Source organism: Echeneis naucrates, chromosome 12, assembly GCF_900963305.1.
Source record: "Echeneis naucrates chromosome 12, fEcheNa1.1, whole genome shotgun sequence".
Classification (NCBI taxonomy): domain Eukaryota; kingdom Metazoa; phylum Chordata; class Actinopteri; order Carangiformes; family Echeneidae; genus Echeneis; species Echeneis naucrates.
In genome coordinates this window covers 15376933-15517879 of record NC_042522.1, presented here as the reverse complement: position 1 = coordinate 15517879, position 140947 = coordinate 15376933, and the positions used below count along the sequence as shown (strand labels likewise).

Sequence of the window (140947 nt, the reverse complement as noted above, 5' to 3'; positions counted from 1 at the left end):
TGCGGCTTAGTTAAATGAAGCCTGTTGCCTCATGGTGTTTATTCATGCCTGAAAAGCACAAAGGGAGACATTACCACACGAAGAAAATGTCTGCTGAGATGACGGCATGCTAAGGAAACGAACATGCTGTGCTCTAAAGTTTGCCGCTATGATGCACAACTCCAACTAATGGGCAAGAGAGCATCCTTTTTAAGTCTAACTTACCTTCCAGTCAGGTGCATTTTCAAACAGAACATTTGTAATATCACACACAATAGCTGTGCGCCCAACAAGAGACGCACAAGCCCTATTTGTTAGAATTAAGACCAGCATTTAGAGCTGATTAATGATACTTAACGATTAATCAAACAATCAACAAAAAGGTTTTTGGTGCTTTCAGTGATGTATAGACTGGCTTTGCTGCTGTATTATTTGTTGGCTCAATTCTGCTCACATGGGCCACATACTCACTCTCAACAATTCAGAAGGACTAAACCTTTATTTCAGATTGCTTCAACACGGTCCAGTGTGGTCCAGGGAAGAGAGGGCACTTATTGTCCACTCAGGACTTTGCCACATTCATTTGAGGAGCAGCCCTTTCTCATTATTAACAGACACACTAAACTATGGGCCCCAAACAATACAGAACAGATCCCTTTATGCGAACAAGTGCTCAACATTTCAGCAACCACTGTGTGCCCTACGCCACTCCCTCTTCTTTTCAGATACCTGCACATAAGTGAAAGATGTGGAGGACACAAAAGATATCCTCAACTTTCCTTTTCTCCTATTCTGTGAAACAGGCCCACACTAAATCTTTTATTTGTGCAAAGCCTCTCATTAACTCCACTCATGCTGCCTCCCTCAGCTTGCCATTGCTTAAGTACTGGGTGTTGTAAAAAAAGCTACCAATTAGTCCCTCATCAGCTCCAATTAGAGGAGACAAAGCCTGAGTAAAGATAACTCAATGAGAGGGAGAGGTGGAAGGGTGAGGGCCGGTTACGGGTGTCTCTGTGTGTGTCTGTGCGTAGGTGTGCGTGTTTGTGTACATGTGCAGAGCCCAGGTCAGGCACAACATAGTTTGTAATCATTGAAGAATATGCAGCCATTCAGTCTGACCCGCCGCAGCACAGGTCCATTCAATCTCCAGGCTCCTCAGTGGACCCTTTTCTCAGGGCCAAGTGTTGTTGTGCTGGGAAGACAGGCCCCCCAGGAGTCCCAGAAAGAGAGCCATTCAATCCTCTTTACCTGTTTGCAGCATATGAAGCACTTAAGGCCAGGCCGATCTCTCATTATTGTCTCCTTCAATCTCAGTACTTCCTTAAACTTAGGCCTCGATTCAAGAGCAAGACCTTTTGGAGAGGGAAATAGGGGATGCATATTAAGGGGGTGCCTTTCGCCTCATTAGAATTGAATTTGCACTGTCTTGTAATTACGTTGGAGGGCAACAATGTATTTTTTTTTTCACCGTAATCTTCAATGAATGGGGGATTTTTGGGGCAGTTAATTTGCTGCCCACACTAATGCATTAATTAATGAATTGGGTAACACTAATTTTCTCTATGCTGCCTCTCTCTGTTTGTTTCCTCCATCTGTTACCAGTATTTCTGTGCAGCCGCTACTAATAAAATTACCTCATTAAGGCCTTTAGCACAGCACAGTAACTCACTCATTCATTTGCAATGTAACATTTTCTTTTGAAGGGGGCTGGGTGTGTGACAGGTCCCATTCAGTGTTGCATCTTTTTGTGGGTAGTTCTAAATAATGAGGGGGACAAGCAGGGAGATATAATTAGGAACAAGGGGGCACTTCAGCAAATATTTGAAATCTTTCAAGGCTGGCCCTTGTATGCTGGTGATTAATTACTTCCAGGAGGGATTTTGGAGAAATATATTGCCAACGTTTTTGCTTGTCTTTTTCTGGAAGAGATGACCTTGTTAAAAAGATGTGCACAGGGCTTTAATTTCGGTCTCTCTTTAATCAAATGCAAATTATGATGTGTACTGTTCCCTGAAAATGCACTCATTGTGACAAAAAAAAACAAAACAAAAAAAAACACATTTAAACAATGACCTAGTGTTTTAAAAAGTTGGCATAGCAATTTTAAAGGAATTCTTTTCGTGTTTTTATTTCTTAAATAAGAGAACTGACCATGATTGGGATGGGGATAATGCTGACGGTCATTCTGATTCATTTAAATTTTGTTTTAATTTGATTGTTTTTTATTTCATGCAATTATAAAAACTTGTAAAAGTTGATACGGAATCAAAATGTTAGACGTAATTACTGTGAAAGATAAATGCCAATCTCAGACAGAAAAGATCTTAAATTTTCAATAATGTAAAACATTTAATAAGTCTGGAAATCTATTTTTAAAAAAGTACAGACGCCGAGTTCGACAATGTCCACAAAGCTGTATTCATGATTTTGTTTTTATTATTGTCATGTGCTTCTTTGTGAAGTACACTGCAAAGTTTAATGAGTTCGTTGAACACTGTGTGCTGTCCGTCATTCAGTCTGTTATTTTCATGAGTCAGTGAAACTGAATTATTGAGAAATGACTGTCTCCTAGTGGACTTTCAAGGCACTGCTGGGGTATCAGGAGTTTGTCTACAGCTACAGCAAACGTTTCTATGGGAGCGACATTTCATATATATATATTTGTATTTAAAAGCCCTTTTATTGCTGTGCACTGAGAAGTGTTGCCCAGCTACTCAAGGATGAAAACATGTCAAATTAGTCTAATAAATAAAAAAATAAATAACTAGGATGCACACCATGCATGCATTTTATTATATAAATTATATATTACAGTGAAAAGTCATAGAAACTGGTGCAGAACATTTTCTGCGGTAAACATTCAAATGTGTAAAATCTAATCAATATAAAATATCAACACACAATTATGAAACATAAAATAAATTTTTTTATTAATATGTTGGATGCAACTATTCATAGTGTTACGACATGTGAATAAAACGATCACTTACAATATTTGACTTTAGCATCTGGGCTTGGTTTTTGCTACCACCTGGTGGTGGAGTCGGTGTAAGACATCCCAGCTTCTCAGTTGGCATGCATGTAAATAAATACATGTGCTGTCTGCTTCCAGCAAACCTGGGGGAAAAAAAAAAATCTTCCAAAACATTAAGCATGTTTCCATGTTTTAATCATCTCTTTCTGTAAAATGTTTTTGAGGTGGAGATAAAAAGGGGCCGTCTGGAAAAGCTTTGAGCTGTTAGCGTGACCTTTCTGCAGTTTTCCTATTAACTGTATAATGGAATAAGACGGCGAGGTCAGAACATATTCTGAAAGGTGTTTGGACTCATGGCAATATTTTCTGAATTCATTTTGATAGTGTACTTTTGTATCACGTGGCGGTGAAAGTGGTGCACACATCTTTTGTGCAGAATTTCCTGCTACCTGCTGTAATATTTGCGATTAGGTGCATTATTGATTTCATTCAGGGTAATACTATAGGTTCAGAGAAAAGAATTGGTAATGTGTATCTTAAAAAAAATGTACAATAATGCAATAACCTGGCAAAACATGCATTCTGAAGCTTTCAGTGTTCAATGGTAGACAATATAAATAAACCGTTGATTCAATTGTACAGTTTCAGGCCAAAGTTTGGCGTTGATTGTGGATTAACTATTGAGTTGACTAAATAAAATTTCGGAATATAATTCAATACAAACAATCAGACTATAACATACTGCTCCCTGACACATTCGACCTCACGTGGAACATCATGGGCTACATCGCTGTGTAGCAACTTGTGTGGCCTGTCAGTAATGATTTATAAATGAGGAACAGTAGCCTACCTTTCTCATCTACAGGTTGTAGCTCCTCACACTTCCCAGTGATTTTGTTCACCAGCAAACTGGGAAAACTGTACAAGCTTGTTTCATCAATAAGATGACACAAACTAAAATGAAAAATGGGAAATTCAAGACCCCCCCCCCCCATTCTTTTTTTGTTTTAAGAAAAGAAACTTTACATGATATTTAAAATGTATCCAGTTTAATTTTTAGGAGATGAATATGTACACTTTTAATTTCATCATTTACCTCAGGCAGTGAGCAAGTACTGTATAATAGATTTACAAAGCAAATACTGACATAGTATTCTGTCAAGGCATGTTCCAGCATCAAAACAGGATTCAAAATACACAGGTATGATTTTTGTCTGACATAAAATATGAGCTCATTGATCACTTTTATAATTATTTTGGAATATCCAAGAATCTGGAAAAAAAAACAAAAACAAAGTGTTCTCTTGTAGATGACAATAGGAAATACAATCAGCAGTTCTCATTAATGCATTAAAAGGGAGTAGCAGCCAAAGAGAGAGAACTCAAAAAGCATACATAAAAATATAGACTTCTTTAAAGGATTTACTCTCAGGGAAAGGAATATTTTAAGGCATCTTAAAAACATGTAGTGTAATTTGGCAATCTTTGCCTGTGTCAACTTTGCATTTTTGTTCCGCTCTTGTGAAACAGTCACCCGGCCTCTACACAACGCTGATAAAATGTTTTCTGCTATCCTGAGATGTTTTCCTCTGCTTGAAGGCATCTGAGGACATAGAGGATCACTTGATAGCAGAAGATATATTGGTCCTGTAAGAAAGATGAGTCAAGAGTGAGAAACAAATGATTCAAAGAGATTCAGAGGTTCAGAATTATTGTGCTTGGAAGTAAGAATCACCTCTGTCTGGACCATTCCCTGTCTCTGAAGTCTCATGTTCCTGACAACATCTGAAATATCAAACTACGAAAAAAAAAAGACAGAAAGAAAAAAGTTAAATATTGCAATCACCCTAAACTAAACAAATTAAGTCACAAGCTCAGATAAAAATGAAGTAAAACTTACATCAGCATCTTTACTGATGAGACCCAGGACCACATCTATACAGATGAGGGTTCCTGAACGGCCGATGCCTGCACTGCAGTGTGTGATTATCGGCCCTGACTGGTGAACATGCCTCATGTAAGAAATAAAAGTGAGCAGCTGCTCTGGTTGGGTGGGCGTTCCGTGGTCGGGCCACCCCGTGTAGTTCAGGTGAGTTACATACTGGGCTTCATTAGTCTGAGGAGAGAATGTGAAGGTTAGAAGTGTGCAGATGTTTCAATAACAAGAATGCAGGAAATGCTAACATGAAATTACCTGGATGTTTTTGACTTCAATGAGTCGGATGACGAAGTTGTCCAGATACTGGTCTTTGATCAGCATGATCTGTAACCGGTCATCCACCATCTCTGCTGTCATTGCCGTGTCTGGCCAGTACCGCTGACATTTCACTTTGCCACCCTCAACTTCCTGGGTCATCATGGCAATCACATTTGACTTCTGCTCCCACACCATTTGCCAGAAGTCACCCAGAGTGGTGGGTAAAGGTCCCTGGCAGGCGATGTACAAGAAGTTCTCATCCTTCACTGGCATGTTGATGAAGTTGGCGTTGATGTAACCGCCATCTTTGCCCAGCATAACTCGAGTTGTGTCAACTAGAAGAGATACGTGTGTTGAGATCATATTTCAAATGAGATCCAGTGTTTTGGTTTTTAGCTTTTGATTTGGTGAAATTTATTCACAAGCCTCCAAGTTTCCTATTACTATACAAATATGGATGAACATGCAACTTTTCTTACAGGGGACAATGTTCTTGTAGCGATTCTTCTTCTTGTTCTCCTTTGTCTGACCTATTAGGCACTCATCCAGTGGCTGGAGATTCTGAAGATTCTGTGAAGGGAGGAAAACAGATGTTCATTAAAATCAAATGAATTCTAATCAATTCACATGCATTAAAATTCAAAAAGAGTATCTTACTTCAAACTCCTGCAGCGGGACTTTCTGCTCCAGGAGGCCCCTCATCATGCGAACCACAGTGTTGAGCTTTGGTCCTGTGTACTGGCCATCAGGGACCACTTTGACGAGGGGCAAAGATGTCAGCTCGTCCTCTGTGATGATCGGCCCCCCTGGAGGAGACACAAAATGAAAGAAGGTAAAGATGAGCTTGGCTGTGTGTGAACCCTGAAATGAGTAAAATAGCTTGGTGAAATGTAGATCTCATCAGCGTCCCTCCCCTTTGGCATGCCATCTTAATTGTAAAATAGATTTTAGATCACAAGTTTAGAGAAGGTTGATCTTACTATCTCTTGACTTGGAGTTCATGTTCTCAATAGGCAGTTCGTCACTTCCCCATGTGATTTCATCTTCCTCTGGCTGCCCGGCACTCATTTGCAGATAGCTGTTGATTTGAAATCATGCACAGTAATTACATGTAAATGTATATATAACATGAAATCTGATTGGAGTGCATCCAAAAAAAGAAAATCATACTTTTCACTCCTTGGATCATCAACACTCTCCTCCTGCCATTCCACTTTTCTGGAACTCTATCAAGTGAGAATCACAAAGCAAACACTATAGCAATCAAATATAATCAGTATGCCGTTTCATTGAATCTGGTCCAAGTCAAAGTTTAATTTGTACCTCAGGAGAGTCTTCAGGTAAAGAAGAGCCATCACAGTCTGTGTCTTCAGAAAACTCTGCACTATGCTCTGTCTCCCTTTTCTGCTCCAGAGGACCATCTTCATAGTCTGTTAAAAAAAAAAGAAAAAAGAAAAGAAACATAGGCTCATTTGTAAAGTAAAAAAAATAAATTCAACTCCTGAATATTAGCTTGTTTTGTTAGTGAAGTCCTACTGCCTGTATTGTAAACTCTACCTATTGGTGGTATGGTAGGCCCTCCGGCACTCAGCTCATTCTGGGGGCTACGTAGCTTTGTCTTCACTCCACTGTCCTCACTCAGATCTGAAAGCAAGGGCAGCGCCAGATCTTTACAAATTAGAAGAAGTAAAATCGTTTTTTTTTTTTTTTTTTTTTTTTTTCCAAACCCAGTTTTGGATTGGTGCTTGCACCTGTGTTTCCATTGCACTTGTCAGAGTTGATCGGTAGATACGCGAGGTATGTGTTTGGGTTCTGGTCTGGCGGTCTGGACACTATAAGATGTACCAGGCCTTTAGCTTTACGGATGGTGGTGACAGCTTTGGTGTGGGAAACCCCTGTCATTAGTTCCTCATTTACCTGCAAGAAAAAGACAAGACAGCCATAGTTAAAACACATTTGTGCAAGGCTTTGTTTCAAACATCGAGACATACTAATTTGTTACAGTTCACAGTAATTGAATCATGTAGGGGATCATTTTTGTGCAAACAATGAAAGCATCTAATATTTCAAAGTCCAGGTTTCTATATCCGAGCTAATAAATTCATCATCTGGGCAGTGGAGGAACATAAGAGACATTTGAACAAGGATAATATTTATTAAATCTTATTTAACAGAATTACATTTATAAATATGACCTTACAATTTGAGCAACAAATGTCAAACTCACCTTCAGCAGCCTGTCTCCCACTTGCAGTTTTCCTGAGGACTCTGCTACTCCTCCTGGTGTGATGGATTTGACAAAGATCCCTCTTTCCCCTCCGATCACAGAGAAGCCCAGACCTCCAGATTGTGGCTTCTCCAAATCCAGATTTATGATGTCCTCCTGCATAATCAATACTCAAATATGTGATCATCTTCATTTTAGGATTCAAAACTGAGGAACGCAATCTAGAAAGCATACACTTTATAGCTTATCAAGCTTTTGAAGATCACATAATTAATGCAATAACAATATTCATTTGGAGTTAGATGTCTTGACCTACATGTATTTATATTTGCCATTAACAGCAAATTGAGTTTCAGATTATGGAGCACAAGAAACATAAAACAAAAATGTGCTTCTTTGAACTGACCTCTAAAGGACAAAGTGCTGCGAGACTCTCTCGGATCTCAGATTCTCTCGGGTCCTCCCCTTTAATAAACCCTTAAAAACAGAAAACAGTGTTGCAAAGTAAAAGACCTAATCAGAATGCCCCAGATGGCGCTTTTGAAGAGTGAAACATACCATTGATGCTGGATGAACCTTTGGGCTCAATGTTGTTGTTGAGAAAAGAGACACTTTTCTGCCCTGGAAAAACAGGCTTTCCATCCCTTAGAAGCAAAAGGAAAACATAATAGAATTATACAGCGTCCCAGGATAAAAATAACATCCAGTAAAACCATCAAGATGAAAGATCAACACTGACTCAACATAAAAATTTCCATTTAGACTACATGTATCCCCTTATTGGTGCAAACTACCTTGTGGCCTTGAGCGTGAGATTATTGAGTGAGAGCTCCAACAGTCTTGTGTTCTCGCTCAGAGTCAGGTCCTGGGTGGGAGCGCCACTGATGTAGTGGATTAAGTCAAGTGGGCTCAGGCTGCCTTCCTCAAAGGCCAAAGTGCCGGGCAGGATGTCTCTCACAAACAAGACTCCATAAATGCTGTCACTACCACCATCTAGTACCAAACCTGGGGATACAAAGCGAAACAACTTTTCGTATGGGCAATAAATCCTAATGAGAGGTTTTAGCATATGACAACAGCTGTTCCTTACCCAGTGGTTCTTGGTGGCCTTTGAAACAAATGTCAGGTAGCAGGTGGGCTTCAATAGGGGGCTTTGGAGCCTCCAGGACCCTCCCCACCACCAAGTCAACTACCCGAGGGGCAGCACGCACAAGATTGACAACTTCAGTGTGACCCATATTGCTCACGTCCGTGTTATTCACCTATGAATAGAAAATAAAGAATTCATTGTACTCTTTATGTTTCAACATAATTGCTCTTTGGTTGGATGATAAGATTAACTCTCATGTTTGTGATGTAATGTCTAGCCAGCAATTAACCCAGACTTCCTTGCACTACACATAACTCTTTTACTAGTTAACAGAATTAACATCACAAGTTTGGGATGAATTCGTACCATGATCATTCTGTCACCGGGTCTGAGTCTTCCATCTCCTTTGGCTGGATCCTGGACAATATCATGGATGTAACACCCATGATCATTACCTTTGGTGAGAGTGAAGCCCAAGCTGCCTTTTTCTGACTTCACCAAAGAGACCTTTAACTCAACTTCCTAATAACAGAGAAGAAAGTTAATGGAGTAAGCACTGCTTTAAATAAATATTTAAAATTAACATACACATTATTGTAGGTGATCTTTCTTTGAAACTGTTAGATCAACAGGTGTCCCAAAAGCTTTCCTTCCTTAGTCCTTACCGGGACTAACTCCTCTATGTCCTGCCCATTGCCAGACACAGTGAGGTTTAAGGGCAGAGGCAGGGGAGGAGGCAGTGGATCTGGGCTTGGGGCAGAGGGGGAGGAAACCATCGGCAGGGAGGATGACTCCTGATCGGCTGCCGCAGGGGATGAAGGATGCCTGTTAAAACACCAAGTTTTTATGAAGTATCTGAAAAAATTATGAATTCGAACATGAGCATTATTTTGACACTGATCAGGTACCTCTTGCTGAGGTCTGATCTTGTCATTGAACGGTTTGCAGAATAGAAGGCTGAGTGGATAGTGTCGTCCAGTTGACCAGTGCTATCATAGCGTCCCAGTCCCAAGTTGCTGCTGGGCGTCTGGTAGACGCTTTGGTCCCAAGATTGCCTGCTTTGCTCCAGGGTGCTCGGGCTAAAGGCTTCCTCCACCTCCTCATCCCCATCTGTACTGTCACTGTAGCTGTTCCGTCGGCCAGGAGTTTTCAGCATAAGCCTTTCAAGGGCCTCCTCCACAGGGCCCTGATTCCTCTTGGGTTGCAGAGCTGGAGGGGAGGTTGCCCTGACTGCACTCTGGCTGGGCTCTGTTTGGGTCAGTGGTTCCTTTCTGGGTGATGGCATGGGAGTCTGAAAAGAAATTGATTTATTTTAAATTGTTAAAATGTTAGAAGTTCCACATAAGAAAGGAGGGAAAAGCGCAATTTACTGACTCACCAAAGATGAAGTGTCCATCTCAGGAAGAACACCTTGGTCAGGCCTACAGAGGAGCAAAGTTACCTCCTGTCCCGTTCCTCTCAATGCTGATATCACCTCCTATATGCACACAAGGTAGGAGACAAACACACAACTCCTAATAAATTATCAGATCATACTACTTTTTTTCCCCATTTATGAGGCTGTGATACAGAAGAAAGAGATGTCTTGCATACATGCTGTGAGAGTCCTTTGAGAGGTGTTTTATTGACACGCAGGATGACGTCACCCACATTAATGCGACCGCTCTCTGCAGCTGGCTGACCAGGAAACAGCTTTTTAACCCGCACCATGCTGGTGCCAGGGGCATCGTTAGGGATGACTTCCTCTCGACTAAAACTGAAGCCCAGTCCTGATGTGTTCTTCAGCAGTCGGACCGCAAAGACATTGTCTGTGGGGGCACATGACATAAATACAAAACTCTCTAATGTCTGCAAGTGTCTGTGTGAGAAGGGTTCAGTGCCCTGCAAATAAGAGGTTAAACAGAGCGGATGGATGAGTAAATGGTAGGTAGGATAAATAGTTGGGACAGTTTTAACCCATAAGAGGTAGGTCAACACCCCTTGAGCTGTTTAAACAATATTTTTACATCTGATAGCATATTGTCTTCCATACAACAACAGATGCTCCTACGAATTCACTGATTACCTTTCATTACCATTTTGGTGCACTATAGCAGGTTTCCTCCGTCAGAAACCTGCTTCAGAATCTTTACTTCATGCCTTTGTGGCCTCACCTTGTGTAACAAAGCTGTACTCTGGTTTCTCTTTGACCTCATGTGGCTGCTCTCTGTTCTTGGTCTGGTCTTGCTCGTTGTCAGCACATGGTGGAGTGCACTGAGGTGTGAGGGGAGCGTGGACACTGTCTGCAAGCGGATGACCCTTCTCCAGCAACAAGTGCACTGTCTGAGGGAGGGAACGAGCCACCCCAGTTAATGGCCAGCTGGCAGCAACTTAACAGCTTGTGAGCAAGGTGCCCGTGGTAAATGTCAAGCCTCACCTGCCCAGTATCTCTGAGCGTCTCTACTGCTTGCTGATGAGTGGCTCCCTCTAGACTCTTTCCATTGACTGCCACCACACGGTCACCTGAATGTTGGACAGTCAAAGTGGTTAAGACACAGAGTCTAAACAGATGAAGACAAACTTGTTTGCGTAATCAGTGCTGGTGCCCTTACCTTTCTGTATCCTTCCATCCAGCTCAGCTGCACCTTTTGGTATGATGGCTTTAACATAGATGCCTCCATGTCGAACATTTGTGTTGACTCCACCCTAGGAAGTGAACACAACTCTTAGACTATTGGGCTGCCAAAGAAAATTGTTAATGCCATACTTTCTGTGGGTTGTGGATGGGAGATGTGAATAGGTTTTTTTTTTTTTTTTTTTTTTTTCCCTTCATATGCAAAAGGATAAATGCTTTGTCTGTACTGAAGGTTCAAGAGTAGAATTCTGATTTTACGTACATAATATTTAGCAATTGATCTAAAACAAACAAACAAAAAAAAAAATTAACTGAACTAGAAAAAACAACAACATTTAGAGGAAAATACTCTAGTTTGGTGACATGATGTCATTTGTCTGTCTGAACTGATTCACATTTTGGTAACTTAGGTGCTGAGACATCTGCAATCACAAATAACATTAGGTGCTTCAAGACTGGTGAAACACAGTGGAAAAATGCTTTCATCAGTCCATTACACCAACCTGCCTTGTTGATTCCAAATGTAACAGCTGAACAAAGCAAGTATCACTTCACAATTGTGATTCAGTTGGAGATGAACATCTAAATGATCAGAAACAATATGAATTTCTATCTAGTGTGAATTTAGTTATTATTGTTTGAATGATGGTTGTAATAAAAGTGAATGGAATTCTATTCAGTTATTCTAAACTCAAATATTTGACCCTAATCCCAGATTGAAGACACACAAATGATTTGTTATTGAGTGTTATGTTCCCATGCAAATCAATTAGGTGTTGAATATCTGTTAAAAAGAAATTTTATTAGTGGCAGTAATCTTGCTGGAGTCTTTAATCTGTTGTTGGCCCTTAATGTGAATGTGTTTGATCTTCATCGATTAAGGACACAAAAGTTAGGATGCAAAATTAGTTTGGAAGACATTATTCCCATTAGAGTATTCAGATCTGACTACACAAAGTGTTACAGGAGCAAACCAAACCAAGCAACATATACAAAAAACACAGACAACATTGACAAAATGAGGGGGAAAGGGACCAAAACAAAGAGAGGGTGGAAACCTTGCCGAACAGTACCGTGACACTTATGCCCAGGCTGCTGTCTTTTTTGGACAGCTCAATGTCAAATAGTTCTCCTGGATGGAGACTATTGACCCCTGGGCCATTACCATTAAAATTTTCCATGATGTATTCCTGCAAACAGAGAACAGGGTATTATGTTGAATTATCACAAGCTGGGGCATGCAGAAAGCAAAAGCTATCAAGGAGGGGTGACGAACATGAACTGGGTAATGCTGAGAAGGAACGAGCAGATGTACAATCAGGCAATAACATGCAGTGTTGAGGTACAAAAAAAACAGCCTTGCATTGACATTGTAATTGCAATGACAGGCAAAGATTATATACAAGGCAGTTAGTTGTGTCAAGCATCTCACAGGTAATGTGTAATGCTTGTTTGAGGAAGGATCATTTTTAATCATGCTCCATTAACAGTAGTTACTTTAAGATTTCCTCTTCCAGGATTAACACAAATTTTGACTCATATCTCCTGAACAGACAAATACTATGCAATGAGGTATTAAAGCAAAGAATGCATTTCCATCATTAAATTCATCAAGATGAAGGCCACACCTTTTTGACCTTAAGTTTCTCTTGACTGCTGGAATAAGTCTCCTCATCCATGTCTGAATCCCCCCAGTCAGAATGCTCCGAAACTTTGGGAGCTTCTGATACTTTAGCTTTTCTGGTTTTGGGTGGCAGAGCCGGTGGTGTTGGGTCCAAATCCACATTAGCTTCTGGTCTCTGATGTTGGACGTTGGTTGCAGCTGTGACAATACTTCTCTCCAGGCACTGCTGAACACCATTAACAGGCGGTTGGCTGACTTTAGCAACACTGCTTGTCCTGGAGGCCTGAGAATCATGCTGGTGGACTGGGGAGGAGGCAGTTGTCGGTGTGCCAGGACTGTGGAGAGGAGGGGTGGAGCTTCCTGTTCCCACATGCTCCTCTGACGAGGTATCAAAGTCTAGTTCTCGTCTCTGGCTAGAGTTAGGTGCCTTTAGTGAAGATTTCAACTGGTAGGGGACATAGGCTGAGGAATTATCTGTCAAAATGAAGACCAATAACAGTGATATTACACTAAAAATCCAGACTTTAAAGACAATAAAGAATAACACACAAATCCAATATGACATGATACAGTCCACTTCAGTTCCAGAATTTACCTTTGTAGAGCCTCTCCTTGGGCTGTGACACCACCAAAGTAACATCATCAGGGGCATTTTGAAGTATATCAATTGTTGTTGCATGACAGAGCCCTTCCAGGTTTACATCATTCACAGAGATCAGCCGGTCGCCTGCATCATCATCATAAGTGTAATTCACAAAGAAGATAAACAGGCATGGCAACACAAAAATAAACATTCAAGCAAGGAACTAAAGGAAAAAAAAAAAAAAAAAAAAAAAAAAAGGTATTGAGGGCAAAGACACAAAACACAGCCGTACCAGGTTTGAGAGAGCCGTTGACATCAGCAGGACCCCCAGGAGTGATGGAGCTAATGATGGTGCCGAGATCCATACGGCCAGAGTTCTCCCCTCCCACAACCTGGAACCCTGAAGAGTGCACACCAACACAAACGGATGTGAGCACAGGAGCACGTACACACACAAACCATCAATTATTTGAAGAAAATCCATATACCCGCTTACCCAGGCCATACTTCACATCTTTCTTCAGGTTTACAGTTGTAATTTCCCTCTCTGGAGATGGCAAGGCGTTGAGTTTTTTCTTGAGTGAATCTGTGCAATGCAAAGAGCAAAGAAATGAGGCATTACTTATGTGTGTGTGAACATTTCAGAAATTAATTGTATATGCTGTGTTATCTCTACCTGATGCACATTGAAGTGCAAATTTGGCAGTTAAATTTCACAAGGGAGATACAGCAAGCCCCTCTGACAGCATGAGTACATCTGCACTGCAATTATTAATCAACTAAAACAGGCATAGCATGTCTCAAATGAACTCCTACTTTAGCACTGCTGGCTAATGAGCCTGAAAAGACGGGTTAAGCTAGGATGAAAGGGAAGGTCATGAGTTCAGTGCCAAGCATGAAGCTATTAAAATGGTGGGACCGAAGCCAGAGTTCACTTCCACAGGCAGGCGGCACTGAGACGGCAAAGACTAATTTCTGCATTATATAACTGTGATTTAGGACTTATTTTCAGTTTGCATATCCGCACTTGGCAGTACCATGGTCAACATATGGCTCAACAGATTGACAGGGAGGATATTATAAAAAAAATAAATAAATAAATGAAAAAATGGATGATAGCGGAGAGTGGTAGGATATTTCATGCATTTCCTACACTCTGCATAAATCATGGCTATCCAGACTCTGTATGTGGTGAAATGAGAGGCAGGAATTTTAGTACCTACCATTAACAGAGACTGGAGTTGAAGGTGGACCAGAAGAGTTGTGCATACTAACCCCTGAAGAGAAAACAAGAGTTCAGCAATGCTGTTCTTTGATTTTTGTGCATTATTCAGAACAGTGACGATAATTATTGGATGAGTATGCATTGCAGTTGTAGGAATTATGTTCTCTTTCTCATTGACTTTTTTGTTTTATGTTAAACAAAGTACTGGATATGAATTACACCATCGGTTTTTCAGACATGCTGTTGATCTGCCACAGTGCAGTTACACTAACATCTTCACTGAGATTGTCTCCAGCTTTCTCTTAACATTACGCCTTGATAAACATTATAAGCATGCTTATTTAATTTTTTTGTGTTAGTAAGAATAGTGCTTCTGCTCAGCCCTTAGCTTCGAGCCTGTCTTTTTTCAGAGAGGTGAAATGGAATAGGTAAGGTAAGGTTAACAGAATTTGCCTTTGAATTTTCTGAAATCCTTTGTTATCTCATGGCAAAGATGGAATTGCAGAGAATTAATGTTTCTTAAATATGACAAGGTCATTAATTCCTCTTGAGACTTCACCAGAAATACCATTACATATAAGATATTTACATTTCAGGTTGCAACGTTACACAATGTTGTGCTTCCCCACTAAAAAAAACATCTACACACGCCAGCATCCTTACCTACGACATATGCTTGCCCTGCATCTTCTATGGAAGAAGAATCAGACTCTTTTTTGGACTTGGCGAGGCTCCAGACTGGGCTGCTGTGGGACATTGTACCAAACAGCCTAAGAAGGAGGGAGAGAACAAGGGAAATATATTTAGCCTGAGGAGGCAACTTTGCTTCCTGATCAGGGGCAGAAGAAACAGCGGTAGCACAGGTGTTTGTGATTTATCAAGCTGACACGAGGGGGAATAAATGGCATGAAAACATGTTTTTTTACCAGTTAAAACAGGAATACATTGGTGGTCATAACAAACAAAACACAGACAGCGACCAAGGCATGCATGTACACACATACCCCCCCTGAGGATTAATTAGCTACTGCAGGCAGCGTTCACTTCTGTATGTCTCTATAGTGTTAAGGCAAAGCTATAGTCCCAGTGCTACACTTAGTAACCTGTCCTGTGAGCTTGACAACTTTACAGATGGAGAACTAACAGGCACCAGTTCCCAGTTAAAGGAAAATAAGATTTTAAATAACTATTTAAAGGAAAAACGCATGTGATGTGATGTTAATCATTATATATACTGTATACTCATGTATTTGGAAACCAATCTGACTTCATTTCTCTGAACTCACTTGTCAGGTTGGTGTGACAGGGAGTCCGTGTCTGAGCTGGCTCGCTGGTGTTGCTGGAAGGTGCTTGGTTGAAGTTGACTCAGTCCACTGTGTGCTGGGCTAAGATGTGACTCTGCCGCTTGGTGCTCAGCAGATTCTGGTGTCTGTCCAAGGTTGTGGTGGGAGCGACTCATTATCCGTGGATTGGAAAGAACCATGGAGGCCACTGGATTGAAGCCTGGAAAGCGAAGCTCGTCTTGGACTAATATTGGCCCAGATGGTGCCTTGTTGAGGGCAACCTCTGAATATGAGATCCTCTTCAGGTGGTCTGGGTTGGAGCGTGTCGATGAACTGGGGGCCAGACTGCCTGAGCTCACCGTCCTCCCTGCTGGGTCTCCATTTCGAGAGTCAAAAGAATTCTGTAGAATGCTCAGTGGGCAGTTCTCTGATTGTCAGAAAGGAGATTCAAGACAAAAATAGTGAATTGTTAACATAACAGCAAAATATGAAAGCAGGGAAATTCCACGGAGCTGCTGACCTGTGTCATTAAAAGCCGTCAGCAGTCTGAAATAATCATTGCCGACATGGAAAAATCAGGTACTGTCCTCGGCATTGCAAAGCAAATCTCTCAATTTTCTGGAGATATCTATCTTAATCATCTGAGCTAATGGTCTGGCCTGTCTTCTTGGCAGTCATAGACTTATAAATTTAGTAATGAATCGTCAGCAATCTGATGGGAGTTCAAACAGTGATGTGAACCAAGTAGATCCGAGGCTCATCCAAGTGAAACAAATCAAACCAAGCAATATAAAATGAACTACAACAAACAAACCATCAGTTCAATATCACCTAAATGTTTGAAAACTAAACAGACATTTTAAGAGAAGGAAATTGGTGGGCTTTAGATTTTATCTGTGCAGGATGGCAGCCACCTCTTCTGGACATGTCACTTTTGTTTTTAATACGTGAAGTGTTTTTTGCACCATAATAACATATCTCTCGGTTATTATAATTGTTAGTTCTTGCTGGTGAAATATTTCCATCTGTCTGGTGCCTGATGTAATAACACTGAACTACCCTGACAAAACATACGTGCAAGCTCACTTCTTTCCTACCTAAGTCCTGTAGCTCCTGGTTGTTTTGGCGGGCTTTCATCTGCAGGTGGAACTTGTGTTGATCAGAGCAAAGCTGTAGCAGATACTGACACGTCTTGTTGCTGTCTGCCTGAAACACATGCTTGATCCCATCTGATGTGTTCTGAAGGCAAATCTTCTTTTTCTTTAGGGTGACAAATCAAACATGTAAGTGTACTTGTGTGCTAATTTACAGTGCTTAAATTGCATTTACAGTGATTATGTTGCAGAGAAAATGACCACTCTGGAGACAGGCAACAGATCTTAAGCAGACTATGGTGGAGCTTTATTGTCATCACATAACCACAGCACAAGAACACAAAAGATCAAAAGCCCAACGCATCAAAGACTCCCCCACTCTTGTAGTCTTGGTTTTGTGTGTATGTGGTACATGTTTTGGTCAAAGGACAAAATGGAAAGATTTTTATGCCAAATACCAAATTCTCCTTTGACAACTCAGGGTTACAGATCTTGTTAGTATTGCCAAGTTCTCCAGATGGGAAACTTATCCCACATTTCCTACTATTATCAGCCCATCTGTTTTATGAAAACATCAGATATTGGAAGCATTTCGGAACATCCACATCTATTCCACATCTACTCCACAGATATCTGATTTCATCAAAATAATCCACACACCCAGGTCAAAATAACCCAGTCAAACACTCACCCCCTTCCTTTTGCCCTCCAGCCCAACATATGGTGACTTGGGGATTAATGCGGACACTATAGTTAACATCAACAATATAGAGACGGGCACATACCGTAAAAGAAATCTTCTTTGTCTCCCTCCAGGGGAACCTTAGCACCGGGGTACGGTTTCCATTAAGGACTTCAAAAATGAGCACCCCTTTAGAATAAACACCCAGCATGATGCCTGTCTGAGACCTTTTTTCAGGAAGCACTCGATGGAAATGGACCCCATACTCTGTCAGCCTCTGGGTCACCTGAGAGACAACCAATACAAGAAAACCTAAATTCTCAAAAACCCACAGTACTGTAAAGGAAAGGAAAGATGCCAATGTGAACTGCGACAGATTAAAATTGACTTCTTGCAGATGGGGCCTTTGAGCAAGCCACTGATCTAATAATAGGGCATTAATTATCTACTAATTATTTAATCACATACATATGACTCAGTGGTTTCCAGTGGCTTGAAGCACATACAGCTGTTAAGTAGACTGTAAACATTGGCAGCTATTGCAAGACAGATCACAAAGACAAAGGCAGTGGGTGGAATTATTTTTAGTTTGCTGACAACCATGATAAAGTAAACTACTTCCCCGAACACCTGCTACTGGATCTATCACAAAATAAACAGTTATACTGCAAAATTGCTGCGAGACGAATAAGTATGTCAATGCCAGAGTATTTTGGTACTTTTTCCATTAGTCTGAAACCATGATTCTTTCTCTGACCTTTAAGAATTCAAACTCTGCCTCTGACTCAGACGCTCCATAGTAGTTACTGTGAAGTTTCGGGAGTTCGTCCTTGATGGTTGACTGGTCTACCTTATCCAGGACAGACACTGGCAGGTAGTGCTCTAGTCTGTAATAGGTCTTCCCATGGAGCTATGACAGAGGAGTTAATATGATTATTTATCAGATTATGTTCAATTCAATGAGATGCTTGATTTTATTCCTTCTTAACCCTTTAATGTCCTCACTAAGAAAAAAAGAAATGGAAAAATTATTTCTTTGCATTTTTATTTCCTTGGGGCAATAACAACATTATAAAAAAAAATGCAAGTTTTTAAAGTATAGGCCTCTACAAAATGGTTGAGCAGGGCATTAAAGGGTTAAGAAGGTAAAAGTTTTTGCAGTCAAATGCACTTATATATTATATTGATAATATATAAAATATTGATATTTTAATTTTTATTGATATTTTAAATAATGATAAAAACTAAATAAAATATTGTTGGTGGATTAATTGTGTATTATAGAAAATTATTATGTAATATAGAAATTTGGTACCTCAGGTTGGTAGTCACTGAATTCAGCCTGTAGAGCAAGAGAAGCTAGTATCATGGCATTTTCTGTGTCACAGCGCATCCTTTCCTCCAAGATATCCTTCCTCAGCTGAAGGTAGTACTGATGTTTGGTCATAGCATGTCTGGTAAAAAAAATAAATAAATTAAAAAATAAATTAAATTAAATTGTGCATATTGGTGTGCATGCCAATATCTGGGTATCCTGTTATATGACAATAAAATGTATACCTCATCTGAGGCTAACTACAAAGACAGAAACATACTGTATTAGGTTGACATCATCAAGGAAGAATTTGATGCGGAGGAAAAGGTTAAAGGGCATGTCAGATTTCCTCTTCTTAGGATCATCTTTCCATCCCTCAGGGGCCACTTTGGAAAGTTTGGCATCAGATTCAACGAAGAAAAACTCATTTTCTGTGTGTGGTTTTGAGGAGGAGAGTGCATAAGAAGCTATGAGTGAGTTTTTTAAAGAGACATCAGGTGCAGAAGTAGAAAAATCATGAATCTCTGCATTAAAATTCATCCAACCAGATCTAATACATTTGTAATCTCAAAGGTGAATATGCTTTGATAACTAATAAAATGAACGAACAAGACATAATTAGCAACAAATTAGGGTAAGTACATAACACAAATAAGTGCAATGCCCATGTGTGCAAACATACTACATGATGCTGTCATACACAAGAAATGCAAACCACAAATATAGAGATGTGAAACATACTGTACCTCTGAGGTAAGCAAGGCTGAACAGGTGGTGCTCCACAAGCCCAATGTGGGCAACCACCATATCAAGAACGTCTTTACACACCGCCTTGATGTCACAGCTCAGCTCTAGCTTTTGGCCATTCAGCAGCACCACACCCACCTTCCTCTGCACTTCATCTGCCTTTCCACGTTTCTTTTGGGAGGAAAAAGGATGGAGTGGAGGATTAGCAATGAGGAAGAAATCTGATTTTCTGATAGCCCATAAAAGTGCATAAATTTACATTCTCACCATTATCGAAAAGGGAACGGACAAGGGGACACAGGGCTCACTGGCCATCCTCACAAACTCAGGCCCATGGAAGTTCTGCCATTGATGTACAGACAAAAGGTAACTGTCAGAGAGACTTTCGTTCTTATTTGAAACACTTGAAAAAAAATCCCCCACTTACTCTCAAGGTTCACACCCATTTCAACAGCTGCTTTCACAAAACTTCAATGACAACAGATCATGTGCTGCTTTACATATGCTACACACAATTCCTTGTTGAGTTTTTGTCACAATGTGTAACCAGTAGTGGGAAGAGAAAGATTCCTTTGGTTTAGTTCCAAGAATTTAATTTTACTTACTGGAAATCCCCACATCCAAATATAGATTAAATTGAAACTGCACCACAGCAAAGTATGTCTTGGTTGATTGGATTATAACTGATAAACAGTACTTGAGGTTCACTGCTAACATCAGCAGATTTGCTATGTTTTGTGCTCACATGTTCACATAAATTGTTACAGTACGTGGGCTAAATCAAAACGTTCACACAACCCCAAATATTTGTAATTACCGTACTGAGGCTAACATGAATTATATCTTCCAGTCAGCTTTTTATATTTACCAAACATCCAATACAGCATCAATAGCTTGGTTTCCAATGAGCTAATTGGAGTTTAACTTATACTTCCATCATCCAAAAATGCAATAAAGAACACATCAACCAAAAAATAGTCAGGCCTTAGAAGAAAGAAGCTCTCACTGCACTGTGTGTGTTTAAATTATATCTTTTGACCACTTGCAGAGTTGTCTACCTTTATATTAATAAAGTTAAGTTTCCTATACAAAAATGAATACCATAAAATAAAGTAGTACCAAAATAACTGCATTTTCATTGAGATATCGTAAGGACTCTGGCAAGTGTGTGAACCTTGGGTTTGCGGAGTGGCAGAGAAGAGTTATAGTGGGTGTCTTGAAGATCGAGTATGGAGGTGTGAGATGGGGCCAGGGGGTCATCGTTGGGATAGAGGTTGGCCCTGGACAGCCTGCTGGCCAGGTGGGCCTGGAGCCGCTGGACCTCCTCTTCCTGCTTCTGGAGGAGGAGCTCAGCTCCAGCCAGACCTTCATCAGCCCCCTCATACTGCCTACAAGGAGAAGACAGATGACAGATAGCTCTGTTAAAACCGGCAGGGAGAGACAGTTATGTCAAACAAAATTAGTGTAAACATTAAAAGACAAGCAACGCTGGCCAATTATTTAACTCCATCAGAGGAAACCAAGTGGTCTGAGCTGTTGGTGAGATTAAAAACATGGTTGTTGTACAAGTAGGGATAGCAGCAGCAGGCAGGTCAGGTCTGCAATGCCAGAGATTAGAGAGACAGAAACTGCTGAATGTGGAAGTCACATCAGATGACCTCACTAGTGAAGCATGGGGCTGGCCCTGCTGTGCCGCCCTGGCTGTGTGTGGCCCAGAGGAGCAAACAGGTCAGCTTCTTTCGTGGCTTCCCTCCTCTGTTTTTTTGGGAGAAGGGTAGTGAGGGAAAACGAGCCAGCGATCACACATTAAACACACGTACTGTGATTCACAAAGTCCATATTCCTTTGCAGTGGGGCAGGTTGCCAAATTCTCGCGATAACATTTCACAACCAAAGTCAAACATCTCCTATAATTAAATCCCCTTTACCAGTACCACATCATTGCAGCCAGAGGGAAACACATAGTGCAGTCCTCTCAGATTTACTTATCTGACCCTTATACAGTTACACACATAACAAAGACTTTTTGAACAAAAATATTATGGTTTTTCTATTCTCTTGGTACATTTCTGCATTCTTAACATTATATGTCTTTTTCTTTTACAATTGGACATGAAAAATAAGACTTACTTAGAAAAAAGTTCAAGCTGAGCTACTCTGGAAGCTGACTCATATGAAAATGCCTATAGGATAAGAGTCAGTCTTATTATGTGTGTTGCATCCATTAAGAGACTAATTATGCAGATTTAGTTGTGAAGTTTAAGAGGAAAACACAACACTGGAAGCGTGTTTGTGTATATTACCTGTGCCTGTGTGTGTTGTGACCTGTCAGTGACAGGGCATCGTGCTCAGAAGAAAGTGCCAGCTGCGAGCCATATCGCCTCACCTCACTTGGTTTTTTAGCTGGAAGAGATATGGGAGTATGAGCTGTACAGACAATCACAAAAGGAGAAAATTTTGTCTTTGCACGTACATTAAATAAAACACACCCCTGCGGGGGCAGACTCGAGACACCCACACTGTACGTGTGCAAACATGTTCTGCAGGAGGCAGTGGAATAACAGACCAAGGAATTGGGTCAAATCAGTGTCACAAATGTGATCACTTTTGTCTGTATTAGAATTGAAGCTAAAAAGACCACCACTGCATTACAGCATACAGCAGTATGTGTCAGATGGTGCTAAAACATACAGAGTCATCACTGCCCTTTCTAGTACCTTTTCTGTGCCTTAAAAATTATGATTTGCAGTTTGATTGAGGAGGGAAAAGATTTAAAGCCTTTTTGGAACATGGTCAACATACTCCCATTTTGAACACACAAAAATAAATAGTCTTCGATAATCCAAGGTTTAGAAAGTCATTTTTATACCGAGTCTGAATTGCTATTATGTCTATACCTGGGTGTTGTGCATTATAAACCATTTTATACCCTTTGCATATTGGTGATTGTCATCACAAGGATAAGACTGAAATAGCTGAAATGAGGTCATCCAGGGGGCACTAAGCAGAATTGGTGTGTTCAGGTGGTTTGGACCTTCTGATGATACAAAGAGGCTCGCTGGGTGGAATTTGAGGGCAACTTTACTCTGTCTGGTTAAGTGGTTGAAATGAGGAAATATTTTTAAATAAAGCTTCACTGCTAAAATTCTGTGAATTCTTTCCAACATTTTCATACCAACAGTGTTTGAACAGCATCCTGCTGTGAAATGTCCCAAATGATTTTGTGGTAGTTACAGCAGGATTAAAGACTAAGCACGAGGTCTCACATTTCTGGAGTGTCATGAAAGTGTAATTAAAAGGGTTCAGTAGTGTCCTAAAAGTTACATGTGATAAAATATCTTCTTCTACCATGGTCACCCTGAGTGATTCAGATACCTTTCCAGACTATAAATCAGAATGCTCCCCCAAGATTTCGTCAAACTTCATTGCACAACCTAATTTTGTGTTGCAACATGGCAGCATGTTGTGCAATCCAACATAAGTGAACACACAATGATTCCACCTGTAAGACCAGGTGACTGACTGACATCAACTTTCTTTTCAACCCTCCTTGGGGCAAAAAAAAAAAAAAAAATCAAGGCACACTTGATTTAATAAAAGAATAATTTATATCCATTGCCATTGCTTTCTGATTCCAGACTTTTTCTCCCCAGACTACTGGTGGTTTTCTAGTTAAATTCACTCACCATTGTCAGTATAAATCAGTCCTTAATGAGATGGTTAAAGTGAAATTAACAAGGCTCCAGATCCACAGGAAAAGGAATGAGAACCATAAGGCAACTTAAATTTTCCAGAATGTCATAACTGCATAGAAATAACAAAAACGTGGCCTTCTTGTTTTTCCATTGTTACTTTCGCTTCATACACATTTGATTTGTTAATGTTAATGTGTAGTTCTTGCCACAAGGTTGTATACACATAAGTTGAACGGGTTTTGTTTTGTTTTTTTTTAAACCCTATATGCAGCCTACATTAAAAAACATAATGATAAAAGGATTCGGGGGAAGTGTTACCTTGCCTGTAGTCTGGATCAGAGGAGGTCACTGAGGGACTTTCACTTGATGAACTGTAATCACTGTGGTACCTCTGATGGGTGTGGACTGGGTCTGAGGGAAGAGAAAGACTATCAGCCCATCTTCAAAACTCACACAAAAACAAACCATGCAGCAGTCCACAAAAACATACATGATACATAGCCTTCATGCACATCAGACAACTTTAAATGGTTATATGGACTTGTTAAAGTGAAGCCGTTGTTTCCTCGATATATATATAGTGAAGTTCACAAAAAGTTGCTCAGACAACCTGAACTGACAGGCTACTGTTTTCTTTAGCAGGGCCCTTTCCAAATCCGACTTAGACTGACAGCAACCCTGAACCAATGGACTGAGACAAACAGAAAAGTTATTAGTCATTCTGTTGGTAAACACTCCTAATGAAAGACATATGTAGCCACACTGAAAAGCAGCTTTAGCACTAGTATATTCAGGTTAGTGAGCTTCTTGTTGTGGGCGTATCTTGTGTCGTGCTTGGCTGACTGAACCACGGCAAGTATAGACCAGCTCACCACAATTACTTATACTCACTCTCAAAGTAGTGCTTCGTAAACGATCTCAATCTCTCACATCTTTCTCTACCGCACACACAAAACTTGAAAAGCCTGCTTCTCAGTATCTGCTGCATAGCTCGAATTAATGACATTCCCCAGTCATTGCTCAGGCATTTTAGGTCTGAAACATTTTTGGAGCACAACAGACTTTTCTCTGTCATGATGTATATGTCTCCTGTAAACATCATTACTAAAACAGTATTTGTAGCTCTGCGACAGCTGTAATGTTGCTAAGAACGAGAAGAACTGGTCAAACCCAAAATAGTTTTCCCATCTTCTTCTGGTTAGTGACTCATGAGTTCCTTTGACTCTGTGTCAGCTGCACTAAAAAAGGTATACAGAGGAGCACAGTCTCATCTACATATTTTAGAGTGGTTTGGCATTGTTAGCCTCACCGATACAAGAGACTTACCTATTTAGCAAATTATCTATATTGACACATCCATGCACAGCTTATTTCTACCTCAGACACTACTAACAGTATTTTCCTAAAGGGAATGATTAATAACTGTACTTGTCATTTTTGTACCAAGCAACGAAATTTAAATGTATTTGACAATCAGCCTCCATTACAGAGAGTCACATTACAGAGTTAGTACTATTGCATATTAAATGAAACACAGTCACAAATGTTAACTCTTGTGAAGGAAAAAAAAAAAGTTCTGAATGTGGTTTATGGAGTTGGTGGTCAAGCGATGATGGCTTGATGTGGTTCTTGGTTGGTCACAATTAACCTGAGATTGAATCAGCATAGTGAGAAAAATCTTTAACAAACCTCAGGTCAGCATTTCACCCTGACCACAAAACACCCACTACAACTCAAAGCAAAAGGGGGAAAGAGAGATGGAGGGGGTCACCGCAAATTAAAGGGAGTAACAGTGAGATGTGAATATTTCACCAGTGAGCGGGGGGAGCAGAAGACAAAGGATGACTCGTGTAAACACGAACTGCAGAACTTCTTCTTCTTCTCACTACTCATCGCTGACTTCTCTTGTTTTTCCTCCATGAAAATATGATATCATAAAACAGACCAAGGGTTGAGTTAGTAAATCAGGTGATTCTGAGTCCCCTGCTCAGTTAAGTAGAGTTGATTTAAGCAAGTAGTATGTTAACACATCTATGTAAAAATACAGTACATTCCAGACAGACAGAACAAGAAGAGCAAGAGTATTTTTAGAGTGTGTGTTATGTTTTGTGAAGCTTAACAAACAGAAACAGAGTTAACTTGAATTTGATTCCTCAACCTACTCAGTTACATACTGTTTTTTATGTTAGGAGACCAGACAGACTTTATTGATGGTAAATCTCCTCCAGGGAACAATGGATGCGACCTGCATTTATCTCTCCCCTCCCTGCTCCTTATCTTCTCATTTCCTTAACCCATTACCCTTTTTCTTCTTCCCCTTTTCCCTGATTCTTGACAGGCACTGACAATTCTGTGCAAGCTGTTTGTGAGTACGCAAACAGCTTTTTCAGGCTTTGGCCTTGTGGGGTGTTCAAGCTGAGAAGGTACACAAACTCAGACACTAAGAGGTTATTTAAAGTCTGGAAGTCTCAGAGAGAGAGGAAGACTGGCTAAAATGGTTAATTTTTGCAGAAACATCAAGTTTTACCCACGTTAACATGACTGTGAAGAAGGAAAAAAAAAAAACAGAAAAAAAAAAACATGCAGTGTTTTTGAAACTGCACAAAAGAATAATGGTCAAACCTATTTATTCATTTTCCACAATGTTTCTGAACCTTAATGGTGGTTGTTTTAGATATTTGCTTAAATTGATCATAAGCGTTTTATGAAAACCCCAGGAACACTATCCTGTGCAGTCCTCTGTCAGTGAACCAAACTGTAATATAATTAATATAAGTAATATAATGAAAATTTGTTGGTTTTACTTTTGTGAACACCTCCCCTTCCCTTGGGGCGGCAGTGTTCTGTATTGTTGTCCGAGCTGGACCTGCCCCAGCCCAAAGCCACATGACCTGAAGCCAAGTGCCGGAAAAGTCCAATAACGTTAGGAATTCCCTCATCCACTACGCATGACTCCAATTACACTCTGTATGTCGACAAGGAAAGTTTTTACTGATTAAAGCACCTTGATACTCCTCCCAAAAAATTTAAACAACTGAAACAGGGTGATTTGAGGGGGACTTTGGACAGGCACTGGGTGAGACATAAGGGACAAAGGCACAAGGTATAAACATGCCCATGCGCGCACACACACTTAAAGATTGAGAAGCAGTTTGTAACCGGGCGAAACCTGAGAGCACTGAACACTGCTGCGCCATCACTTTCCTGTAGAAAAGAACAGAAAAAAGTAAGAGAAGAAAGAAAGAAAGAGGGAGTTCTCTGCCAAGTAACACATCCACAAGGCCTCGCAAATGGTCTGTGCTCAATTAGGCCCCATTCATGCTATAGAAAAAAAGCGCTGAGATGGAATACAAAAATATTTTGGCTCAGCCTGAGAGCCCGCTCGCAGTCAATTTTGCTGGGAGTAAAAGCTCTTTCACCTCAGTGTGGTCTCTCAAGCCTAGTTTAATATTATTTTGAGGAAAGAGACACAAAATGCACACACACACACACACATATGATAGTGATAGGTGGGATGATAAAAAGGGATGACATTTTCTTGCTGCTGGGGGTGGAGAAGCTCATCTCTTCACACCACATCACCAAAAAAAAAAAAAAAAACCTAATGCTGCTGATTACAATCAGCAAGGGGCAAAGGGAGGGAGGGAGCATGAGGAAGGCAGTAGTTGCTGTGGATAAAAAGCCACAGTTGAGGAGAAGAATGCCTGGTTGGTGGCTCAGTCAGCATTAAAAATAGCTGCCAGAAAAGCAGGGAGGCTGGAGAGAGCAAGAGAGTGGGGAGTGTGGAGGGAGAATGGGAGGAGGGAAAGTAAAAGGAGGTAGAAGACACTGGGTTATTATATGAAACCATTCTTCCCTCATGCTCCTCAGCTGTCCCCAAATGGCCAAGCAGACACATATAGCCACATGTGACTCCTTGCATGCAACTTGCCTGCCTATGGAGACTTTACTAAGAATTCAATAAGCTCCCAAGGGAAACTTAAAGCTCTTGGTCCTGAAAACTGTGGTGTTAAACAACTGTGTTTTGTGTGCAAGGTCTAAGCATGGGTTTTGTCTGTAAATACCTGGGGTGTGTATATGGTCATTAAGTATATTTGCATGCATGAGTGTTTATATCTGTGTGTTTATAGCCACATGTTTAGAGAAAAAAATAATAAGTGTGAGAGGGGTTTTGCTTCATAGTAGCATGTGTGACAGCTAGCAGCACTCTAGAATTAAACTGGCCTGTAATTAGAATCAGCCATTTGGAAACCTCTGCACCAGTGACTCATACATTCTGTCTAAACATTGCTGCCCAGCCAACGCCAATGATACTTCATTCAAGCCAGCTCCCTGCTGCCATCGCACATGGTAGTTATAGATGGACACACAAGCTGCAGCTAGTCTGGGTATCTGTCTGCTCACGTCACCCAATTGATGTCACATTTTCATCACTCAGATTCCAGCTGATGGCTCCCTAAGGTCTCTTCACCCTAGCTGCTGTACCCATGCCCCCCGCCAAAAAAAAAAAAAAAAAAAAACACAACTGGGGCCTCAAAATCTTTTACTAACAATTTCATTCATTGCCACAGAAAAAAGCCCTGGAACTCAATGGGGTTTTCCCAGTTTGGAACTGTGGGTGACCCAACAGAAAACAAGCTTATTCACCCAAGCACTACATGTTCAAACAAAGCATTGGCACCACACATTAGACAATAATGACACATGACCTAGCTGAGATGCACCATGAAAATCCTGTTATCCTCTAATACTGATGACTTTGTTTTTTTGTGTATAATCTCTTGCAACGAAAAAAAAAAAAAAAAGGCAAGTAGAATAAACCTGTAACTGGAAAAACAGGCTGAGTGCAGTTTGTACATTTTGCAATCAACAGGAGGTGAGCAACTCTTAATGCTGTGGTTCCTTCCACACACCCCAGTATAAAAGTGCACTGGTGCCTTAAGAGCTACGTCCTATGGAAGAAGAATTTTTAGTTTCATACTGTGGCATACAGTGGCATGATACACTCTGACATAAATACACCTAACAGTATAGCGAGAGGAATTTACATGCACACTGATGTAATTCTTAGGACCAAAAACAACTGCGCCCTATACGTCACTTTAGTGATAATATACTCTATCTTCACTAATGTAGTGAAAATATACTCACCATCTACGGCTTGCCTTAGCACCTGGAGCTTCCTCTGTCTCTCCTTTATCCTATCATAGGCGCCAGGGAGGCCTGAGCCCACAGACAGGGCTGAGAAATGATGAGGCTTCCTTGTCTTCAGCACACCAACCTCGGGGTAGACAGAATCCTTCTCCCTTGATATGCTCAAAGGTGATTTACGCCTGCCTATAGAGTGGGTACTTAAGGCACTGCTGCCCCTCCGTGCATCCTCCAATGCCCCAAAACGAAGAGCCTCTGGGTCAATACAGGCCAAGTCCACAGAGGAAGCCCAGGTCTTCCTGGCTTGAGCAGGGCCCAGGTCCCCAACGTGGAAAGGTAAAGACCGCCGGTCCAGTTCAACTGGCCGACCTTTTTGTTGTGGATGAAGAGGGTGCAGATAGGGGTAGGAGTGCTGGTGTTGGAGTGAAGGAATTTTGGAGTAAAGTTCTGTAGGGGATTCAGAGTTCTGATGATAGTCAGACAGGGAATACTGTGGCGCTGCCCCCTCGTCCCCCTTCAACAGACCCTGGATTGGCAGGGAGCCCATGGAACGACTGAGGCCTCGATTAAGAGACGTCTGCTCCTGTGTCCTGGCTCGATAGCGCTCCAAAACCCTGGGGGCGGCACTCCTCCCTGAGAACAGGAGAAAAACATGTTGAACTAACCCATAAACAGAAGCTTACACTCTGGAGACTCAGAAGTTTCAACACATAGGCTAACATACACTAGAAACAGCATTCAGTCATTTATCTGGTATTCAAAAGGAAATCATGGTCATTTACACATACCCTATCTTAGCCTGCCAGTTTTTCATATTCTAATGTAGACAGTAAAAAAAGATAATCTGAAATACACTTCCATCCTAGTGGATAACATTATCCGTCATGGTATGCTCAAAACAGAAAGCAAGAGAGTTAACCAAGGATTTTGATTCTGTTGCCATATACAGCTGCATGTTTATGAATGCCTACTTCCACTCTCATGATCATGACAAACAAAAACTTTCTTACTTTTTGATTCCAATATAAATTTTTTAAAATCAGGTCCTTAATGTATTTTGCATGGTTATTCAACCAATTAGATGCCCAATGATTAGAATTAGAAGCAGGAATATGATGTTTTGTTATACATCTCGAGGGACAGCCATTAACAATAAATACAAGTAATTCATTTACAAAGTAAACCATCAAAAGCACAAAGAAAAGTTTTTAATAAATAGCACGCTGTGTTTGACCATCAGAGGCAAATATTATGTCCACATGTCTGTTTTGTGCAGTAGTCAATTATGTTCCCTCGCCACTTAAAGACAGACAAAAGCACATGCTGTGCCACAATAACAAATCATTTTCGACAATCGTATCCAGCCCATCCATCACTGTGTCTTTCTTAAAACTGTATAATGAATGTTGCTTTCTTTGACTGTACATAAATTTCAAGTTTGCCTTTCCAGACAAAGCTGCATATAAACTCTGCCAATGATGGCTCTCGTTTTAGAGACAAAGTGATAAACAGACGGCAAACATGTGCATGAACACAAGCAAAAAAAAAAAAAAAAGGACACTACGAGGAGATGCAGAAATGAGAGAGCAGAAGGAGACGTTAAGTCCTGTGAAAACGCTGCATGTGGTGGTTTAATCTACAAAGCATATGCTTGGTCTTAACACTTCAAAGACTGACAGACTGTCTTCCAGGAACATAGGGAAGCAGAACACCAGGGTTAGATTCAGTGAAAAAAATCTAAACAGGATGTCTCTGACTTTTCAAAGAAGTCAATTGTTGCCCACATTTTCTGCAAATACTTCTAAGATCTTTCTATCTAGTGCCCAGCACAAAAGAGAGACAATGACAGTGCAGCAATTACATTTTCGAAGGATTGGAATAAAAGGAGTAATTAGCCGCTTCTTGAGAAGAAAGATGCTTAAGAACTGAGTAATATTTTGCATGTACTTTCCCTTGGGCTGGCTGGGGCTCAACCACGGAAACAAAGCACTGATACAAACAGCAGACCAGCAGCTTCACTGGTGACTCCAAAATATGCATCTGTAATCAATGCCATGCCATGCTTACATAATCGAGACGATAGCCATGTTTGCGCTCTGCTCTCATTTCCATGGCCTGGAAAAATGAGAGTTCTCTCACAAACCACTGGGAAGATTTGGTCATATTTTCCTGAATTAAATCAGATTCAAAGTTGCAGTGTGTTTTTTCTCATCTACTTTTAATTATCTCCCACAAACACACAAAGCCAAGACGTGACTGATGAAAGCTTGACAACTAAGGAAGGTATTTACATCCAAATCTCTCAAAATGTAGTGTAAAATGTGTAAATGTAGTACAAATGTAAACAACGTCCAGCAAGAAAATGGTGTATGCAGCTTGAGTTTGACACTAGAACAGAAGAACCGATAGTAAATTCTGTTGATTTAAATATTCAATCTTTCAAACTTTATCTTACCAAAGCCTACTTTTCTTGGGTTTAGAGTAAGGGTTAAATGATGAATACAGTGTGATTAGTTTTTTTTTTTCTGAACCCAATTTTAAGACTAACAGAAAGTAGACAGTTGGCCAGAAACTGTATGCAGGCATGATATCGAATTCTCTGTGTAAATAAGTGACTGCCCACACCACAGGAAAGTTCCTTTGACAACATGCCAAGCAAATACAGCTCTGGTCACTCTGTGTGTTTGTGTGTGAGAGACATGCAGCTCATCTTACCCGAGGGCAAGCCTTTGCCCCGCAGCCTCTCTCGAATCTCCTTACTCCGCTCTGGGAGAGACTCTCTATCGGTCAGCAGACCGTCCAGCTGAGAAAAAGACAAGAGGGGTGTAAAAGGAAGAAAAAACAAAGGGCAGGGGGTTGAAAAAAGCAAAAGGAAGAAGAGAGGTAGGAGAGTCATCCATCCATCCAGAAATCATGTTCTATCAGCATTAGCCCCATCTTTTGTGTAACTTGACTATTCCAAAGTCTTGAACAAGTATAAAAACCTTAAGTTTAAATTTTTTTGAAAAGACTAAACAGATGGATATTTAACCTGAATAAATAAAATGTGTACCTGAGAAAGGCTGCCCAGTACCAATCGAACCAGTTTTCTGATATAAGAGAAGGGAGGGTCACAGCTGGAGTTTCGGATGTGTTTACTGCAGATGTCCAGCACCGTGCGCAACGACATTCGACTCAATGTAACATCATCACACATGTTGAGAAGGAGGCTGTTCAGGTGTTCCCCCAACTTCATAGGCTGGATTAGGAAAAAGGAACTAACAATTAACACACAGTGACAAGAACAGGACGTGCTCTGAGATGAAAAGCGCCATTGGTCTCTCATCTGATATGCGTATTATCAGCTTGGCTTTCATTGTGCTCAGATAATGAGGCAGAGCTCAGCACTGCCAACACGGCATGATCCCGTAGCCTGTTTAAAAAGTTTCTCTATCACACGTTTTAGATAAAAGGGCTAAAAGCAACCCTGCAATGATGCTAGATAATTTGCTTTGTTAATCAAAAATAAGAGCACAGTGCAATTTCATTGTCAATGTAAATTTCTAGCAGGCCCTTTGCTGCTGCCTTGATATTTGACACTGAAGGTGTGAACGCTGTTTCAAATCAGCATTACTAACATGTAACAGTATCACCAATATACTTTTTTTCTGCAGTGATTTTATTTGCAAAGAATCTAGATCAGGTTGAATTTATCAAATTCCTCCTTACCTTATCAAAAAAGGCATGAGTGGAGCATACCACTCTTCTACAGCTATCTCACTTCTGCTCAGTATTACTCCATATTTGAGACATCCAATCAAGTCACATTTTGAAGAATTTGACCTTAATTCATCTAGCAACTCTAACTTGCCTATGTATCCTGTTTTACTTTTGCTTTTTACTTATACTTTTACTTATTATACATTATTAAAGTAGAAGGTGGTCTGACTTTGCTTTCAATGCATCTAAACAGTATTCATGTCTTTTATGAAACTTGTCTTTATTGTTATGCATCAGAAACAGTGCTGTATTTCACCTTATGTTTTCTACAAACTTTGCAGTTGTTGTGAACACAATATCCATAAAGTAGCGACTACTTATGAACTGATGAAGAAGAGGATAAGATCAGGGCTGAAAAGCACTGCAAAGTTCGAGTGATGTTGCCAACCTATGGATGGTACTTTCTCATAAATGAGAAATCACTGTGCAGACTGTGTTTTACACCTGGCTGTCTCTTACGGAGATACAAACGCAATGTAAGCCGTGCCCTCTTTAAAAGGTCTCTGCATATCCAAAATGCATTCCATAGCGCAAGGAACTTGTTCCTTCCAGATCAGATATGCAAATATAGATCTAATTTTGAAAGACAGAGTCCTGCTCTCAGAATGGTAAGGGATTTGTGGCTGCAAATTAACTTGACTGAAATATTGATTTCCTTCAAATTAACATTGGCAATCAGTATTATAAATTATATGTCATTGCAGACTGATTGCTGCAACAGCACCCATCATTCCATCAGTATAATTGGCAATGTTTGAGTAATCAAGATTTGTCTGTTGCCAAAATCACTAGCATGAGTGATACAACAAAGTGATGGGGTGTGGCCATTCCAGTGAACAGCACTGTGTGCTATCTCAGTATTTAATATCCTCGTCAAACAGCCTGTCATACATATAGTCAGTCCAACATCAATTTTCAAGAAGACACCCTTTTATTTTTCCTTGATGCTGATATACTACCATCTTGTCCAGCAGTGTTTGAGACACCCAATATGGGAAATGACTTGATAAGTTTACTGAAAATAACAAACACATTTTAGTCATCAACCTCTGTCGCTTAGGAATAAAGTAGCCATAGTAATAGTTTACCTGACTTTGGGGGATCTCATAGTCTGCCCCCCAGAACAGAGTCATCCCCAGAGAGTACATGTGCATCTGTGAAAGAAAGAAAACCATCACTTGGCTTCTTTTTTTGCAAAAATAAAGTGCAAGAGAAGAATAAACCAATAGGAAGCTGAGGAATATTTACATCCTTCAATAAAGGTCCTGAACCTTATTAAAATAAGCCAAAAGTCCCGACTAGAGCTCAGTATAATAATAATCATAATAATAATAAAAACCAGGGGCTTTTAGTCTGAATCCCAAAACATTTTTTTCCATTTTCCTTTCCTTATTACTCTGTACTCATTACTTGGGAGAGAAATCACTTCCCCTAAATGTTGAATTTGGGAGAGGAAAGAATAATTCAAGGATTGCCAAAGAATGCAACATAGCCGTCAAGGTCTTTAAGGAACACATCTCAAGAGTACAAATTAAAGACACACTGACACTTTCATAAAACGATGAAGCTTAAAAACATCACGAGAGAAGAAACAATACAAGCCCATATGTTGAAAAAGTGCAGGGAAAATCATGGCATCTGCAGCTGACGTATATTTACCCACAGTATCTGATAATGAGAAAAACAGATGATACTTTCTACACTGAAATAACTCGGCTGGGGAGACAGGCCCAGGGCTGGAAAACTGACTCAGCACAAAACTGTGTTGAGGTCTGTGGGGTTGTGCCAGAAACAGGAATCCAGTCATGCAAGCTTTTCACTCCTCTACCAGAGGGGCAGACTTCAGTGGAAGGGGCGTGGTTCTGAGTATATGTAAAAGAAGTCATACACTTCAATGCAGGAGATATTATGACTGCTCTTACAAAGAATATTCTTCTTGTAATCGCATGAATAGCTCAGATCAACAAACAACTAATCTGCATCATAAGAGTCTTGTGGTGCCCCATCACAACCAGAGTTTTTCAACATCCCACAATTCCATACATAATCATATAAAACATGCAATAACCACATGTACTGGATGTAACAGGTCTCAAAAAATAAATAATAAAACAGCAGTCTACTCCTGAAACACAAAACACAATAATATGTTAATCCTGGCAGTCTGCCAGATGCAACAAAAATAGCAATTACTAATTCTAGTACATACTATCCTGAAAACCCTGAGCACCAGAGGAAGAATTTACTGAGACAGCAATGAAATGAGTAGAAATTTTCACCCATGCTCCTAACCTTGCATGCACTTCCTACAACAGTACAAACCCTTTCCTATATGGAAAGAACACTTTAATTTACTCAGAAGACAACATTAATAGGCTGGTGTTATAAAAAATGGTTAGAGAATGATAATGAGGCATCAGTGCATTAAGATTCACTCTCAGTACACTTAACAGTTCGTAAGGTTCTGCAGCCACATGGGTTATAAATTTTATACCTTCTCAATATCAGAAACTGAAGTCAAGGACACCCCATCCAGAACTTCTGGAGCTGTGAAGGCTCTTAGGTCTTGCTGGGTGACATACTCATCTGTGAATGAAATGTTGCCAGAGGGCATGAGCAGGAGGGACCAGGGAGAGATGATGAAGCCCATGGCTGCAGGGTCTGTAGGGGGAAACAAACAATTCAGCCAATTGAGATACGATCAGGAACCAAAACAGGAAAACAATTACAACAACTTACTGGACATCCATTATTCAAATTCTTAGCTTTTCCCACACATGCATGCACATGCTTTGTTTAAGTAAAGAACAGCGTTTTAAAGCGCAACACTAGTATTGAATTTTGACAAAGTATTTGCAGACTGAATGCAGCAACTGTAGACACAACCGACCACAGTGAATGTTTTTCGCTCTGGCTTTTGGCGTATGTGGAAATCCAAGATTATTGAAGTAAACAAAAACACATGTTGCTTTCTTAGCCTGCAAGAAAATAACCTTTGAGGCATGGAAGCAGAAAGGAATCGCTGCACAGCGTAATTCTCTTTTCCTACAAAGCCACAGCCAGTGCTATGGTTAGAGAAAGTTTTAAAAATATACAAAGGAATGTTTGAGTAGCACTGCAAAATTCTTTTCTTCGACTGATACATCACTCTGAGAGAAGCACAGAGACGAACAGAGGAACTGGATTTGAGGCACCAAATATCTGCTTTCAAAAGCTGGAATTTACAAAGTAAATATATGTTTCCTGTTTAAAATGCATGTGAGCAATTGGTGGTCTTACTCAAAAGCAGACTGGGTTACTAGGTGTATCCCTCACTTAACTTTTGCCCTGGATAAGCAATAATGGAGCTAAGAAAAAGTGCCTGACTCAGTGTATGACAGCCTGAGCAAATTTGGTTCTTGATGGATAACAAATTAAATAGCTCTGATATAAACATCTTGTAAATAAATGCTGAAAAACTGCAATGTGCCCCACTCATTAAGCTCTCTGACCAACAAGTCAATAGAGCAACAGATGTGGAGCAGTAGATGGCCTCGTCCAGAGGAACAGACAATGATGACAGAGAAACACACAAATAACATAATTTTGTTTTTCAGTATGAACTGGAAAATGCTGAAGTTGTGACCATGAGAAGGAACTCCTCTTACAATCAGAAATATTTACACATTATTTGTTCAAACAAATCATTCTTAAACAAACATGGTAACTAACCACTGCTGTTTACCCACAGGGGAAAAACTGCTTGTGGTTGACTGTTTGACAACGTGTGACTCCTTTCACAATATTTGAAGAGCATGAAAAGTCATATTAAACTAAGATAAGCTAATAAGATTTCCTCCACACGTTAGGAAACAAGCAAAACAGAGCTGTTGATGTTTTGAGGTTTCTTGATTTAAATTTTTTATGAAATCCACTCTTCACTCCTGCTCATAGCTGACTAAGACATCTAACAAAAATTGTCTAAGAAATCAGAAATGTTTGAATGGTTGCTGTTATTAATCCAGTCTTGTGGAAAACATACTTCTTTACATAGATCAGTGACTATATAATAGCTGGTTCCAACATCTGCTCTTCAAATTTCAGCTTCAATCAGCAGTCTAAAACTGTACACATGAGAAGGCAACTTACTCAGTGTAGCTACACAACTACACACTGAAGGAAAAACAGGGATGTGTTAACAATCGCAGCAGCATCATGCCACATGAACATGAAATAATCTAAAATACCTCAAGTATACATCCTTGCTTCTTGTCCTTCGCACAATCAGAACTTTATCTCACAATGACTGAGATTAAAAAATGTGGACATACTTCTTGTGGCCTCAGCATAGAAGGAATATTTACACACTACACTGATAAAACATAATTCCTATCTAATTCCAGGTCTGCCATGGAATCCATCAGCAAAAGAGAAAAGCTGGTTATTCAGCAGCCAGATCTGGGTTACTTTTTCATGGAAATTCACACGGCCAATGAAGAACAGCTGAGGTGACACTATAAGCAGGTGCACTGGAGTTTCAAATGAGACTAGGCTCCACCTCAGCCCTCATATTACTCTGTAGAGCTGACTGACTCATATCCTGTCCAATGTCTCCAGAGTTAAACTTCTGTTATTCACTCACAGTTGAAGTTTTTTGTTTTTTTTGTCATAGGAATCTAAATAAAGAATGATTAAAACAGACAACTTAAATAAAAATCAATATTTAAACCAACAACATTAACAAATGTTGTGACAAACAAGGTCTTTTCAAACAACTGGAAAAGACCTTGAGTAATCCTATCAATATCTCAATTCAAAAACACCTGCAATCCAAGGTAACTGGAGTCTATTCAGGCCATAAAAGAAAAATTAAAAGCTGTTAAATAATGGCACCTGATGATCATAAGAAAGTATCGGAAGCAATATAGATAATAATTTCAAATAAACTTCTGTGCAGATGTGATTCCACATGTTCATACCTTTATGAAAGAGTTCTTGGAGGCTCTCGGCACTCTGGCTCAGCACTGCCCAGACCTCCTCCTCCTGGAGTGGACCTCCTCGAACCTCCAAGGCTTCTGCCAGAGACACATGCATCTTCCCTGTGCACACAGAGGACACAAGGCAATTGATTTACAACAGGAGAAGTTTGTCTTTGAACATAATTTGGAGAAAATAGCACAAGCTTTCTGTCCAGATTCTTTTCTGTTCTTTTCCTTTCACACAAGGTCAAATGAAACCAGAGTAATATACACCTTAGACTCTGCATTCTCAGACAAACAATAGTGAATAAAATTATAACATTTTTGAGGAGTTTGGTTTAGTTGAAACAAGTTTAGTTAGTTGAGTGCAGACACATGATGCACAGACGCACAAGGTGCTTTAGTTTAAGCTTTTACCAAAGTAGTAGTTTATTGCCGCAAGCCTCCACCAGGTTTAGTTAGGGAAGCTGTTTCCAAGTGGTGGACACTAATCTAGAAGAGCTAAAGGTTACTTTTTTTGTGTGATTTTAAGCCTGCTTGCTGCAGCACACGTGTGCGAATAATATAACATTTCGGCAATTACAAGTCATAAAACTTAAAGTGGGCTTTTGGTATAGAATATGTATATAGAATGTATGTAGAATATATAAAAAAAACTGAGCATTTATGGAGAATGACATGAATTTAAATTGGACACATGTCACAACATGCTATGCCTCAGGGACTGACTCATGTGAATGGCCGTCTGCCTTACATGTCTTGATTTAATAATGATTTTCATGTTTTTATATGAAGTCATGATGGTGTAACATCTGTTTTAAGGTTTTGCTATTTTTTCTCAGAAGTAGTTGTAATTGTCTACAAACTAAAGTAAAGTAGTAGTCCAAATTTGGCTGTTTAAAATGTCCTATAACTGCCTCGGGGAGCTTTATTGCATCTTCTCCACTATCATGGCTTTTCTCTAAATGCCAGTTCTTCTGCAGCGGTGTCAGTGGTGTCTCATCTCTTCAATCCAGCTGTAATATGCAAATATGAGCACAACAGGAAGCTCCAATTTCTATTATTACCATTACGAGCAGGAACTATAACAAGCGCCTACAGTACGCAGCACGCGCATACAATAGCTGCAAGTAAAAGAGGTATAGGTATAGTGCTAAGGGTGAGATTTAGGCAGAGGACAGCTTTGGTTTGCACAAGGCAGTTAATGCACAAAGTGTCTTGCATTGATTAGAGGTGTAAAAAAAAGTAGAAAATTCAAAAATCATTTGAAAGCACTGTCAATATTTTCCATTTGAAAACAGTCCACCTAGCAGATGGATTTCACGATTAAAGATCCTCAGGATTTATTTGTCACACGCTTACAAAATGTGCAGTCAAATGCAGCTTGGCAGTCTATTACGTGTACACTAAGGGTGAGGACATTTCTGTGCAAGTTGGTGTTTCTATAGGTTGAAAAAAAAAAAATAATTGTAAGTGAAATAAAAAAAAAAATAATAATAACATTCTGCACACTGTCCAGTGTATTTAAGTAAATGTTCCACAAGTACAGATTTAGAAATGACATGTTCACCATATGTAAATTATCTTATTTTAAAATGGGGTGGAGACACAGGAAGAGGCACACAAATTAAAGGCAACGGTGCAAGTAACAGAGGTGGCCAGGACAACATAGGATTCAACATCTACTCTTGACGACAACAACAACAAAAAAACTGAAATTAAATGAGCATGAACTAACCACATTTAATTGGGAAATGCAATTAATGCTCCTAATTGGGTAAATCTGCAAAATATGACAATAACAGGTAATCATTGTATGACATAACATGACATCAAATATGTTTCCTCTCTGGTTGTTTGACTGAACACAAACCCATTTGTTTAACATTAACAGCTTTTGTATGTTTTGAACTTTCATGTCAATTTTTCACTTTTTTCTCCACAACGTTTAGCAGACCCACTTTGAACACAGCACGGAGCATATTTGGATTTGTCGGATCACTGCTCTAACTCTGGATTTTATAAATGGAAAAGCTTTTGGCTCATGACATGAAAACAAAGCAAATGAAAACACTCAACAAACAGGAATTGAGGCATGACTTCCATGACGGATCAACCAAACATTGGTCATGGGATGATTACTGGAGCACACTTGATCATCATTCTTTTTTTTTTTTTAAATATCCAAATTACAAAGTGTTCCACAGTGCTTGGCAGTTATACAAATGGAGCTTAACAGCCACAAAGCCCAGGCCTAATGTGTCAGATGAGATTTAGCTGTCATCTGTGTGCTTTGATGCACCTGTGGGTCTGACTCCTGAGTGTGGACCACACCTACAACCTCATCTGCTGCTAACAGACACAAAAGCAGGTGATTTTAGGGAGATTCAAAGATTTCTTTTTTTGGGTAATCTTCTAAAAATCACTAATCACACAAATACAATGATTGACCGGGTGAGAGGAAAGGTGAGGAAGTCAGGATGAATTGCATCAGCTCTCTTCAGTGTAAAGTCAGAGTATCACTTAAGTTTATGGTTAGTATCCTTGAGGAAACAACTTCTCTGTAGCCAATTTCATGATGATCTATCCAACAAGATTTTTCATTTTCAGAGGTTGCCTGGACAATAGACGGCTATCATCAGATCCATGCTGGTAGCACGGCTGAGAAATACTAAATATGGCTCAGAATTTGAAAGAGAGACTGTTTTCTCATGTCGGCATTGTGAGCTAAATCTGAGAATAGTACTTATCCATGGCCTCCTAGCATAAACTAGGCCAGCTGCATAATTAATTTTAATGAAAATGAACTGAAACTAGCAGCAACCTCTATTGAATGAATTGGACTTTGGGGAAACGAGTTAATGAGTAAGCATGTTGCAGTCCTGGTTTTTTATGCAGGAATGCAGGTTAGCCATTCTAGTCAATGGAAGGCGTGAAGTGTGAGCTGGTTACTACCCATCTTGCTCATTACCCATGAGAATGAGGCAGAGCGGGTGCTGTGAAGACTGATTGTTTTGGGGCTCTTGTTATTTTAACAGAGACCTACAGTGGAATGTTTTTCATCCGCTCTGAGGCTGCAGTGCAGGCCAGCTCCTCTCTCATTGGACTGTGGTCCTTCTCATTATTGAGGGGGCTTAGGAGGCAGCGGCCCAAAACAGCGAAAGCAGACAGTCTTCACCACCTCATTCTCTTTCCCTTTTTCCAAACAGTGAGGATGTTTGTTCCCAGGTACACCCATGTATTCCCACACTGTAACCATAAAGACAAAACCGAAACATGGCTTAGTCGGCTGTGGCTGTGTATAAGCGTATAAGAGTCTTGGCCACAGTCACAAGGAATTCAAAGAAAATAATCCTGGAAACGTGATAGCGTTATTCGGCAGAAGCTTTTCCTTGCCTCCCACCTTCCTGTCTGTGACACAGCTACAACCCATGAAATGGATTTGAAAACAATCACCTGAAAGTCTACTCTTCAACGTAACGACCTTCACCCTCTACTTACTTCAGGAACAAAAACTTCAGAGAAACATTCACATTTTTCACTTTTAAACTTTTTCATTTATTCCAAATCTTTTGAAAACCTGAAGAGCTGCACTTTTGAAGTATCCATCCATAAAAACATCAGATTCCACTTCTATTTCCAAGAGCATAACTCATATTAAGACATGAGAAGGAATTTGTTCATATCCTCCAAACATCAGAACCATGGTCTCAGCTGGCAAACACATTTGGAACAGAAGCTGGTGAGAAGACCAACGCTGTGCCAATGTTGAGGTGAAAATCTTCCTGAAGTCATTGGTGCCAGGAAAATTCAACAACACACTCTGAGTGAACCTCTATTCCCAGAAAAAAAATAAATAAAAGGGGAAATAAAACGGGAAAACCCAGTGGCTGGTTTTCATTAATTGTACCCTGCTTACAACTGAAGCAATTTGCCGACATGCTTTTCCAGATTATCTTACAATGACTAAACACGGAGCTTTTGATACACACGGCTCTGGCCATTACGTCACTGAGCGTGGTACCTTTCAGTTATGGATTGGCTCGATCCAACTAACCCGTAAGCCACTCTGGACGCTGGTGTTTTGTCTTTCAGCGCCGCCAAAGTTAGGACCAGCCAGAGAGGAGAGCCATGACTATTCCATGATTATCAACCTAGCTCTGGACCGACAGCCCTCACTTCTCATTTTGGTCTCAACCTCATCCGCTCCATTTCTGTTAATCACAGGGTTGCTATGAGTACCGTGACATGCAGAGTATGTTTTTTTTTTTTGTTTTTTGTTTTTTTTTAAATCACGTCCAACCCCCCCTCAAAGTTTTCCAACACACAAATCCAACCCACTGGCTCTTTTTGCTAAGATGATGCTTGCACCCATCTCAATCAGACAGCCTAAACACTTTCCTCTGCAGTTTTAAACAACACACAAAAAAAAAAAAAAACTTGACCTTTGACTTGGAGTCAACTTCACTACTTCTCTATGTTAATGAAGGAGAAGCACAAGCAGACCTCTTACAACACCCCCCCCCCATAAAACACCCAGTCTGTTCCTGACACTTAATGTGTGTGTGTCGGCCAGAGTAACACAAACAGTGCAGGTGGATGAACATGAAAGCAGTGAGCTTGCTGGGCACCGTGTTCTCTGTTTTTTTTTTTTTTTTCATTTTTATGATGATTATTTTTGTATTTCGTTTATTTGCAGTGGCCCCTCCGTCTTGCTAAACTTTTAAAACCTGACAAAGATGCCCCAATGTTAGATCTATTGTTAAGATAATAACACAACCTCCAGGTCGAGGCGGACTAAATAGATTAAATAAAAATGTGTACAAACCTGAAGGTAGTTAGAATCTTAACAGTGCAGTTTTGGTGAAAATGTAAATCTTCAGGGTTTATTTATTTATTTATTTATTTATTTATTTATTCAGCCTCGACACACCGACTCTTCTCCGCTTTTCCCGGAGAGAGAGCTGCTGGCAAACGGCTGCGCTAAAGTTAGCTTAAACGCAAGTCAGCGCTATTACACTTCGTTTGTTTGTTTGTTTTTAAGCAGCATTTTATTTTAAAAAAGACACTTACCGGGCAAGAAGAGCTACAGAATCGGTAAAGAGGGAAGTGTTGGAGCTCCGACGAGGCTATGGGAGAGCACACAGACGGGACCGGACGCCATCCCATCCACAAAGCGACATCTCGGAGAGTTCAACGGCGAAGCAACAGGTTTGTGTGTGTGTTTGTTTGTTTTGTTTTTTTTCCTCCCGCCGACGACGACAACAACAGCAACAACAACAACAACACACACCGGCAAACGAAAACGGATATTTAAAAAGAAAAGAAAAGAAAAGAAAAAAAGTCGTGTCTGGTGGCCACTGAGTAGGAATGGAGGTCTCCCCAAGCGGCAGCCGAGTTACCATTTCTGCTGGGGGAGCGCAGTAACCCCTCCCTCTGCCGGCTAGCGTGGGCTGACTGGGAGTAACCAGACACCTTACTGTGGCCGTCCATTGGCTCCCCGTTTCTATAGTAACACACACAACTGGGGGGTTTATCATCACCATCACCACCATCATTATTATTATTATTATTATTATTAATAAAGATCCTAATGGAGAGAGAGCTGAGGTACAGATGTGGTTGATAAATTAAGACTAAAATCTGCAGCTTTTTTTTTTTTTTTTTTTAATTATTATTATTTTATCTGGCTGATTGCACAAACGCCTTACATTCATGTTCATTTTTATGCAATTCAAAAGCCCAATTTTTCCAAAGCTGGTCGCCGAATTGACGTCTTCTTCTCTCTGCTGACAACTTTCGCCCTTAAAAATAGAAATGAAGCTGTGGATTTGCTGCATTTCTTTGTTTCCAACGACATCAAAGTTGACTGATCTAAACTGTCAGGAAGCAATTCACTGTTGAGTACTTCCTTCCTATGGGTCACTTCAAAGCTGCCACATACATGGTCTATCTTGTGCCATCTAGTGGATTATGGTTATCAGCACAGGCTGGTTTTGTATAAATAGTGGCTTTTGTGAAAGGGCTATCTCTGCCTGCCAGTGCCTGTGAGTGCTAAAAAGCATTATCTCCAGTCATCTACTGGAGATGATAAGACTTGAATAATCAATTTACACTCGTTTTCTCTGAAGATAGACAGAGATGTTATTCTTTTTCTTCCTTCCTTTCATTGTATTTATTTATTATTATTTTTTTTTTTATAGGGGATGGTAGTTGGTCAGCTTTGAAACGGCTACTTGTTGGCAATTTAGATATTGCTGTTGAAATATGTTGAACAAAATTATGTATTGTATTGTAATGTATTGCAAATATTGTTAGAGATTTATACACATACATAGAAAATATATTATTTATTTTGCAAGTCCCTGAATAAGTTGAAGAATAGAAGGTTCTACCTTTTATGGGAGCTAGCAAGTAAATTGTTGTAAACATTTCCCCATTGGCCATTGTTAGTGTAGTTGGAATGATCCACTCTTATGAAGAGGTTTCATATCATTTCATAGCCTGGAAATGTTATTCGTGTCTGATAAACTGCTGCCAAAATAATCTGTTAACACTGCGTCTCCTCAATAGTCTCTAATCTCTGTGTGTCACCTGAGGCAGAGAGGCCCCATCAGTAGACTGATAGAGGTACAAGAAATGTCTTGTAAAGTGTAACAAAAGGGGTTCTCAGTTTTGGATTTCTTCTTCATTCTATTTCTGTCAGTGCTGTCCTTAATACCTCTTCATCATTGCTGGTTGGAGCCCCAAGGGCAATTTGCAGTCAAGACTTGAAAGTGTGGATCTGCCTGTTCTGACAGTCTCAGAATGTGGGGCACCTGGCACGGTAGGTTAGAGGCATGTGGTTTGCTGACTGGGGAGTTTAGCCTTTGGGCCCGGCTGGGCCCAATTTTTTCAAGTGGTCTTTCTCATGGGAAAATAGCTGTGCAAAGACTGAGGCGTGAACCTTGTGGCTCTGATTTATTGTCAGGTTTCCCTATAGAGCTGTGATGTCTGTGCTCTCTTTTTCCAACATGTTTGCATGGGTTTTAAAGAATCCCTGGAAGCTGTCACTTTTTATACTCAGTCAGGATACATTATGAGCCATTTGAACTGGCCTGGGAGTACATCACAATCTCATTACACAAACAAACCTCATTACAGGTTTGAAGCTTGGAAAGTATGTACACCAAGTCAAGGGAATATTGGAGGAAATAACTGAGTCGAGACTGACACGTTCACGGAACAAAATATGCTGTAACAGCAGACACAAAGTGTGGAATCGAGCAACACAGGCACTACAGAGGAAAATGATGAATTGATGTGCCCCCCTGTAGCTTGTAGTACATACAATTGCCTATGTGTGGAAACGAAAAGTAAGCTGGACTCAGGTCACAGCTTCCAGAGGATGAGCAGTAAGGCTGAAATGCATTACAATTACTTGAAATATATTTTACCACGCTGAGGCCAATAACAATTTATTTTCATTTGCTAATAACTGTGAACATTTCTCATTATTAGCACGTTCAGGGGGCAAATTTTGGAATACACTTGATATACAATTGAAAAAATTGAGAATATATATGAATATACTTTCATTTTCAGGTTTCCATTGTACAATTTGTCAGAAAAAATCAATGCCTTTATATTATTGCAGCTATAACATAGAGATTGTAGTTTTGAAAACAATTTCCCAGTTATATTTTGCTTTCAGAACAGGCAGTATCCAGGCCTTGCTGTATTGTGAGGGTTTAACGGTTTAAGGGTTAATCCAGAGACTAAGAGATCAGTTGAATGATGCCATTTGATTACTTGTCAAGTGAACACTATAATCTCTTATTAAATGTATATTTATTTCTCGCAAATAGATAGAATAAGATGAAGGAATAGGCCAATACATCTAACAATAAGTAAATAAGAAGGCTTAGTGATTCATAGTCTAATATATGCATATATTGAGCCACCTCCCTTAAAAAAAGGAGCAAATAACTAATAAGAATGAAATAACAAGGAAAACTACCTATAAATTAATATGTGGTTATGTGCACACGTCTTTTTGCAAATATATACAATAATTCATATGATCTTGTGCCATTGTTGCATTTGTGTTCGTGTGTGTTTTAACTGTTGTTAATTTCTATGCAGGTCATATTGGTGTTTACTTTTCTAGTTGGAATGAAATGTGCCATCCTTTCCTCTCTTCATCAACACATCCAAAGAAAGCAAATGCTTCAGGTCCCCCCCTTCTCTAAGCTTTAAAATAATCTTTGTTGGATGGCATCGACTCGGGAGACAAACCTTTCACCATCAGCACCAGCAGCTCCGTATTCTCGCTGAGCCTTATAATCTCACTGGTGGGACGGTACAGGACGGGATCAGAGAGAGAGAGGGAGAGAGTGATGCTCCTGAACGCACCTCCCACCCGGAGAGAGAGCCCCCATGTGATCTCAACCTCTCTCTCTCTCTCTCTCTCTCTCCGGCCCTTGACGTCAGACCTGCTCCTGCTCGGTTGCCATGGAAACATATTCCCCCATACCCCCTCTCCTCTCTGCTCCGGTAGGTCCACAATGGTACAGCCAGCATCTTGCAGCACAATGGTTGCAAGGTGGTGAGCTGGGGGGAGAGTGATTCAGCATCAGCCAACCTCGGTTTCGTCCACCCCTTGCTTTTTTTTTTCTTTCTACATCGCCCCCTTTTTTTTTTTATTTCTTTTGTATCTTTGCGCCCCCCCCCCCTCTCCACTTCCAACACCACCTACTATCCCTCCTCCTCCTCCACATTCGCCATCTTTATGAACGTTTTAAATTAAGCCTTCAGCTATGGTCGCCGCGCTGTTTCCCGTCGGGATGTTTTGAAAAAAGGACTGTCACCGGACCGGGATCGTCATCAGCTGGCACGGAATGGTAAGAGACCGGGGTGGGTGTTTATGCAATGGGGATGGGATGCTTAGACCCCGGCTGCCCTGAGAGTGGAGGGATGAATATTGATCGGAAAGGGAAGGTTAATGAAGTCCCCTAAAGCGATGAGATTTTAAGAAAGAAAAATCCACTCCATCTTGATGCGTTCACTGCCACGGATGTTGTTAGAGCCACTACCACCATCGTGTTGGGGGTGGTGGTGGTGGTGGTGGGGGGGGGGTTGCATTATGTCGTTAGTCTTGACCTGACTAAATGTTGGTATATCCTCTTTCCATCTCCATCCATGAGGCTATGCATCCTGCCATCGGCCAAGATATCACAGAGCTTAACAGTTAGTCCCTAAATAGACACACAGGCTGATGGGCTGTTATCCAGGCCACCTCTCTTTGTTATTTCATATCTTGACTCAGAGAATAATGCATTTATTTATCCATCATCCACATATTTTGACTTTTCTTGGGCCAAATAAACACTCCACCTTTGCGAGGCACGTCACTGACATCTTACATGGGACTGCAGGAATGGTTCGAATGGATGATGGATGAATGAGGCTCTTCAAAACACAAACCCCACACAGGCTACATACTGTAGGCCTACATGCAGAGTTTGTCCCTCCTCCCCCTCAGAAGTCAGCTGCGCACCTTGTGCATTATGCAGACCACCACTACTTTGCCAGGGATGTGGGACCAGCCTCAGATCCATCATAAGTGCTGGAAAAGTAGCAAACGCTCCTCTCAGACAAACAGTCTGAATTGAGGCTGATTTATTGATTGATAAGGGTATTTGTTTCACTGCTGGTTACGATGCCAAAGCCGTAAGTGTTTATGGTTGTATTTTAAGGGGAGTTTAAGTGATTTTTAAGGGCTTTGTCGTTAAAGCGGAACTCAGAGAAATCATAATGCAGAGGGGAAGAGATGTTATTCACAGTATCGCGGGCTATATTCAGGACATACTGGATTAAAAGGGATGAAGCTACAAAGGAAGGTAATTTTTGAAAATCTGCTTTGTTTTGGACGTCCTTGCACATGGATTATGGGAAAGACTGTAGATTAGTACTTATAGTGATTACACAGATAGAGTGCACAGGAGTGTTAGGAATGCATCACATCGCTTTCAGGTGTTACTGGGAACATTTATGAGTGTTTAGGAAATGCATTTTTTCATGTCTAATTTTTCCACATACCTGTGCGGTGAATGCCCACAGGCATTAGTCACAGAGTAATTACTGGGTTCTGTGCAGTGCTGTGGAGTCAGTGAGGGTTTAAAGGTGTCACAACAAACTCTGTGTGCAGGACAGAAAAAGAGAGAGGTTTTAACGCTGTGACCTTGGGTGCTGAATTATTCAGGAGCAGGCTTCATGTCTGTGAAAGTGCTGCAGGGAACACGCTTAACAATTAAACAAAGCTTTTTATGGGTGTTTCTGCAGTGGCAGAAGATAGTGACATTTCTCTTTTAAATGGGCTCATGTTACTCCTCATCCTGTTCATCCTCATCAGCTTGTGGCAAATGCTGAGCCTTGAATCGCTCTTAAATATTTATGGTGAATTACAACTGGCTTGAGCTTTATAAAACAATTTGTTTTATTTCAGAAGAAATAAAACAAACAAGTAGAAGCTACTGCAGGTTTACACAAACTAGTAATCAGTGAAATAGATTTTTATGTAGGTAGCCTTTTTATCCAGTGGAAAATTTGCCAATGGAAATAGCCACCAGCATTACGCAGTGGATGTTGTCTGTGTTGTAATTCTATTTTGTTTTGCAGACTTTGGAGCATCAGTATACTATCTTATCTTATGTAATAGAATAAGCCAATGCATTAGGATGAGATAAAGATGGAATTACACGCAGGATTAATCAGAAAAGTGCTGAAACTAATACTTATTTTCCTTATTGATTAACCTCCTGATTATTTACACAGGTAGCCTAATACCCAGTTATTTTGTCGAACCAATATTCCAAAAGCCAAGATATTCAGTTTACAGGGAAAATTAAGAAATGCTCGACATCTTAATCGATTATTGCAATACTAGAATAATTCATGAATAGACATATTTCATCGTTAAAAGAAAAATTGATTTAATGAGAACTTTATAGGGAGAACACGTGTTTGAAAATGAAAAACATAAACTTGTGTATGTATATAATGTCTACAGGACTTTAAGGAATTCTTCAACAGCTTTATTTTAACCTTAGAAGTAGGAAATTTTTGAGACATTCATAACAATGTTCCTGGACCTGTAATGGTCACCAGAAGTGGAGCACAACTAAACAGACAATGACACATAAATTTCAGTCCAGTCCAGAAAGTATGTAGAGGCCAAATATGAGTAATTCATTAATTAAAAAAAAGTCCACACTCACCACCAATTGCTTAAATATGTGTCATCAAGATTTTTGGGCCACCCTGCCGAAATTTGATATGCAAAGTCAAAGCCTGCAGTAAAAGTGAATGTATTACTGAGGAACATGGAATTAATGGTCACCCAAATGAACTCAGCTATGTACAAGTCCCTGTTTTACCTCATTGTTATCTCACTCTGGCGCTCCTAATGTGGCAACTCAAATGAGGCAAATCCAACAGTTCTATCAACTAAACAAGGTAGACAAAGCTAGACAGACCAATAATTTGTTTTAGAAGGATGATACTGAAGGTCACCAAGCATAACCATATATCACTAGGTGTGTGACTGGTTTGAGCATAGTTGACAGGAAGCAGTGGCAGAAGGAACAGAAAACTGAAGTATGACATTTAGGTGACGTGCTTTTGCATCAGCAGGGGAATTTGTCTTTGTTATAATTTATTTATGTTTGGTTCACTTTATCATGACAACAGTAATTATGAACAATAACAGTTATCTAAGTATTCACCCAATTAAGTTTTATTTACATTGCCTGATGTTAATCAAAATGCTAAATTAAAAGTGTTTATGATCATAAGTGGTGGCAGAAAATTGCCTGTAATTATTATCAGTATAGGCAGCAATTGATGTTTCATCATAATACCTGACCCCATGTAGAACGTTAAAGAACTACATGTAATATCTGTCTCACTGATAGAGAGAGAGAGATTACTCTCTTATTCAATGGGAATTTTACAATCCTCTCACAAATAAAATGAAAATCTCGCTGCATGAAAGTTCCTCCCCCCCAAGGCTAAGACATTCCCACAGACAAGCATGAGTGATGTGCCTGCAGAGTGAGATGTATAGTTACATAATTGGATTTGATCTGACAAATATGAAGCTTTTATTTGTTTTTACAAAAAGTGCAGTGCAAGACTTTAGGATGTGTAAAAATCAGCCCTATCTTTAGAGAAAATTGGGATTCACCGGAGGTCAGACATCACAACAACTGTGAAACCATCAAGAGATTTTAGGAGCGGTATTGAGTCCAGACTAATGACAATAATAAAAACTCAGTTTGTATCACCAAATTTTCTCTCAATGTTCTTCAAAACCTAGTGTTATTAAATGCTGCCAAAGCCAAACACTAATGTGAGCAGTCAGAATGCGTGCAAATATTGATTATTATTCAGGATATAATTTCTAATTAGGAGGATGCACAAGTGATTTTGGTCTACGAAAAACAATGCTAGTAGAAGGTGTGACATAATCTATTAAAAAGTCATACTGTGGGCTGTTAAAGAAAGCATTACCTACTGTCACCATGGTATCAGAATACCTGTGTCTGATCAGGTTGAATTTTTTTATCATCTTATTCAAGAGTATTCAGGAAGGTGTTTTACAGACGGCACAGTAATATTAATAATGTGCTCCAATCTTGCCCTCTTCTTCCGAAGATATTTCAGGTTGTATAAGAAAAGCCATAAATCGGGAGAATTTGTTCAAGCACCTGCCAAAGCTGTATATGCTGTTACCATGCAGCTTATCAAAAAAACTGCGGTGCAAGCAGGTTTTCAGCGACCGTGTCTGCTGTTTGCTTAAAGTAAATCAAGAGATGCAAGCGAGGAATGATTGGGACACGGTAGACGAGAGCCAGAGACAGAGAGGATATGTGTTTCAGCTCCAAGGAAACAAATCAATAGATGTCGGTGAACATTCAGATTCTCGCAACCTGTAGATGAGCTCAGGAGTCAGTGCTGTCTTGTTTTTCCTGGCTGGGCCTGCAGTTTGAAGTGCTTTCCTTCCCCTCCCCTGAGCCCCGCATGGGAGGCTGTTCTGTTTGGCTGAGGCTGCACAGTACAGGCAAGGCAAGGCTGCATTCTGCAAGAGAGGCTGCTGAACCAAGCATTCACAATGGAGCTCAGAGGGAGGGGGAGGGGAGACGGTTGCAGCGAGGCTGGGAGCCTGGGAGAAGGAATGGTGGGAGCGAGGGGAGGGACAAAAGGGAGGCAGGAAAGGGATAATGCAGGCTCTCATCGGTGTTGAGGATAGAGGGGAGGAATGAAGATGCGCAGAATGTTTTGGTGCGCAGTCTGACGTTCACAAAATGTGTAGCTTTCAGGCATCTCACAGAGGCTGGGACAGAAGAAGAAGTAAAGACGGATGTGACGGGAGAAAATAACAGCGGTGTGCGTGGACATCTGGACAGGCTCGTTGTGCTTTATTGTTACCCCTCAAATGCTGTAGCAGGCAATAAATATATTATATATGATACAGCCATACTACTCTGCCTCTAGCTGAACTTGACGTCTGTGTGGACATACTGAGCACCAACTGAGAAACACATGACACTGACACTGACCCAGCATGTGGAATGGGCCAATATTTTCCTTTCAGACATATGTCACGTCTAATGTTTGTATGAAGTTATCTTTCATTCATACACACCTTTCAATTAAGAGACCTTTTCCGTAGACATTGACATGACATGTCTCCTGGCTGCACTTCACCAACTACTAATGAAATGAACCCCTTGGACACATGGGGAATATCTCGTATCCTGCTGGTTATTAATACAGTGTAGGTTTTTAACCTTCCGATGAGGAAAAACGTGGTTGAAGTGCAGCAATGTTTTCAATTCAACATGGGGCTGCATCATGATAACAATCTTATGACAACAAACAGCTTAAAAACTACTATCACATATTTAGGATTGGGTTAAATATATTTAAGCAACCTGTGCTTTGTGTACTACTGTGCATCTGGTGCACAAAAGCGCTGAAGACAGAGTATTACTTTTGTGGTTTGCATTTAGCAAAGTATCTCACCAATCATCTTCCAGTTTCTTTTTACAACTGCTGCCAATTTAATCGTTGCAGAAACAACAGAAGTGTAACTTATAATGTTAATTACTGCTGCATTGTGTTCAGGTGTGCCAGGCCAGAAGGCACAGTAGCCTTTTTTTATCAAACATTTTGTGTTATGTCATGGTAGGAATAAACAGGTGCAACAAATAACTATGGTAATGGCTGAGTTCCCTGTAGGTTGCTTCATATTGTGCTTGCCTGTTCAGTAGTAATACTCACTAGAGCAATTAATGGCTGTAATGGCCAAAATGTTGCCTGTAAAAGATTTAAAAAAAAAAATAAAAAGAAGAAGAAGTTTAAAACATCTCTGGGACATGCACTTAAATACAGCCCAACAGTTGTTAATGTTATCCGGAGAATTTCCTTATTTAAAATGAACAATCCCTTCGGTAGTGTGCATTTAACTTCAAGTGGTCATACGCATTAAGGATGGAGTGGGACAAGACAATTTCTCCCACATGAAACATAATCGGCATTTCTTTTATCCGCCATGACAACCTTGATTACATGTCTATGATTGTAACCATGACAACAAAGACCTTCCAATCTAAGAAGCAAAGCCTTAACTTTTTTGCATGTTCATCTTCGTTAAGTATCATAGAGGCTGGTTTGCGCCAGGTGAGTGCAGGAAAGTACCAAGTTAAAGAGAAAAAACATTTTCTGTATGCTGAGTAGTGCCATTAACAACTCGTCAGGAGTTGCCTCCCAAGTACACCCCATGTTGGTGGATGCAACAGTGTCCAGGATCCAAATAACAAGGACGAGCCGCAACTGCAGATCACAGACACATTCACACCAAAATGATTCAGCATCAGCACAGCCAGCACTGTAAATTAATGAACTGCAGTATCAGTAATATGGAATAAACCATTTAAGATCATTTAAACTCTTTTCTTTGTTCTTAAGTTACTTTTTTTAAATATAGTTTTTCTCATCCATGCATAATATCATCCTTTATTTTTTTTAAGGGTGCACTAGAATTGTGTTTGTGAATATGTCTGTGTGTGTGTTTGTGTATGAGACGGATTGCAACCTTAGAATGCTACAAATGGGCAATTTTACACAATCTATAGTTGAAGTGGTCCAGAACTCCTGTACGTCGTGGATAAACACTGGTGCGTTCCAAACTCTGATGTAACGCAGGGCAACACTCTTGAGAAACATGAACCAGGGTTAACGCTTTTAATGCCATGGTTGATGCTTTTATTGTACGAAAGTTGAACAGAAACATAGTATCTTCCCTGGTTATCCTCTTTCTTGCGCTGAAGGGCAAGCCCTGTAATAATTAATGGTGTAATCACACAATAGGAGAAAGACTGCAGACACTCCACTTTATCCTTTTCACAACTTTCACAAATAATTTAGAGGTAATTGGATCATGAACATATCTGAATTTGAAAATCCCCATTTTATCCTACCTTTCTCTTTGAAAAAGCTGAAACAGAAAGAAAAGAGTTGAAGCTTCTTATTTTTTAGCTATTCCACCTCTCATGTGCCTGGCACTGGCTTGTGCTGATGAGATGTACGTTATTGTAGTCCGAATGATATATGGGCATTTTAAGGACTGCTGCTGAGTGTAGTCTTAGCTATAATAAGTGCAGCACTTCACCCATGACCACTATTAGCAGAATCTGGCGAGAAGGCTGTACAAACAAGCACAGAAGACTTTCACTCTTTCTCAGCTTCAGAGAGAGCTGAAATGGGTGTAGTGTGCGCTCACTTATAATTTTCGCTGCATATCCTACTCCGAGGCAGATTGTCATTTAGTCTCTCAGATGTTTACGATTGTGCTCCGTATTTACTGATCAAACATCAATGGGTTTGACATTACAGACAGATAATAATCCATCAGTTTTCAGTGAAATTGAAAGACCTGGTCTACTTAAAATGACATGAAAAACTATATTTCTATTTTACCAGAGAAATATAAAGATATTGCTGTTGCATTTCTCTTTTTTTTCCCTCTTCAGTAATAGTTTTCTGTGACAAACAAAATTCATTTTGTCAACGTTTTCTAAAAAGCTATGTAGTCATTGTAGTTCAGGAAATCCAAGATGAAATCCACTGTTTTGTATTCATATTTATGACTTCACCTGTCCCGTGCTAATCTGCCATGAAAATAACCATTCCATCAGAAAAAAATACATTAACTCAGTTACAATTTGATTTTCACATTCGAAGTATTGCACTATAACATTATTTTGTTATTTTTAAAATTATATTGAAAAATAATGAAAAAAGCACACTAGAAAATTAAATATGTTTGTCACTACTGTTAATGTGGGACTAGCTGGCAATGTCCACATTCAGAGACGGTTCATGTGGTGTTTGAATTATTACAGTGTATGCTGCTGGAACACAAACATTTCAGCCATCTGAGAGGTTTAATATCTTATGTACACAGACAGCAAAAGATTAGAGCATCACAGATACGGATAGCTGGTGGGGAGGATCCAGTGTTGACCTGTTGGATTAATAGCAAATATTTCTGGTTGATGGGATGATATCATTGATGTTAGTTATGTCAAACATACAGATTTGGTGGTTAGTGGTTTGATGGATTGCATCTGATGGGTGACTCACTCTTCATCATCTATCACTTTCTTGTGTGTGATTCTTATTCTTAATTTTTCATGCCACAACATTTTTATTTTTCATTTCATCTTTCATGTTTTCCTCTCTAATTCTTTAATGAGAATTCAGCAAGATGATTTTTCTGGTTCAACAAGGGATACAGACACAATTGTTAATCAGCCAGTCTTCAAATTGCACCTCATTTAATGGCACCCAATGCTGCTGTTCATGCATAAGTGATACACTCTCTTGATAAAATGCATACAGCACAAATGTCCACCACCACTTTACACTGTGACATAGAGCAGCTCTGAAGAAAACTGTTGGCCTTTATAGGTCAAATCAGAACTCTCACAACTTTGTCATCTCTTTTTTCCCCCCATTCCCTCGGATATGGGATGAACAGGAAAGACTTAACTGTGACATTTTCAAAGGACTGCTTGAGCTAACTCCTCAGAGTAAATTGCAAAGCCTGATCCTTTCAACTGCTGCATTTCTGAACATTTGCAAGGTATCTAAGACGGCAAAAGTAATTCTCAAACAATATTAAATAATTTTTCTCTTAGTCTTAATGCCAACATGAATATCAAATATATTTTAATTGGAAGACATGATCATTCGTACACTGGGCGCTTCATTACTTGGAAAACCCTTGAAGCTAGAGTCATTGTGGGCGAGAGCTGCAGCCTGTTTCGCTCATGTGGCTTAATGTGGGTGCCACTGTCATTCAGAGCTCTCTTTCTTCTTCATTCCTCACTTGCAATGTTTTAAACTGATCCACCAACAAAAAAAATATCTGGAAAATTGGCAAATCCACATTAAACCAAATGGACCTATTAGCTGATCCTTCACAGTGAAAGCCTCAGACTGTTGCCAAAAATGACTATTACTTTTATGTAAATGCAGTCTCTAATGGGAGTGGTTCTCTAAAGACATTTTTAATGTATGAAAGCAATATAAAAATGTATCCTGGTGAAATTGCATGCGTTATCTCCTCAGCACCTTAATCAGCTCATGGGACCCGTGAAGGTCAAAGAGGTTAATGAGTTCAGTGTCGGTTAAATTTTGAGTGCTCACAGAATGAAAGAGGACTACAGAGGAAACCATTATTCTGTTCATTGTTGAAAACAACACATTTGGGGTGGTTATATTGAATGATTCATGAGTTGTAAGGCTGAACTAATTTTCTTTGATCATTATGAAGAAACGATAGACTCTCATAAACATGCAGCCGTTTTGGGGAATAAGCCTGTTGGCTGCAGTTTGTTTTAGCATAAAGACTGGACCCACACTACCCCACTAGCACCTCTAATATTCAAATCTGTGAACTAGTAGACAGATTTACCTTTGGAGAGTCCATGATATCTGTTCTCCACTATTTTCAGGCTTAAGAGAAGTCTCAGTTACAACTGTATGTGTTCCAACACGTCAAACTGCTCCTTTAGTGAAGTGAGTATGATTAAGTCATTAAAAGAGTTGTCAGGTACTCCTTTAAGGGAGTCATCAACAACAGTTGGCATATTTTCTTTTGCTCCTTGAGAGAGAACTGAAGTTTTATTATTTTCAACTGAAGCCACACCAGCATACTAAAACACAAAGACATTGGCCATTGAAGCAATGCAAGATGAAGAATCAATATATTGATCAATTCTGATTCAGAGAAGAGTGGTTGTTTTTCCAACGCTTATTGAGAATAATGGGGACGGAGTGGAAAAAGGAGCAATGGAATTTTTGGCCAGGTTTCACAACAAGGGTCCAAACAGCTGTTCCATCACTTCGAACTGGGTGACACATTTTTTTTTTACCCAGAAAGACTTGATAGATGAAACTGCTGTATTGTAAAAAGCATTACTTCCCTCTTTCATTTATATATATATATATATATAATAGTTCATATAGATTTACTTCATCTCCTGTCATACCATATGTAAAACATATTGCAAATTCACTAATTCCATGTTTCCATGTTTGTGTCTTCCAGGTATTTATGAGCAGACATTTCTTATATAACTGCAGCCAACCAATCCTGGATGTGAAGATAGCCTTTTGTCAGGTGTGTGTTCCTTACAGGTAAAAAAGGTACAGTATTCATTCCCTTCCATTTCCCCTTCATTGCTTTATATGTTGTGGTATAATCTTCTATGTTTGTTTTTAAAGCTAAGTAAAAATTAGTTGAGAGATGATCTGGTGTAAAGGGCATATTGCAGGTAATTTTTTTAGATGTATATAGAATCTTGTCTAAAAAAAATACCCTTTGAAAAGTTTTTTCAGGACATAAGAGTGCAAATTTAGTCCAAAAAGTGACAGTTTTGCGCTAAACCCCCTTGTGGAGGTTGCACAAACTCCAGCCTGTCAGGACATCGAGTCCACAGCTATCCTAACAGGAAAAAAACGCCGTGCCTCGGTGCGTTTTGTGCAGCTGAAGAGACTTCACGGCTGCATCAGCTACGACAACGACCCTTTAGACCGGTGGATTATCAACCAAGCGATCTGATGGAGTTCAACACGGGATGCTGAAGCGAGAACCCTTCGGTGCACACAGCTTGCTCAGCTCAGTTGTCCGAGGCAGGCTCCGGTTGTGCCGGAGAAATTTAGAGTTTTACAAATCTGCTGAACAATCAGCATTATTATGAACTTTATTATCCTAATTCATATATGGAAAATATCAACGATGCATGTAAGTGAAATTCCCTCAGGATAAGTAAAGGAGATAGCTATCACATATATCATATTTATAATAATTAATATATACATACAATATTTATGTTTCCGAGTTCGGGATGTACCATTCCTTCGCTAAGCCCCGCCCCCTTTGGTTACTGTTGCTATGCCAGGCTGTTCTCTGTTGTCTGAAGTTCGGTAGGAAAATGTCCGGTCAGCGTAAGTCCGGTTTCCAGAAAGGAAAAGAAAAGAGACTAAGAAAATAAAGGGATAAGACATTTTCTAAATAAATATTCTTTAAAAAGCTGGTGACGGTGAAGCTGCGACGAGAAACGTAGAGCAAGGTAAGAAACAGCGCAGTTAGCTTGTAACGTAAGCTAACTGGTCAGCGCTAATGCTAACGTACATTAGCCTAGCTTAGCTTAGCCCGACACAAAACGTTATCTTTGACAGAAACAGCGGAGTTTGGTAGCTCCATCAGAAAGGAAGACACAGAGGGGAAGCACTGCACTTGGAGCCTGGGGTGACATTCTCCACTAAGGCCCAGTAGGGATCTACCTCCCTGCCGCACAGGCTCTCCTCGGCTGTGGTCACGGCCTGGCATTTTCCAAACAAGCACCTATCAAACAAAGCGTGGATCACCGAAGTGTTTCTCCCGCTATACCTCGTAGTGTTGACGGATATTATGAGTATGACACACTCCATCAAGAGCGTTCATTTTGATTATCCCCTTCCCCTGGTCTCTCTCTGGTCTGGTGTAATGGTACACATTTAACATTTCCTCTGTGTCAAAACTGAGATCGGGATCAATTGTTTTGCTGTTGCCCAGGTTCACTGCTCTCCCTCTGCCTATGTCACTTCCGCTTTAGCTTTTTTTGGGTATGAAAGTAAATTTTCTCATAAAAACGACTCTAGAAGCCCAATTAATGTATTTACCAGTATTCTTTGAAGAAAAAGCAGTTCCTATATTATTTTTCTAAACATTGATTCAAATGTGTCTTTAACCTGCAATGTGCCCTTTAAGTTTGAATGTTAAATACAAAAAGCATTTCCCCTGTCTGAATATATCACAGGAAATATTTTCTAGACTTGTGCTGACAAAATATTTTATGCAAAGCTAATGCTAAAAATAATTCAGTAGGCCTGGGTTTCCGTTTGAGTTCAACACGTAAAGCGTTTGTCTGTAACTGAGATCTCTACATAGGACAAAAAAGTGAAGAAACTTTGAACCTAATGCTTAATTACCTTCCTCCTCCTGAGTTATGGCAGGGTAAACTCTGTTTAGGATGAAATTCAGTCTCTGCAGTCTATATTGTATGCTTGTCTGTGAGGACTGTAGTTTGCTACAGGCTATTCCACAATAGGTCGAAATTACTACTATGCTTTGTGTTAGAATGTGGCCTGTTTAATAGCTACTATAGATACACGCGCACAGTGGCTCTCGTCCAATGTATTGAAATAATAAGATAATTGATTTTAAGGATTTTTCAACCCTGTTATATTAACGTGTATTACATCTCATAGTAATATAGTTTCTTGTGGCACTTGTGAAAATCCTAGGCCTCCCAATAACGCACAGAGCCACAGCTTTGTTTGGTTCATAATTGCCCAGTCAGTAATTTCAAGATATTGTTCTTGTGATATCATTTGTACATCTTCTATGCCAGCAATCATATAGAATTATGACTAGATTCTCATGTGCACATTAATATATGACAACATATTTTAGTCTAGTTAAAAGAGAAATAATTATCTTACATGGCCATTTAAGACTTTACATTTTTGCATGAAAATGTGAACTCGACAGTACTGTGTGACCTGTCGTGGTTATACTATGTTAACAATCTTACTAATTAGCTAATTAATATACACTTTTCATTCGTTTGTTTGTTTGTTGGAGTACCACTCATAATATAAAATGCAGATGAGCTGGCAAATACATATGGATTCTTCATTGGTAAACTGATTTATTGACCGCTAAACAGTACATCAACAATAACATACTGTATGGATGATACACTTATATTTGAGAACTGTTTGTTTTCATCTGGATGTTTTCATTCATTTTTGAGGTATGAAAATACATAAATCATCTTCATCCTCACTAACAGAGCCTTTCTGTTTTGTCTGCATCATGCAGGGTTTTGGAAAACAAGTGGATGTGTCATATATTGCTAAACATTACAACATGAGCAAAAGCAAAGTGGACAACCAGTTCTACAGTGTGGAAGTGGGAGACTCTACCTTCACAGTTTTAAAACGTTTCCAGAATTTAAAGCCAATTGGCTCTGGAGCTCAGGGAATTGTCTGGTAAGTGCTCAATGTTTATGTCTTGTTTTATATCATAAAGTTTTTTTTGTCTGAATAAAAAATGTAATATGTGATTATCCCATTTAGCTATTTACATCACAATACTGTTAAGTTTAATTTCATCTAAAAGACCCTAATGTGGTTCACCTGTCCAATCAAAACATTTGAAAGCACAGCATGCAGACATGTAAGTCATCTTTGCAGAGACTGTGTGATGAGGAAGTGGAGAAGAAGAGATCTGCCTAATGTTTGAGATTAAGAAGACCGTGATTCTCGAAACGTTTTATCTGTTGAAGTTTTAGTATGTCATCTGAGAAAATAATGGGTCTTTATCTTATAGTAAACAGCAGCATGTTCCTTTAAAAGTTTTTTTGAAAGCAAATTAATATAAATAATTAATGTTTTCCAATGCTGATATATATATATTTTCTGTCAGTAACTAAAATCATCTAAATTATGATATATTAAGAGTGTGAAAAAATTTTATCACCCCGACATTTGAAAATGAACGATAATCGTTGCTTCTGCAAGAAGGTGTGAAAATATTTGTAGTACCATAGTGTTTCTCAGTAGAAACTGTGAAATACTGAGAACCTTTTAAAAAGCTAAATATTTAATTTATCAGAAAAATAAAGATGAAATTTTGGCATGTTCTGTCGTAATGGTGGAGATTGTGGCCATTCATAATATTTGAATTCACTTGGTTCATATCCTCTGTGATCTGCTGATGACATATCTGTTGGGCCACGAGGGTCTAACAGGATGGGCACTTAAGCGAATCCTTAATCCGGATTGCAGCGAGAGCTGGTATTCATTGTAATTCATCTCACGCCCGCCCTGTCAGAATGCAGTGGAACGACTGCCAAGGCTCCACTTAAAGGAATGTGTCTTACAGTCTTTGTCAGGCAGATATATAAGTTATATTGATGTTAATGCTGTGTCACTGTGGTGATATACCTGCCTCAGAGACCCTCCCTAAATCGATCCAGACTGATATGTTTTATTTCAGTGTGTCTCATACAGTGATTTGAAGATTCACTGGCTGTAAACACCCTAAGCCCCCTGCCCTTCCCTTGCCCTATTTCATTGTCTTTCTTTTGCTTCCCATGCCTTCAGCCCTACTCTCCTTCCGCTCCAAAGCAATTTTGGGCATTTGAGAAGGAGCTTGGGCTGCCTGTAGCTGCTAATGCTGGGACTATGCCCATTTGAAGGATACTGTGGCGGGGGATGGCGGGGAGACAGTACAAATCTAATTTAACCTGCTCTGGTGTTTGTCACTTGGCTCTGCTCACAGCTGTCAGCTGGTGTCATATGGTGATGGTATTATCACGACCAAACCACGTAAAACCCCAAAGATTTGATATCCTGATTCCAAAGATCAAACGGGACACATTATAAGAGTAGTTACTTTCAGATGGTAAGAAGCACATCAGAAGACCATAATGTATATTTATGTTGGAAAATCATTTTGTCACAATGAGTGAATATAATGAGTGACTTTCTTACCATGCATAATCTTTAGCATAATCTCCAACCCGATGATGTAATCGCATTTACATCAACATTATTTGATCCGACTTTGCACAGACTTTGCATGTTGAAAGTGGACCTCAAATAAACCATACTTATGAAAGAAGGAACAGATGCAAATGTTTTTTTGTAAAAATGAGCTGTGAGAAAGTTTACATTCTGCTTTTTTTACGCAATGGAGAGAGTCTTGGCAGTAAAGCCTGAGAACATGGTTATGAGGGGACTGTTGTATCATTGCTGCTGCTAAAACTCACTCTGTCAGTGCTGTCGCCCACAAACATCCCAATCTGTGCCCATCTCTGTCCTCATGACTTGTGTGCTCAGTCAGGATGAGCTTTCAGAAGCATCTTAGGAGGGATGAAGGCTTTAAGTAGTTTAGCTGGTCATGACATCATCTTTCACTCAGCTAGAAAAGTGATGACTGACTCAAATCCCTATTGGATCAATGCTTTTATGAAGGCTCCACTGTTTCCATGGTCACACATCATCCCTGGCCTGCAGTCTCCTCAGAGACATGACGAACCACAGCGTATCCTACCCAGCCATCTACAAACCCACACAGGCCATCTACTTGATTAGGGTTGCAATAAGCCTGCATACAGATGCCTTGAAACTCGATTTGAAGCATCTTGTTGGGAGAATTTGTCACAGAGGGAAGATAGAGCTGAAAATATGATCCACACAGCACTTTCATAGCAGATTTTCCTCGTCTGTACACCGCCGTTCATAGAAAACCAACATAAATGTGCCCAAAAAACCCAGACCCAAAATGTTCTCAGGGGTCTGGATTGTGTTGAGCCAGCAAAGATCATACTCTGCAGTAATGACCTTTAAAGTGGCTTGAGCCATTTTGTGAAAAGAGAAACCATCAAAATATAGCCAACCTATTTCCCATAATGCTTCATTGAATTGCACTTTGTGGGCTATTTTTGTACATGAAGTAACATCAATATTACAGACTATTTTTGATTATTTCAGAGTGTTTTGTATAATTATTGTCACCATCAGTGGTAGAAATGTAATTGAACATTTTTGGAAAATGTGATTTGCATTGTTCATATCCATTACATATGATGCCAGAGCCAGTAGACATTTAGTTAGGCCTTAGTTAAGCCTGGGAGCAGCTATCCTGGTTTTGTCCGTGGACATGAAATGGGCTGTTGTTCTTGGACACAGTCACTTCCTGGAGTCTTGTGCTTCAATTCACACAATGTCAACAGTATGAAGAAGATCAGAAAACCGCCTGTTATTCTGACAGGGGAGAACCCATATACTGCTATCACGTGGTTTTCATTTCATTTGGAGTTCGCTACATTTGCTGTGTTATATACCAACGGGGGTTTAATGTGTGAACACAATCAAATATTGTCACCTGGAAATCTTACTGAATGAAGTGGAAGCAATTGTGTTAATGTTACTGGATCTGATTTGGATGCTATGGATGCTAGAAAGCACATTTCTTAAAATGAGCATTTTTCATTTGATGGATTTAAACCAATGCGGTTGTTTCTTTTTGTTTTGTTTTGTTTTTTTCAATTCTTGATAGCCGTATTAAAACATGGTTTTAATGTTTATCTATTACTGACAAGCTGTCACCAACGTGGGAAAAATGTGTTATAAAACAAAGTAATGTGACACCTGTTTCCACGAGTCTTTGTTTGGCTGGTGATGTGGAAAATCATCCTTTTGTCTTAGTAACCATCGCCATCCACCATGGATTGTTACAATGACAACCTTTCACACTCGCGCACACAGTGAATCATCCAGCTATGAACACAGCAGGAAAATTGCTTCACTGTTGTCTCTTTTTTCCCCCCACTGCAGTGCGGGCTATGATGCTGTTCTGGACAGAAATGTAGCCATCAAGAAGCTGAGCAGACCCTTCCAGAACCAGACCCACGCTAAGAGGGCATACCGGGAGCTGGTGCTCATGAAATGCGTCAATCACAAAAATGTAAGTGGTTTCAGATGAGATGGGAGCAGAATTAGGAAGTAGGGAAAGATATCCATGGTCAGAATGAAAAGCACTTTTCAGTCTGCGTCTATTTTTGTTTCCCAATAAATCCTTTGGCAACAAAATAGACATAAACGACTGCAATGTTGTCACCGTACTAAATTCAATGCCTCCAGAAAAGTACCAAACTGGCAGGAGAATGAAACAGAGCGCACTCAAAGGCATGAATGTAATCTCTAGTGCTGCAGTCTGTGTTCTCCTCTCCCCTCTCTGTTTCTCTCCCCTATTCCCTATCATCCACATTTGCCCCCTATTCTTTTGTTCCATCTCGCTACTTCGGCTCGCTTCGTCTCTTACTCGGCACTGTCCTTTATCGGGGTCATTACCAACTTGCATCTATAGTGCCTGACAAAATCTCATTTCATGTGTGTACCCAAATGCTGATCCGTTCCATACTTTTCTCTCTTGCAGATAATCAGTTTATTAAATGTCTTCACACCACAGAAATCATTAGAGGAATTCCAGGATGTGTGAGTATGCATGAACCTTCTTTGAATAATTACATTTTCATGAAAATGTTTAATCCAGGTCATCTAATAGACAAAGGAGGTGGCACTTGTTTTAATTTAATTTAATATATCAAATGACAGAGAAATGAAGGGCATAAATTGTATTATTCATTGTGTGCTCATTACTCCTTCGTATCGGCAGTTGTGACAAGGCAACCTCTGAAATGTAGTCAGTGAGAGTACTGTAGGTGTAACTCGAGGCTGCTTGAGATATCCTGCTCTCGTACTGAATGATGGATGAGATCATGCTCACTTTTAGAACAATCTTTAGGCGAACAGCACTGCAGAGGGATTCATGCATGTGTTTATTTTTATACACATGGTAGCAAGGTTGTAGACTTCAAACTGATTTTAGTGGACAACAAGCTGTTCAAATTTCTAAACACTGCATCTGCAACTCAGCTTATTTATTTTGAAACCACTGTCACTTCAATATAAATCATTTTTCAGGTACCTAGTGATGGAGCTGATGGATGCCAACTTGTGCCAGGTGATTCAGATGGAGCTTGATCATGAGAGAATGTCCTACTTGCTCTACCAGATGCTGTGTGGTATCAAACACCTGCACTCTGCTGGCATTATCCACAGGGTAGGAAAACAACACACCTCAGTTCTCCTGTGTTTCCTGATTATACTTTTTATATGTATTGATCCCAATGTTAAGTCTAAGATGAGTAAACATGAAGGTAGATGGTAAAGAGAACACTTAGTTGATTCCTGTTTCTCCCATGGCTGTCCCAGGTAATGTCAACTCTACAGTGGGATTTGGCAAACATGGGCTTGATGCATGGGGAAATAGCCATCCCCAAAAATATACATTACGTTACATTGGATTACAAAATAAAACAAAAATGATAAATGATAAATATTAATCAAAATAAATTGATTCAGACAAGCAATTTATGCTTGCTTCAACTCATATCTTGATATAGTCTTTTGTAGAACTGTCAAAAGTGACAGTGAAACTGTCATCAGAAATGAGATTTGTAAATTAAATAAAAACAGTTTCTCATCTCAGGCTTTTCTCTCTTCTAACTCAGGACCTCAAACCAAGCAATATAGTGGTGAAGTCTGATTGCACCCTGAAGATACTGGACTTTGGTCTGGCCAGGACTGCAGGCACAAGCTTCATGATGACCCCCTATGTGGTGACTAGATACTACAGAGCCCCAGAGGTTATTCTGGGCATGGGATACAAAGAGAATGGTGAGAATGAACAAGATTAGAGTATGCATTAGGTATGAGTTTATCAAGGACAGACATCTGTGAAGGATAACACAAGAGTCATTTTATTGTTTCGATCCCTTTATTACAACCTCTTATGTATTTACGGTCCTCAATTAAACAACTCATAGAGACTTAACATTGACTGTGTAGCAGTATTTGCTAATAAAGCTGCATCATTAAATGAAGCAGCTTTATTGGATTTTTTTCTAAAACATGCAGTCATATTCCTGTATCGGCAGCGAACCATGGAGGTCCAATGAATTAACTGAAATCCCCGCAAACATTTTTCGGTTAAGTTGCACTTTACAAATAAGCTAAAGTGATTGATGTGTTGGAGGTATGACTTACCGATCAAAAGCTAGAGCCTAGAACATCAGAAAAAGGATTGAGTGCCAGAAAAAAAACCATGACTCATTAGCCCAATTCCCTCCATGAATCAAAACCTACAGGCTGCAGGACTTTGGATTTCTTGTCACTAGTTCATCCTTCTAAGGCTCTGCTTTCTATTTTATTTCTGCTCTTCGGCAGCACTGTCTATCTTTGAGTTTTCTTTTTAATTTGTCTCTGTGTAATGCACATCTCACTAATTATTTCTCCCTCACAGAATCACAGCTATTCTCTAATCAAGTTTTCTTCCCTGGCAGAGATAGATGTGGTGGACACTAACCTTTGCTTCCCTCTCTTTTCTTTTGCTTCCTGTTTGCCTCACCCTCACCTCTGTGCGTGCAGTGGATATATGGTCGGTGGGATGCATTATGGGAGAAATGGTCCGCCACAAAATCCTTTTTCCTGGTCGGGACTGTATCCTTATTAACACGTAACAGCATTAACTGATGGTAATACTGTTTACTTGTTCCAGGATAAAGATGAATTCCTGAGCCTTATAAAACTTGCTTTTTAAAATGTTTTATCTGCTTAATAAATACCATGCCAAGTGCAAATGAATAAAATAGTACCTACAGGCATGTGGCCAGTTATACTACCTTCAACATGGTATTGCAGTCTGATTTTCTTTGGTTGTATCAATTTACACGCTTAGTTACGCCTATTTTGAAGGTGTGGATGTGCCCGGCCCGATGTTCTCTGTATGTAACTGAGGTGAACTAAACTACACTCACATCTGGCTGTCTTAGTAATACATGTCCAACTGATCTTCTTTTAACACTTTCAATTTAACCTGTAATAACATCATAGGCATAATAAGTTATCACTGGCTGTTGTCTGAATCTTAAGCTTCAGTCAGTCACACATTTCGGCAAGAGGATGTATGCTCCCCCCTTCTGTCTCTGAATACTTAAATGTTTGCTATTTGGAGGGTTTCTTGGAGTGCTACCTAGTGAGTTCTCCTGCAGTGTGAGGGGGCTGTAATTATATCCCAAGAAGACGTCTTTCAGCAGAATGGATTTAGATAAATAGTTCCCCATGCTGAGTTTTGTGCATTTGTGCACATTTGATGTGTATCTCTCCATCAGAGGGTGTCCTGGGGTGTGAGTCAGACATAGTTATTAAGCTCTCATTGAATGCATAGTCATTATGAGGATCTGTTAATAGAAGCTGAGTTGAGCTCCCCTGTCAATGTGGGGGAAGTTGAAGTGTCAACTGTTAGTGCCTTAGGCTTACTGACACACTAAAGAAATCCAAAACCAAATATGAATTGATTCTGTCAATATTGCCACTTCTTCAATGACATGGTTCTTAATTGTTGTCCAGAAACTATTAACAACATATGTATGAGCCACACCACCATTGTGTGGTCTTTTATTATGATGAACACGGCCGCTGTAGTTGGTTTTGATCCCGTAAATCCCATAAACACCATGCTGTTGCCATAAATACTCGAAGGTGTCCCATATCCCCGGCTGAAAACAGCCCCATATATGAGTGACACCATATATTGAAAATATATGGTGTCACTAGCCATGCCTTTAAAACAAATGATTTAAAGTTGTTTAGTGGTGCATAAGCAGTGATGCACAAGACCAGTGTGTCTGCAGGTGTTCATTTGGCAGTCCAGGAGAGAGTAATAGTCCGGAGGACCAGAAAACCCCTGCGACCTCTCGCTCATTCTGTCTCAGCTCTCACAGTGACCTGAAATTCTTATAATCTAACACGGCACTGTTGGTACTGTAGATCAATGAAATGTATCTTCAAGCATATTTGTTAATCTTCTGCTTATAGATCAGTTCTGGACTGGTACCCTGCCCAGTCACTAATCTTAATTTAGTTCATAGACTTTTTGACCCGTGGTATTGATGTGGCTGAAGTTGCCTGCGCCTTCCTGACTGTCTCTCAAATGATGATATAGAATAGCAGTGCGTCTGCACAACTCACAGCACTATGAGCCTCAGGATGACTGGATGTTCAACAGCCATTTAGCAGTACCTTAAATAAGAGGCCACTGAATGGTGGCAAGGGAGCTGTTGTCTGTTTGTGGGCGACAACTTCTAGTCACTATGATGAGCAGTCACATTTTTTTTAAAGGGTAAGAATGACAAAAGATGAGGAATTCATAGGAAATTCTATATATACAGTCATCTAGGCAGTTGAATGTGTCTTTTCATAGATAGTGCACTAGTAATGCAAGTGTGTGTATGCTTGTGTTTGCGTGTAACCCCAGTGGACATGTGGTCAGTCGGCTGCATCTTTGGAGAGGTGATAAGAGGGACGGTGCTGTTCCCTGGGACTGACCGTATCCTTCTGACCTCCTGGTGCTCTTTCCCTTTGCATCATATGTAAACCAGAGTATTGCACAGTGTTTATTTCAGAGCTGTTGTGCTAAGGAGCACGATGCCCCTGTTCAAAGCCTAAATATCACAGTGGAGCGTTGTGGTGCAGGCACACTGAGGAAAAAGTACCTCAAGCTTTCTGTGTCAATCCAGCAGCTTGCTAAAAAGCCATGGTTAAGAGCCATAGTGGAGAAAAACCCAAAGCAGCCTGACTGAGCACTGGCTGGATCGTGGCCAATGTGCAATGGAGACAAAAAGGATCTGGAAGGCTGTGGTGCTCCAGCTAGATGAAGTCAGGGATCTCTGGTGACACTGGCAGCAAACTACCCCAACTGGCACTCTGTGTGAGAGGATGGGGAGCAGAGGGGTGGAGTGTGTGTCGGGGAAAGAGAGGACATATTTGTTGCCACCAGGGCTGGGAAATACAAGGTGACACACCCCATAGGTATATTTACACATACAAACACAACCATATGCACATGTTGTTTGTTAAGTCAAAAATCTATTCATTAGACATCACTGTTTTTTCAAGTTATTTAAGCTAATTTTAAGGCATCAGGAGGGCAGAAGAAGAATAATACCCAACAAACCGGAGGCAGATTTACAAAAGAAGTACAATAGAAAGGATGGAGAGACTAAATTGAGTTTTCATTGTTTTTATTGTGAATGAACTTTGTTGCATAAACCGAATACACTTTTATGCATATTCTTCTAATGTGATAAACATGAGATATGAATTGATGAATTGATTTAGTGAACACTCCATATACCGAATCACTTCATTTATTTTTGTTCTGGTCCACCTTTTTATGAGGAAATAAAAAGAACCATTTTAATTGACTTGACTTTATGATACAAATACTTTAAGTGAGGGCAGCACATTCTAAAGAACGACAGGACGCTGCATACAGCATGTGTTTCCCTTAAATCTTGACCCACCACATCAGACATTGACCAATGGAACAAGGTGATTGAGCAGCTGGGCACACCCTCGCCAGAGTTCATGAAGAAGCTGCAGCCCACAGTGAGGAACTATGTTGAGAACCGGCCAAAGTACGCAGGCCTCACCTTTCCCAAGCTCTTCCCTGACTGCCTTTTCCCTGCTGACTCTGAGCACAACAAACTCAAAGGTGAGAAACTACAACAAAATGTGAATGTTTATGTCGTACTGTCCTGCATGCAATTGTTCCTTATGCATATGTAAATTTTACTGACTGCCAACAACTTGATGAATGCCAGAAACTTTAAAAGATAAGGTGTAAAAAAGGAATATATTTTCCATAATAAGAAAATCCTGTAGGAGAAAAATGTTTTTGTGGATCAAGCATGAAAGGAGCTATTTGTAAGATTTGCTTTTGCTACATTATCAGTCTTGGTATTAATAGCTATATATTTACCACTCTACAAAAAACACATCAAACGTCCCTCCTTTACTCATGGAAAGCAGCACCAATGCTAACTCAACGTTTTCATGTAACTTCCAATCTGGCCTGAAGATGTAGTGCCATAACATTTAGCACAATCACAGCCTACAATCTTTTCAAACAACACTCACAGCCACTCCCGGCAAGAGAACACATTCAGCAGCAAAGAAAACTCAGAATTGTTCATTTTTCATTACTTAAACAAATCATGACTGGGCATGGGGAGGATCCTTGAAGCCATCTGTAAGTCACAAAAGAAATATGATATTTGTCCATTAAGTGTTTCAATAAGCTATACAACCAGTCTTGAATATGTAGCTCTTGTGGCTTCGGTATTAAAAGTGTCACTGCCGAGTCGTGCTGTACTGTCAAATCCAGAGCTGCAAACCTTTCTGCAGGGTTTTGGTTTATTTCATATATAAAAAATAAAACTTTAAACTCAGCTATTTTTTTTTTAATTTTACATCTTGCCTTTGGGCTTCCTCATTAAACTGAAATATATTTTAGAATATTCTGTGACTTGTGCCTTTGTGATTTCAACTTAATTCTAATGCAGCAGGTTAACAGAGACATAACTTTTCTTTCTTTCTTTTCAAGTGCAGTCTCTTGTTCCTAATGTAAAAAAATGGCAACTATCTTCTATGGAGAAATAGCAAAATGTGTTTTTTGTTTTTTTTTTTTTTTATGTTGCCTGCTTTTACATCAAAGCTCCTGTCTGGTAAAATTCTTATAAATCAGTTTGTATTCTGGCAGCGCCCTGCTGAAATGACAGTGTAAAAGGAGTCGCACCCACACAGACAAAGAGAGAGAGAGCGAGAGAGAGAGGAAGAGGCTGCGTGCTGCTGTTTTGTATGTTTTGTACTGTGACAGGTTGGAACTGAGTCTGACATCTTTTGGGCTTTGGTTGTTTTGAACTCGAGGACAAGAGAAAAGTGAGATACGTAAAGAATAAGGAGAGGAGGAAGAACAGTGATGGTGGAGTCAGTTTACAGAGTCACCATCTTTTTTTATTGATGTGTTGATGCTGAGGATAAAACTGCAGAAGGTGCACCAGGCTCTTCTGTCTTTCTCTGATCTCATTGCAGCTTCTTCTTTCTTCTTCTTTTGGTTCTGTAGAGCTATTTATAGTGAAGGTCAGTGTGTGTAGGAGTGTGATGATCTGTGGTTCAAGAGTTCTCGGTTTCACATCAGTCCATCAGGATCTGAGGATAGAGAGTCCAACCAACAAAATACAGTTCATTCTACACACAGATGTCTTTACCAAGCTACATGTAAACATCTGCCAGTGGTAGATTATTTTTATTAATCTGAATTGAGCTGTAGAAAATACACAATAGGTGTATGGGGTGAACCAAAATTCTGAATTTAATCAATACACACCAGGTTTGGTGTATATATAAAAAAACATTTATCTGAAATTATTCTGACCTGCAGATTTTTTTGTGTGTTTCATCAGGTTCAGTGCAAGTTGGTATTTTTTGTGTAATCCTGTTGAGAAACAAACAAACCAAAAAACACGCATGAAAACAGAACCCCAATTTGTAGAGTTAAGAATGTGCATCTTCCTTAAAGCTCAAAGTTACATCCAATGTCTTGTCTTGTTCAGCCAACAGTCTAAAACCTGGTAGACAAAAGCACACAAATCTCCTCGCTGAAGGCCTTTTCGAAAAAAACATTTAGTATTTTTGCATGAAAAATACTTAGCAGATTTTACCTGTATATAATCTAGAATAATTAAAAATAAATAATAAATCCACAATAGTCAAAATAAAGTGGTTATAATGTATTCCGAAGCTCTCATTCTGTGAATTCATCAGTCCTTGTGATTGACCTGTGAAGGTCTGGTTTTCCTTTGACAAGCTGCTGTTGTTTATTATTCTCTTTAATCCCTGCCATTTCTAGCTCTCTCCTCCTCCCCGTCTGTTTTATTATGTTTAAAATCCTCCACTGGAATATTAGTGGAACAGCAGAATATTTTCATGCCATTTAAAATCAACCAGATGTTGTTTTTCTTCTTCTTTTTTTTTTCTTTTTTTTTTTTCCAATTCACAGCTAGCCAGGCCAGAGACCTGCTGTCAAAGATGTTGATCATCGACCCTGCTAAGCGGATATCGGTGGACGAGGCCTTACAGCATCCCTACATCAACGTGTGGTACGATCCAGCTGAGGTGGAGGCGGTGAGTAGGCCTTTGGCAGAGCTGTTTATTGATTACAGTCATCTCTCTGTCTTTGATTGGTCAGCACTGTTTAGTGAGTCTCACTCTGTAGTGGTACTGAAAATGATGACGCCAACTTTGCCTATTTTATCTCTGGCATAAACAACAAACAATTTCAGTGATTTACAACAAAAATTCAGAATTTTCAAACTGCTGTATGTGCTATATATAAGTGCAAGTTGTTGGATTGGTGCATTTATGATTGTGTTTTAAATTTTTAGTTCACATCTCATTTTCATTTTTCTCTCACTTATTATTTAATTCTTTATACCTGATTTTTGTAGATAGAGATAAATAACATAGAGTCTTTGCTGCTTACAGTATAAAAGAACAACTCAGTGCATTGTCCAGTTTTGTAATGTAAAAGTGGTGGTGTTTCTGGTTTATTTGGTGAAGTCTAATTTCTTCATCAGTGCCTCATTAGTATGAGGTGACAGTGAGATTGGGGAAAAGCCATCTGCAGCTCCCTAAAATTCCACAGATGCCACTTCGACTTGCAGCAATATACTAATGAGTGCATGACCCGCTGATGAATTTCAGCTTCACTGTTTTGCTCTGTGAGATAACCTGCTGGTTAGCTGTAGTATTTCACACACACCTCCATTGTAGTTATGAATCATTTTTGGAAGATTTTTATGTGCACTTGTCTAAGTTGTCTAGTTATTCATACTGGTGATGGTTTCAATGATGATTTTGTTGTCAGTAGTGATGTGGTATGTATAATATGGCTGTGAATGGCATTTCAACACACATTTTCTGCTGTTTTCCCCTTCTCTAATGTCATCTCATGCTGATGAAGGCCAGAGATCTCATCCAGTTATCCATGGTAAATAACAACCGCCCTACATCAAATTAAAACCAGAAAAGGAAAAAAAAGAAAAAGAGAAACCACTTTCTGGGTGTTCACAAAGGTTAGAGAAATGGACAAAGTTGGTTCAGCAGAGTTAATTATAAATCAAAAATGAAAACATCCATGATACATTATTGATACATTACAGAGAATGTAGTAGTCATGTCACTGGAATGAAGAGGCCTCACTGTGTAGTTGCAGGTCCAAGTGGTGCAGCTTTTGTTATGCATGTGTTTGAGCCAAATCAACTAGGCTCCGTAGGAACTATCTTTAAGATGTTAAGATGAAGTGATAACTCCTGGACGACAAAGCCTACATGACAAATCCACCCTGTCCTGCTGTGGCTGCTGAATGTTGACCTGTACATGCCCCACCAAGGTCTTTTATGGGTGCTCCTGTCACCTACAGTGACGAAGAGAGGAGGAATATACTGTCAGGGTCTCGGGGCTGGATCACTGTGTGACTGATAAGAGGGGCTGACTGGTGTGGCAGGCAGCATATTTGTGTCCTGTTAGAGCAAATGACAATCCTGGAAGAAGGATTTAGGCACTTTTGCTGGACAGCTCACCTGATTTGTACTTATCTCATTGTCTCTGTCAGCCGTGTGGTCCTGAATTTAAGAGCTTAAAACATTGTGATGTATAATGTGTGTTGAGAACAAACTATCTATGAACATTTTAAGTATGTAAACCAATCACCATTGTGTGTGATTGAGGGGAAAATAAGTATTGACCGTTTATTTTCCTTCATCTATATTTATTTTCCTGGGCCCATGTTCTACCTCTGCATGTCTTTCCATAAACCAAGTATATTGAAGTTAACTCGTCAAATTATGTTCCTAATCAGATGTGTTTCTCATGTTCAGATATTTTTTCCATCTGCATCTATTCATTTGTTATCATATTCATATGGCTGAATTGGACTTTATTTAAAGGCTGTACCTGAGTGAACGGTTATTTAAACTGGAGCTTTCCGGTGATCTCAGCCTTATCAATGTCAAGTAAATGGAATCTGGTTGGCTGGGCTGGGAGCTAAACTGTTACTAAAATGGAGCGTGCTCTCTCTTTCTGTCTATCTCAGCCTCCACCTCAGATCTACGACAAGCAGTTGGATGAAAGAGAACACTCCATTGATGAATGGAAAGGTGAGACTCAATAAACCAAGCAAAATGAATAAATGGCAGATATTCAGTGCAGCAGTTTAACAAAATTTTGGGGATACTGTATACTTCATCTGCTGGATGACAACATGGTCTGCAAAACCATCCATTACATCGCCATCGTAATGTTTTAAGAGTTATGTATGTTCTTTTTATTCTTCCTGCATATATACCATACTAATATATTATGTTTGAATCACCCTCTCTCACAACTTTACTCCTTGGTAGAACTAATCTACAAAGAGGTCATGAACTTTGAGGAGAGAACGAAGAATGGCGTTGTGAAGGGACAGCCTTCACCTTCAGGTACTCTCAGTGCATAACCCTAATCGCTCTGTAAGTGAATTTACTATAATCTTAATGGAGTTACCCTTTGTAATTAGAGAAACCCATTGTGCTGTTGACCATGTGTCTCTGTCTCTTGCATCTCAAGTTGAGTGTTGTTTAGTGAAGTGGTGCCATTTTGTGCAAAGTGTGTTTTGTAAAGGCTGTTGATGACTAATTATTATATCTGCTAATATTGCCTCCCAGTGCGGAGAATTGCAATGGTGATTTTATAATTGTGTATGTGTATATGTATGCACATGTCATGACTTAAAGTTTGGGTTCTTTGGGATCCATCACAGTAAATTTCAGTCTAACATTTTCGACTCATCTCCAAGCAAACATGTGCTGTTCTCATAGTTTGCCACAGAGAGTCAGTGTGGAGTCACTTTAATGGTAACACTTTGGCCAAGCCATCATGGCGTGTGGTAAATAACTTATTGCTAAGTGAAAGTAACAGATGTTCCCCATCAAAAAACACTACAGGGCCATTTTGTTGATTGGAAAAGCACAGGGGACTGCAGAGATGGCAGAATCTGCTGACCAGGAGAGGTAACAGCTGCATGTGCAAATGAGTAAAAAGGTGACTGAACACTGTCTCTTCTTATGGACAAACCACTGCTTCTTCTAGAAGGCTCCTAATCCATCTGACTCATCCAAAAAGAAGTATTCATATCGCAGACAATTCCTAGTTCCAAGATGCTTTCTTTGCTTTTTACATCTTTGCAGTCTGAAGCACATTTGAAAAAAAAAAAAAAAAAAGCAAGTCCATAAAATGAATTTGATGCATATTGCAACAGCTGTTTTCTTTTTCATTGCTTATTCTTGACTTCGTCGTTCTTTTACCTCCCATCCACTTGTAATTAAGCTGATGGCTCTGGTGTCTGATGCCGAGTGCAGTCGACGCAGTGCAGTGCAGCAGCTGCAGACGGCGGTGTTTTACTGCAGCAGGAAAACAGAAGAACCGGGAGCTCTCTGGTGCTGCCACATCCACATGCTGGATCTTGCCTCTTTAATGCCATGCTATTATTAATATGCACATTAAGAATGATTACCCTACACCATAGCTTTTGAGTATTTCCAGAGATTACTCCTAATTAATTAAGGATTAAAATCCTTTATAAATCTTATCCGTATCCTTCTTCTGCATGATAATCTTTAACAGATATGTTCAGTGCATTTACTGTAAATAAACCTACAAATCCAGTGCCTGCTGGAATTGATGCCAGTCATTAATCCTGATTTGTTCTGTGCTTTATTCTGGGTCATCTGAAGGATGTACTCACCAGCCTCCATTAGGCAATTACCTCCCACAGAGAACAGGCATAAAGAGCAGATTCATGAGTTGCTCCACTCTACATGCCCTCCGTACAAATTATGGGAATCCTGATATGCCTGGAAGCAGAATTTGTTGTTTTAGTGTTTTTTCACTTTTAAAACTCCTATGTCTAAAGCAGACTGTCTGTTTTGTTCATAAAGCTTTCCAGAGAGAGCAGAGCCCCCTCACTGAGGATTTAATGAAAGTGCTGACTGAACGCTTGAAGGAGGGGCTGTGTGGTTCCTGCACCCCTTTTGACCCATCTTTATGAAAATGGAGATTAACAGCCTTGTCTGCTTGTCCACAGCTAGTAGACTGGATTGATAGTTCTTAAATTAAATCTAAAAAATGAAAAAACTTTACTGCCAACTGCTCCCACCTCTGACTTTAAAACGAGATCAATGCAGGAAAATTGGATTGTTATTTAAAAAGCCTGAATGCCTGATCAAAATGAAGTTTGTGTTCCACTGTATGGCTGATCATAGCAGACCTTTTTATGGTGCATAAATCCTAAATATTGCCATATCAACACACACTTATGGATTTCTGTAACTCGCAGCCTTTGATCGTTGATCAGCCTTTTCTGTGGAACCCATTGGAGCCAAACTTTAATTTCCTTTGTCTCATATAGGCACACTGTGATTGTGGTGTCCCACAGCTGTATTTGATGTGGTCTGAGCTATACTCAACATGTCTCTCTGTTGTAAAATGATCTCTTCTGGCTGCCTCTCTCAAACAGGACTCTTTTACGTTGTAACCTCCTGCTGCTGTTGATTCCCTTAGCACAGGTGCAGCCGTGAACAGCAGCGAGAGCCTCCCTCCCTCCTCCTCTATCAACGACATCTCCTCCATGTCCACCGACCAGACCCTGGCCTCAGACACTGACAGCAGCCTGGAGACCTCTGCAGGACCCCTGGGGTGTTGCAGGTGACTAGCCGCCTGCCTGCGCAACCCCATGTTCTTCCGAAGGTGAAGAACCCGAAACGTCCACCTACAAATACAAAAACAAAAACAAAAACAAAAAAAAAAGGGAAAAGGAGTAAAGAGCAAAATTAATATATTAAGAGAAAAAAAGATGAGCTATGGAAATACAAAATTGGAAAAGATGAAATCTAAAGCCTGTGCATTGTCATTCAAAAACAGCAGTGGTATTTAAACTGAAGAAAATGAGCTGAGGTATATGTTAATGATTCTCTAGTTGCTTTGCTTATATTACCCCAAATATCTTGTATATGGCATCCAAACAAAATGCATCTCCTGCAACGTGCATATTGGCTGGCTGCTGGTCTCACGAGTCCTTACAAATTACATATGCTCCAATCACTGTGGCAAGGTGGGCTGCCATTTAGCTCATCACTACTGTACAATACAAGCTTAACCCACCTGTCTCTCCTATCCAGCACTTATGTAATAACACTGCTGTATTTAAACCTCAGGGCTTTGTCCTGGAATCCCCCACCATCCCCACCCAACTTGATCCCTGATGTAAGGTTGCCTGATTTGCGTGTTTTTATGTGGTTCTTCTGCAGGGATGTGTATCACTCTCACCCCTGCAACATTTGTAAATAATGTAATTCTGTACAGCTGAAGGGCACACAGAGCGGGACTGACGGCCAGTACACTGGGAGTTTTCTTTTTTTTCCTCTCTCTCTCTGACTAGCGCACCTTGCCACATCACTGCTTTCCACCTCAGTTGCCCCCTGCCTATTGCTGTAGTCCTGCATGGTTAGATTTAAAACAATGCTAATCTCAACTGTATGCTAAAATGAGTCTGTGTATAGACTTTTGTTTATATATGATGTAGACTAACTCAACTCCAGACATGTGCGGGGGTCTGGTCAAAGAATAGGGTGTGTGTGTGTGTGTGTGTGTGTGTGCGCGCGCGTGTGTATGTGTGTGTGTGTTTATGAACCACAGGCAAGCCATTAAGACATTAGTAAATGTCAGGGCTGGGTTTGGGACTTAAAGGGTCATTACACTCAGAAATAAATTATTTTGATTGTGCTCAGACTTCATGTGATTACATGTAAGGAGTCTGATTTGTTTGTAATGTCCCTTTTATTTCCCCTGGCAACGTATGATTGGTCCCTTCACCACTCCTCCAGCACTCCTGCATGTCATTGTGTATCATTAAAGCTTCGTAGGCACGGGAGGTTGGTCTATTTCACTGTGGTGGAACCACAAGGACAGTTCTTCTTTATTTGACTCTTTGACACATACAACACTTTTAGGAGATACAAGTTAACAGTCTGTCGTTAAAGGGCGGTTGGTGAGTGTTAACCTTGTAGCCACGACTTGTTTTCGTCCAAAGTAAATTCACGAACACCATCTCACATCATTCTGCCTCCAAACATGTGCTGTGTTTTTGTTGTTAAAAGGATGAACAGGGAACTGGATAAAGACCACCTATCAGTCATGTTACATTTCTTAGCTGGAAGATTTATTTATTGATTTATTTATTTTGATAGATGGAAACTGAATATGGCAAGTGCCTTTTGGAAGGAAGCTTTGCAGGTGCAGAAATCTGCAAGGTCAAGAAGGTATTTTTTTCCCACTCTGCATCTTCTGCCTTAAATCTCCCGTTGTCCCCAAACTATTGAATTTCTGTTGATTACAAAGCAAAACACACACTGTTCGTGCCAGTTGTTATCACAAATTTTGACAAATTGTCCTCAAACTAAGACACTAGCACATACACACACTACCCAACATGCATTGTTTGCACTGAACTTTGGAAAAGCTTGGCAGCTGTAGAGCCCTCTGTGTCTCATCCACGTTGTCCAGTTACATCTTAATGAGTCGCATCTAACCTTTGATTGTGAAAATCGATTATATTTATTTTTCATTATTTTAATAAAAGAAGGTGTACAGTGTGTTTGGCAGACTGGAATCAGATGAGTGACCATCGTGCACCAGGAAGTCCAATATCTAGCCCATATTTTCACTTCTCACAACTGCAATTAAGATGTTGCTGCGGCTTCAGATTAAATCCACGCCAAATGGAAACCAGGCAGTTGACCTGTCACTTATTTATTTGTCTAAATTGTATTTATCATTAGAATAAAGTCAAATAATGGTTTCCACTTCCATATTGTCATGTTTCCATGCAGGTTGGTGGGTTTCTGGACTGTTTTAAGGAGCCACTGGCAAACTGCTGCGTTGTGAAATCATGTTATTTAGAAGTAGATAAATAATTTCCACTGCAATGGACTCTGCTCATCCACCAGACCATTTTCTGCCTGTAGCTTGCATCAGAGACTGGACTGACTGTTTTCTTATTCATTCAGTTACAATCAGCTGAACTGTCAATATCTAGAAATCAAAGGCACACTCAAGGATTCTTACACTGTCTCTCAATAAACAGCATATATGTGTCAATACACTATATACAACAATCTCTATAAATATAACCATACTTTCCAAGTTACAGAAATTGCATGGGCGAAGTCTGCTTTAAGAATGTCAGAGGTGACATTGTGAAAACACGTTTGATTTCCCCACTGTGTCTCTGGGTCACCAGCTGCAGCACAGTGGTTTTCCTCTTGCACGTCTCAAAAACCCTCCAATAAAAAACAAAATTCATGTACATAACTTCAAAACAGCTACTTTGTTAACACTCACGCTGCCTGTGGCTTGTGTACAGTGAACCACACACAGACTTCTAGTACCTTTACAGAGCGAAGAGGGTAACTGAGGGCGGCGTCTCCAGAATAAGCTACGGCTAGCTTGGCTCTCTGTTCAGGGTCTGGCCAGGGCAAACTTATAAAACAGGGTGCAACTTTGAATTTGTTAGGTTTCTTTCTTCTCCTTTCTTTTTTCTTTTGTTGTTTTGAAAATGTTAAGATGAATTTTTCACCAAGGGGTCTAATATTGTAACGGGCTCCTTCACATTCTTACCCACAGTACTGTTGCAGTTTTTCTACAGGGCATTTTTAACCCATCCCACCAAACTACACTCTTCTATTGAATATCTTTACATGTTCTGGACACTGAGTACAAAAAAAAAAAATAAATATATAATGTCTTTTCTTTTTCTGAATGTGAACTTTGGATGTTTATTTATTTTTTTAAAGACATCCCTCCAGACAATTCTGTTGTGATTTAAAAAAAAAAAAAATAAGGTGCTTTTGGTCTTGTTTGAAAGTAGAGATGATGTTAACACAGAAGCAGCTGAGTTGTCAGCACTGAATGTAGAAATGAATGGTTTCACATTTACACACAACATTGCTGCTCTGTTCATCAGTGAGTGTGTGTGTGTGTGTGTGTGTGTGTGTGTGTGTGTTTGGGGGTGGGTGTATACGTTAATGTGTGTGTGTGATTTTAAATTAACCAGCATTCAAGTCGAAATGTCTGTCAGGTTTAATTGGAAGACACGATCTGACGTCCAGGCAAATAATTTTATGGTACGTTCTTTCAGTAAATGATCATGGCTTTATTGAGTTTGAAGAATGGCGATCAGTACAGTCATGTGTTTGGAAGTATAGTTAACGTGTGTTATTTATGTTCAGTCACATTAACTTAGAATTTAGAAAATGTGTCAGCTGCCAATCCTGCTGCTAAAGTTTTGTCACAAGCGACTTAACACGGTCGATGTGGAAGCAGGATTAGCCACACTCACGTCTGTTAATCATTTATCTGTAACACCAGGATGGCAAACTTGCAAACTCAGCCACAATATTATTGCCAATGTAAAAGTTAGGATACATCTTGTACTCAGTTGTGCCAACATTGAAATCTGTGGGCTCGGTACTTGTGATTCCCAGCTTATTGAAACTCACCTTTTTTTCTTTCAAGTCATATTGTAAATAACAACAATCCAACAATGCAATAAACATTTTATTGCACTCAGACAGGGAGGCAAGCTACTGCAAAGGTCAGGTGATGCAAGTCTTAGACGTGGAACTCTACAATGACAAAACCCTGTATAGCTCATCTGAATCAGGTGATGTTGTTCTTCAGTTCTTTTACGATTCCTTCTCTCTTGTTTCTTTTACTCCGTGCTGTTTTAATGAATCATTCTTTTGACATTGTCAGGTTGAAAAAAAAAAAAAAAAAGTTAATTAAAACAAAATAAACAAATAAATTGTATCTGTTTCACGCTGATCTTCGAAGCTTCAGGCTATAGCGTTTCAAATAAAGTGAAAACAAATGCAAAAGGAAAAAAAATTACTGAAAGCTGTTACTGTAAACACATTTTAAAGGAACTGTGTATGTAAAAATAGTATATGTATGTGATTGAAAATAAACAAAACCTTTGATCTTGGATAATGGAGTAGCTTTTTATTACACGCGGAGCGCTTGGTTTTAAAGATAGATCAGATGAAATAGCAGATGAGATATATTTAATTACTCCCACAACGGAATATTTCAGTGCGGCCATCTCGTTTGTTTCTGGCCTTTTCGTTCAGCAGAATCCTGCTGAATTTGTGCTACACATGTAGATTTGTGGTACAGGAACATTACTTCAGTGTTCAGGCTAGAGGTGTCTAATAAAATGACAATATATCAAATAAATTAATTACTATAAGAGGCAGTTACATCGCAGTTATTAATGGTTGTAGCTCAGTATTAGTGATTGTTGACATGTAATTGAGCGGGTCAGTTTTCCATAAATATTTTTTCATATAATTTTTGCATGAAGTTATTGAAGTATGTGGATGAACCAAAATGACACATTATTGGCAGCTTATGTTTGATCTTCGAACTAATGCTACATTGATTTTCCAGAAAATATAAAGTGCGTAAAAGCGTGATAATGTGACACTGTAACTTCTCTCCAGTCTATCAATATCTTTAAAAAAGTATCATGCATTGTTTTATCATCATCAATCGATTTTCTTTTTCTTTTGGTTTGAAGTATTGAATAATAATCAATGGCCGAATCGTCAGCCAAATATCACCGCTGTGTGTTAAACCATTGAAACACACCACCCCAAAAGACTCTCTTGAAAATGCATCTTTATTCATATTGAGTCATTTTTCAAAGTTTCTTTGTGGCTCGTGAAATGAATCCACCAGCCCAGTCCTCCTCTGACTCTCACCATGCCCATAATCTGTGACACTGTCAGATTGGCCTAAGATTGGCCTTAAGCCCCTCCCTCCTTCAAATGTTCAGGCACTTTCTCCCCCCACTGTGCTCACACTCCAGATGTCCTGCAATGACCAGCAGCAGGTTTAAACGGGACCTGGTCTCCAAAGGAAAAGTAACCAGCAGCCGTCCTGGTCTGTACTCCTATTTTTCTGTTTTGTACCCATTAGCAAATCTATACTGTGTGTAGACATTTGGTTTGGAGCTAAATAAATACACCCATAAGACATTCACTTTTCGTACATCCACTCATGCACCATCATGCGTCTGATTTTGGCAACCAGGCCGTTGACGTTGACACACTTGATGTTGTAATGCTGTTTTCACAGTTATGGAAAAGCACAACTGGGACAGAAGAGAAGCCTTAAAGCTGGTATCTGGAATGCTCGGACGCAGACTGAAAGCTGCGTTTCCTCAGAGCATTCGCAGAGTGGCACCAGCTCCACGTCTCTTAATGGGGAGACTGCACTTCATCACCTGAAATTACGAATTTGCAACTTTTTTTTTTCTCTTGGATCTAAGCCAAGTTGTCATCGTGCAAATTTATTTTACAAGCTACAAAACATTCTTCAATCAGTATCCATTCATAACACGTGCCATGTCCATCTGGATATGCTTAAAACCACAGTACAGACTAACATGTAACGTCAACAAATATTTACAGTACAGGCTCTTTTTTTTTTTTGGTCTTGGGGTAAATGTAACACAGAAGCACAGGCACATATACAGTATACTGTCCCAGTTTAAATGATACACACACTGAGAAACAGGACATTCAGTACCACCTTGCTGAGACACAAAAACAAACATGTAAGTGCAAGGAATTAATATAAAATATCAACATTGATAATGTTGCTTAAATATCAGAAACATTTAAGTACTACATTTATTTCTCTTCACAAACATATGATGTTGTGTTCTGCTTTGCTTCCCTCATTGTACATGAGAAGATACAGAATAACATGATGGTTTATTCATTTTTTTTTTTTTTTTTTTTGGTTGAAAGTGACTTCAGATAGCGAGGAGTTTTTGGATCATCTCCAACTGTTTTGTATAAAATTTTTGTTTATTCATTTATTTATTTATTTATTTATTTTTGCTGAGTACGACGTGGATTTCCTTCCCTCCAGTCTGGCTCTTGGACGACAGCAGTATCAACTATGCACTGTCCCTTTGCTTCCAAGTCAGATGAGTGAGTACCACAACTGTCTCTAAGAAGGTTGGAAAGAGTCTGAAAACTGTTTAAATAATACTGTATTTACAAATAATATCACTCTGACATCACTCCAGGTGACGCCTACATTTTATAGATGGCTTGCTCTAACTCTACACCACCTATTTCTTAAATTAAAACGTGCCATTAACCTCTGAAGTGTAATTTCCCAAATAGCTTTCTAAAAACAACAGCCAAATCCTGTTTGGAGCCTGTGTAGTGTTCACATCATATAGTTAACAGTTTCCAGTCTTCCCTAGTGTTTTAGCCCCCACCCCCCTGGCTTCCTTCATTGAATCCAGATGGTGTTGTTACGGTCGGGTCGGCGGGGGTCGGTAGCTGTGGCGTTGCCAGCCGCGGTGAGGTCGCTAAAGGTAGAGAAGAACTGTTCCATTTCTTTCTGCAGCATCTGATTCCGCCGCTCAGCGTCGTCCTTGGCGCGCTCTGCGTTGCGCAGCTTGATCTCGGCCATGGTGTATTTCTTCCTCTCCTGGTCCAGCTCCTCGTGCAGGCTCAACATTTCGTTCTCCAGTTCCAGGTTGCGCTGCTCCAAACTGCAAAAGAGGTTAATGCGGCATTAGGAAAAGAAAGAGACAGCAGGTCCCCTGTGAGTACACTTATTTCTTCATATTGAAGTGATTTAATCATTTGGAGACATCTGAGTTGTGAATGTATTTACTGCAATGTCCTTTCCACATGTGGGGTCCTACCTCTTTATTCTGGCCTCATACTCAGTCTTCTGCTTCTGCATCTCTTGTTTGAGACTGGCCACTAAGCTGTGCAGAGCACTGTGGCTGCCAGGTCCGTTACCGACAGTGAAACCTTCACTGTTATCACTACTGCTGGTGCCCCGACTGCTCCTCCCCGCTCCGTCTCCATCCCTGTTGCAGCTCCTGCCCTCCCTTTCCCCTCCTCCTCCAGACCGCAAGTGTTCATTATCCGGTGCCGTTCCATCTAAGTCTTCATAGTGACCTCCGTAAAAGTCCTGCTCGGGGCATGTGGTGGTGGAGGAACGACAGGAAGTGGAGTTGTCAGGCAGAGAGATTTCACAGGAGGAGGTGGACCAGGTGGCGCTGTCTACGCTCTGTTTGTCCTCACAGCTGCTGTTCAGACATGTGCTGGTGATCTGGCTCTGCAGCTGCAGGTTCTGGTGGTTTAACTGGACATTATCGTACGTGGACAGACGATTCTGACTGGTCGTTTGTTCCCCATTGGAGCAGTCGCGCGATTTATTGTTCACCCGTAATGTGACGCAGCCATTTGGTAACCAAAGGCCATTGCGGCTGGTTGGACTCCCTACTGCATCGGTCCCTGAAATGCCCATACGCACAACTCCAGTCCCGTTTCCGCCAGTGCTGCTTCCACCTGCCACCCCGCTGGTGCCCATTTTTGTGCCCGAGCCTTTGAGAGTCCCACTGCGCCGCACCGGCAAACTTGCACATCCTGTCAAAGTCTGGCTCTTTTCTTGATTGGGATCTGAGGAAGGCGAGGAGCTGAAGGAGCCATTTGTAACAATCCCACTGCCTTTACTGAACGCCGGGTTCTTCTTTACAGTCAGCGGTGGACTGCGGCTGACCTCGAAGCGTCCCATGACCCCATTGCGAGGGCTCGCCGGTCGCGGGGAGCTACTGTTGTCTACATGTTGGCGGTGCAAAGGGGACTCAGGGGTTTCCCAAACACACTGCCGGACCACCTGCATGTTGTTGTTCTCTGTGTTCTGAGACATCGTGGTCACGGCGGAGGTAGTTGTGGTGGCTTGTCGCCGCAGCGGCTCAATGTTGTTGTTGTTGAGAAGCTCGAGGGCTGTGGGGCTGTCGTCGCTGTGAGGGAACAGCACATCATGGCGTCCAATCAGAACAGCCATGAGCTGCTGGACGAGAACAGTACCTGAAGACCGCACGTGATTATTTTAGTTAAGCGTTAAGACAAAATATCAGAAACAAGTTATGTGGCCATAACTGACCTTCCATAATCGCGACTGGATCTTCAACTTTCGGCCTCAGGATATTTGGCCCAAAGACTGTGGCCAAGTTCTGAACGCTCATTTTGTTCACACCTGAATATGACTGGACTTCATCTAAAAATCTGGCAAACAGAATCACACAGCCAATGTTTTGCTGCTCATTGGTTACAATTTGAAATAATATACGTGCTAACAAGGAATCAGTACCTGCAAATGTACTTGAGAAGGTTGTAGTTGACTGGAGGTAGACTTTCCACAAGCCCTTTCAGCTCCTTCATTCCCTACAGGGGACATCAGTCCAGATCAATAACTCATTTCAATTCACCCTATACATTTTTATCAAACATGGGCAACTTAATGTTTCATATCACAACTACACAATTACAGAAGAAAAGCTTTGTGTACAGTATATTCATAGTGATACGTGCACTCCACATTAAATTTGCTAAAGGACAGTGTTAAGAGAAGCATGTTTGAATAGACTCTTGGAAAGATTTTGATGAAAGCATTGTTTTATTTCAGTGAAAACACAACCAGCTGATTCTTTATCTAAAGCCTGAAGGTCGCCCTGTCACTGGAAACACGTTGGTATCTTCAATTGAAATCCATGTGGATGAAAAATTAGGAATGAGACCAATGAGACCACATGACGATTTGAATCCTTTCTCACTCGCAACTTGAAAAAGAAACAAATATTAGAAGTGAGAATGCAGAACTTATGCTCACGGTGTCCCTCAAAGTCGCCAAGAGTTTGAAAGTTTTGATCTACACACTACTGCGTACACACAAAAGCATAAAACTTACACATTAAAGTGAAAACGAGGGGAATGGTTTGAGATTAACAGGGAAATGGCCCTCTGCTGTTAGCTGTGCTTTATGGTGCGAGAGAAATCCTATTTAGAAGTTAGAAGTTAAGACAGACACAACAAAGTCATTGTGAGGACAGGAGAGCTGACCATGGGGAACCGAGCAGACACTTCAATGCCTCAAAACAGGATCTGTGAGCTCTGCTGCTTTCTGATGGATGTGGAAAACAGGAGGAGTGTGTGAAACTCTTTTTTTTGGTCAGTATAGGTATATAGAAACCATCAAGTGCGCTCTCTCACCATTTCATCATCCTTGCTGAGGAGCTTGGCTGACGCCAGGAACTCATCATACTTGTGAAACGGGACGACGGGCTCCGGCAGCTCTCTGAGATACAGCTTCAGGAGAGAAGCTACTGTGTGCACATCTGTGTTACTGTAAAGAAAGACAAGATGGAGAGAGAGGGGAAGGAGGTTGAGGTTGTAATTCATTATGGCTGCATGTTGTGGAGGCAAACGTAAATCACAGCGAAGCCTCCAAGGAGGAAGTTACAAGAAATGGATGGAAAGGAAAGGAAAATGTATAATGGACAGACCAGGAGCAAAAATGTTGTTGTTGCCACCACATGACATGAGTTGTGTGCGAGCTCATGCCCAGGGTTTCTAGAAAGGGGGAGATGTTGATGTATCTACAGCCAAGATCCCGACATTTCTATCAAGGTTTTATTTATGGTCCTCAGAGTAGATGCTGGGAGTGGTAGATGGAGCAAAAGAGGAAAGAAGAGCAGCATTCTCGATCAATCTGAGTGATGGATGAAGATAATCAGCTTTCAGCGTATCAGTGGCATCACCCACACAAAACAATTTTTTGGGATTGTGGAGAATCTGTATTGGTCGGTTTCTCACAATTTAGCCGTTGTTGTGTGACTTTAGCTGCAGACTAAATGCACCTGCACACATTCACTCACATGTAACCCCTCAGAGCACCCGCGTGGCTCCAGTGGAGCAGATTTAACATTCCTTACCAATCAAAGGAGGGTTTCTCTCCGCAGTCGAAGGCATCCTGCAGCTCTTTGACCAGGTTGGCCTGTCCGGGCAGCCTGAACAGGCCCTCCTCCTGAAGGCCCCACTGCCGAATGAAGTCCACACATTGCTCTACCAGCATCGGGGCGAGCTTGTTCCCAAAGCGCCGTTCATACCGCACCGTCTCTTCCAGCTTCTGCCCAAAGATCCCTGAAACACAAGACAAAACGTTTAATTACAGCACAAGATTGACAAATTAATGACAACCCATCAGTATTCACCTCATATTTGAACAATTATTCATAACTGACAAAAGCTTTTATTGTGACACACATAATATAGACAGTAATTTCTAATGGGAGAATAATCAGTCTAAGAGCGACTTCAACACGTCAAAGATGCTGAGGACAGTCCCCGTGGATTAGTAATGTTTTTTTTTTCTTTGTTTTCTTTGAAGATTGCTGATCTTTTGAAATGTTTAAACTTTCTCTCTTGAAGTGAAAGAGGCTTTTTTTTTTTTTTTTAAGAATTAAAAAAAAAAAAAAAACCCCATCCGCATTTCATCTACAGCATCAAAGAGAGCAGTTAAATCTACTGAAAAAGATTTATGATATGGTCAGCCAGTTAGTCCAAGCAAAAAATATGTACACCCACAAAGCCTTAGTCTGATGATCAAATCTCCAACTTCCTGCTGAGCAACTCTTGCCTTTTGTCTGAGGCCATTGCTGTACAAAAAAAAAAAAAAAAAGAGGAGGCGGGGGCCGATAGCCGTAGCTGCCTCATGTGGACGGAACACAAGAGGGGATTAAAGCAGCCTTCCTGAGAGATTTGGATCTGCATAGTTTTCCGGTCTCTAGATACAGACAGAGGCTACTCACACATGCACACACGTGGTACGACAAGGTACCGCACGGTGACTGAATTCGGCCGAGCTCACCAGGATCCTCGTGCTGTCCACAGCGTTTCACACAGCAGGCGGCGGCTTGAAAAGAACTCACGCTAAATCTGAACGCATCTGAATTTAGAGCCTGATGTCAAAATGTGATCAGTTCACACTGTGGCTTTTCTGGCAAACATATGCAAATGCTTCAATCCAGCTTCCTTAAAAAGAGACAAACTTGGAGGCTTTGTCGTACTCACCCCTCTTGAAACTCACACAACTTGAAAGCTTCAGAAAGATACGCCTGTTAATGAATTTGTGATAAGATAACATAGCAGAGGTGCAAAATTTTATGTGTCTGCATGCCGGCATTTTCCAAAAAACAGCTGCAGTGTTTTGTAAAAAAAAACCAAACAAACAAAAAAACAGTGCAGATATAAAAATGTTGCATGGGTTTGATAGTAGGTCAGTCAAACTGCCTTCTTCTCCATTTCTGAGCAAGTCATCTGTTGACAACAAGCTGCTATGAAGCGAACAACAGAGTCTTGTGTTCTTTCTCTTCTGAGTCAGTCACTGCAGGGATGTTTCCACTTCGATCTGCACAGCAACCCAAATAAGACAAAACACGAAACAGTCTCAGATTCCCAAGAAAAGTTTGAAGCTGTGTATCCAGTTTCCAAATCATTCAGAGTGAAACGCAGATTAAGTCAAACTCAAGCTTAGGACGAGCGTCCTAACAGATTTAGAAAAGAACATCAGAGAGCAAATGATGAAAAAAGTGGCTGAATGAAAATGAGGTCATCCCTCCAGACGTTCTGGTCATGAGTCTAGGAATGTTTTCCCGGGTCACATGTAACTGTTTTGTGAGAATCAGCTTATGTGCTGGCTGTGCATGTGTTTATGTGCATATTTACAGCTTCCACTTGGACCGAGTCATAACGCAAACAGCAGAGGCTTTGGCACGCGCTCTGAGAGTGAGCCCTCCTCCAGGCACTCCACAGGTTCTCACACACACACCTCTCTCTTTCCTTGTTTGTGAATGAACGTTATGGTAATTTGGGATATGATGCTGATATTGACAGCGTTCATTGATTAACTTGTGACCCATTCATGGAAAGTTACAATGAAACAAAACAATCTCTGCTGTTTTAGTAAAACTAAACAGTGGACCAGAAAAAAAACCAGGCAATAATGATTTCTTCCTGTGTTCATAACTGAGTATATACAGTATGAGAGGAAAGAGATTTCAGCACTCAGCATGATGTTTAACCCGATCACTGCTATTTTGAAAAAAAAAAAAAATGAGTGGACAGAAGTACTAAACTGAAACCACGCAGCCTATGATAACATTGGATGATGAGGTATCTGACAAAATGTCAAACTCTTCAGTAATGCAGACGGATGCCATTCAAGGTAAATAACTGGGGAGTTAAATTTAGCAGAGCACAACCAGAGTGAAGCTCAGAGACAGAGGATTTCTAAATATTTGCAGTGAGATCATTTCATCATGACATATTTATAGAGAGCTGCAGAATATGAAGTCCCTGGGACTGATTTTAAAAGTTGAGAAGTGGCGCGAGTGAACTTCTTGCAATCACTTTGAAATTATGACACAACACATGATTAAAAATGGGAGCACATGATTCAGTTCAATGATGGTCAACTGGATCTCATAGGCAGAGCAGGGAATGCAGGTAATCTCCAAATCATCTGAGTAACTAGTAACTAACATGAGTTTGACAAACCCTGATGTTATGCTAAAGAACATGTCAGCTCTGATTCAGTTAACTTCAGCACAGCAGATGGCTGGTTTATACAACTCCAATCCGTAGAAAAGAGGGCAAGTACATATCACATTTTACCGGGACGTACTTTGAACCGTGGCACAGTAACTGTAAATGACCAAACCAGCAAAAAGTAGGAAATTGATGTGTGGTAATAACTATTATGACCTCTGCTAACGCTCGATTTCACTGCACTGCAATCGTTAGATAAAAATGAAAGCAAAAGTCTGGAAGCTATGAAATGCATGAACTTCACAATAAAACCAATTGGAACGGGGAGCCGCAATGTTTTAATTTCAAGTTGAAGCTGCCTTTTCAGTTTCCTACACAGCATCAACGTTCACAGCACACATTTAAAAATGTCAGCTCTTTCCCAAGTAGATAAACAAGCCGGTAATTACCATGAAATAAATCTCCAAAGATCCAGATGGAGAGGCCACAGCTGCACATTTCTCAAAGGTCTGTCTTCAAGCTCTCCCCTATCCGAGTGTTTGTACAAGACGGGGCTGGTTATTAATTCAGCATCACAGCATTCAGCACAACATTACAGCAAACATGACAGCAAGCCGTGAGGCACTCTGGCCGTTTGCGGGGGTCAGACGGGGGGGTGGGGGGGGGGGGTGGCTTTGGGAGCTCCCTCCCTGTCTGTCACTCTCTGAACAGAATCACACTTCAGGGCCAATCAGGGCTCAGTCGGTCTCTGCTGCTGCTGCTGCAAAATGTGAAAGGCTGGAATATGAGAGTTTGTGTGTGTGTGTGTGCGAGTGTGTGGGTGTTCTTCATGTATGTGTGTGAGAGACAGGGAGCCAGGCTCCGCTCCAACGTGGAGCCACCTTTCTTGTGGCATCTTTGACAAATGGCTCGTCCTTTTGAAGAGCAGTCAACTGCAATAGACATCAAACTCCCTGCACTGAAAACAGAGGGGCCAGCTCAGCCTCGTCTATTCACTGTGTCACTGAGAGCTGCCCCGACTGCCCGTCCGGTCACAAACGCTGCGTTTGTGCCCTGCTCGTGCACAATATAGGCCAGTGTCTACCAGCGCAGTCAATACCGGGCCACAGTGGCGCAGCAGGGAGGCTCGGTAATCAGCACACTGATGCCACCGAAGTCACAGACAGCATCATGCAAACAATTACAACATCATGAACTTCAGCTATAAATCACTTTTGATTTCTGCATTGTTTTGTTGTTTTTTTTTGACATGTCATTAACTTCCTTTGTTCTTCCCATCGGGCCTCAGCCAGACAGCATGCATGCAACACATGAATATACCATTTAGTACAATTTTTATTTCAGTTAACATTAGGTTAATGCTAATGTTGGCTGTTTAATAACAAAACTTACAAAAAGCTCCTTTTGATGCCTTTAAATCGAATGCTGCAGTTCAATGTGGTGGCATCTTGATTTTATAAACTGAGAACGTAGACTTCTAAAGACACTTTCCAAAGCTCAATAACTAATGAACAAATTATTCAATGTGTGTGTGTACTGACCTCCACCAAAAGGGGCCCAAATGACCCTGCGGATTGTCTTCACCCAATCCTCCATGTCATTCTGGGTGCTGGCCATAAGAAGGTAGGTCTCATGGTTGGCTGTCATCCGCTCTTTGTCTCCCCCTGTTCACACAAAGGAAAGAGAAAAAAAATGATTAAAGCATCCGATGAAGACTAAAAGAGGGCACAGTCTCACTGGGAGCCAAACTGTCAGCCACATGAGAGAAATCTAATGCGTTGTAGTTGATGATTTCTTTTCCCAATTAAAACAAGATTTATGGAACTGAGCAACTTTCAAAACATTTGGAAAGGTTAGCTATCCCCTCCAGACGTTGTTACTTCACATGCTGGGAATGATAATTTGATACGTTTTCCCACACTTGATCTGCTCCGTCTCCATCAAAGTAAAAAAAGAGAAAAGGAACAAACAGATTATTTTAAAATGCAAATGCTCATTTCAGAAGTTTAACAACTAGACACAAGAAGCCTTGGCGGCCTCTGGTTTGTACGTCACACTTGCGTGCATGTTGCATCCTTCGCCATGACTGACTTCAGCAACAGATGTGAGGTCGAAAAGAGAGAGCACACAGAAACTTTTCTCTTTTGGAAAAAAGTGTGTTTTGGCATCAAGGCCTTCATTTACATCTTTCCAAACAGTCCAACATCCACATGAGGTAACGATAATAAGTAAAACTCATTCTGGAGAGGAGGAAGGTATGATGTGATAACTTGAATCTAAACTCACGGCCCTTTCTGTTCACACACTGTGATAAATCAGAGACATGTTTATGTCTGAAGGCAGGAGTGTGTGCTCCATTAGCGGCAGGCTGTATCCTAATGCCACTTGTGGATAATGGCCAGCACTCCGCCGTCATGTGATACCGGACAGATTGGAGTGGACCTGGCTTGCAGGCGGAGCCGTCACTATGACAACAGAAGTATTTATGCAGCGAGACAAACAGCGGCCGGTGGGATCTCACAGGGATGCACCTGGACTTTTACAGGAGGAGACGCACTATTAGCAGACAACACATGTGTCGCACAACGGCTGAATTATTCATAAGCTTGATCACGAATGGATCCTGGAGCTCTGCGTGCTGCAGGTAATTATTATTCCAGACTACAACAGCAAATGAGGAGCAGGTTAAGGGCTCAAGCCGACAGAAGGTGAAGTTTAGCAGAGAGAACATGCTCACAAACAAAAAGCAAAAGTTATGTTCATTCAAGTTTTGGAAGTATTAGAGCTGCATTAATGTGATGACGCCTTTCACATCCGTACACATGTATCATAGTCATTCTATAACCAGTTGGTTTTCTAATTATTGTAATAGCTTTTAATTGTTTCCCATAAAGTTGTTGACACACTAGGCCATTATATTAAACTGTTATAAACTGGAGCACTGATTTACGTCTTTAGAGGTGAATTAACCTCCAAAATCTGTCAACAAGTGCAGTTGAGAATAACAGTAGATATGTTGTTGGACAGCTGTGGGTCACGGAGGTGGAGCAGATCAGACTGAAGCACTAACAGCTTCTCTGGCAGCCAAACGTGGACGCTGAGGTTGATGCTGTGTGTCAGTCTTGATGAGATCTCATTAGCAGCGAGCAGATGCCAGTGTTTGGCCTGTGCGGCGCTCAGCGTGTCCACAGAAAGCTCCCCTCACAACAGACGGACAGAAGAACGTGTGCAAAAATAATGAACTCATATAAAACACCTCTCTGTCTCTGTCAGACCAGGAGTCACTACGTTCGTCCTCTCTCATAACCGGTGCTGCTTCTGACAGTCCGAATATGGATTTTCTGCTTTTACACATTTGAAATTCTGACGCATTTTTTTGGAAATATTTTCTTTTTTTAATATATTCAGACTATCAACAGAGACGGTATGGTCAGATGAATGGAGAGCCTTTAAGTGGTGCAGAAATATGAAGTGGTCTCCCACTTTGTGATTTTCTGTTTATGTTCACATCAGGTTCAGTCTGACTGTCTGAAATGAACGTTTGCTTCATGTTTATTCATTAATCATTAATCACTGCAGCACCAATCATCTGCTAAAACACTCACACTGAGCTTGGAGCAACAATTAAAGTTATTCATGCACTCCTGAGAGAGTCACCTCTACAGGCAGATGTTAGGTCCTCTATCTGATCCAGGTTTTAGTCAGAGCCCATCAGAGCCTTCCATTACACCAAACAGGAACTGGATATCATCATCAACTTCACCTGTGAACGCCTTAATGGACATAAACGCTTCAGGTGATCATTCCTGTGCTGTCAGTCCATTCATAACACAATTCAGAAAAGCTTCACATTCACTAAAGACTAAACCAATTCCAACATTCACTGTTTGTCAACAACAACAACAACAACAACAACAACAGAGACTCACCGGTGGACGCGCAGCTCACTCGCTTACTCGCACATGAGTGATTGTCTGGTTGGTGTCAAAGCCCCGACCCCCCCCCCCCCCCCCCCCCCAAAAAAAAGAAAATATATAAAAAATAAAATAAAATAAATAAATAAATAAATAAAAACAACAGGCTCCACACAGACGCGTTTCATTCATTAACCCACAAATCCACACATCCTCACAACGTCCATCGATAAGATCCGATTTGATCCGGAGAGGAGCAGACTGAGGCGGAACTATGGATCTGTTTGTGCGTCCACCGAGACCCCGAGGGACTACCAGGGCTGGTCCGAGGGTTTTTAGGGCCCAAAGCAAAGCCCCCCCCCCCCATACCCCACCCCAACAGAGAGCAGTGTTTAAACTCATCACAGTGAACTAACCTGCCTGAGGAGGGTTTTCATTGTTCATCTGCTGGATGCAGTTTGTAAAAACAAACAAACAACTTCAACAGGAGTAAATGTGCATTTGACAGTTTTTGTCTGTGGATGAATACGCATTTCTGCGAATATTTACAGCACGAGGACAGTGTATGTGAGGGAAAAAAATCCAAGTGTGAGTGCGTATGGTGGTGATATTACGTGTCATACAGTCCAACGGTGTGGCTGATCGATTTGTTTTAGGCTTGTAATGGTTTTGATGAGTTGTGTTGTGTGTCAGACATTTTTCAGAAATTTCCTATGTTCCTGTTACGAAAAACATTTCACTGCTGACATAAAGACATTGACCTGTCCGTTCTCTTGGCTCTTGGATGGGCAGCCTCATAACGGGACATAATACTTAATACACTTTAATACACTCGCATTGAGAAATTGATTTTCTATGCAATTCTGGGAGTTCTGAGAGTTGACATTTTTGTTGAGGAAGGTCAGTTACACTGTTGCTCAAAATGTCATAGTACTCAAATCTAATCAGTCCGCTTCTCTGTGCTGACCTCTGAAGTCGACCTGTCGGAGGGAGTGAGTTACCCCGGCCCATTGGGGACACATAGGTTTTTTTCAGCCATCAGCATCCTCACCCCGTCAGCAGTGTGATGAACTGTGATCGCCTGCCATCCCCTGTGAATGCTTTTGCCCGCATTTAATATGAATTAGCCTCTAACGTCGAGGCGTTCTCTTTCCATTACTTGCACGGACAGGCAGCATTTCCTCTTGGAAACGAGAATTGTGAAGCTGTTGAATAACCATGCAACAGGATTAGGCGGCATACCATGACCATTACAGCACACTCCCGTTCCTCCTGCCATTTCCTGTTGATGCTTAATTTTCCTCCACAGTGGCCGTGTTGACCACTTCGTTTATAAAGACGGGTGAAATGTCAAACACACTCAGCACATTGACAACTTCCTGAGCAAAGCCTTGAAAAAAGTTGAATTACCAGCGCTGTTCCTCCGGGAAACCATTCAGAAAGCCTTCTTTAGCCATCCTGACCATGAATCAAACATTATTTTAATGGGTGTGCAGCGGGAGAATACTCCTTCTACATTACCTCTAATGGAAGAAAAACGCCTCACAGCTATGGGATGCCTCTCAGGCTGTTTGAAACACAGACTTGACTATCCAGCCAAATCCAGAGTTGTTGGACCATAATGTGTCAGAGAACGACAGTAAACGTAGGTGGCCAGCAAAATAATATGTCTTTGTGTATAGACAGTACATTTTGTTGTCTGGAGGTTGCCTGCCTTGTTGAGGAGCAACAAGTTACTGGCAGCAGAAGGATCAGTCAGGCCCTCGCCTTGTTTTTGTGCCTGAGAGCTTACATTATCATACAAAGGGGGTTAGAGTCAGATCTAGAAGCTGCATGTTACTAGTTTTCAAGTGCTGTGCACTTCCTCACCAGAGGCATGAAAGAAAAGTGTTCATTGCAACGCAAGTCAATGATAACAATAAGTATTTTGAAGTGCTAGCTGTTGGGAGAAATGTTTTTTTTTTGTCTCATTCACTGACACCAGCGTTTCCAGACGATACAGCATTATGTTCTGACCCCAGGTTAAAACCACCATTATCACAAAAATACTGATGAACGGACAAAACTAAAGCTGCATCTCTGCTAGAATGAATATTAACTTTTCAATCCTGTCAGCTTTCATACCCATCAAGACTTAAAAAGAACGATAAAACCATTTGACTCAAGTATTATCTTGTCTCCTGCGGGGGAATTCTCCCGATCCATTTTCTAAATAAAATGACTGCAGGCTTGCTTTTGACAGGCTCCTCACTAGTTGCGGTTAAGCTTATTATTCTCCACCACATAATTCTTAGACCAGTCAGTGTGAGTGGAGCCCAATCTCAAAAAACCCCTTCAGTCATCTCCTCTTAAATGAGACCAATCCTAGCAGGAGTTCAGCAGCAGAGACAGACGAGGAACTTCACCTATAACACGAGTATACCTAAAGCGACAAGCATGGCGGCTGCTGCAATTCCCCTGATTCACCACGGCTCAGCACAACTTTAAAGTCTTAGAAACTCAACGTCGAACAATTGTCGGGAGCACAGAGGCATGCAGAGTTGTACTCAAGAGGACACTTTCAATAGAGGAAGGCACAGAGATCAGGATTCTTTCTTCACAGTCAGATTTAGACTTCAAACAAAAAAAAGTTCAGAGAAAAAGAAAATTTAAAACCCTCTTACTTTTCAAATGGCACTATTCTCTGCTGTACAGCAAATGATAAAATGACAGCTTCATCCACTCACATAGAGGAAATATTCTGGTTTATCATCTTACAGAAATAAATAACATTGTTAATACAGACCAACTCAACACTGAAGAAACACTAAAGAAATTAATGACATCAAGCATATGCATGCTCTTTAATTATAAAAAGCATATTAATAACACACCTCAGATTAGCTAATTGCATATCCACAAATAAAACCCTAACACATCACTGACAATCTCTCATAGCTCTCCCATTATTTATAGTTTCCCTCTATGTGCGTGTCATAATTACTGTCTGACTGCAGACAGCTACAACTGTTCATTCCAGTTGTGACAAGTTGTCTTAATAAGTGACCAAACCCAGTTGTGCGCTGGTCTTTAACTAATGGCTCAAAACAGGTGGGAGACAACAAAGGGTCCCACTGTGGTGTAATTGCACACAAATACTTGGAGCCTCCGTACGCTTCACTCAGACCAACCGGTACCTCCGTAAGGAAGTCCTGTAAAACAAGAAGAGCATCCACCGTACCTCACACGGCTGGAGAAGATTATAGGATTTCATTTTGTGCAGTTAAAGGATCTTTTCTCCACATATTGAATATTAACATTAACATATAGATTTAGAGATGAAACTGTTGTCCACTCACTGAGAAGACTCGCTTTGGGACATGCTGCTCAGTTAGTCATTAGCTTAGCATAAGCGCTGAAGGAATTGTTCAACCCGCCTTAAAACCTTAACCTCATATTTTATCACTTTTGTACAGATTAAACGAGCAGAAATGTTAGTTGATGATCTTTATAGGAGCGAGTAGCTTGAAAATTCCTTTGATTTTCTTTTTTGAGGTCTTTTTTTGAGCTGGACAGGAAATAAGTATGTTTTCCAAAATGTAAAGCTATTCCTTTAATATGGTGAGTTGCGACTCCCTGTTGTAAGAGCTAAACAGGACAGCATACAATTGAAACTGCTGCTTTCAAAGCAGAACAGCAGTCTGCCTCTAAAACATATTCAGTATTCTCAACAGTGGAATACATTTTGTGGGAGACTTGTTGTGAGAAAGTTAAGTTCTTCCAGACTCTGATTATGCTGCTTGCCAAGTGGAAGCAGCTGCTGCCGGCCCAGAAAACAATGCAGACACTGTAGCTACCTTAGTTTTAAATGACCAAAAAATATGTCATAGTTCTCCCAGTGTGTGTGTGTGTGCGTGTGTGCGTGTGTGTGTGTGGATCTTGTGCGTCTGTAGGTACATACAGTGGCATATGGCATGTCAGTTCTTTCACTTGTCTGCCAGAGTCCGCTTGTTTGCATGCAAGCAGGGACAAGTTGAGATTCAATATTGTGTCTAATGATAGTCTTCTCAGAAGTCCTCACATCATAAATACCTCCAGCAGAATACGAAGTCACTGAACAACACTACGCTGCACGGCCTCCGTCCATTCATATACAATGATGGCGAGGATTGAAAGGGATTTAGAGCGGTAACAAACATGTTTCATGGCAGCCTTACACACCGAGCCTCTTCGGTTCACCGGTGATACCACCTCCAGGTGAGCTCATCCTCCTGCAAAGTGCAGCTGTTACAACAGAGACGTCTGTAGCACATGTAAAGATATCAACAGTCTGACAACAGCAGCCAAGTAACGGAGTTATCATTGTTACCTTGATGTAAATCAGATAATCCATACTGTGGTAAACTATGAATCGTCTGATGAACTACTTCCATGCCTCCTCCGCACAATCCAGAAAAGAGGCTTCCTGAGTGGGTTGCGAAGTCGTGGCTACCTGAGTTAACTCGAGGACGGGGGGTTCCTGAGTGAGCTGCTCTGCCAGCTTTTGGCCTGACTCAGAATGAGTGAGGGAGCACAGCTGAGAGGGTGTGAAAGAGAAAGGAAGGAGGGGAGGGAGGTGAGGTTTGAAGAGGGGGTTGGGGAGTACACAGACACTCACTCAATCACACACACTTCTTTTAAACACTGTAATGGGAACAATAGGCTTCACACAGGGCATGACCCCATAAAGCAAATATGGAATCTCCCATTCACACTGCAACGCTAAACATCTGCAACCACATACTGTTTCGAGCCGAATAATGAAATGAAACTGGCCTTTGGCATGTGAAGTCAAACATGCTGAGACAATACAGCACTTATACGACTTTGAAGCATTATCACATGGTAACATTATTATCTTAATGTTCAGTACTGTTCTGCAGTTTCACATCAGCCTGGGATCAGTTTCGTCATTCAAACTGCTGCTAAAGTTTGAATAAAGTTCTGACAATCACCCTGATGTGAATAAATGAAAAATAAACTTTTCACCGACTGGAAATAAACTTACAGAAAATAAATCAATTGCACAGTGGTGCTATACATGACAATGTGATCTTTTCAGGCAAAAACTAGTTTTAGAAAGCCTCACCTTTATATCAAAGTGTTTCATATTGATGCCTGATAAACAAAATCCTAAATTCTCTTTACAACTTGCACCTTGAAACACTGCCTCTGGTGTATAGTTACTCTCTACACAGCTATATCTCCCTCTGTATCTATAACAAGATTCCTGTTTCAGCCCTCGTGAGGTATTGATGGCTAATTCTCAATTTGGTGTTCCTTAACCCTTTGGTGGTCCTTGACTGTCAATAGACATAATAAGAAGGCAGACATCACAACGTTAACTTTCACAGGGTCCCCGAAGACATTATCTGGTAGAGAACACAGACGCCACAGAGCTCCTGTGGCTATCCATTACCATCTAATGCTGCCTGAGCAACACTGTGAATAGGAGTGGGCAGGTCAAAGGGGACAAGGCTTGCTTGCCTCTATTGTCCCTCTGCAGGCGCCCATAGGAAAGAAGGAAATGATGGCACCAAAAAAATGGCAATTAATGTCTACATCAACTCCTCTTTGGTGCCGACAGGCAAACATGAAATCCTGTGGGTTCTGCTGCTGCAAGTGAGCTGTAACAATGCTGGAAGTCGGAAAAATTGTTATTTTGTATATTTCCAAAAAAATCCTCTCATTAAAAACAAGCGATTCAGTCAGCACAGACTCACTCCCCTGCTCTCACACATAATGAAGATGGGAGCAGAAATCAAAGATGGGAGTTTTAGTGAGATGTCAGCCCGTTGAGTCGGATCACGGTACGGTCGAAAAGAGCCCAACTGTCTCTGTGCTGACTTCATGCCAACTAAATAAAGAGGTATGTCTCTGTGTCCTGCCAAGGCTGCTGTAAATATCCCATTATGTAAGGGGAATCGATTTCAACTTTGGGAAAAGGAAACACAACTCAGACTTGATTTGAAATCCTGAGTGTGTGTCACAAAATATGCTGACATGATAATTAAGAGCGATAGAGGTGCAGTCTGTGCTGAGCTGTACAGCGCTCCCAGGAACACTTGTTTTGTCTCTACAGTACCATCATTCATTATCTCCTGATTATGGTGATTTCCAAAAAATCCATCCTTCTTCTAATGTACCCCTAGTGTAATAAAAAGATACATCATTTTAATTATGATGGATTATACACAGCTTCTTAAAGTCGTTTCATATTTCAAGTTGGTGTACACACTTATCATACTTATCAGATATAGACAGCATAAGATGCCTTCAGGGCGAGAGTTTAGTTTGGGGAAGTGCTCATATGGACAGTAAAACATGTCTGATTTGTAGTAAATTTGCAGAAAAGAAACGATAGAACAACCCTACAACTTGAATTTACGCTGACTAAGACCAGAGCTGACAACTGAACATATAAATCACCAATGACATTTATGGAAGCACTCGAGCATTGCTATGAAACCACAAATATTCTGTCCAACCCATTTATATCCGCCATGTCTTGCAGTTTAATGTAAGATTAATTCCAAACATCTCTAAACCGCGCATGACAACATTTTGAGGTTTATTAAAATACCAAAATCCTTACCAGTGAGTGAGTGTCATCTTGGCCACCAACGGCTTCGGTGACTACTGACCGGGTGATTAATGCCCGCTTAAAATGTTAGGAGTGTTAAGTTTTGGTGAGGGCTGGCAGCTGCTTTCACTTGAACACAGCTCGCATGGGAGGCTGAATCAGACTGATACTTTAGAAGGAGCTTCTGGAAAGGTGCAATACATAGAGATCCAAGAGAAAAGGCTCGGGTGGCTCCGGAGGGCAGCCGTTTTAAGTTCACCCAACACAAATTTTTAATGCACTCGCAGCCGGGGCATCATCGCCACAGTGTCAGCTATTTGGGAATATCAAGTACCAACACTGATGCCATCGTTAATTTGAATTAAAATACTGACAACAGCTGGCGTTGATATTTTGATGGTTTAAAGTTAAACCCCAAAACATTTTGGCACATAAAACCCCACCATTGACATCATGGGCAAAACGCAGCCTCTGCTAAATGTCACCGTATCATTTAGCCAAAGTCATCTTTCTGACTGTTTCATGTTTTTAATCCAGTTGTAGGCAGACTCTCTGCATCTTATTTGATAAGATGACTCTTTGTGCACCTCCAGTCCGTCTATGTGAGACATGTCGGCATCCTCGTGGTTATGTAAACATATCTCACTATGACAGATCACTAATTAGACAAGTGTATCATGCACCAGTGGCCGTGACACTATAAATCTGTATGACCTGCAGCCCAGGAATTCAAACTTGGTGTGCACTCTGCGACCCAAAGAAAGAGATCTCCCACGATGTTTATCCGATATTTGTTTCGATCTAAACGCAGGATGTTGTCGGTGCTTAGCCGTACGCGCATACACATACATACACTGCTGCTGTTGCTGCTTCGAGGAACAATGTTTCACCGTGAAAAACAAGAGATTTAAGTATTTCCTGTCGGATAACATGTCATTGGCATAAATAGACGATAGAGAAAGAAAATAATGTAATGGCAATAATGGTGGGATCACATGTAAACAAACATCCTGGGACTTGGGGAAGGGCTGTTAACCTCTCTTTATCCACACCAGAGAAAGAAACAAGGAGTGGACTTGACAAAGCGCCTGTTGCTCCACTCACTAATACCTTCTAATATCACCTTTCAGCGCTGATGAAGGCTTCAAGGCAGATGCACACCTGCACTCCCCAAAGCCAGAATTGGCAGGTAGTGTCAGCCTGGACTTTGAAAAGCCCTTTGAACCTTTTAGGCGGGGTTATAGAAACCAGACTTCTGGTTTATTCTGACTAATGGAGGTAAAGCTTTCTGGCTGTGTTTGTTCTAGTGAGAACCAAAATGAACCGTCAGCAAAGGAGGACACGTGATCAGAGATGTAGGCCGAGTTTAGGAGGATTTAGGTGGTTAAGCTCTGGATGAGCTGTTCGCAAACATCTTTGGCCAAAGATATGCAACAAGAATGCGAAGAGGGAAAACCTTGACAGCAGAGTATTAAGAAAAATGATCCCAATGATTTTCGCTTGCCTGAAGTAATTACATTATAAAATTAATTCACTCCTGTTATATGTCATCGACGCATCAATCAGCATTTTCATTTTCTAGATTGCTTTGAAAGATTGACGGTCCTGTCAGAGGTGAGCATTATTGTGATAGAACGTAAAGATAAAACTGACGTTCATCAATCATCACTCTGCACGGACTATTTCCACCACTTCTTGTTTCTGCTTAGTGACTGACGAGGTAAAAGATAGAATAAGAAAGACACATTTCGTATGCAGCCAGAGCAGAATGATGTGTGTCACTATACCATAAAGTCAGAGCTGGGATTCATGTCTGTTATTATACGGCCAACCTCGGAGGCTGAAACCTCCTTTTGACTCGCTGGCCAACTATTTGGACAACCAACGGACAGCGTCCGTCCGCTTCGGCAAGATAAGCGCATTTTCGTTTTGGCCATCGCAGCAGTCCTGTCTGTGTTGCTGCTCCACATCCTCGTTGTTTTCTCTGACAAATCTGGCCAAAGCACTGTGGGCCTGAGAGGGCTGCAGTGCAGGGGCAAGCTGGGTCAAAGAAAACCATTGGTGGCAATGTGAGCAGAGAGAAAGACAAATGCTGACGATGAGCTCGGCTCTTTGTGTGTTTAAGCAGGCAGTGTTGAACTTGTGCTGATTTGCTGATGTTTTTCAATCAGTTTGTTTTAAAAGAAATATTGCAACAAGTAAATGTGAAGTGGTCTTTACTAAATTTATGGTCGTTACCTGAGAACCTGAAGATTCTTTTTCAAGTTTATAGTTTTGTCTATAAAATGCCAGAAAATAGTCAAAAACATTTCAGTTGTTTCCCAGAACCCAAAGACGACATCTTCAGACAGACGTAGATAACTTAGAGGTAGAAAGTACACCGTCATGTAAGATGGTAAAAAATGTCTTCATTTGAGGTGCTGGAAGCTGTAAATGTTGGATATATGTGGATGTACATAAGTAAAATTAAGCTTTGAATGTGATGTCATGTCTTTAATATATTGGATCAATATCCACTTATTGGCTTATCATTCCGTTTTCTTGGCTCCTCGGTGAGAACCTGCTGCCTCCAAAGGCAATGAATTAGAAAGATGTATCGACTTTTGATGCCAGCAAAAGGGACCACGTTGTTGCTTATACTGCCAGTTCTAATGGATTTCCCATCACACACACCGGTTTTGTGACAGTTTTTATTCCTCACCTCCAATACCGATCCCTGAAACTTAATTTCCCTCACGAATGTCTGTAAAACGTTGCTTGCTTCCTTCACCATCTGTTGGTTTTGCATTTTCGCACGAGAACATCTCGACCAGGAAGGATTTACAGGCAGGCTGGGAGCTATGAATTTAAGAGTGTGCTCTGTTATCTGCCTCAAGCAGCCAAGCAAAGTGAAATGTGATCCACGAGAATGCTCTTTCACTAAGCACAGTTTTTTTTTTCCTCTGGCAAGATTTTTTTAAAGCTACATATCTAGTAGAGTCACACCTGGGTGGCATTAAAACTACACATATGGTTTAAAAGCTTTTGTTATCATATTATGATGGCTCTGAAGTATATAAAAAAAATATTTGGTCTTGCTATTAATTAATAGCTTAATTTTAATTTATCATAAAGCAGAATTATAAAAACAGCATTGCAGTATTATTTCTGTCTGAAAATACCAGTACCTTCAATTTCAGCACACTTGCTTGCTATCAAATTATCCAATTACCCCACCATTACCATGTCGACAACATTCAGATGGAAAAAAATATTTCCTATTTCTATGAACATTGGGAGTTTGGGAAAGTATTGCATAGTTGCTGCCATGAAGGATCTCTTTGAGGTTGCATGTGCACTTTGAGCTAAGTGCTTACATGCTGAATGTTTTGCAGGAATAATATTAATATGTTGATCAGCTTTGTTTAGCATGCTGCTGAACAGAAACAGTGTTGAAAGACATATCTCCTTCAAAACTACCAAAGTCAGCAGGATCCATCCTCAGGGAATCATCAGCGTCTGCACATTACTTCATGATGATTGATCGTGGAAGTTGTGTAGACATTTTATCCCGGATCAAACAGGTGGTTTAACCTGCCTGCTAATGTGCCATTCTGAGCGCAACGCAACCATCATGGCTAAAGAAAGCAGCAGCGCTGTTCCGGCAGGAAAGTCAGGAATGCAAGCATCATAAACTCCTCATCAGATACCACATCTGCAATAAACATAAGCGACGAACTGTAACTTTTAAAACACCCATCTGCTGACATGATGAATGGGAACCTCTTCCTCCGTGAGAATGGAAAGTCATTTCCGATTCATCCTTGAGTAGTTTTGTTCCTTACATTTAAAACAAGTGAAGCTTCCTCTCCAGCCCTTCCTTCCGTGGTAACTGAAACTAAAACAGCGTGAAGTCTAATAATATCTCTGCCATCGTAATAATCAGCCCAAACTGCATGCAGATGTGTTAGTATTCATTGCTGTTATGTAAAGGCACAGACCTGGGTTGGAGTTAAGATCCATGAGGCCCAAAGGAAGATATGCCCCCTTCTCTGCTGAAGGGTGAGGGAGCAAAAGCCACACTGTGTCTGCTGACCGCCGGCCCCCCAGTGCCACTTCCTCATCTGTTCTTGTTCTTTGCCACAGATAGACTTATCTCCTTCTGTTTCTGATACAACACACACAACTGCACATGCTACCGTCCTTCCAACTCTCCCCCTCCTTCCCTTGTTTCTCCTCCACCTCATATAACTCACTTCACCTAAAATGTCACTTTTTCTCAAGTCAACCGCAGGTCAACGTGACACACCAATCACTGGCACTGAGGCGAGGTCAGGCTAAGGCTAGTCCGTCTGCCTCTCAGGAGTCCTTTCCTCCGCATATACTTCTGTCAAAAGGCGCAGAAAGAGCAGAGGAAGCACATTTCTGTGAAAGTGCAGGAGAGAGCGGCCGAATAAAACTGAGTGAGACAGCAAGCTGTAGGCAAGATGGTGTGTCTGCTTGTCTCTGAGGGAAGTAGTGTAAGGGGTGGGGTGGGAGCTGGTGGTGGATTCGGGGGGCGGGGGTTGGAGGGGGGAAGTATCGTAAATCAAGCACAGTGGGCACTCAGCCAAATGACTCATCCAGAGCGCTCTATAAATACAGCCGTGTCGGGTCGGCGAGGCTGCTGCTACCACTGGCCAAGAAACCCTGAGACACCGAGGTTTCTCTCTCTCGGAGGAAGGTCTTTAATAACCCTCCTTATCATTTTACAGTCTTTCACAGACTTATAGACGAACCACACATCACTGGCTTCCACTAAATGGCACCGAGCGCCTCTTTGTACTTGGCCTTTGAGGGCGATTAAATTTAAAACCGACGCTAACTGTTGGAGGAGAAAAATGTAGTGTAGCGACATCTAAATATTTATCCAGAGACAAATGTGTTTACATACCGCTGGAACTGAACATTCAAGTCTAGTGTCCATATCAGACAAGCCTACTGTAGTGGTCCAGAAAAACGTACATTCACTCAGACCCGGCTCGGCCAACCTGATACATTGGGGGCAGGGGGTTGGACGGGGGCTGCAGTGGGAGGCTGGCGGCGGAGATTGGTATGTGACATGTCAAATACCGATACCTTCAATAAGGCTTTTATGTAAGCAAAGGGGCTTCCTGTCCTGTCCTGAGACGTGGCCTGTTTGCAGTGCATTTCCTCCACAGGATCTCACTGCTGCACAGGAATAATGATGCAGTGACACAGGAAGGGATGACGAAGGCCAGGAATTCTCTTACTGGAGCCCAAAGGACAGTGAGGCAGATAGATCTAACAATATCTATCACATAGAAGGGGCATGCAGCGTATTGATTGGACATGCTGAATGATCCATCTGCCTACCTGTTCTGGCACCATCAATATGATATTCTGAAACACACAATGGCTCAATACATTAAGGTTCTGGGTCACGTTGTATAATTTCAAGATAATGGTTTGTTTGATATCAGCATCAATATCTAAGTAACATTTGTTGTCCTTCTCAGCCTTGATAGAAAAACATTGCCAACACAAAATGCAGCTTTTTGTTATATCACAGTGCTGTTGGAAGTTAATGGAAGATGCTTCATTTTGCGCAGCAGAAGAAGGTTAGTGGGAAGCAGTGAATGTCCACTCGTCCTGCACATTATCTGTGTGTTGACACTCCAGCTGCCTTTTCCCACTTCGAGCTCGGTCAGTCGTGACGTCATGAAAAATGGGTTTCATCATCTGCTGTGCAGTCTGAGTCATCGTGTGGCCTGTTGGGCTTTGGTTCCACCACACAGTTTACTCTCACAGGAAAACACACGATCAGTGACAACTGACAAGACCTCTGATGAACATCACATTTATGTGCTGATAATAAGATGAACCCTAAAACCAACCTGTCGTACTGTCAATCACTAGATGCATTGGGTGTTTCTTTCCTTCCTGGTAATAAATAAGCGCCTCTTTTAATCCAATTACATGTAAATATTTGCGTGCACAACTGAGGGAAAACATATTGGGTTCTGCCATATTTAACTGAAAATCTTTCAACATGTATGGAGCTGCATACATGTTGTCACATACACATTGGAAATAAGACTTTCTGTCCTCAGCAGTCTAAAGAGCCCCCACAGGGGCTGGGGAACCCTTGAGAGTCCAATTCTTCCTTTAGCAAACCACTATAAGAATGCAGACAACTCTGAGTGTACAATGATCAAACTGCTGGTGCAGCTTTCCCTCTGCACAACCTGCACAATGCTGTGGGGAGCGTGGCCAGTGACCTTTCCCTAATCTACAAAGCACATGAAACCAGGTCAAGCAAACTCATACTCTTTCAACAATGTCTGAGAAGATTAAAAAAAAAAAAGTTGCCTGTGGAGCCTGCATTGTTACTTTTAAATCCACTTGAGAGTCAGCCAGAGCTTCTTTTCCAACATCTTCTCAGACACTTTCAGCAGAAGGGAGTTTGAGCTGTCTGAAATCTGTTTGCGCCCACAAACGCCCCTGAAATGGTCTGCTGCAGTACGGCGGAGCTGCTCCAGAATTAATGTGAAGCTGCGAAACCGCCTCAGCAACCTCTGCTAAGGAAAGTTTCTCCACATTTCCCTCTGAATAAAGAAGAATCTGCTGGCTCAAAGTGCTGCTCACATCTTCCAACTAGCTCCCCAGTCACCACTGTTTCTGTCTGCAAATGGCTCACCGGAAGATCATAGAAAACTGCGATATCACTCACCATTGCCTCTATTATCTCCTCCCCAACAAGGTGAAGAATACAAACCAGGCCTCCTGTTTAAAGGCAACAGGATTTTAATCTACCATCTCCAACTAGTGTTGAAATGCAATTTCAGTTATCTGCCCCATTGACACAGGAATTGAAGTGAAAGGACGAGGATAGACGAGGGAGTCTGCAGGATTCATCCTCTGGGGATGACATTCAATAATTGTTGAAATATTTCAGTCTGGACAAAAGTCAGCCATACTGTTAGCAAAACTAAACAACTCATTCCTGTGTCTCAGCGGAAACAGAGACATAAGTTTACTTTAAAGTTACTGTAAATATAATGTGTTTAGTCTAGCTGAAAGGAGCCTTCTCATAGCAAGACTGCGGATGCTTGTTCCTCAGCACTGAACTGTCAAAGTCTCAAACACAAACATCCTCCCCTGAGATCTTCCCCCGGGGAAAATGTTACTAATGAAGCCAGCGGCTTCTTAAAACCCTCATTTATATCATGGGAGCTGTTTTAGAGGAGGCTGAAATATTAGGGCAAATCAAACTGGCTGACGTCATCGCCATGTTCAGTGTGAAATTATCCATGTTACATCAGTAACAGTCATTTTTAGGGGAAGTGATGGAGATGAATAGCAATAAAATCTGTCTTTACCATGACGCTGAATCCAACATTTCACTGCAGCCAAGACATATTTGGCTCTAACTTTATGTTTCCAGCATTTTGCTATTCACTGCGTATATCTTCTTCTGCAACTTTGTGACACTGAAAATTTGAGACGCTAACCTCTACAGCTCCATGTGGTATCCCACAACAGCAGGTTACCAGGCCCCAGCTCTGCCAGGAGGCCAAATAACGCCGTGGCACAGACGGCAGGTTACCGACTTTATAGTTCTACGCACGCTGGGAAAACACGTCTACACACAAGCACAGTTTATAAAAAATATACTGTATTGGAAGGGAGAGAGACAGACAGGAAAGAGGGAGAGGTTCAGTTATTGACCTTTCTGAAAATGTCATCGTACAAAGTGAATTTTTGAGAGGAAAAGGACAAAGAAGCATCCCACGGTTGTGCGCAGACAGAAGTGTGGGAGCTGTACAAATGAAAATAGCCTGGACTCTTTATCCGCAAAACAAAACCTTGTCCTTCACAGTTCTCCGGGCTTCATCTCTCTACAACAACACCATTAAACTCACTCTCGCTGCTGCCACTTGTAAGGTGTGGTATACTATTGCTCATATTCCTCCTGGATTTATGATGCTTTAGGAGCTGTGTGGGCTCTATACATCTAACCACTAATTAAATCAATACATCAAAACATGGAGTTTCAAACACCGAGAGCTGCTTTTTCATGTCATCGCATGTCAAATTAATTTGATCAAACTCACATATGCATTAGCATATATTGTGGCTGGAGATCAGCTGAGACATTTCTATTTCTGGGAGCTTTAATTTAATAGAGCTGGGCCGCCTTCTGCACTGAGTTGAATGGCATTATGGCTGGGTCTGCTGCAAAATAGCCCCTTTTAGTTTAGTATGTATTTTTTCAAAATTACTTTTCATTCTTTAATACTTTTTATATATGTACACATGCTCCATAAACACCATTACACAACAGATAACTTGCATAATAGAGTTGTAGAAAATGTGTAAACATTAGATGCTAAAAAAACGGACTTCATAGATGTAAAAAATAAACATGATTAAAGTTTAAGGGGTCATTAAATTTTTTTGCACGCAGAAAACACAGCCAGCATCAGCACCTGAAGTTTTCCATGACTAATGTGACATGGGGCCTATTTGAAAAGCACCTCCACACATCCTGACACTGAAATGTCAGCAGCACAGATTCATATGCTTTCTCAATCACCCCACTGGGGCTTCATTAAGCTTAAACACTGATGCCTATAGAGAGTTGTATTCTTAGCCTTCCCTATTTATTACCACATTAAGGGCCAAACTCAGCTAATTTTTTTTATTTAATTTAATTCATCCATCCATCACTAAATCAACATTAAGGACCTTTCATGCCAGGCGTGCCAGCGTATGACTGACCTCTTGCTTCCTGGCAATGAACAGTACATTGCTCTGTAGCTTTTGCATTCCACGTCTGTCTTCGCCTTCGAATCTCTGACACTGACAATGACTGACATTCAATCAGTACTGCTTAATAAGTGGTGTGACTATATTTAGGTACAAGTAATATTAGCATGTTATGTTGCCAAAAAATCCTAGATGGATCATACAATGACAGTTCATATTTCTCCCGAACCAGAATAATAACAGTAAAAAGAAAAAAATCATGCAATCTGTCTCTGTTGTGTTAGTCTGAATCATCCCTTTCCTCATCTGTCCACTCAAAATTACGATGCAATTATCATAATTCAATCACCTGAGACATGTAGTGTGAATTAGACATCCACCGCAGTGACATATGACACCTGTAACTCATGGCAGAGGTCACTCAGGTGGCGACCTCTGGATACTTATCATATGTCATACCTGTCAGGGTGTCACAGGATCTCCACGGTTCATTAGCCTTAAAGCACAAAATCAAAATATGAAATAAAAAAAAAAAAAGGAACACACATTTAGATTTGAAACTTATTAAACGTTTTCACCAGGGAAATATATGCGAGTAACAATAACAATAAGACCAGACTGGAGAGAAATATGATGAAGTAAATCTGACAAAACTCAATGCCTATTAACCTACCGGAGGTTTCAAGTACATCTCAGTCGTCGTCAGTAGCTTACTCAGCCATTTGCTTTCTAAAATGTCATCACTTTCTTTCTATAGTAGCACCAGTGAATTTATACACGCATTTGTAAATTTATAATAATTCACTAGCAGAACATTGAATGCACTTCCTGGTCGTTGCATGAGTAGAAACTCAAAATAATTCTTGCAGCGACAGTTAGGAGTGAATCGTGTGTTCCTGTGAACTTCAGTTTTTTTGTTTTAGAAAATGCAAGGATACAAATGAGATTTTATTTTTAGATTAAAAATGTTAACTGTACTTATCTGAGAAAACCACATGATGGCACTATCGCCTTAATATTTTAGAGGTTTGCCTTCATCCTAACTTCACCACAGCACCACGTCAAGTCCAGTGCACGAAGGAATGTCCAACAGAAACTATACTATACTAAAAGCTGGAGACAAACATAGTATTTGTCCTCTCCTGCCCCCCAGACTTTGCTTCGTAAGCAGCATTTAAACTGAAGACCGGCCACCTGCTCGTGGCAACACGATCCCATTGTGCACTCATGAATGAAGGGATGGTGACTTCCAGGGACGGGCGGGGAAATATTTCCATAATTCAGCAGCAGTGTCCAGCTGTGGCCTGACTGGCTACTCCAACCAGAGAAACTGAGATAAACTGGGAAACAAAGCAGAAGACTGAGGCCTGGGGCAAAAAAGAGCGAGAGAGAACTGTGGATACCTGAGCCAAAGCCTTGTGTTTATTAGAGCTTGGGGAAAGAAGAGCACACTGTTTTCACCATTAAAAAGCCAACGGGGAATGTTTCCTGTGTTGATTCTTGTTTTATGGGAGTGGGATGATTAATCACAGTTGGACCACAACAATGACATTTAGCTACAGGTATTTATGACAGGTAAATAAATTATGAGTCTATTCATAATTTACCACATCAGTGTATCACAGCTCCAGCATCCAGTTCAGTGCTGCGATATCATGCCGCTGTATTCAGATCACACCTGAGAATCTTAAGAGGCTTCGAAAAACATCAGATAAACCTGCATGTGGATCCTGAGCAGCATGTGGACTGAAAGAAATTAAAGTTTTTATTCCACCACCTGGGGATGAGAGAAACTGTAAGTAGGTTTCTTCTTTCAACAAGCCCCCAGGAATTATGGGAATTTAGATTCTACAGGTCTACAGGTTGATCTCACTTCAGCTGTACAGAATCTTTCCTGTCATGATGCAATCCTCTGGCACAGCATGAAAATGTCCTGCACGTATTATCCGACAGATTAAGTTTTTCCATATAATTTGGAAGCCATACTTGGGCATTGTTGTTGTTACTCCTGTTCATTTCCCTCAGGCCCTTGTGCCCTTACACATGTTGTAACGTGCCTGTATGATGGAAGAAAACGTCACAGAGGATTAAAGTTTAGATGAGAGAAACAAAAGCCCCACTGTGCCTGTACTGTATGATTCCAGTCTAAATATCATTGGCAATGTGGCGAGCCTCCTTCACAAGCAACCTGTCCAGCCCCCCCCCCCCCCCCCTTTTACTCACCAAAACTTTCTGCAAGTTTTACACAAATCACTCAGAGCTGGATTTTCTCAGAGGAAGAGACAAAGACAAGACAGAGAAACAGCAAAGGAGTTGTGACTTATGAGGCACAAGTGAATACAAATTGCAGAGATAATTTCTGAAGGGAAACTAAATAAATCTTTCCAGATAAAAGCTAAAATCTAAAATCCTGTCCCGATGCTCCAATTCCAGCCACTTGGTGATCTCCAGAGTCAAATCATCCCTGCCCTTCAAGACAACAGACATCTCTGTACAACTCCACATAACTTCCCGTCTGTCCATGTGTTGTGTCCGGACTGCAGGGCCACATTTAGACCAGTGGAATATATGTGTTGTGTTTTCCTTTCATTTACTCCCTCTGCTTCTCTTAGGCTTCTTTATTTGCTGCCTCATAACAAGTCATGTATTTGTTTTCCATCAGTATGAGAGAGCAGTGCATGGGGAAAGCAGTGCACCAGTGCCATATTAGTGGAAGGCTGGAAGAATGATGTATTTTCAAAAGCTCTTTGACGATGAGCGTGTGAGGAGTCACATTTTAAGCCACATGTCGTGGTCTCGGTAAGTCATTTTACTGCATCGGAGACACAGCCATAACAAACCAAACCTACTCATAGTATGACGAAGACAAATTAGTGCAAATGTTGATCACTGGAATGAAGTGTAAGCCTCTGTCATTTTGACACACAGAAATATGCTTATTTGTCTTCTTGTTAAAGTTGAGATAAGCAGATCTGTCCATTAATTATTAAGGTTATAGCCCAAAGCTGGTTGCCTTAGTTTAGCTTGGAAGCAGAAGTTAGAACTTGAATTAAACCTGGATAAAATTGAAACGTGTCTCTTTTTGATTTCTGTGCAGAATAAACGAAATTCACTGTGCAAGGTGTCCAGATTAATTTTTTTGGAAAGAGCCAGGCTGGCTGTCACCCCCTGAAGCTTTCCCTCTCCTGTTTGAGCTTTAACTTTCACATGCAGCGAGTTCTGTCTGTAAGTGTCGGAATACCAAAATCTTTCAACTAACCAGCGGCTCATGGTTGCTAATGTTGGCTCACGTTACTGTAGGTATTGCAGTATGACTGAGTCAGTTTGACGCTGCTCTTCCTCCACTTCCCATCAGTGACACATAGTCTTGCTTAAATGAAAGAGGCACGCGGCAAGTGGCATAAAAAGTCCCCACTTCTCTTTGTATCGCATGAAGCTTCTGTCTTTCTGAAGGATAAAATGCAGGTTACTGTATTTACTTGCCGTATGTTAACATAAGGACAAAAGAATAAGAAGGATGCATACACAGAACAGCGCAGCATTAAAAGTAGAGTGCAGTTAAGGAAAGCATCATTAATCAAAGGATGACCTTGATTTCATAGAACTGAAAGTGAAGCCATTCATTATTTTTGGCAACCTACAGTTTCATTCCCTGTCTATGAAATTTGACTTTGAACTTGTAGTAAAAAAATTCGAAATGGCCCTATTTTATAATTTAACTATTATGTCCTTTATGTTCATAATTTATCATGTGGAAATATTAAAAATGTCTGTGCTGGGGGTTTTTTTGTTTTCAAATAAAAACACTAAAGGCGCTGTACTGTACACTGTAATATTTTCTCACGATCTTAAAAGTATGTGATTTGTATTATGGCCTGTAATACAAATTAGGTACTTGCATTATGATATTATATCAATATGTTAAATATGTTCTCACACAGTGTTAATCTCCTTTGTTTGAAACACTTCGTGTCTCACCACAAAAAAAAAAAAAAACACAACAGAAATATGCAAAGATATAAGAAATGTAAATTCTTACTGGAAATAAGAACAGACCAAAACTCTTCTCTATCATAAGTCAGCACCAGAAATTATTATTATAGTTCATCAATTCTGCCTAGGGAACAGAGCACCAGAACCAAAAAATCACAATGAGCCAAATCCTAAACTGTTTATTTAAGGTGACTAAAATCATAATAAAATTTTATATAATAAATTTTACTGGAAGTATTGACCCGACTTCCCAGAAACAGCCCTCTGCAACATGTGTGCAACATACAGTATGTGTGTTGGTCATTTTTCTAATGCCACTTGACCACCTTCACTTCCTGATGGACAAAACTCAATCCAAAGCAGTGATTCAGTCAGCGATAAATTTGATGACTTATTTATTTGTATTTTTAGAATTTTCAGCAGTAGTGGCAAGAAATAATAATAATAATAATAAAAAAAGAGGAACAAAAAGCTTCTTTTCTTCTTTTTGTTCTGCATCAATTCAACAGAACATATTGTTTCTTTTTTCTTTTTCTTTTTTTCAATAACAGACCGGTGCAGCTGGGTGACACCAGTCAGATAAAACTCATAGCTGTTATCCCATCAATATGTCTGTAACTGCTCACTCCCTGCAAATAACATCAAAATGCCAAGTATCATATTTTTCCAGCAGCTGTATATTGAGAATTTTCATTATTTGTTTTACTTCTGTGCCTGACACTTCGAAATACCTTCTACCGCGGCAGAAGTGCTCACGCATGTGGAAGAATAGTTTTGATGTTGAGGGCTATTAATCAAAAAATGACAAGTGGGCAAAATGACAGAGCAGCTGCAGAGAAAAGTGGCAACTCAACACAGTTTGAGGTGGGAAGCACGAGATGATCAGCAATGTCATGAGCATCCAAGAAACAAATACATCTTCTAGACTTTCAGGCTAACCCATTCCACATCTGGACTGCTTAATGTCACATATATCCTGTGATATATGCACTGATATGTTTATTGTGGTATTGGTATTATTATTATTCTTCTAAGAGAAGCTCTATCAAATACACACCAGGGAGAAACTGAATACCAATAGAGTATGAATGGTTGTTGCACACAGAGTTTTAGATGGAGCTGGTGCAGTTGGTGGTGTTACTGTATCAGTGGCTGTTTCCACAGTGTGCATGTGTATTTTTAATGTCTATTGCACAAATTCCCTTGCTTCCTTTTTTGACTGTTTTTAGCTCGGACCGTGCGTCCTTACAGTCGGCTAGTGCGTGGGTGATCATCTGTGAGTTTATGTGTGTGGTCAGTGGTTTCAAACAGCCTCTGGCTCAAGCATCAGTAATCTGAAAAACAAATGTAAAGCTTTTTCATGGTCAAAATAGAAAATATGAGCATTGGTAAAATGTCACTCAAATGTGAAGCTTATAGAGAAAGAATCAAAGATTATTGTGAATTTTCTCCACCATTGATGGTGCCACATTTACCCTTCTCAGTGTTTTGAAATGCCATCTGAGCACACAAGACATCAACAGTATAATACATGATCCATGTACATTTACACTGTCTCATGACCTTTATAGCAAATCAGATCTCTCTGATCTTACCCGTCACTTTGTAGGATCTGGCCACTGATGGCGAAATGCCACACAAACATGTGTGCGTTAAATGACCCATTTGGATTATCAGATTTTGAAACCCATCAGTCTGCAATGTGACAGACGGGGCTGCAACAGGAAATCAATCAGCAGCTCAGATCTCACAGCAGGCAAACAGTTAACTTTGCAGCTGCCACAGAAAACAGTATAAATGAAATGAGTGAATGGCAAAATGTCCCCTTGATGAGTCTCACAGTGTTCAAGACTTTGATTTACTTGCTGCTGACAGAATGATCAAAACCTCAGATTTTTGTTCCCGCTGCCGCACAGTCAGCGTCCCTGTGATTCTGTTCTCAGTAAGCGACTGAACTGCTTTCACTCTCTCTTACCTGGAATGACCTCGAAAAGAAATTTTCCACCTTCATCGCCACCAGTTGAATGTTCCGTGACTTTGTTTCCAGGTAAGGAAATGGCTCCCTGTGGAGAATGAAGAACGTATTTCGGTAAAAATATTCAGGACTTCACTTTGACCTAATGGCTGCCTATTCATGTTGCATAGATGGACAGAAATAGTCTTTAGGCTAAAGTTCTGACAAAACTTCTCTCATTGTCTTTGTAAACATCACAAGGTATTTTTTTTTTTTTTTACATTTGTATTTTGACTGCTTGATGTTTTAACAGAGCCGAGTTCAGGCCCACATACTGTAGACACATCGCCACATCTGATTTATGCACGCCACATGTAATCCATCATTAGACAATAAACTCCACACTGGCTATGAGATCTTGCACATACTTTACTTTGTGCAGACTGCGTGACATGTTGAGCTGATCTCTTGTAACAGCCGCACTTCATAAGCACAACAGCATTTATCTATTCTCACGGAAGAAAAATACTTAAAACACTGATATGTTAGATTTCAGCATCATCACACGTATCAGCAGCATCTCTGCTGGCCCAGATGCTGGTGCATCGGTCCCGAGGGACGGACCCAGATGATGGCACTGAGCTGAAAAAATAAGGCAAAATGGCAAAATGGCTGCACTGTGGAGGATCACCATCTCTCTGGCTCAGCTCTGCCCATAAACATACGTCATCTGTGTGACACGAAAGGCCAGAGATCCTTGGCTTAAAATAGCGAGGGCATCAGCATCTTTTTCCAGATTCACCTCACAGCAACCTTACTGCTGACACTTACTGACAGACAGAAATGCTGTGCAGCAGATTTGTGAGTCTGGTTTTCACACTGTCCCATCGTCAGAGGCACACTCTGGGCCAGTGATGCTGTTATCAATTATTATACTGTGCCTCTAATATTGATGGACATGGAAAGCTCACAGTCTGTCTGCAGATATGCGTGTACCTAAGTACAAATCTGAAGTGCTTGTAATTTATTTTCAGAGGTTATATTATACTGATTAACGCTCCCCTGCTGCTGCTTGTTAGAGGCGCCATTAGTAAAACAACCAAATGGAACATTTCAGAAACATTTTGATTATCATTATTATTAAAAAGTTTATTTTTTCACATTTAATAAAAGTTTAATTGGCATTTATTCAGCAAAAGTAGCATGATTTCACATGTTTCAGTCTTCTAGGATTGGAAATCAAATATGTTTGGATTGGTTAAATTACGCACGCAATCTGTCTTCATGTTTTTGAGTTTCACTTTGCCTTTTTCCTACCAGATTTTATACGTCAAATGTCGGGCTCATCCATCAATCAACCTGGTAACCTTATCAAGTAAATTACCAGGTACTCGCATGCACTAAATAAACAAGTGCACAATTACTGTGTATCGTAATATTCTTTGCATGACAGTAAGTTAGCAAATACCTCAGCTTCTCCTCATTAGAGCGACTATAAAAAAGGGATTACAGCATAACCAGCTGCAGGTGTGCTGTGTATGAAATCAAACAATGACTTTTCACTTGATTAACCGCTCAGTCCTTAGTGCCACAACACAGCATGTGACAGTCATTAGACTGACCTCAATCTGGGTTAATGTTAATGAAGACAAGATGTGCAATGGTGACAGCATCAGCATTCAGGACCCACACACATGAGGATCTGAGAGTCAGTCAGCTTCCTTCCTGCTGAGAGAGAGAGCTCTTTAATGAGCCATAACTGTGACAACCAGGAAATGGAAACCCTACCTGAGGCCCCAAGATGAAGTACTTGAAAGGGGGGTTATAAAGATGCAAAAGACAAGCTCAAAAGTGGAGGGTGGGGGAGAGAACAAGCTTGTTTGATGTGGTTGTCAGAAAGAGAATCTGCTTAGCGTCAGTATCTTGGGATTAAAAGCACCTTTAAGAACTTTTTTCATTGAACACAGCTTTCTTTTTTTCTTGTTATGCTGAAACTGTACTGATTCCAGGGAAACATGACATGATTTAAGTGAATAGTGTGTGAATGAGATTATGCATGTGTGTGCCACTTGTATATATATATATATATATATATATATATATATATGTGTGTGTATAAAAAAGAATAAAGGGGCCTGTGTTGCCCCTCCATACTGTAAAACCACAACACTGTGGATATTCCTCTCGCCTGTTTCTTTGCCAGAGCCACAGTTTCCGTACTGGCATATCCTGGTGGCCTGTTGTTTGCTGCAGACAAACCTAACCACAGACAGTGTAATATTTACCCAGCAAAACGTACATCAGCTTGGCCCAACCCAACAGAGCAAAGAAACCCAAATTATCTTGGAGTGTTTTCTCAGGATTTTTTATTTTTTATTTTTATTACTTTTAACAAGGATGAGGTCATTTTTGGAAACTGTGTAATGACACAAACCAAATTATCTTTTACCCTCAAAAAGAGAATAAAAGAGAGAAAGTTACACACAGAGAGACTAACAAGGATTCTGTCAGAGGAAAGTGTCAGCGGGAGTCCCTGGTTGTCAGTAGCAACACAGCCTGTCGGGAGGGCTGTTTGCTCCTGAAAATGAAATCATATTTGTTGTTATTTTCTTAGACTGCAAGCAAATATCAGAAATTGTGAGTTCAGCTCCATTCATTCACTAACATCTAAAGGAGCTTTTTCTGACTAGCCTTGGACGCGGCAGCAATCAAACCTGAATATGATATACAGATCACAAACCAAAGATTGTACCTCTGCAAACACATCACATTCAAAACTGAACACACTGTCACTGTCACGCTGGTCTTACAGAGTTACTTACAGTAACGTGCTTGTTAATTAGGCTGCTGGGCCAAGTCGGGCCCAGTCAGACATGAAGAAGATACTGTAGGACATCCACGTAAACCATGGCGCATAACATGTTGTCTGTGCTACTATTTTTTTTCCAACAAAATGTCTACCAGTTACTTTAGTCTCATTTAGATTGGAAGCATGCTCCTGCACTGTTCAGGGAAAAACGTAACCCCCCTCTAAGTTGACATTGTATAATTCACTCTCTGCGTGTTATGGCACCATGGGGAAAACATATCAATGGGGCGACAGACTTCATTTCCCTCAGAATCTACTTCCTTCCAAACCGTGGAATCTAATGTCAACCCTGAAGGATGGTATAAAGCAGAGTAAAGCTGTGGGGAACAATGAAGACAGGTGATTATTCTCTGTGAGTCTTATGAGCAACTGACTGCATCTTTTGCATTCATTCATCTTCTACCACTTATCTGTTCCGGGTCATGGGGGGTGCTGAAGCCAATTCCAGATCACATTTGGCGAGGGCCAACACACAGAGACGAACAACTCTTGGCACTCAGACCTACAAGCAATTTAAAGTCACCAGTTCACCTGAACATGCATGTAATTTGGCCAGTAGGAGGAAACCCACGCAAGCACAGGGAGAACATACAAACTTGAGCCTGCAACCTGCAGTAACCACGACTACACTGCCACGCTGCCCGTCTGTATCTCTTGCTAAAATACAAATAGTTGATTCAAGAAATTGTGTCACTACAACGAAACACAATTGTTGTTGTAAACTAAAACATATCTTAAGCTAAAATGACCCCAGCTTGCTAAATAACGATCTGGTTTGAAGAATTACTGAAGAAAGCATTCCAAGATGTCAAGACAATAAATTGCAATGCAATATATTGCGGAGCAGTAATTGATTTTACCTTGCAAACATTCAAACGCTCACACTCAAGTCAATTAACCAGAAGTTATCAGTATAGTAGGTCATTTGAGCACACATTAACCCCTTGGCTTGTGATCAGCAGTCTTTTTATCCAATAATTACTGTTCCCCAGCTGCAGTGACCTCTCACACACATGAAGGTTATCTCAGCGGGACACCCAGAGATGTTATTTGTAGCTATTAAGTACAGTATGTAAATGCATTAGTGTGTCTATGTGTATTCCTTAATCTCCTCAGGTCTCTTTTGGTGTCTGTAAGATCAGTTTATTCAAGTGCTAAAGCGTTACTTATGGTTGTTCTGCTCTGATCGCTCCACTGACCCCGTCAATGCAATAAATGTCATCATTACTCCAAAGTTAAAAAAAAAGAGCTAGTTCTGCTCCTCAACTCTGACTGACTGTGCTACATTCAAAATCCACAGTAAAATACTCAGCTGTAGCTGCACAACACTCTCTAAAATATTCATATCGCAGTCAAAGGCAAGAGGTGGAAAAATTCATTTGTTCATAAATTTTATGCAGTCGCTGGATCAACTGTGGCTAAAAGAAGAGAGACATCACATGTTACAGGATAATATCCAAGAGGTGTGGCAGGCAGACATGGCAAACACCCTTAAAAACACCCTTGAACCCATATTGGAATGAACGTGGTCTGAATAAGCTTCCTGGTCTATCTACTTCTGGTGGAGTTAAGGGAAGAAAAAAACTAAATGTGGAAAGGCTTAATGAAAACCACACAATCGCTGGCAATAAACACAAGTATAACCCTGGCCACACTATCAAAGAGTCGTGGAACAAAATCTGGGACAAAGAGAGTTAGTATAGAGGCAGACAAGGACAAGAAAGGTCTCAAGTTTGCTTCTTTGACACTGTGAATCCATCAAGCGCCACAAGATCTCTAAAACACAGAATAGCAGCTGAAAAACATACAATGTTCTGTCACTTTCTTCTAGGAATACCTGTCAGTGCTGCTGCTGCTGCTGTCATTGCCTCCCTGATGCAAAAATACAAAGCTTTTATCTGTGCACTATAAGCACTTGGGTTACATATATAAAGTTTCACACAGGATCATCTGCCAAAACCACTTCTTATTTAACAAGAAAAGAAAAACCCCTGTATCACATGAGCACAGTCTCTGAAGAACTTCCTATATTGGTCTGTTTTTTCCTTTCCAAAAGGCTATAAATCCAAAAAAGACTACCTTGAAATGTTATAAATATAAAAGGATCGCATTTCATGAGTTTGCAATAATAGAAAAGTAAGAAGAGTACACCTTGCAGTTTCCACTTCCTGCTGCTTTACTTCTTTACTTTAATCAAATTAGACCATTTGTGACCTTATGAAGCTGCTCACTGTCACATTTAGACATAGACAAGACAAAAATGAACAATAGCTCTCATGTATACTTAAAATAAACCCATATTTATACTATATATAATGGCAAGCTGCACACACCAAGCTGCTGAGAATACCTCACTGATAAATGATTCCTCTCTGCAGTCAACATCTCTCAGTATCTTTATTTAACCTTTTTAAATATAAATGTAAGTAATGTCTTTATGTTACCTCATTAAAGTCCCATTTGACATTACAAGCTTTTTTGATTTATCTTCTTCTAATGCCAAAAATATCAAACATGAAGTGCTGTGTCGTCATAAAAGCATTCTGTGGATCAAACTTCACATAGAAGATGATTTATCTCTAGATGCTCTCACTTTCTTTGAGTGAAAGTGTAGATGGTTTAAACTTTAATAAAAACTTGAGGTCGGGTTTTCATTCATGTTTACAGTGAAACTCATCTGTTTCACTGACTTCTGTATATTGTATTGAGAACGCAGCTGCAAGAAGCAATATTATTTATACTTGCAAAGTATATAAATATCCAACCGCAGAGTGGACAGTAGGTACATTTCTGCTCATCAACAATCTTCCGCTAAAACTGCACTCTCATTTACAGTGTAGACTCACCTTTACATAGTGCAGCACATTTCACTGACCACAAAGAGGGCATATTCCTTTTCACTAACTAGTCCTGCACTGTAATTTGCTTGCGAGTGTTTGTGTGTCCTGTTATCAAAATCTGTGATAACTGTGACATCTGATCCTCTGTTTGGCCTAATAGTTAGTTTAAAATCCATCAACAAAGAGTAAAATGGCCCACAGTTGACTGTGGACCACTGAAGATGACTGTGTCCACGCTGTTTTTATTAAAGTAGAGAAAATGGGAACAGATGAGTAAAAAGAGGCGTCTTTCAGCACAGACTCATATGATAAACACCCCAGAGGGTTGAAGATAACTGGCTACAGAGAGGGCAAAAAAAAAAAGTACCCGTCCCAAAGTGATTATAGAATAACACTGACTGAAGCAGCACTGACAAGCCGCATGAATGGAGTCGGCATTCTGCAGATTGCTCATGCCATGACGGGGAAGTGATGCTTTGAGCTACATGGCGTTCACAAAATAATGAAATCCATAAATTGTGGCAAATTAAAGGTATAAACATTGAATGTTGACACCGAGAAGCTCGTGAAGAAAACCAGAGTTCTTCATCTGGAGAGTATTAATATCCAAGGAAAGCTCAATGTGCCTATTAATTCTTGGGATACCTTGTCTTGCTCAAGGGAAATATCTATGTACAACTGATAGAAGACCAGCTTTATTTCACCATTTTGCAAAGTACCGAGATTTATAGATTTAATAAAAACTAATTTTCCAGGCCATGCTCATATCAACAGAAATGGTATAGTGTGTGTATATCATCATCCTCCTCCCGCTAGAATAAATATGAAACATATCGACCCCTTGCAACAGAGATATCAGGCATCATTCATTCATTCATTCATTCATTCATAACTAACCCAGACATGATGTCTTTGGACAGTGGGAGGAAACCCGCGCAGGCACGTGCATACAACGCGTCATACTCTGAAGGCCACGCCCACCGGAAGGGAAAACAATCGGCGTCCAGGAGTTAGCTTAAAACATCTCTTCAACATGTCAAATGATTGTTTTTATAGCTGACATCTGTGTGTCTTCATCGTTTCTCCCTTCTGTTCGCCTTCATTTTCATGGAGAAACGATCCCAGGTGATCCGAGTCCCCCGGTGAGATCCCCATTTGCCCTGATAGCGATAAAGAGCAACTCCTGCATAAGTTAGGCTACATCATCATTTTAAAAAAGCTTTTTACAACCCAGACGTTTCAAATCTGCTCCACTTTATGGGGCCAATTTAGCAACCTAAACTTAGAGTTGAAAATAATTAATGCGCATTATTATGGCATGTATTATCTTTTTATTAGCTTTATGAATTTTAACATTACACTCCTTATGTCACTATTTTAATAAAAGCTTGGCATGACAAGAGTATCCAGTGAAGGCCAATTGCTTGTTATTTATCTTCCTTTTCGTCAGAAATAGACACTCACAAAAATGAGAAATTACACATCTTTGGATCCCCATAACTTTTTTGTAAGTGAATGGCTCTCCGTCTTATTGCCTGTATTCACTTCTTTCGTCTTAAAAGCTCGATCACTCTACCACACAGCAGCTTTTGGGCATTTGTTTGTGTTTGCTGGCACACAGAGAGCGACAACAGACACTTTCACACAATACAAAGTCAGTGGAGAGCTCTGGATTGTTTTCCCCTCCGGTGTGGGCAGGACTTAAATGTGATCTGTTTCTATACTCCCAACACAAGAAAACTAAAGTTTGTAAGCTGTCTTGCATCCAGGTAGCATAATTTGATCACCAATCCAGTCAGTATATGAGCCTCTACTGCTCGCTCACTCAGTCTTTGCCAGACTGTTTTTAGCCCTCATGTGAGACTTTCCAGCCCTTTCCACTGGACTGACCGTGCCTGTCTCTGACCCGTCTCCTTCATCTCTGTCCCAGAAAAACTGACCAGCCTTCTGATCCTGACCTTGCCTATTCTCTGCTCCCTGCCTGCTCCCCACCAGCCTGGTTCCCCTCCTTGGATGGCCCGAGCAGTGAGCACCTTCACCAGGTCAGTGGCATCCAGTTTTTGGGTCCAAGCCAAGAACCACGCTCACATCTCCGGAGGTATCTTAAAGAAGTAGACTAAATCATGAAAACACCATTAACACAGATAACTCAGAGTTAACATTTAGAGGTAATCTTTCATGTTATGCTAAAGCCATAACTCGCTATAGGAGTATTTGTAGGATCAGACGTGACCTTTTTCGGTGGTGGAGATTCACAGGTTTAAGCATTTCATTAGCGTACTGGAACCATGCCATGACAGGTTGCATCTTACCGCTAAGGTCTTGCTTTTGGTGTCGTCATAAAATGGTTCTTTTGTTTACAGTAGGTCTCCAGTTTACTGGTGCAATGTATTGTTGCAAAATTATTGTTAAAAACTTAATTATTTTGCTTACAGGGCCTTAGTGTGGTACATTGCACAACTGATAGAGATTATATCACTCATGACACCATACAAACGTAAATAAATGTTGTCAAGACTTACCCCTGGGCTGTCAGAAAGGACATGGGGTGTGGATTTTATGCTATGAACTGATACAGCTAATGCACAGTTTTGTCTCTGAGGTTACGTCAGGTACTGACTGGGGACTGAGAGAGCAGTGGCTTGCTGCATGGAATAGAGAATATAATGTAAAGCTGTTGAGATAATAACGAAGGAAATTCACGTAAAGCGTGCAAATTGAAGTATTTGAAGTCAGTCAAGGTCCCTGCCTCTGGGAGAACAGCTGAAGCTGCTGTTATGTGTGAAAAATGTTGATGTGATTTAAAACCCCACGCAACTCCTGCACCAGCTGCACTCTCACTTGCTGCTCTCTCAGTTGTACAAACACTGCTACACCTGCACATACCTAAAATTCATAGCAGTGTCCTGCTACCACCACCATCAGGTATGGGAGACAGAGAATTGGCTCAGAAAGTAGAACTAGCACAGACGTGAGTGAGAGTTAATTGGATTTTTCCATACATCAATAGAGCTTATTAGAAATGCAGTCACCATACAGGAACTGAAAGGAATGGTCTCTGTTTAATGCGTGTACTAGGAACACTGACAACTACAATAGTTTTGTGTTGAAGATTAATGTTTTTCTTTCTCTGATGCATTGAGCATGCTGGAGAAAATGTCACTGCCTAAATATAATTGTCTTAAGCAATACTAATGTCCAGCGTCAATAGTAAGATGATATGCAGTAGCTGACATCAGACTGGACCAAGTTGCACATGCGCATGCAGACCCACCGTGCTATTTTAATGAATTTGGATCTTTATTCAGTCATGTCAGATACATTGTGAAAGATTTCTAAAAGAGGACATTTGGACAGTTTCCATATTCGTGTGACATTCATTGACAAAGCCAGTCAGATTGTGTGCGAGTGTGGTCCATCACACCTGATTTGAAGTTTGAACTTGACACCACAAAAGTCACAAGTGTAACCGTCATCAGTTTTGATCAAAGTCAGAAATGACATCACTGTCAATGGACATACCAGGGCGGTGGAGGTCAGATGAATGTTTCATCGATGAAACAGTGAGACTGTACACGGTCTTGCAGTGTGAAGAATTACACAACAGCAGTGGCGTGTTATTTACTTCTGTTAAATGCCAAGGTCAAACAGTTTCCAGCTCATGCAGGGAAAACAAAGGATTTTTAGTGCATTATTGCACTGTTGCATTATTGATTTCATGCAGTTTCTCATTAAGTCGACTGTTTTTCTTCAGATCATTTTGTCTTGGCCCCCTCACTCTATGAATATTAAATAACAAACTCGTCAGTCTTATTGTGGTTTGAATTGTAATATGCTTTTATGGCTTTCATTTCTTAATCCATTACAATAAAACTAAATTGGTTCAATTTATTCATTCACAATTGTCTCATTCATTCATAATGTCACCTCATTTATTTGCCTGGCCTAGAGATACAGTGCTAAGTGGTTTAAATTACGATGATTCCATTTCATCCACTGCATGAATTCAGTCTTTGTTTATGGTTCAGCTAGATGAAATTTGTGTGTGCGCGCGCATGCGTATATGCATCTGAGAATGTATGGACATGCATGGTGGGTGTGCATACATCTCCATTGACGAGTAAGGGCAGGCAGATGGCATGTTGACTCGAAGCCCACACGTGCCATACCCTACGCATGCTTTTCAGTGACCCTTCACCTCCATGTGACTCCCATTCCTCAGATTCCTCACGTTGCTCAGAGGGGCTTGGCCTCACTGTATAGGACACAACAGGGTCCCCTGTGCGGACAATAATAATGCACTATCTGCAAACATCAGGATTCCTCTGAGCAGCAGTTTGTTATAAAAAAGAAATAATGTATTCCAGCACTGCCTACTGCTGAGGTTAAAATGGTAAAAGAACATAATGACGACCGAATAACAAACTGGGAAACATATCTGACATTAACTTTGTGTAAAAAAAAAAAAAATGTGACTCTTCACATATGAGCAGTCTGAGCATAGTTAGCGTTTGTGTTACCATAGGCAACAGGGAAGGCCAGATGTTCCCGCTCCCACAGAGGAGGCAGAAATTAGGCTAATGTGACGGGCAACAAATGGAGACTTCACAGCACGTGAAAGAATGAATTAATAGCTGATCTAAATCTGGCCTCACACCTCTACATGATGTGTTTAAAGGGTCAGGACACAGAGATTTACCTCCGCTGGACAACGCCACACACCAAAGTGCTTTACTTTGTTTTTTTGTGTGTGTTGCCCTGATATTGTGCACCAACATTTGAGCCCAGCAATGATTTCAGACAATGCTTCCTCTCATCTTTGCCCTTCCTGTGTTCCTTTCCCTATCTGGATGCTGTGAACTCAGCTGGGTACCGTACCTTGTTAGCACGTTGTTTCTTATACTGCTCTGCTTTGGAGGTCATAAAGATTTGAGGGCTTTGAACGCACTGCTGTGTCTGACCTAGTTTTATTGAATTTTCCCATTCTCTGCAACAAGTAGCACTTTTCGGTATCAGAAATTCATGTTGGCTTTGTTTCAGATGTAGGGTAAGAATGGAAAGTTTGAAGACATTGAGCAGGAGTGTTTCTTAGGTAGGTCACGTTATCGGGACAATAAATGAAAATCATGAATCTCGTTTTTGTGATGTTTCAAAGGCAAACTGTGTTTCTTGTCATTTCCTATAAATTATCCTGAAGAACTGCTCCAGATCTTTCCCTTTGGATAGATCAAAGCACCAATAGCTAAAAACACAACTTTTAAATACACTGCTCCTGATACAGAGCTATCCAGAAATAGCAGTGAGGAAAATCTCCTTTCCCTGTACTTGGCTAGCAGCCCATCCTCAGGTCTGGTGCTTTAACCTTCAGAGACTTGTGCTGCTGATGTGGCTGGGGTTTGGCTAAGCTGAGGTTGCTGGGAAATCAGCCAGACAGAAGAGTGTGGGTAGATGAGCAGAATGAAGATTTCAATTGTGCTCCAATATTTTCCCATGGAAAAAGAGCATATTGAGTGGAATAGATATGAGGAAAAATTCTGGTTATATGGACATTTATTGCAGAGGACTAAGAAAGAAGTTTCTGCAAATGAAAGAGAGCAAAACAGCAAGTTAAATGACTGACAGAGTAATGTGAAATTGGGCAGCCAATAAGTGATGTTTTCTTAAGTCTAACCATCTCCTTAAAGTGGCTTTATCTGCCTTCAGTTGTCCTTGATTGTGTGACATTCAGTCTCAGCGAACTGATCCCTGAGCAGCCATAAAACAGAGCATGCATAAATCAATAGGAACAGATTCTAATTGATCGCTGTTGTCACTTCAGCTCCACCAAAGACATCCTGTTTGAGACTTACAGCACCTTCCATATCTCCACATGATTCTTTTTTTTTTTTTTTTCCGTAATGAGAATCCAAAGTCTGGCTGCCTCTTTGTTCAGCCACACATGCTCAGAGAGAGAGGCTGCCTGGCTACAGTAACGTTAGAGACGGCCTTATTGTCCCCATTACTCATCGTCTCCTCTGCCTTCAGTATAGCTCTGTGTGTTGGCTTCAGTGAGAGAACAAGCTCACGACAGTTCGCAGTCAAAATAACCCAGCTCATTTGAATCCAGTGTCATTTGGCTGTAAGACACGTCTCTCCTGTGGAAACCAGCTGTTTCAGACACATGGCACCTTGAACTGTGCAAAGTAACCGAAATACAGAGAGACTATTGACCCATAAAGGTAAATCAGTTAAATGTGATAAGGTTTGCTATAACTTCTATTAGGATAGGATTTTCCATGGTGTAATATAACAGTAGCAAGTAAATGTCAATTAAACATTATCTTAGTTTTCCAGTGTGTTCACAGCCTTACCAGGGCTTTGGTCTCCTCCTCATCTTTGTAATAGTAGAGGTGGTCCCCTCGCAACACAAACCAGCGACTGTGCCAAGTCTTGACAAAACCTCCTTGCTTCCTGAGCCACCCACACCTGATGACATTCGGCCGTCCGTGCCTCTGAACTTCTGTGCTGGCCTGACCTCCGCTGCGCTGGGGACTGTTGTGAGACATGCACTGATCCTCCATCGCAGCAACTCTGATCTGAAAACGGGCAAACCAGGTCAAATCAGTTTACATTCACAGAGGCTGCAATTTCCATGTAGACTAAACATAAGTTAAACAAACTGCAAACATATTCCAGACTCAGCATGGGCAAGAAGAATAGAAAATATTTCAACCAAAAGAGAAATGTACTTATTTAAAATAAAGGTAGTTTAAGGGTTCCCTCAAAGTGCTTTACAATACGTGAAACATTCGCACAGATCGAAAACTGTGAGCTCAGTTTCTTGCCTATGGGCTTCAGAACATGCGGTCTGGAGAGGCCGGGGATTGAACCACTAATTAGCAGACAACCTCTACCTCCTGAGCCACAACAGGCTCATATTATAACAATTACAGACATCCCTGTCCAACACACGCAACTTCGCTACATTTCACTTTTGCTATTTGTTCAGTTAAGGCTTTTTTCTTTTTGATTATTCTCAAAGATGCATGTCATTCTTCACTGATAGCAAAAATTGATGGAAAGTAAACAGGATTTTTTTTTTGCATTTTGCATTTGGATTAATCAAGCCCTCAACGGAAATGCCTGTCCTGTTTGCTGTGGTTTGACTTTGGTGGCACATTATTTGGGGATTTGGGGAAGGCAGGACAAAATGTTCGCAGAGACTGTGGCAGAAAGGGGAGATGTGGGAGGAAGAATTCGTAAGTCAGATAACAACACTACAGACTAAACGCCAAATCTCTTATCTTTTTTCCTGTCTCACCCTCCTACATGAGCTGCAACTACCACTTCTGCTTTCCAAAGTTGAGCTCATACACGTATGCAAATGTCCTTGACGGCACCTAAAACCTTCACACATGTCAACGCGTACAGTGTAAACAGGAGTGCAGTCACAGCAGCACAATGCATGCTGTAATCTAACCCTGCATAAGTATCACCAATCTCTGCATCACTCTGTGACACATGCTCCTACTCGGAGACTGCTGCTGTCAGCTTTAGGCAGCGGCCATGTTATCTGTGGCTCTGGTGGAGCTTGGCTTGGTGGACATCCAGACAGCCCACAGCTCCAGATGTGGACCAGATGCTGACCAGCAGTATTCCAGGCAGCGGTGCAGCAAGTGCAGCTTGCTGTGGTTATTTCAAAACCTCTGCCTGGTTTCACAGATACACACAAACACATAAAAACACACACAGCCCAAGTAAGCATGTCCTGTATGCATGCGCAGGCAGAAACATGCTCACGCCTCTGCATTCCACTCAGAAAATATCAGTTGTTTTTTTTTACTTGTTTTGTATTGTGGTGGCCATAAACTGCTCATTATATCTTATCCATCTTTCCTCCTTTGTTCTTCCTTCAACAGCGGTGAGAACAATTGTCTGAGTTCAGCTCATACAAGGAAAGATTCTTCTTTGTGTGAGATTGTTTAGCACTAATAACGGTGCAAGTAGCCCCTTAAATACTGTTGCTGCTTACATACGTTCTGTTGGCTTGAATAGTCTATAAATACACCTATACCCACACATGCGATATACGTCACAGTCTAGGCTTGGTAGACACATCTGTTGTTGGAGTCACCTGCTGTGTTGCCAGTCTGGTGCCACACCAGCCCCCTTTGCAATTTCATGGCTCTTGCACAGGGCCCAGTTAACAGCACTGCAGGGACTGGCCTGTGCAGCTTCCAACTGAAATGGTAAATAACTCGCTTTTTTTATGTGAATAAGTTGTAGGTAGTAGAGAGCGAAAAGGTGATTTACAATTTACAATACAATACACAGAGGTCCCGTCTGGAGGTAATAAATTGCTGTACAGGGGTAGAAAGCATAATCATTACTACATCTATAAATTACCAGAGAAATGTACTAAGATTATTTGAAAAGTTAGTGGTTCTTTGGCCCATTCAGTAACAGCATGATGAATTGTGACCTTTAGGAGGTTGTTCGTCTTTAGTTTCATGCTCCTGCTAAACGTCAGTTTGTAGACTCTATAAAAAAAACCTCAGCAGAAATATCATCCATTAAGTTGGAAATATTAAATTATGTTTTACTGTTATGATTAGCAGCTGCTTTCAACCTGAGAACTGAAGGCTGACACACATGAGAATGTGTAGGGTTTTTTTTTCTATTCTTTATTTCAAAATTTATTTTCTCTATATATTTTATACTCTGCTTTCAGTCTAGATCCTTGTAAAGGGAATACAACTTATTTTTAAAATCAGAAGCTTTTATGCACAATAACCAGACAGATTCCAAGTAGGCTGGATGTTGCTTTGGTTTTTAGATTCATGGCTGCAGAAATGTGGGATCCTCTGCTGCAGCTGCATGGTAAAAAGATTTGATCTATCTGATCATTTCCTCTTTCACTCACAACATACATTGCGACAGCAAGGACAACTAATCCATTCTCAACCCTAGCCATCCCTTTTGTGGACTCATGTGTTGCTGTAAGCACATTCATGAAGCAAATGCCAGGAGGCTGCAAGAACGTATCACTTCCTTCCTGTTTTGTCCATTCAGCATGTTGAAAATAATTTCCCAGAGGTGCATCCTGTGTCCCAGTGAAACACAAGGTGTACTGTATGTGTCTGTATCTTTTTTCTTTTTTTATGTCGCAGTTGCATCTCTGTCCACTGAGTTTCCATTTCCCAAAATAAGAAGTGGAACTAGATATGCAATGGGTTGTTTTGGGTTTTTTTTTTTTTTTTTTTTTTTTCGCCCTGACCATAATAACAAGACAAGAAAAGCAACAGTGAAAACAAAGATATAGGATGCTTACTTCGCCCAAGCCAGCCTGACACAAAAATAGAATCAAATAAAAAATATATATATATTGGTTTAAATTAAGCCAAGCTTGCTCAAGGACAAATTTTGTGGTTCAACTTTTTACACACTAGGGAGAGAAGAAATTTGAGATTGACAGGAATCCTAATTTTCTCCTTTGATTTTGCTCACAAAGTCAAGTCTGATCACTTGAATAATGACTATGGCAGTGTGATGGAGGATTTCATTTCCAAAGTGCCAATTAACTCCTCATGCATAGCACTTTTAATCTGTTTTAACTGTCAAGCAACATTCAAGACTTTAACAAAGTTGAATGTTCTCACAGCACTAACGAGAACTTAGGCCACACTAAGCAGTCTGTGGGAAGAGACACCCCGACCTTCACTCTAAACAGCCCATTAGAAGACAGACACACACAGAGACACTCACACAGACCACAAACACATACTGTGCAGTTGCTTTAAAGGACGACACAAAGATGGTCACAAATCAGCCCCCTCAGGTTTTGTGGCATGCACTGTAATTTCTAAGCAGAATGCAACATATCTGTGGCTCTTTGGAAGTCAAATAAAAACTTCAAACCTTCCAAGGACCAGAGAAAAGAATGAAACAACTTCATGGGAGCAAGTCATTCAAACTGCAATTCGTGTTTTTCTCAATCTGAACTCAAATGCACAAATAGTCTTTGCCATCAAGTATCCATCAGTATAGCATGAAATACAATGGCAGGCTGTTTTGAATTGAGGGATGTCTTTCTTTTTTCAAATATGTGAAATCATAAAATGTGTGTCGGGAAGTGTCTTTAACGTTAAAACTGTAGATTCTCGGCACAAAGACTCTGCCGTTCGTAATTTTCTTTTGTTTCCTGGGACCAAAAATTTGATGTAAACTAATATTTGTCGATGTAATACAAAACCAGCCATGATTTAAAAAAAGCATGACCCCATAATTGACGCTGTAGGATCACACACACTTTAGGATAAGTCACAAATGCAAAAACAAACAAACAAGCAAGAAAACAAACAAAAAAAAGACATCGGGAACCTTTTCACATTACTCAGCCAGGTTTTTTCTGCATGTCTAACTGGTGTCATATGTCGGTTACATCCTGGATAATATTATACCCTGGCTGAGGAAGTGAGACTATCTAGAGGTCTGAACAAGAAAGTGAGCTTGATGAGACTATAAAATCTCTGAAATGTGATTCTCCAAACCTTCTTGTCAATACAGGACCCGTCTCACAGCACCGGGGGGGGGTGAGACGCTGTCTGTGCATACACACACTGTTTGCTCCACATATGGGAAAGTATCTGAGCTAAGAGCGCACAAAAGCTTGAACTGAATTGTGCCAGTTTGGAGGAGAGGATATTGAGGCCTCATTTCACAGTCTGGCTCATCCTTTGGGAAAATCTAGTTGTACTATAGCAGACTTCTGGGGTGCTAAAAAGAGAAAACCTAATCATACATTTGGTAGGCAAAATAATGAGCATTCCACTTCCTGGTTTTTGACAGTATACTGTTGCCTTAACTGCCAGAAGTTTTGGAGTTGTGCAGGGAAAGCAGCAGGAAATCTTCTGTGACCGCAGGAAGCGGTAGGTCAAAAAAGCCGCAAGGGAGCACTCCATTGAGGGAAAAGTGCACTTAGCCAAAAAAAGGTCTACTGCCTTCCCCATCCTGTGGTCACTGTAAAGCATCACATACCAACGTGGCGATCATGGATGCGTGCTCTAAGTTAAAGTGACCAGGTGGTTCATTGTCCTCACAAGATCTGTAGCTTTTCAGAAAATCTATGTAATATTCAAATCATCGACTTTGGGATTATGGGGGACTTCGGTTTTTCATCTTTAGCCTTTTGCATGATAGCAATTCCTAACCAATAAGTGAGACATACACCTTTTCTTTCTCTCGTGACTACTAAATAGAACAGTCTGATTGAGTGATTTGAGCAGTCAGGCGCCTGTGCTGTCCAAGATGGCTGCTATGCTTCAATGACTGTACCAGCTACCACATGGCGAGAAAACATGATTCACGTAAAGTTTGTTGATATTAGTTAGCCAAACAGATCACCAACTCCAGAACAACAAGTCTCAAAGCACATCGCAGCTTTGCTAAACTTTAAAGTTTGTTTACATTATTTTGATGATTGAGATCTCGCAGTATGAACACAAACCCTTGCTCGAAGCGTTAATGATTCAGTGATTAATAGCAGACACGAATTGTTTATGCATGACTTTTAACGTGCGGCAGACAGCCATCACCATCTGTCTGTCCTTAGTTTGTCAATTTTACATTTGTGGCAGCTGCTGTTCTCCACAGGTCACAGTGCTTGCCAGTAATCCCTATGCCAACTTTCCTTGGATAGTGCAAAGGTCAATGATGCGTGAAACAGGAAAGTCACAATATGGGGGATACTATCTGTCCATCTATCTATCTATCTAACATGCAGTGGAGGAAACATGAACTTCACATTGCCAGTCAGTGCTGTCAACCCTTTAAATATCCCCAAGCAACCTACCCCCTTAAAGTCTGCGCAGCAGGGCCTTCATGACCCGCATGTGTTAAAGACAAATATAACCCTCTGCTCCCAAAGCTGCTACCTTGAGAGCAGCATGTTTCTTATAAGACTCCTGCTGTAAAATCATAGAGGTGAGAGGAGGCCACGTTTCTTGCTGTGCATTTACTGTGCTAATCACTGGAGAGGATGTGAAAGAGGAAGAGCTCAGGAGCTGTCATACAAGTACTCACCACACACACACACACACACACACACACACACAAAATCTCAATCCCTTGCTTCATCTAACAAAATTTAATCCTCAAGAAAAGTTCAGTCAGGTTGGAATTTAGGAAGCTTGATTGTGGGGCAGGTCCTTACATAGTCCATCAAACTCTTCCCACACAGCCCAATGTGAGTCATAGAAGCAGCGGTAAGAAGGAGGGGAGGTGAGGACAAGTCATAAAGTGTACCAGCAACACAGAAGGGTCAGCTTTTGGAGATCAATCTTGTGTTTGCCCCTGTTGCTGAATGTTGAGTAAATTCTCAGGCTTAGTAGAAATCAAGGTGATGAGTCAGTGTCTATTTTGTCTACACGCTGATTTATGCACCATATGTGCTCCTCTTCATAGTCCTTTTGGTGCGATACACTCGCTGTGATACCCCCCACTTGCATTGCCACCCCTCCCTCATTACTTTCCTCCATACCATGTGTCACAGTGTGTCTGGGAACAGAGCACCAGCCGTTTGAAAGGGGGGCGAAGATTTCACATTGACCTCTGACTCATCGTACATGTGTTTGACGAGCGTGTTGCAACTGAATGAATGATACTGTTGATGTGGCTTTCTTTGAAAGGCAGACCAGAGAGTGTAACCCTTACAAAGTAAAACATGCAAGTTTCAAAGGGAGTGGGCGGAATGGAAATCACACTTTCTTGGCAGGCAGGCTAAGATGAAAGCTGGATTTCAAGCTTCATAAATTTCAATTTACTATAGATTGTCAAAATGAAGCGCTCTGGTGCTAAAGGAGTAGTTTGACAGGTATACTTGTATAACTATTCATCTTTGGAGAAAGTTAGATGAGTAGATTTATACTGCTTTAATTTCTGCTACCAGGCAATTAGTTAGTTAGTTTTCTTGAAAACAGACAGTACTATCCAACTAACCGCATCCATTTCCCTCTCTTTCCAGTGTTTGTGCTATGCTAAGCCAGGCAGCTGCTGTCTGTGTGTTATGTAATGAACAAATGTGCTTATGAATCTTCTGTTTTAATTGATTAAAAAAACTAAGAACATTTCCCAAAATTAAGAATTAATTATGAGTTTCTAATTTAATCTCAACTCTGCCCCCGCCCTCCCCGTCTCCATCCCTTCGTCTTCCTCTCTGGATAAACAGATATCACAGAGCTAGACATGGGAACAGTCCACTGTGGCAGCTGACACAGGGAACTTGATCTCTGGGCTTTCCAGCACCATAGCTTGTGCACTGCATACATTCCTGGCACACGCTGGTCATCACATCTTACACTGTTCTACCTCAACTCATGCCCTGTTTGCCTTCATATCGTTATCACAGCAGGTGGGACAAAATGAATTGCAGACATCTTTTTTTCTGTCCTCCCTGCCATTTTATCAACATTTTCCCTTCTTGTCCTTTCCGCCCCTCATTTAATTCTTTATTGTTTAAAACCTTCTCTGAGTCTCCGTTTCTGACACTTTGTAACATTGTGGCTATGCTGTGTATATTTGCAGTCATTCTCATACATGCTTGCAGAAGTACCACATTGATCCAGATATAATTGAGCCTTCTTCTCTGTTTATTCAGCCAGCAGGCAAACGGTTGGGGGGGGACATCAGTGTTGTGGCTGGCACGGGCCCTAGTCTTTTCATCTGAGAGTCCTGCGTCACATAACAAGTGCCTCAAAAAATGTTGGCCAAAATGAATCTTAATTTATGTGATTATTGAAACCTACCACAAAGTGCAGAAAACTGATGCTGCTCAGTTGTGTAACAGCTGTTGCTATAGTAACTTACAACAAATTGATGTTTTACTTATGTTGCTACAGGCTAAGAATGACGCCAATGTGTTTCATATAAAGAATATAACTCTTGTCATTTCTTCACTTCTCCATCTCACATACACACAGTTTGAAGTTCAGACCCCCAATGCTCTTGTGTATCTGATGGCTTTACATTAAATAGGGGACACTTTTAAGGTCATATGTGCCGAACAGATACAGAGAATTGGATTCTGACATTTTACACAATGTGAAAACTGCAGCAATTTCTAAAAAAGTTAGCTGTCAGGGATACCTGCTTAAAATGCAAATTAGATATCTGTCAAGGTAGCTATATATTCCCAGAACAAACCCACCAGGCAGACTGCAGCATTTTCATATTCGCATTACATGCAAAAGTGTGTAGCCAGTGTCTTTCAAGACCAATGGGGGTACTGCAAAAAATTCACCAACATTCAGATGAAACTCTGAAAGCAAAATAACACAATGAAATGATACAATATCAAGTTAAAGCCTCACCTTTCAAATAACCAGCCTTGTAGAAATCCCTCAGTTCTGACGTGTGGTGATGCCCAATGATTCTACCCAATCCAGTGACAGGATATCAAGCAACAACAATAAAAATCCTGGGCTAAGACAAGATGAAGTTGTACTTCAGTTTTGCCTCTGCTGCTGCTACTGCTCCTCCTCCACCTCTCCTGGACTGTCTCTAAAGTGTGCAGGGTGGATTTAGTTAGCTGAAGCTCAGATAGGGTGTTGCAAACTTCTCCCCTGACTGTTCACACCGTCTGCATGCTGAGAAAGTCTCTGCCGCGGACAGGATGGCTGTCGTGGTCAACGCAGTCACACATGGGGCACCATTACAGCGGGAGTCCACCCAGACACATGCACACCACATGCATCACACAGTCTTTCCAAACACTGAAGTCTATGCAGTCGTCACTCCTCCAGTCATCCTTGCTGGTGAGAAGCTCACACTCAGTCTGAGAAGAGTGTGTGTTGTAACATTGGTTACAGAGAGGAGGAGGAGGAGGAGGGAGGAAAGAGGGAGGGGGAAAGTGCATGTGTGTGAGAGAGAGAGAGAGAGAGCTATGTTTGAGGAAGTCTTAAGATGAGAGCAGAAACCCAGCAGTGCAACTTTCTCTTGTATATTTCAGATTACACGCAAGCAACTGGCAGTTTTTGAACACTCACACTATGTCCCGCTCTACTCAAAGTTTTGACAGCCAAAATAATTACTAAACTTTGCTATGGTGCATAATGTGGAACATAAACTCTGAAATTTCCATAGGTGCTGTTTGAGTTATCTGGCATACAGACATGGAGGACTTCCCAAGCTTGAAGGCGTCTCCAAGATGACATATACAAATGACTGCGTGCATGCAGCTTGACAAACATTTATTCAGTGACTCTGTCCTCACTTTGGTGCAAGCCCAGCTGTATACACACCAGTGGGAAGTGCATCTTGTTTACTTGTGAGAGGTCTAAGATTTTTTTTTTTTGGTCTATTCTCACAGTGAGGAATGTATATGATAAATGGAGATGGCTATAAAGGTTTGACACTGTAGTTATGCTTGTACTGTACATTCCTGAGCTCAATCATCTAATCACTGAGCCTCTTATCTACCTCTCACAGCCTGCTAAAAACCAGACAGACCAGTAATTTATGACAAGAGAACATGCAAAATAAATTGAAAAAATGTTCCTCCTGGAGACTCCAATGTGTGGGTGTCATGCAAGCACTAAAAATTAACTGTAGGTAGGTATATGTAATGAGATCGGTTGGGAAATAATATGTGGGATTTCCAAAGGGCTGTAAACAAACTGAAAAGGGTTGAAGACATTTCAAAGCAAAGGATGAAGTCTGGAGAAAGATTGCGTCGGGAGAATTAGTTCAGCTTTGAGTGGTTTGCATCTAAATCTAAAGCAACAAGCAGTTTTACATATTGCAAATATGTTTAAGGCTCTTCTCCACCAAAAGAAGTTTGTTTCCCAATGTATAACCCACGGAAATGACCATAATGCATTCAACAATTTATTATATCGACAAGATGGATAAAGAATGTCTCCTGAACTCATTATCCATGAATTAAATTCCAATCTATATGGGAGGCAGCTGATCTGTCAACAATAATTGCTTCCTCAAAATCAAATAATCCGGATGGAAATGACTTTATTTCCAAACTCACAAACTGCATGTGTTCTGGAGGAGCTGGTTTGATTGTGGTGTTGAATGTGGATGAGGTGTCGTCGCACATGATCCCAGCTGGGTTTTAGAGGGTCAGGTGTAGAATGAGGCTGTGCACGCTATTTATTGATCTGTTTGATCTATAGGCAGAGTCACAGCGGTGAGGCCGGAGTGCGGTCAGAGCGGATGACGTACACTGTCACTCGTGGACTTTCTATTAGCATCTGTCAAATGATTGATCAAGGAGTCAGCAGTGGAACATGAATCTGTCCCAACTTCTTAATTTGCCACCCCCTTCAATGCGCAGACCATAAACAGAAAATCTGTTTCCGTTTATTCTCATGCTTGACTGCTACTCATCTGAGAGAAGTCACCAGGATCTTGTAGAGTATATTGCATTAAAGCCAATGGTTTGTTATTTTTTTACAGCTCAATCTTTTCGTTTTGTGGTTCCCAACATTTGACTGACCCCAACAAATACCACCCAAAAAACCACTGTTGCCTTCATCACCTCTTTACGAGTGAAGGTCTCATATGTTGATGTGTGTTGTGCACATTTCAACCAAAGACAGATTTTTCCCTCAAGTATTGTTGCATATGAAATTTTTTTATGCAGTCCCGAAATAGGAATTATTTCAAAAGGAAGAACAAACATTTCTAAAAAGTTACAAAAACATGTATATGTAGTTTTATCAGGTTCATCAGTTTCAGTTAATGGCTTGAAAAAGTAATGTCGCACATGATTTTTCATTTACAGCTGTCCAAAGATATCCAGCAGTGAACTGTGAGAAGTAGGATTCATTCCTTCCAATAAAATGTAATCACTACACGGAAGGTGAGTGTTTTAGGTGTCATGAAAAGCCACGTTAAATCAGAGGAAGCTTTGGAACAAACAACAGTAGCCTCTAAACCATCTGTCCTCCGCCATCCTTCAGCATGTTTTATTATATTTGCAGGATGTGGCATGCTTAACACGAAACACTGTGACCTCGTGACGTAAGAAGTGGCCATCTGTAAACAAACTGGAGATACATCTACTCCCATGAGAGATCTTTGGGGGGACGGTATCTGATAGGAGATAACTCATAGGATTAGAACGGATGAATCTTCACAGCCTCTGGGAAATGAAATATTCTCAATGGGTCTCTCGTTCTCATGGCCTTCGACTGAGACGGTTTGGACATTTGGTGACTTCTGGACAGATAATGAAAATCTCTGATGGCCCACATAGACAAAAGTCTCTGCTGACATGACATGAGGACACAGTAACTGATTACATCATTTTCAGGCTCCTACAAAAGATTCACTTTTGACCACTTGTCGTTCTGTACTTTTTTGCGCAAGTAAATATTCTAGTGCATTTGCTGGCATAAATGTAAAAAGCTGTTTCTGGTTTGTCAATGTCTCTGAGTGCCTGACCTTGGTTGGCAAGTGTCTGATTGCAGCAGCAATTCTTCGTTCTCTCATTAAGGCTGTGACAAGCAGAGAGGCACCACTGACTTGTTGATTTCCACAACACTATTTTTTGAAGACTGTTAAAACATGTGAATATCAACAAAGCAGAAAGTGGAAAAGGTTTTGCGTGTAAACAGATGTGCGTAACCAAGGAGAGCAGGCCCAAATAACTGAAGAGACTCTTAAGATGCACAAGCAGGAGTAAGCAAATACTTTGATTTTCACATTGTTGAAAAAGCTTTAAAACCAAACTGTGAAGCCAACACTGAGCGGCAGACATAGTTAGCCAGCTAACTGAGAAAATCATGAATCATGTCGTCTCTAAAGAGCCACAAATTTTTTTGGTATCTGACAAAACAGAGCTGAAAGAGTGTGAACAAGTAGTCTTATCTGCACAAAGTGATAATGATCCATTACTGCTGCAACCTTTTGCCCAAATCCTCACCCCATCAGCTTTACCTGGGTGGTAATACAGTATGTCTGTCAGTGTTGGGGTAAGTTGTGTTTCCTGCTGCCCCCATATGGCTGTGATCACTTATTGTTTTTTTTTTTTTTTTAAGTGAGCAGAACTAAAAAAAGATAAAGCAATGAATACACGTGTAAAATTAGGGGCTCCATGGTGGTCAGTGAATTTAAAGTGATTGTGGCTCACGAAGTGTCGGGTTGCATGTCATCCCGCCGTCCTCTGCTATAACTGACTCTCTGATGAAAGCATAACATGCAGAGAGGGATTGCTGATTGTTGTCTCTCAAAGACAGAGTCACCCTTGAATTGACATCACTGTATTTCTCACGTTGTCCCACTTTGTCAGCTGGCCTTAATGGAGATGGAAAACACAGAGGTTGCGTGTCCTTCTTTTAACTTTGTAGTAGTGAACAGGAAAAGTCAACACAAACACAAACACCCAGCCATAGACGCACTTCAGTAGGTATGTGTTCACCAGCATAAATATTTCTTTTATTTATTTGCCTGGGGCATTTTTCCTTCCTCCTGCCTGCTTTAAATTGAAAACACCAGTCACACTTGGCTTCAGGTCACTGGAAACATTCACTTCCACATATTCCAACTCTGCAGCTCTTGAAGTATCTATGAACAAATATATATCCAAATAGTAATCCTGTATTTTCCATTTTTGATTGCTTGCATATGCTCTTGTTTACAGTATTTTCAGTACTTCTGCAACAGCGTAATGTTCCATGAGATAAAGTTGATCTGTCCTTGAGAGACATTTGAAGTTTCTTCATCTCATTGTGTTCCTTGATGCAATCCTGCTCTCTGGTGGCGACTTTTGAAACCTTTTGAAAAAGGACATTTAACAAGCCTGATTTTAGCTACCCCTCTTCATCTTTAAACTTGTGCATGCACATTATTCATCACATTAATATATTACTTGTGATTTGATTTATGACATTGTGGCAGTGGCCCGTCCTTGATCTTGCCTGAATGCCATAAAATACTTTACAGACTTATTTCAAATAGAAAGATATAATCCCAGATTTACATGATCAAAGTAAAGAATCATGTTGATGTCTTTGGCAGAGCTTCGGGGTAAACTGAATGCAAAATAAATCCAAAATAATCATATGATACAGTACCATTAGGGAGCCACCAGAGGTCCATCTATCATATTAAAATAGGCCACTGTGGATTCATTCAAAAACTTGAGATTAAATGTATTTACTTGTCGGTGCGCTCTCATATCTCTAATTGTTTTGTTTCATCACAATATGATGCACAATCCTTGAGCACTCTATTAGGAACCGTTGAACATCTGCATAGTCATACAACTAATGAATCTGCCAGTCATGTAGCAGCAAAACAATGCATGCAATCATGCAGATAGAAGTTTTTGTGGGGGGGGTGGGGTCTGAATGCTGAATATTGCTGCTGACTATGTATACTTTTGTAACCACGGTTAAGCATCTTCTAATGGCTTCTTCCAGCATTAGGATCCAAAGTGGCACAAAAAAAATAAAGAATAAAAATTCAGTGGCCTCCGAAGTCTCTTCCTCTGAATCTAGTTAGAGAAGATTGGCGGCATAAATTCAAGGCTGGCAGAAATTATGCGAAGCAATCATGTCGACATGAAACAGAAAATCAAAATAATTTTTTTTCAACATCGGGGTGCCATGAGAAATTGAAGCTGTTTCAGAGTAAAGAGAAGGCATATCTGGCATAAGCATGGTCTTCCTGAATCTGCTTGTAGTTCCAAAATTCCAATAAGCAAGAAAGAATTTTTAAGCAAACTAATTATAACCAAAATGTCATCCCATTAATCATGTAACATTAAATCAAACTGAATTAGTGCAATGACATCAGGAGACTGTGTGACATTTATGAAAAATCTGGATTTATTTGTTGACTGGCTTCTAAAACTAACCAACATAAAAACTTCCATAATCTTGTTGCAGTCAGCCATTAATGATGAATAACTAAAATGCTCTGACATCACAACGTTTAAAAAAAAAAAAGGGTTCAGCCGTTTGTCAGGTCCCTGAGGTCAAGGCTCCGGCAGTTTGTGTAGCCACAAGCAGTTTGCAAAATGTTTTTGAAAAGAATCAGTGGCAGGGAAACCCTGGAATGATGGAGCCACAGGATTCATTAATCAGACTGGCTTACATTAGTTGAATTAAGTGACGTGACAGTGTGTGAGCTTAAGTGCTTCTTGTTACCTTTCACAAGCCTCACTTTTGATATCTGCCCTCAATGTTATCAATCAAATCACTTAATTTCCTTGTTGTGTTTATGTGTTGTCTCCAATAAGCCGTGTCATTCTACAGCTACAATAAACAACCTGTTGAGTCGGAGCCAAACTGTAAATACCAGATCATCTATTTGCAGTAAATCAGTGTTATTTACTACTCTGTTCACGCACCTTTGTTTCTGCAGAGGCGGCAGTGACGTGTTCAGGGAGTCAGATAAAGGGTATTTCTCACCAACGCTTTCCTGTTATTTTCCAGGGTCCTTTGTTTGGTTGCGAGGCCTCGGCCTGTTGGTTCTCAGGGGACTGAGAGGAACATTCAGGTCCGAACACGAAGAACACTCCTGCCCTCATACACAAGACTGCTCCCATACCTGTGTCATTGTGTGTGTGTGTGTGTGTGTCACCTCGTCCTTGGACAGAGGAGATACATTTCTGTGGAGATTTAAAACCTTTCATGGAACTCCATCTTTAAGAATCTGACAGTAATGTCAAATTCGAGACACAACTGTGAAATTCCAGGAAATCATTTTCCTGATTGTTAAATATAAATAGAATGAATTGGAGACGCAACACTTATCAATATCCACAAAAGCCCTGATTTAAATTCTGAATTACTGCAAGACAATTGGATCAAAAGAAGAGAAACCTGATTTATTTTAATTCCAGGTTTAATTTGGCAGATTTTCAGTAGTCAAACACAAAAATGTTTATGTTCTTCAATTCCTGCTCTTTTTTTAGTTGAAAATGTTTCCTCAAACTATAATTTGTTTCTTAAAGTTCACCTATTTCATTTTAAAATTGTCTCAGGATAGCTAGTTTGTTGATGGGTGTTGCACTTTTATTCAAACACTGATTGAATACATCGGACAGGAAATGTCCTCTTCTGACTCCTGACTAAAGAACAAGGGTTTTGCAGTTGTGTGTGTCACTTCATGCTTTTGGAGTGTCACTTGAAAAAAGTCCTTGCGTTTAAATTCCTCTCCTGACAGACACAACAACAACAGGAAGAAGGGCCATTTTCACAGGTGTCAGGAAGCACAGGAAATAAACAAGCTGAATACTGGAAAACATTTTTTCTACCAGCAAGAGTCAGAGGTGAGGCTAATAAGAGATATATTTAACTGGAACACGATTATTTTTGAAATATTTTTCCAAGATGTTTGGTATAATTTTCACCTTCCTTTGCATTTGTGCTTTAACTGCCAGCTGATGTTTTACAGAGAAACAGACAGAAACAGTGGCTTCCTCGAATCAAGGGGTGACTTCATTTGAGATTTCAAAAAACTGTGACTGCATCAGCTAATTAGTGTGATTAGTTTAATTCCAGTCCAATGCATACGTGAGTACATACATTTTTCAAATTTTAAAAAGTGTTCAACTTTGAGGTGTCCTTTTTTTCTTTTTTCATCATGAATAGGTAAAGTGCAACAGAAAACAGATCAGAGCTCATGAATAAATCTGCCCCCAGTTTATATGCTGAATCTGATCCAATATGATTTAGGGTAGCACACTAATATTCAAAGACAAAGGATGCTATGACTTCTATTAATCTTTCACGTGTCCCGGAAAAAGCTGCCTTCTTTTATGTCACTGAATAATGAGATGCCACGCACGTACTGTACAAATTGATGATATCATGCGTCAGGAAAATGATTCAAATCCACTCTGGTGCATCAGTTGAAATTCTCAGTATTGTTGGAGAAGCTGAAAGACTGCCGTGAATGGGCTCCTCCTGGGGGGAAATTCTTGAGAGAGACCTTGAGCATTGTCTCACAATTTAAATCATCTGTTCATTTCCACTCATACTATTCTTTCTCCTTTTTTCCTCCTCCTTCCAAGTTGATTCATCATACTCTTGGCTCATCCAGAGGTAATTTATTACAATACATTGTTAAAGTCAAAGCTAAATTGAGAAAATTCATCAAATAACAAAAGTCTGAGGAACTTCTCAAAATTCTCTGCTTAACATCTTTTGCGAAGCCCGTAAATTCTATCTTTGCT

General features: G+C 40.6%; 3 protein-coding genes and 1 long non-coding RNA gene across 16 annotated transcripts; 2 read left to right on the top strand and 2 right to left on the bottom strand.

Annotated features, from left to right (window-relative positions):
* Positions 1-3985: 3985 nt before the first annotated feature.
* Positions 3986-42615, bottom strand: ptpn13 (protein tyrosine phosphatase non-receptor type 13). Of its 3 annotated transcripts, none has more exons than XM_029515362.1 (49): positions 42271-42615; positions 37198-37317; positions 34734-34900; positions 33328-33393; positions 31533-31718; positions 31196-31283; positions 28481-29113; positions 23648-23740; positions 21938-22037; positions 20809-21022; positions 19902-19976; positions 19634-19805; positions 19168-19318; positions 18888-19026; positions 18330-18482; positions 17676-17858; positions 16894-17056; positions 15800-16223; positions 15177-15283; positions 14512-14565; positions 13785-13874; positions 13581-13688; positions 13301-13432; positions 12710-13179; positions 12140-12271; positions 11059-11152; positions 10884-10969; positions 10621-10789; positions 10061-10275; positions 9846-9944; positions 9376-9758; positions 9133-9292; positions 8834-8989; positions 8468-8639; positions 8172-8382; positions 7936-8021; positions 7784-7854; positions 7378-7533; positions 6902-7067; positions 6708-6794; positions 6474-6580; positions 6321-6376; positions 6131-6228; positions 5808-5956; positions 5630-5720; positions 5148-5485; positions 4854-5069; positions 4689-4751; positions 3986-4600 (listed from the first exon to the last, which is right to left on the bottom strand). In XM_029515362.1, exons 2-49 carry the CDS (start codon positions 37310-37312, stop codon positions 4523-4525), a joined length of 7722 nt encoding a protein of 2573 aa, XP_029371222.1. In that variant the 5' UTR covers positions 37313-37317; positions 42271-42615; the 3' UTR covers positions 3986-4522. The 3 variants fall into 3 exon arrangements, with proteins under 3 accessions (XP_029371222.1, XP_029371223.1, XP_029371224.1); XM_029515363.1 differs by having other exon boundaries at positions 12155-12271; XM_029515364.1 differs by lacking the exon at positions 12140-12271 and having other exon boundaries at positions 42271-42614.
* A 3330-nt stretch (positions 42616-45945) lies between these two features.
* On the top strand, positions 45946-79385 carry mapk10 (mitogen-activated protein kinase 10). Of its 8 annotated transcripts, none has more exons than XM_029515040.1 (14): positions 45946-46079; positions 55859-55930; positions 58679-58848; positions 62203-62332; positions 62804-62862; positions 63352-63490; positions 63942-64107; positions 66746-66817; positions 67802-67984; positions 70331-70455; positions 71294-71320; positions 72425-72488; positions 72732-72809; positions 74934-79385. In XM_029515040.1, the coding sequence occupies exons 1-14, from the start codon at positions 46077-46079 to the stop codon at positions 75074-75076; spliced, it is 1431 nt and encodes a 476-aa protein (XP_029370900.1). In that variant the 5' UTR covers positions 45946-46076; the 3' UTR covers positions 75077-79385. The 8 variants fall into 8 exon arrangements, with proteins under 8 accessions (XP_029370900.1, XP_029370899.1, XP_029370907.1 ...); XM_029515039.1 differs by lacking the exon at positions 66746-66817 and adding an exon at positions 64858-64929; XM_029515047.1 differs by lacking the exon at positions 66746-66817 and adding an exon at positions 64858-64929 and having other exon boundaries at positions 74929-75021.
* A 1521-nt stretch (positions 79386-80906) lies between these two features.
* On the bottom strand, positions 80907-133565 carry arhgap24 (Rho GTPase activating protein 24). Of its 4 annotated transcripts, XM_029516245.1 has the most exons (10): positions 133119-133565; positions 125124-125348; positions 113086-113173; positions 89393-89515; positions 85238-85445; positions 84516-84648; positions 83617-83690; positions 83410-83531; positions 82157-83333; positions 80907-82000 (listed from the first exon to the last, which is right to left on the bottom strand). In XM_029516245.1, exons 2-10 carry the CDS (start codon positions 125331-125333, stop codon positions 81736-81738), a joined length of 2400 nt encoding a protein of 799 aa, XP_029372105.1. In that variant the 5' UTR covers positions 125334-125348; positions 133119-133565; the 3' UTR covers positions 80907-81735. The 4 variants fall into 4 exon arrangements, with proteins under 4 accessions (XP_029372105.1, XP_029372107.1, XP_029372106.1 ...); XM_029516247.1 differs by lacking the exons at positions 113086-113173; positions 125124-125348; positions 133119-133565 and adding an exon at positions 102347-102459; XM_029516246.1 differs by lacking the exons at positions 113086-113173; positions 125124-125348; positions 133119-133565 and adding an exon at positions 96114-96226.
* LOC115052234 (uncharacterized) lies at positions 119783-139316 on the top strand. Its single transcript, XR_003841346.1, has 3 exons — positions 119783-119915; positions 120704-120815; positions 139203-139316. It is a non-coding gene; the product is annotated as an uncharacterized LOC115052234 (long non-coding RNA).
* Positions 139317-140947: the final 1631 nt, after the last annotated feature.

Excerpts from the sequence above, each read along its gene's own strand:
- ptpn13 (XM_029515362.1), bottom strand. The coding sequence starts at position 37,312 with ATGCATGTGTCTCTGGCAGAAGCCTTGGAGGTTCGAGGAGGTCCACTC. Across the intron at positions 18,483-18,887 it reads TCAGTGACTACCAACCTGAG|CTCCATGGGAAGACCTATTA; the intron begins GTACCAAATTTC and ends CCTCTGTCATAG. Across the intron at positions 9,759-9,845 it reads AGATGGACACTTCATCTTTG|ACTCCCATGCCATCACCCAG; the intron begins GTGAGTCAGTAA and ends ATTTCTTTTCAG.
- mapk10 (XM_029515040.1), top strand. Across the intron at positions 62,863-63,351 it reads TTAGAGGAATTCCAGGATGT|GTACCTAGTGATGGAGCTGA; the intron begins GTGAGTATGCAT and ends ATCATTTTTCAG. Across the intron at positions 70,456-71,293 it reads ATCCAGCTGAGGTGGAGGCG|GCCAGAGATCTCATCCAGTT; the intron begins GTGAGTAGGCCT and ends ATGCTGATGAAG.
- arhgap24 (XM_029516245.1), bottom strand. The coding sequence starts at position 125,333 with ATGGAGGATCAGTGCATGTCTCACAACAGTCCCCAGCGCAGCGGAGGT. Across the intron at positions 83,334-83,409 it reads TCCAGTCGCGATTATGGAAG|GTACTGTTCTCGTCCAGCAG; the intron begins GTCAGTTATGGC and ends TGCGGTCTTCAG. Across the intron at positions 82,001-82,156 it reads TATGAGGCCAGAATAAAGAG|TTTGGAGCAGCGCAACCTGG; the intron begins GTAGGACCCCAC and ends CCTCTTTTGCAG.